At 38.5% G+C, this 114,020-nt stretch overlaps 12 protein-coding genes across 17 annotated transcripts in view; 6 read left to right on the top strand and 6 right to left on the bottom strand.

The window, feature by feature from the left end:
• Nucleotides 1-9,539: 9,539 nt before the first annotated feature.
• On the bottom strand, nucleotides 9,540-11,510 carry LOC137966070 (protein SRC2 homolog). Its single transcript, XM_068812538.1, has 2 exons — nucleotides 10,474-11,510; nucleotides 9,540-9,797 (listed from the first exon to the last, which is right to left on the bottom strand). Exon 1 carries the CDS (start codon nucleotides 11,458-11,460, stop codon nucleotides 10,507-10,509), a length of 954 nt encoding a protein of 317 aa, XP_068668639.1. The 5' UTR covers nucleotides 11,461-11,510; the 3' UTR covers nucleotides 9,540-9,797; nucleotides 10,474-10,506.
• A 3,494-nt stretch (nucleotides 11,511-15,004) lies between these two features.
• Nucleotides 15,005-26,353, top strand: LOC137965640 (isocitrate dehydrogenase [NAD] regulatory subunit 1, mitochondrial-like). Its single transcript, XM_068811919.1, has 4 exons — nucleotides 15,005-15,705; nucleotides 23,266-23,505; nucleotides 24,932-25,010; nucleotides 25,914-26,353. Exons 1-4 carry the CDS (start codon nucleotides 15,157-15,159, stop codon nucleotides 26,186-26,188), a joined length of 1,143 nt encoding a protein of 380 aa, XP_068668020.1. The 5' UTR covers nucleotides 15,005-15,156; the 3' UTR covers nucleotides 26,189-26,353.
• A 664-nt stretch (nucleotides 26,354-27,017) lies between these two features.
• On the top strand, nucleotides 27,018-31,947 carry LOC137965918 (peroxisomal nicotinamide adenine dinucleotide carrier). Its single transcript, XM_068812311.1, has 12 exons — nucleotides 27,018-27,067; nucleotides 27,239-27,391; nucleotides 27,480-27,557; nucleotides 27,670-27,744; nucleotides 28,471-28,601; nucleotides 28,991-29,045; nucleotides 29,204-29,317; nucleotides 29,470-29,538; nucleotides 29,672-29,779; nucleotides 30,187-30,255; nucleotides 31,437-31,491; nucleotides 31,617-31,947. The coding sequence occupies exons 2-12, from the start codon at nucleotides 27,311-27,313 to the stop codon at nucleotides 31,805-31,807; spliced, it is 1,026 nt and encodes a 341-aa protein (XP_068668412.1). The 5' UTR covers nucleotides 27,018-27,067; nucleotides 27,239-27,310; the 3' UTR covers nucleotides 31,808-31,947.
• Nucleotides 31,948-34,841: 2,894 nt separating this feature from the next.
• Nucleotides 34,842-45,344, bottom strand: LOC137966319 (serrate RNA effector molecule-like). Its single transcript, XM_068812901.1, has 12 exons — nucleotides 44,832-45,344; nucleotides 39,980-40,083; nucleotides 39,176-39,236; nucleotides 38,718-38,792; nucleotides 38,531-38,605; nucleotides 38,401-38,448; nucleotides 38,229-38,297; nucleotides 37,345-38,151; nucleotides 37,213-37,261; nucleotides 36,198-36,499; nucleotides 35,906-36,103; nucleotides 34,842-35,480 (listed from the first exon to the last, which is right to left on the bottom strand). The coding sequence occupies exons 1-12, from the start codon at nucleotides 45,218-45,220 to the stop codon at nucleotides 35,420-35,422; spliced, it is 2,238 nt and encodes a 745-aa protein (XP_068669002.1). The 5' UTR covers nucleotides 45,221-45,344; the 3' UTR covers nucleotides 34,842-35,419.
• Nucleotides 45,345-46,564: 1,220 nt separating this feature from the next.
• Nucleotides 46,565-49,982, bottom strand: LOC137966138 (uncharacterized). The gene is made up of 7 exons (XM_068812664.1): nucleotides 49,887-49,982; nucleotides 49,303-49,671; nucleotides 48,483-48,710; nucleotides 48,042-48,396; nucleotides 47,821-47,948; nucleotides 47,589-47,724; nucleotides 46,565-47,292 (listed from the first exon to the last, which is right to left on the bottom strand). The coding sequence occupies exons 2-7, from the start codon at nucleotides 49,644-49,646 to the stop codon at nucleotides 47,053-47,055; spliced, it is 1,431 nt and encodes a 476-aa protein (XP_068668765.1). The 5' UTR covers nucleotides 49,647-49,671; nucleotides 49,887-49,982; the 3' UTR covers nucleotides 46,565-47,052.
• A 607-nt stretch (nucleotides 49,983-50,589) lies between these two features.
• LOC137966738 (signal peptidase complex subunit 2-like) lies at nucleotides 50,590-54,583 on the top strand. Its single transcript, XM_068813440.1, has 5 exons — nucleotides 50,590-50,862; nucleotides 50,982-51,133; nucleotides 51,265-51,346; nucleotides 54,000-54,142; nucleotides 54,303-54,583. The coding sequence occupies exons 1-5, from the start codon at nucleotides 50,761-50,763 to the stop codon at nucleotides 54,397-54,399; spliced, it is 576 nt and encodes a 191-aa protein (XP_068669541.1). The 5' UTR covers nucleotides 50,590-50,760; the 3' UTR covers nucleotides 54,400-54,583.
• Nucleotides 54,584-54,956: 373 nt separating this feature from the next.
• LOC137966737 (phosphomethylpyrimidine synthase, chloroplastic) lies at nucleotides 54,957-69,342 on the bottom strand. 5 transcript variants are annotated; one of them, XM_068813439.1, is made up of 15 exons: nucleotides 68,296-69,342; nucleotides 67,148-67,213; nucleotides 66,776-66,907; nucleotides 66,609-66,674; nucleotides 66,328-66,513; nucleotides 65,714-65,800; nucleotides 65,510-65,623; nucleotides 65,269-65,393; nucleotides 65,038-65,180; nucleotides 59,589-59,874; nucleotides 59,342-59,469; nucleotides 58,142-58,968; nucleotides 56,175-56,860; nucleotides 55,528-55,604; nucleotides 54,957-55,330 (listed from the first exon to the last, which is right to left on the bottom strand). In XM_068813439.1, exons 1-14 carry the CDS (start codon nucleotides 69,157-69,159, stop codon nucleotides 55,598-55,600), a joined length of 3,717 nt encoding a protein of 1,238 aa, XP_068669540.1. In that variant the 5' UTR covers nucleotides 69,160-69,342; the 3' UTR covers nucleotides 54,957-55,330; nucleotides 55,528-55,597. The 5 variants fall into 5 exon arrangements, with proteins under 5 accessions (XP_068669540.1, XP_068669537.1, XP_068669538.1 ...); XM_068813434.1 differs by lacking the exons at nucleotides 54,957-55,330; nucleotides 55,528-55,604; nucleotides 56,175-56,860; ... (1 more) ...; nucleotides 59,342-59,469; nucleotides 59,589-59,874 and adding exons at nucleotides 61,824-62,416; nucleotides 64,205-64,328; nucleotides 64,412-64,735; nucleotides 64,833-64,958 and having other exon boundaries at nucleotides 65,072-65,180; XM_068813436.1 differs by lacking the exons at nucleotides 65,038-65,180; nucleotides 65,269-65,393; nucleotides 65,510-65,623; ... (4 more) ...; nucleotides 67,148-67,213; nucleotides 68,296-69,342 and adding an exon at nucleotides 61,006-61,712 and having other exon boundaries at nucleotides 59,589-59,895.
• Nucleotides 69,343-72,635: 3,293 nt separating this feature from the next.
• Nucleotides 72,636-80,605, top strand: LOC137965627 (uncharacterized). Of its 2 annotated transcripts, XM_068811902.1 has the most exons (6): nucleotides 72,636-72,760; nucleotides 72,940-73,342; nucleotides 74,199-74,314; nucleotides 77,956-78,199; nucleotides 78,785-79,936; nucleotides 80,063-80,605. In XM_068811902.1, the coding sequence occupies exons 2-6, from the start codon at nucleotides 72,947-72,949 to the stop codon at nucleotides 80,306-80,308; spliced, it is 2,154 nt and encodes a 717-aa protein (XP_068668003.1). In that variant the 5' UTR covers nucleotides 72,636-72,760; nucleotides 72,940-72,946; the 3' UTR covers nucleotides 80,309-80,605. The 2 variants fall into 2 exon arrangements, with proteins under 2 accessions (XP_068668003.1, XP_068668002.1); XM_068811901.1 differs by having other exon boundaries at nucleotides 72,636-73,342.
• A 4,836-nt stretch (nucleotides 80,606-85,441) lies between these two features.
• Nucleotides 85,442-87,299, top strand: LOC137965382 (sugar transport protein 8-like). The gene is made up of 4 exons (XM_068811680.1): nucleotides 85,442-85,577; nucleotides 85,692-86,011; nucleotides 86,104-86,727; nucleotides 86,829-87,299. Exons 1-4 carry the CDS (start codon nucleotides 85,442-85,444, stop codon nucleotides 87,297-87,299), a joined length of 1,551 nt encoding a protein of 516 aa, XP_068667781.1.
• Nucleotides 87,300-88,101: 802 nt separating this feature from the next.
• LOC137965726 (coronatine-insensitive protein 1-like) lies at nucleotides 88,102-92,675 on the top strand. The gene is made up of 4 exons (XM_068812052.1): nucleotides 88,102-88,290; nucleotides 88,729-89,508; nucleotides 90,823-91,303; nucleotides 91,423-92,675. Exons 2-4 carry the CDS (start codon nucleotides 89,027-89,029, stop codon nucleotides 92,215-92,217), a joined length of 1,758 nt encoding a protein of 585 aa, XP_068668153.1. The 5' UTR covers nucleotides 88,102-88,290; nucleotides 88,729-89,026; the 3' UTR covers nucleotides 92,218-92,675.
• A 4,133-nt stretch (nucleotides 92,676-96,808) lies between these two features.
• On the bottom strand, nucleotides 96,809-99,535 carry LOC137965731 (transcription factor DIVARICATA). The gene is made up of 2 exons (XM_068812060.1): nucleotides 98,333-99,535; nucleotides 96,809-97,795 (listed from the first exon to the last, which is right to left on the bottom strand). The coding sequence occupies exons 1-2, from the start codon at nucleotides 98,758-98,760 to the stop codon at nucleotides 97,285-97,287; spliced, it is 939 nt and encodes a 312-aa protein (XP_068668161.1). The 5' UTR covers nucleotides 98,761-99,535; the 3' UTR covers nucleotides 96,809-97,284.
• A 13,273-nt stretch (nucleotides 99,536-112,808) lies between these two features.
• Nucleotides 112,809-114,020, bottom strand: part of LOC137965578 (laccase-4-like) — a 2,964-nt gene continuing 1,752 nt past the window's right edge. Inside the window, exons 5-6 of the mRNA XM_068811845.1 lie at nucleotides 113,300-114,020; nucleotides 112,809-113,197 (exon numbers count right to left, since the gene is read on the bottom strand). The exon at nucleotides 113,300-114,020 is cut by the window's right edge and continues 206 nt beyond it. Coding sequence (XP_068667946.1) covers nucleotides 113,067-113,197; nucleotides 113,300-114,020 — 852 coding nt within the window. The 3' untranslated portion in view covers nucleotides 112,809-113,066. The remainder of the gene's footprint in view (nucleotides 113,198-113,299) is intronic.

The following is a 114,020-nucleotide window of genomic DNA, read 5'->3' as shown; positions in this document are numbered from 1 at the left end:
GGTTTAAGGATTATGTTGTAATTAAGTGTACTGCAAAAGTTTAGGGATTCTCTTGTTTTTTATGTTTTTCTCATGTTGGGGCACTAACACTAGAAACTGTTTTCCAGTGCACATGAAGTCTTCAAGATTAACACCAAGTGCGAAGATGAACTTCATGATGACTGACATGATCATGATCTTCATGTTGGAAATTAACTTGAACTTCAAAAATCTATTTGGGGGATTAACCCCCCCCCCCCCCCCCTTAGGGGGGGTTAGTCCATAATGAAGTGGAATGAATTCCCCCCGCATTACCTAGTTCATCCCACTTATGGCGTTAGTGCAAAATGATTTGAATTGAAGCGAGATAACACCGTTTCATCTCCTCAGGCAAAAACGACGGAAAATTGATTCCGCCCTTTTTTCCAAATCATCCACTTACCACGAGCGATGGCGTCGCTTCTTCCCCCCCCCCCCCTTAGGGGGGGTTAGTCCATAATGAAGTGGAATGAATTCCCCCCGCATTACCTAGTTCATCCCACTTATGGCGTTAGTGCAAAATGATTTGAATTGAAGCGAGATAACACCGTTTCATCTCCTCAGGCAAAAACGACGGAAAATTGATTCCGCCCTTTTTTCCAAATCATCCACTTACCACGAGCGATGGCGTCGCTTCTTCCCCCCCCCCCCCCCCCCCCCCGAAACTAAAAATCCCTCTCATTTCCTCTTCTCCTCTCCTCTTGCTCGGATGTCGTATTCGTTCTCTACTCCCTCTACTTTCTCTTGTTAGCTCTCGTTTTTGCCCCATCTCCCTCTCTCCTCTCTTTCTCTCTCGGCCTTTCTCTTCCTTCTCCCTCTCTCTTTTCCCTCTAGGCCTCCATCTCTTTTCACTCTCGGCCTCCCTCTTCCTTCTCGTTCTCACTATTCTCTTTCCTCCTCCCCCGATTTCCTTTGATTGAACCTATTCTGATTTCGATATCCTTCGATTTCCTTCAATCTTCTTCGATTTTCGACAGTTAGGCGTCGATTTCTTCCATTGGGCTTACATTTCCCCGTTCGGCGGTGATTTGCCCCAAATTTCAGAAGGTAATCTGAAACCCTAATTTTTTTTCCAACTAATTTAGTGTTGTGTTTGAGTTAATTTGAATTTTTGTGCGTAATTTATCTTGATTGTGGCCAAAATTTGGGATGTAGGGTTAGGGTTTATGGGATTTAGGGTTCAAATTCGTGTTGATAGGGTTTAATTTCGGGATTAGAGTTGGGGGTTTGGGACTTTTAGGGTTTTAAGGTCTAGGGTTTAGTCTTTAGGTGCGGAATTAGGGTTTATGTTTTTTTTAAAAAAAAACATAGGGTTCTCGGTTTTTTGGGTGATAGTGTTTTAAGTTCTTAGGGTTTAATTTCGGGATTAGATTTGGGGTTTGGGACTTTTAGGGTTTTAAGGTCTAGGGTTTAGTCTTTAGGTCTGGAATTAGGGTTTATGTTTTTTTTTAAAAAAAACATAGGGTTCTCGATTTTTTGGGTGATAGTGTTTTAAGTTCTTAGGGTTTAGTGTTTGGGGCTTTTAGGGGTTTTAAGGTCTAGGGTTTATGGTTTGGGGCTTTTAGGGTCTAGGGTTTAGGGTTTAGGGTTTGGGACTTTTAGGGGTTTTAAGGACTAGCGTTTAGGGTTTGGGTCTAGGGGTTTTAAGGAATAGGGTTTAGGGTTTAAGGTTTATTTTAATTTGTAAGTTTCTCGGTTAGGGTATAGGATTTAGGGGGTTTGGTCGAGTTCAAACAAGGCTGATGATGTACGATTCGTAGTGCCTGAGAAATCATATGGGGCTCTACCAAGGGTGTTCGGTGAATTTGGACTTGATGAGTTAGTTTTTGCATTGTTCTAATAATCTACAATGAAATTAGTTCGAGAAATTTTGAAATATTTTAGAATGTTGTTGAATATGTTTGAAGTGTTGTGGAATGTTTATGCCATGTGGTAAGGAGATTTTGGAGTTATAAATATCCACCACATGGTCCAATTCAAACAAGGCTGAGTCGCCTACACGGGCGTCCATTAGCCAACGAAACCCGACCCCCATCAATGACGATGTACGGTTCATAGTGATTGCGAAGTCATATGGGGCTCTACCAGGGGTGTTCGATGAATTTGGACTTGATGAGTTTGTTTTTGCATTGTTCTAGTCATCTGCAATGAAATTAGTTAGATTAATTTTGAAATGTGTTAGAATGTTGTTGAATATGTTTAAAGTGCTATAGAATGTTTTTGCCATGTGGTGAGGATATTTTGGAGTTATAAATATCCACCACATGGTCCAATTCAAACAAGGCTGAGTCGCCTACACGGGCGTCCATTAGCCAATGAAACCCGACCCCCATCAATGACGATGTACGGTTCGTAGTGAATGCGAAGTCATATGAGGCTCTACCAGTGGTGTTCGGTGAATTTGGACTTGATGAGTTTGTTTTTGCATTGTTCTAGTCATCTGCAATTAAAATTAGTTAGATTAATTTTGAAATGTGTTAGAATGTTGTTGAATATGTTTAAAGTGCTATGGAATGTTTTTGCCATATGGTGAGGAGATTTTGGAGTTATAAATATCCACCACATGGTCCAATTCAAACAAGGATGAGTCGCCTACATGGGCGTCCATTAGCCAACGAAACCCAACCCCCATCAATGACGATGTACGGTTCGTAGTGACTGCGAAGTCATATGGGGCTCTACCAGGGGTATTCGATGAATTTGGACTTGATGAGTTTGTTTTTGCATTGTTCTAGTCATCTGCAATGAAATTAATTAGATTAATTTTGAAATGTTGTTGAATATGTTTGAAGTGCTATGGAATACTCTTGCCATGTGGTGAAGAGATTTTGGAGTTATAAATATCCACCACATGATATTTTGTTATTTGTTGGTTGTGTTTCTGTGTGTCCCTAGTTACTACGACAAGTAATGGTTGTCTGATAAAAAAATTTCCATGACGACCATCTCAGATTTAGATTCTAAATGGCTGGAAGAAGACAACAAACTCCTCGATCATATGACATATGGACCTTCGATGATGACAACAAAATGCTCGATCTGTTGGTTGAGCAAGTCAATATGGGGAACAGGATGCCTAATGGGGTTTGGAAGCATGAAGTATATTTGGATTGTGTCAATAGGTTCAATGAAGACACAACTAATAAAAAAACTGTTGAGCAGCTCAAGAATCGAACAAGATCATAGAAGAAAAACTTACCAAGCAGTAACAAGTTGTCTCAACACTAGTGGGTTCGGTTGGGATGCGACCACACATCGAGTTACTGCATGTCATTCTGTATGGCAAGACTATATCAAGGTCAGTAAATTATGATTGACTGTAAAATATTTTGTATGTTTTCCGCATTACTAGAACTCTATGCCAAGTCATCTAAATGATGTTTTATCCTTGTAGGAGCATAAAGAAGCTGAAAAGTATAGACAACAAGGCTACCCTCTTTATGACAAATTGGCTTTGGTAGTGGGAAACTCAATAGCCATGGGGAGAACAAATCAAACTGACGAAGACATGTGCAATGATGTCAACATCAGGAAGAAAATGAGCGCGTGGACATGCTCGAGGATGTCGATTTAGGTAGAGATACTCTTTCGCCATTCTTTACAGAAAATGAGTCGACACCTGATCAGTCTCCAAGTACTAACCCGTCAACTTCAAGTCGTCATAGAAAGAGACCACAAATGGCCACCGATGATAGTATTATGTTCGCTGATACAATGACAAGAATTGCCACCCTACTGCAATCTCTACAATCTAAAAATGATAAAACCACCGGAGAGAATTGGTATGAAGCCCTCATAGAAATCCCGGACCTGTCGGTAGAGATGAAGTTTCGCGCTCCTCTATTGTTAGATACACCAATGAAGAAGGACATGTTTACGAAGCTGCCAATGGAAGAGCGACTTAATTGGCTTAAATACTGTGCTGGTGAAATGTAGTCAATAGTTTGAAGTACACTATGTATTTTGGGACGATTGTTTTGAAGTTTAATTATGTTTTTTTAATTATGACTTTATAAGACATATCATTGATAGATTATGAATTTTATTATGGTTAAGATTTGGGTTTTCATGATTGTCGTGTTCTTATTGTGTGGATGAATGTTGTGGGTGTATGATTGGAGATGGTTTTATATAGGTGTGATTGAAAATAGGTTATGATTGAAGATAATAGTATGTTTTTGTGTTTATGACATTAGGAAGAAATAGGAATTATTGTTGTAGTCGTCATTATGGTTATGGTGATTGTATTTGCAGGTTTCCATGTAAAACAAAAATAGGAATACAAGAATGATTTTATTGACATGTCTTATATACATGATGGGAAGATACTATATGAACCATAGGTCTAGACGTACATTACGTCCTCGCGGGATTGGTGGTCCGATTTATTTGCAAAAGGCATTAGCGAAATCACCTGTTAAATTTCGAAAAGTTTACAGGATGAATCAAATTGTGTTTAAAAATATGGCAGAGATACTTTATAGTAAAAGATTTTTATCACCTACAAAGACCATCTCAGTGGAAGAACAACTTGCATATTTTCTCCTAACTGTTGGTCAAGGACAAGCATATAGTGTCACATCAGAGATGTTTGATAGATCAAATTAGATTATAAGTAGGTATTTCAATAAGGTGTTGAATACTATTATCAAACTTCGGCCTGATTACATCAAACGGCCTTCAGAACGGACTCACTCGAAGATTTTAAACAATCCAATGTTTAATCCGTATTTTAAGGTAACATCACTTGACATCTAATGAACAATTTTAGATTAATATTTAGAGTTACTTGTATTAATTGAAATGATATAATTAGGATTGTATTGGGGCTATTGATGGAACTCATATCAAAGCAAACATCCCACTTGAAGAACAACAAAGGTTCTGGAATAGAAAAGGCTCTCTCACAAAATGTGATGGCAGCATGTACATTTGATATGCAATTCACTTATGTACTTGTTGGATGGGAGGGATCAACAACTGATTCCCATGTATTGAAGGACGCATTGATTCGCCGAAATAGAATCTGTGTACCTGAAGGTAAATAATATATTGTTGTGTAGTAGTTTTTTTTTTATTTTATCTTCAATTATCTTATGTGAAAAATATTTTGTATTGTAGGTAAATATTATCTAGTCGATGTTGGTTATGCAAATGTCAGGATTTTTGGCTCCATATCGAGGAACTCGTTATCATCTACAAGAATTTGGAGACAACCTTCCTAGAAATGATAAAGAGTTATTCAACCGAAGGCACTCATTTTTGAGAAATACTATTGAACAAACTTTTGGTGCTTTAAAAGCTCGATTCCAAATGTTGAAAGTCGCTCCTCCGTTTTCTTATAAGATCCAGATGAAAATTGTAATAGGTTGTTGCATATTACACAATTATATACGTAAAGAGGATTACAATGACATGTTTGAATTGGAAGATGATGATTCCGATGATGAGGTAGGTGGAGGAGGTGATGAGGTCCGATTAGCAGGTGAAAATTTGGATGGAGATAGCGATGATAGCGATGATCTTGGGGATGAAGGCAACCTATCAACAACAATGCGGAGGCGTCGTGCATTAGAATCCACTAGAGCTACACAATTTCGAGATGCCATAGCAACTAGCATGTGGAGTGATTATTAGTGGTTGTATTTTATTGCATTTGAACATGTATGTTGTCATTCGTATCTACTAAACTAGTAAGTTGATGATGTTAAACGCACAAACTCGTTGTTAGAAATAATTTACTCTAATTATATTCGTTGTTGTCATTTTATACCTTTTTGTTTTAATTTTATTTATTAAGTAATTTAATTTATTAAGTATTTTTATACTATATATTATGTTATTACAAAATAATTTATTTATTAATTATATTCATTTATGTTATTTTTAACTGTTTTATGTAATTTAAATAATTTATTCTACTCACACGTAATTAGTTTAATAATTTATAATAAACGGTAATCATTAATTGGTTTAATTATGCAATTTCTATAATTAATTAAACAATTATGTTTATTTATTATATTCCCTTATGTTATTTTTAAATTTTTATTAATTTTATATAATTTATTCTAGTCACACGTAATTAGTATGTTAATTTATAATGAATTGTAATCATTAATTAGTTAATTATCCAATTTATATAATTAATTAAACCATTATGTTTATTTATTATATTCCCTTATGTTATTTTTTAATTTTTATTAATTTTATATAATTTATTCTAGTCACACGTAATTAGTATGTTAATTTATAATGAATTGTAATCATTAATTAGTTAATTATCCAATTTCTATAATTAATTAAACCATTATGTTTATTTATTATATTCCCTTATGTTATTTTTTAATTTTTATTAATTTTATATAATATATTCTAGTCACGTAATTAGTATATTAATTTATAATGAATTGTAATCGTTAATTGGTTAATTATCCAATTGCTATAATTAATTAAACCATTAGGTTTATTTATTATATTCCCTTATGTTATTTTTTAATTTTTTTTAATTTTATATAATTTATTCATATCACACGTAATTATTGTTTTAATTTATAATAAACTATAATCATTAATTGGTTTAACTATCCAATTGTTATAATTAATTAAACCATTAGGTTTATTTATTATATTCCCTTATGTTATTTTTTAATTTTATATCATTTATTCATGTCACACGTAATTATTGTTTTAATTTATAATAAACTATAATCATAAAAGGTTACCCATTCTCTTCTTTATTTAGAAAAAGACACTGGAATCTGTTTTCCAAACACTAACACTGGAATCTGTTTTGCAGCCACTTCAACTGGCCTGGACTAACACCCAAACATGAGTTGAAGTGGAAGCAATTCATCTCACTTCAATTCAATTTTCCACTTCATTGTGGACTAACCCCCCCTTAGGGAATTAAGAAAGACGTTGTTTAATGTTGTGGAATGGTCCTAGAGTGAGGTCTCATTCCTCTTAGGCAGGGTTGGATGGTGGTTGATGAGGCAAAGCATGTTATCAAGGTCTACTAGTTGCTGCTCAATCGATTAGTTATGAAATACCATTAACTCTAAAGGTTTGTTTGGAATCTACATAAAAGCGAACAAATAAAAAGGAAAAAAAAAGTTATTTTTTATTGTTTGACGGTAGAGAATCATTAAGAGTAAAGAAAATAAATTTTCTCTTACAAAATTATAGAATTTGGGGATAAAATAAAAGAAATGAAGACTTGAGAAAAAATCTTAATCATAAAAAAATTAAAATATTGCTAATTTTCTTTTCTTTTTCAACTATATTTTTCTTTCATTTTCTCTTTTATTTTTCATGGGCATCCAAACAAGAGAAATTTTTTTTTTCTTTTTCTCTGTCTTTTCTCTTCCTTTTCTCTCAACTTTCGGTGTTCTAAACACAGCCCAAAGTGTATTATCAATATCTTTACATGTGATTCGTTGGAACACCAACTTTACCTTAGCCCCATCTTCTAGGAAAAAATAATGAACGTACTGATTGTATGAATATCTTCGTTTTCTTTACTCATGGGTCAATGAGCTAAACCAGATAGTTATATGAGTGAAACAAAATTGCTTATTAATTTGCAGCCCTTTTTTACCACACTACCGCTGCTTCTCAACAGGGGTATCATGCAAATATGCTTTTAGAAAGCAATGAACACTTCCAAGTCAATCCTTATTCAGTCTGTTTCGAGCCATATACACTTTCAACTCATTCCCTCTTATTCTCTTCTCTCCACCTTTTCTCTTTCACCCAGAGGTTATGCTTTGTTGAATGTGGCCAGCCACAAGAATGGACTTACTTTAATGTAGAAAGCAAAAGAGAGGGAGAAATGAAATTGCTAGGGAAAGAGGTATCACACAAAAAAGAAAAAGAGTCTCAGAAAAGAGAAAGGTGACAAAACAACAGGGAGGTTGAGGAGAAAAAGAAAAAAGAAAGAAAGAAAAGCTCATGTCATGGTAAGCAGCTATCACATAGGGTGTTATTTTTGAGGTATTCTGACCTGGACTCGGGAACTTTTGATGAGAAAAACCTACCCCAAGGAAAACCCCTCACAAGAATAGGAAGGATGAATGCAACCACCAATCTGAGTCACCCCCTCCAGATGTCAACCTGGAGGGTCCTTAACATTGGTTCTCCTGACATAATTTTTAGTCTACACAACATCTGTTGCAGTCTACCAAACATTCTGATCTATCAGTATTCATGCAGTAAACAAACTCATGTAAACGAGTCCTCCTAGACCTCCATACAATGCTGCATTTGATCCACTGATGTAGAGCTCTTCATTTTCTCTGGTCTCAAATAGTGCTTGAATTGTCTTAATGGAAGGTAAAAGCCACCTGCATGCAGACGGTACGGGTCTGGTTTTTGGAAAGACGATTTGCACGATAAGTTTGGTATTCACCAAAATCTTTGCACCCCTTGCTTATGCCAAACCTAAAAATCATCCAAAATCCCTTCCAAAGTTCATACTCTCTTGTCATTCCAAATTCCGTAAATATGAACATAATCTAACATATCATGGTGATATGTGCAATCCATAGCCAATGAAATTCACATAGGTACATACTGTAGGATTCACAATTTAAAGACACCCCCTGCTTCCCATGAGTTGACACCGTCATCAAGACAGAGTAATAAAATCAGCTACTATCTTTACTCAATCCACTTCAGCCTCAAGGGAACCACTTTTGAGCATGCTTAGCAGTGTTCCACTACTCACTCAAGAGCAGGTTTGCCTACATCGGTATCAGTACACTGTGTACATGCTCTTATTTTCTCCAAGTCACTCTCAGCAGAATAAGAAGCTTAGTGGGACCACACAAGCAATAAATACAAGTCCAGGATGTTAAAATTTAAGATTCACTACCCAATGAACTATGACCTTCTTAATCTTGTTTGCTAGCAATAGAACACTTGGAAACTCACATATGTAAACAGACTTGGAGAACTATGAATCAACAGCCTCCTAAAGAGTCATCAGTACCCCACACCTGAGTCCTTGACAATCAAATTTTCAACCACCCAACAAATCAGGTCCTACTCAAGGGTTCGATATCATGCTAGAAAACCAACCCATTGCTTATCTTTCAAACATAACCACTCAAACCTCTACCAGAGAGCCAGTGAATGGAATAGATAAATTCTTGCAATTTCTCTATCATGCCTCATCAATAATAGAAATCACCACTACATGTGCATCCATGATTTTATGTTACCTGTATTAGGAATTAGTACCACCAAGAGAGCTAAAACTTTACTTTAAAACTACCAGATTCAACATGTAAGAGGTGCAAAATATCCATCAACATTTACCTGTAAAATGATAGAAATAATAAACTGCTAAGTTTTGGTTGAAGATACAAGCTAATCTTCTTTGACATTTCGAAAAGAAACAAAAATTCTATCATCATAAACTAAATTTATCATTTTTGAATGTTGATAACACATACAAACACCCCATTACTGCCGGGTGAGATTTGAACCCAAGACCACACACAACCTCCCCCCCCCCCCCCCCCAAATTGTTACAAGTGAAAGAGGCAATTATTCATCCACAAATCAAACCAAACCAGATGACTTGATAGCCGGAGAGAGATGTTCCAAATGGTCATATGATCTTTCAAGTCAATTGACAGCATCTTGATGGGCACAAGAACATCAGGAGGGAGAGTAATACATGGAAGAGATTAGCCATTACAGCAGATTAATCCCTGGACCTTCACCATTCACCTGTGTTCCAGTGGAACCTTCACTGGTCACCGCCAATTATTCTGCATTTTGAGAATGCACCAAAAAGCTTCAATAATTCACTGGTCCACTTTTCAATTACGCATCAGCTTAAGAAATCTCACAAACAGCAGCAGCATCTCTTTAAGCTTGTCGTTCTTTTCATCCCAGGTAAGGATAGCTTACATCGTTCCTCAAGGGAATTAATTGTATCACAACAAACTTCCACTAGTTTCCGACAGCAATAAAAGTTGAGCAAAATTTTTTACAAGGAAAGTCAATTAAGATTCACTATCTTCTTAATAAGCAATTGGCAGTTCAGAACCATAAAAGCTTATTACCAACAATCTTAAAAAACTGAGGTTATAGCTAACAACAATTACAAGTGTCTCACTTTTAACTTGTCCTGATGATCCAGCGTCATTTGCATCTGAGCACAAATTAAATATCTACTCGGCTATCAAAATAGAGATAAAAAGAGGAAAACCTTCAGCTCAGTATAGAATAACATGAATACAGTTATAAAGCTTGTCATTTTAGCAGATAACTGAATGAGGATCCACCATGGTCGTGAAGTTCCCATTTACAAGAAAAAACACGTTTTGCGGAGCAAGACATCCATAGTCATCAGTTACAAGCATAAAAGCGTGCCACACTATATACAAGCGGGACTTAAACATAAACATTCTTGGAGGGCACCGCGGAGTTAATTTAACTTACCTCCACTAAGCCCTAAATCAACAGTGACCCCCTTTAGTAGTCACCGCGGTATTCACTGTGATCGTCCCGTGCAGCCAGATCCTTGTCCACCTTCTCCGCAACCTTGTCGTCCACATAATTGAGCCCTTCATCCAATGCTAAACCGCTGAAACCCCCCGCTAAAGCACCAACGGCCATACCAGTGCCGAGTCCCATTTTACCACCCTTTGGCTTTTGATCATAATAAGAGCCACCCGAAGAGAAATCAACCGGAGCTGATGGTCCACCAAAACTGGAAGGCCGACCATAGAACCGCAGAGGAGGCGGTGGCGATGGCGAATGCGAGTAATATGCACCGGGATAGTAGCCGGCCGAGTACGGGTCCGAGTAATTACCATAACCATACTGAGATGGTGGGGCCGCCGGAACTGGCGGAGCAGGCGGCAGACCAGTACTGTAAGGTGTAGAGTAGCCTCGATAATCACGATGTGGAGGAGGGGGAATGGCAGCGGAGTAAAAGTAGCCGGAAAGAGGTGGATTAATATGGTAATCAACGGCAGGAGGAGGGCTTGGGGGGGAAGGGCGTTCACGTAGGATCAGCTTCAGGCGGATCTTTCCCTGCGGCCGGCCGGAGGGGCGGCGTAGATCTAGGGTTTTAAGAGGGGTACTGTTGGAATCAATAGAATCGACGAGGTCCCTGAGCGGGACTCTAACAGCCCCAACAAGAGGCTTTGGGGTTTCAGAGGGTTTGGAGTGGAAAATCTCGAGGGAGAGAACAGCATCAAGATGAGGAAGCGGAACCGGGAGGGTGAAGCGCTCGTTCCAGACGGGGCGAGTGGAGCCCGAGTCGTCAGGTTTGGTGGCGAGTTTGCCGTCCGGATCGAACCAGAATACAGCGTAAGGCTTCAGATCGCCGTTGCGCCAGTTGACGTTTTTGAGGTGCTTGGCGGAGACGACGGTGAGCTCCAGTTCGAGAGGCTTTGGCTGAGGACGACCGGAGGACGCCATGGGAGGATGCTAATGTCGGCCTACGAAGAGAGTTTCGTGACGAGGAAAACTGAAACAGAGCACGATGACACGACCCAATAGAGCCAGTGAATTTATTCGTTCGGATATTTCTTGCGGTTGACTAAAGTACGCCCATTGCGTGAGTTTCGGCACAATTCACAAATTTACTTTCACTAATTCGATTTATTTTTTTATATTCTTTTGAATAATATTTTTGGGAATCAATCATGAGCCTAATAATTTTAACGAGCCGAGCTATAGCTTCAACATTCATTTAAAATATTTTAAAAAAATAATATCTTGAGTTCGAGCTCCAACATACATTTAAATTTTTTAAAAAATATATGTCAAATAAATTATATATAAAATTATACATATATTTTACATAAAATTGGACATACATTTTACATAAAATTAGGCATGACCTCTATATAAAATTGGGCATAACCTCTACTTAAAATTGGGCATAAGGGTGACATCAAAACCAACTGAGTCTAAACCTTCCTATGTTCGAGTCTAACTTGATTTAAATATTTTGAACTCGAACTCGAGCCGACCCTAACCTCAAACCTAAAATTGTAATCGAGCCTGAGCCTAATAATTTTAACTGAGCTCGAGCTCTAACCGAGTTCGAGCTTAACCTACATTTAATACTTTAGATAAAATATATGTCAAATAAATTATATATAAAATTATGCATACATTTAAAAAAAATAATGATAGGGAGGTTCAGGATTGAATCTCAATAATAGATTAAAACGCACAAATATTAATCTTTTTGACCCCATATGTTGTTTAACTTATTTTGTAATTTTTTAATTTAGCCATAAATTTACTATGACCTCTTTAGTGCCCCTGGTTGAAAATTTATATTCTAGGAAAAACTGAAAATGTTTTCCTATGTTACTTATTTCCAAAAAATTATTTAAATAAAATCATATTACTATTAGTGACTTACTAGAAAATTACTATAAATATTTTAAAATTTTCGTAGGAAAGTTAAATGGACCTCTTATTGACTCTTTTAGGAAAATAAATAAAAATTAATAATCAATCTAATATATTACTATACTTATTGATAAAATTTTAATCAAATAAAATGTCAAACACAAAATTCCTATGAAAATTACCTCATGCTAAGTATTACAACATCAAATGTCAAATACTTATTCAAAAATTTTCTATACGATTTTCTAGCCCATCTTAACAGAAAAATCTTATTTAGAAAAATATATGATTTTTTAATAAGAATTTTCAATTAGAAAAATATTTCCAACAAACATGATGCACTAATAGTCCCTAAAAACATATTTCTACTAAAAATGTATTTTCAAACATTTTTTCAAAAAAAACCACTAATAGTCCCTAGAAATGTATTTCTACTAAAATATTTTTTCAATTTATTCAAGAGCCACGAGGAAGGGACTGTCGGAGTTTAAGAAAGAGTTTTTTTTTCACTTGCTTATGATGTCTCTCTAGTTTTTGGTTTTCTCCGCCAAGACGACGTCGCGGGAAGGGGTCTAGTGGCACAAGACCTATCATCGGGGATGACAGCGGTGACAGAGGTAGCTGTGAAAGAAACAGAGGCGAAGGCAGACGAGGGGAGGAAGAAATCGAAGGAAAAAATGGAACTAGGCAGCCGATGAGCAGCTGTCGACGATGACAATAGCGGAAGGAGGGGCTCGACGGTGACAAGGGGAGGAAGAACCCCCCCCCCCCCCCCTCGCTCTCACTCTCCTGCTCCCGCTCCTGAGTCCTTGACTCTCAAGCCTGTTAACAAGATGGTTCGTGAGTTTTCAAACCGAATCATGACTCGATCAAGCTCGGCTCGTTAACACAAACGAGCTTGGATCTCGAACTCGGCTCAAGATCCAGGTATACAGAATTGAACCGAGTCGAGCTCGAGCCACTCGCGAGCCGAATTAGTTCGAAACCACCCCTAATTGGAGGAATGGGGTATCAAAATCTTTGAGTCAACTCACGAGTCATGAGAGGCAAATCAAATAGTTTTGTGTCATAGGGAGGGACTCCACTCTTTGTTTCGGGCGAATCCCTTTTGACTCGCCCTTGAGCCTAGTCCTGATTCCGGTGGTCCCAATGTGACTTTGTTGATCTGACTCGGATTTTCATGTATTCAAGTCGAGACTCCAATTTGAATCAAAACAAATATAACTTTATATCAAAATATTTATATTATTTTATATTAATTTTTTCTCCTACCATATAGGTATTTACACACACTAAATTTATGCATGGAAATCAATATAATATTTGAATAATTATATATGATATAATAATTAATTTTTTATATTTTTTAATGATATATCCAATCAAGTCCTCTAGTGGAAATTTACTAGGCGAGCTGCTAATTCAAATCCCAATCCTAAGTCACAAAACCCTTATTCTAATTCTCTTTTTAAATTCCATATATTACAAAAGCATGGTTTTCACGATTCACTGAGTTACTTATGACTTGGGTGAGTCAAATCGGATTTTGAATCGACCGAGTTAAACAACGAAGAGGGACTAAACCAATAATTCTCATCTCTAAAACTAGCACAAGCACCATAAAGTTTACTACAAGCACAAATATAACTCTTTGTTTTTTTCTCTTTCATGCATTATATGCATGTCAATGTCATATCCATGTATGCTATTAAGAAAAACTCCCACCATGCGGCATACATACAAGATATGTATGCGTTTTGAAGTTAATCATCATGGCATGGTGCAAGTGTGCAAGTGTGCAAGTGTGCAAGAGTGAATTTCTAGGCTAACAAATCGAAACGCGGCTGCGGAGCCCCCCTCTTCACTTTCAAGGACAAGAAAAGCTCCCCGCCATGGCCGCCCAGGGACTTGATAAGCGGCAGCCGCAGCCTCTTAAAAGGCTTAACAGGAACGATGGCCCGTCCAACCACCGTCTGGCCTTTAGAGCTTCCCGGGTCTTGAAAGGCTCCCACTCTCACCACCTCCAGGTGCAAGAACGCCTCCGTCGGCGGACTGCTCACCACCATCGCCAACGCCTCGTTCCAGTTAACTGTCGCCCATTCGCTCCACTTGCGCTTCTTTGTTATTTGGACGCGATCGTCGACCCGCGCGCACACGTAGTAGGAAGGGGGAGTCTTCATCTCTTTGTGATCCGGCAATGGAAGATCGATTTGCACCGCCGCGTGCAGGATTACGTCCAGTTTCCACCACCTCCTTCTGTCCACTCTCTCCATTCCGCCTTCCATGACTTTCGTTCTTCTTGCCTCGATCATCACTGGCAAGTTTCTTCGCCTATTTGATAGCGTTTCATCTTACTTTCAGCGGCAACGCTCGACAAATCCTAGTTACATTACATCTCGGAAGTTGGAGTGGCATTAGGATTCAACAAGAATCCTTACTATTTCAAACTACCAATAAATAAATAAAATAAAATAAAAACAGAGAAAATAAAGGTGGGGCCGGGTTTGATATAGCACGTGCACGAGTGAAACGAATTTCCGTTTTAGTCTACGATGGGAGTATGTACTTGCGAGAGTATAACAAATACTTGGCAGCGTTAAGATCGTTTGACGGGACGATCTTTCGGGCGCCGAACCATCTTCTTGCTTAAGCGTCTGTTTCTGAAATTCGTAGACTCGATTTCATAGCAGACTTCTGGTTTCTTTGATTCTTTGGCGTTGTAGGGGTATGCGTCAGAGTCAGTAGAGAATGAGAAGCTTAATGGCGAGAAGAAGCTTGCCTTTGTTCAGACACCTTCTACGGGACCCGGTTTCTTACCAGCGGGATGCGCAGCTGGGGCTAGGGTTTCAGACGACCAGATCCGTGACGTATATGCCCCGACCGGGCGATGGGACTCCGAGGGCGGTCACCCTGATACCCGGGGACGGGATAGGGCCTCTCGTCACTGGTGCTGTGCAACAGGTCATGGAAGCGATGCACGCCCCGGTCCATTTTGAGACGTATGAGGTTCATGGCGATATGACTAAAGTGCCACAAGAGGTTATTGATTCTATTCGGAAAAATAAGGTTTGTTTGAAGGGTGGTCTGGCTACTCCGGTCGGTGGTGGTGTCAGCTCTCTCAACGTGCAACTCAGGAAGGAGCTCGATCTCTTTGCCTCGCTTGTTCATTGTTTTAATTTGGAGGGTTTGCCTACGAGGCACGAGAATGTGGATATTGTTGTGATTAGAGAGAACACAGAAGGAGAGTATTCCGGCCTTGAGCACGAGGTTGTCCCCGGTGTGGTTGAGAGTCTGAAGGTATCTCCTGCTATATTTTCATAGAAAATTGTTTTTTTTTATTCATTTTGAAGATAAAATCGTAGATTTCTGTCAAATTGGAAGATGTGCTGACGCGGTTAGCCATTGAACGATGTGCTGGCGCGGTTAGCCATTGAACGATGTGCTGGCGTGGTTAGCCATTCAATTGATGCCCAGGTGACAATATGATCAGGATCGATTTTGTAATTTTTTAGGTTTTGCTTTTGAGGATGAATAGCTTGGGCGTTAAAAGATTGTGGTATCTTTAGTCGTTTTCCTGGTTTGCACGGGGAATCTAGAAGAAGTTGATAATGTTTTACTTAGGACCATGGTAATTGTTCAGATTAAGATCACGTATGTGATGAAGTCGTGCAGTTTGGTTGTTGAATACTCCGTTGAAAACTTTTACTTGACCAAGAAGGTCAAAGACATTAACTTTGTATCAGTGCCTTGAATTTTTTTGTTTAACGTTAGAAAGTCAATCCAAGTATAGGTGCTTGTAATACTTCTGTGAAGTAATTTGTTTTCCTTTTTTATAATAAAGGATAGTCCAAAGACGTTCTATCAGAAATTCTTTATACTGTAGGTTTTACTTTATGATTAGGCCCAAATGTAACTGTGCAATCAGTTTCTTGTTAAAGCATACTGAGGCTTTTTTGAGGCTTTTAGAGTGGGCTCTAAGCTTTGATAGATTCCCTTTTATGTTGATATCCAGATAGTCTGGAGATTGTTTCGTACCAAATTGAGAATGTTTAATGATGATGCAAAAGAATTGCACTTCTTCCAGCAGCTATGCTTCAAACTGTCTGCATTAGGATTGATTGAAAAGAATCAATAATCTTTATCACCTACATGGAAACTGGGGAAAGCAACAGTTGGTGCACGTTGTTGTCAAAGAACTCCAAACCATGGATGAATTGCATTGGAGAACTGAGTTATTAGGGGTTATCCAGGAAAAATTCCATATCTAAAGAATAATGTGGATCAACCTGAAGGCTTACTGTTATTGTTGAGTGAAATGCATATACACCGAGGTGCCCTACCTGCTACTTTTACCCATTTTAAAGCAAGACCAGTTGTTTGCTAGCTCCTTAAGTGGCATTTGTGGAACCTTGGCCTTCCCTGAAAGACATACTTTGTGTTAGAATCAGTTCCTTTACACGGTGAATAATCCTTTTCCTATTTATATTATGTCATGTTTCTATGTGGGTTGGGCCTTTGGCTTTTTGTCCATGCTCTTGTAAGGGGGAGACTTGCCTAATCTTGTTTTTGTTTCTGGTTTAATGAATTCATCACGTTCTCAAAATAAAAATAAAAATGTGGGTTGGGCCTTTGGCTCAATGACCACACGGGTGATTTCTATTAAGAGGTTTTGTTTAAGTCTGACAAGGAGTATGTGTAGTATGTGTGTAATTAACATAAAAAAATCTCATATTTCCACTATTTGCTATTGTTAATGTGTTTTATTGTGCATCTTTTTGTAGGGATTGACTTTGGGTTGGGTGGGGAAGGGTAGGCTATTGGGGTAAACTGGATTCTGGCACGAGGGTGGCTGCACTGCAGAAGCAAAAAGAACATTACAATCAGGCTGCCAAAAACCTACCCAAATAAAATTAATACATGTAAAGTATCAAGTTAGATTATTGGAAAAACAGCTAAAAGATGATCCTATAAAACCTTTACATCCAAAAAAATACTTTTGATCTATTTCCATTTCTCATTTAGCTTCTTGTTAATTTGATATCATTATCATTATGTTTAAAAAACCAATAAATGACAAAATTTCTAATTTACCCTCTCTTAGTGGAATGGGTGAACACTACTTGGTAAATTATTGAAATACCTTTAATACATGCCATTCAAAAAAATGTTATTAGTATATATAAAAGACCCCTCTATCAAAGTTTCATGACCAAATATAGTTTGACTACCCTGTATTTTGATAGACCCTACTAAATAGTGAAATATATCTTTCTTTTAGTTCTAAGCATCTATTAACTTCATCTTGAATACATAATACTTGTCTAATTTAAAATAAGAAAGCTTTCATTTAGTCTAACACAAATTATGCATTTTATTTATTTTTAATAAAGGAATTTTAGTCATTGATCAGTAGGTCTAATTATTTGCGTCTTATAAAGAGTTTAAAGAAATTCATCTATAGTTTATATGGTGAACAAAATATCAAATGTGGCTTTTGGACATGAAAGTTTTAGACGTAAAATTTTTATTTTGAAAAAGTCATTTTTGGTACTCTTAGTAATCTAAGTAAACAGTGGAATCCCTTATTTGAGGTACTTTTAGTTGTCTAGTAAATTTATGGGATTCCACTATGGGTAAAAGAAAACATTTGTACTTTGGTAGGTTTGATTGAAATGAAAATTTGGTTAGTGGACTTCTTTTCCTATGAAAGATATGTCGAGGCTGTTTTCAGTATCCAAATTACTTTAAAATATACTATTCTGAAATTAAGTATAACCTATGCAGTGTTTAACTCTTCACTAATGCAATAATTTGTAGATTGGACCTTTGGCTCAATAGTCACATGGGGGGTGTTCTAGTGTGAGGTTTTGAGTTTAAGTCTCATCGAGGGTAGGTGTAATATGTATGTATAATCGACATTCAAAAAAATGTGCACTAATCTGCTGTTTTAAAGAAAATTCGTTTGTGGTTTTAATTTATGATGTTTTTTTTTTAAATGTTGATAATTTTATTTCAAAGAAAGAGAAGATATATCAAGGGAGACATCCCCTAACAACTGGGGGGGGGGGGGGGGGGGGGGCGCTAATTTTGCACACAAATCAGCAGCCGAATTGGTTAATCTAAGTACATGAGACCAAGTACAAGAAATGGGTCCAAAATATCAAGAAAAATCTGCCAGTGACACCATGGGGGAAAGGATGAGGTGGAGCGCCATCTGATGATGACTTTGGAGTCTCCCTCCATGATAAGGGGACCACTGAAGCAATCCTAAAAAATACGCAAGCCGTGAAGGAGACCGGAGAGCTCAGCGGTGGTCGAGTCAGCAATTCCAAGAAGGCCATAGTAAGAGAGTATGGCAGTGCCGCTCAGATAAAAAATCACCCACCAAAACCGGCCAAACCCGGGTTCCCAAAGGCGCTACCTTCAAACTTTAGCTTATAATATCCGGAGGGAGGAGGCTCCCAAACAGCAACTCGGCAGGGGGCAGAGGGGAGTTTTAATTTATGACGTTGCTACACAATTTTGTGTTTCTTTGGAGCACAATCTTAGGAAGTGAAGCATTTTGCTCATTCCCTTGTGTGTAAGGGTGTTCATCTTCAACACCTTGTTTTTATGACTCTTCAGCTCAATAGATGGAGAGTATGGATCAGTAGTCACATTTCCTTAGCAACTTACTCTCATTAATGGCAGTGTTTGCGGGTATTTCAAAGGTTCAAGAGGTTTGAGGTAAGGTGATCCAATCTCATCTCTTCTCTTCAACTTGAAGAAATCCGAAATTTAATTGACAAAGAAGAAAGAACTCAAAACAATGAATAGACAATGCCCCCCTTTCTTAAATAACAGACAATGAACCATCCGTTATACTAAATTTGTCTTGACTAGAGCAAAGGAAGTAGAGAATAAGGAAGAGGTATTTGTCGTATGATCTGGAGCCCTAGAATCATTAACTCAAGAGTGTGGAAAAGAAAAAGAATTGTGAGAGGATGTGTTACCTGCAAGGGATGTACCAAAGAATAGTATTTGCCCTTCAATCTTGGAGTACAATTGTTGGATTAAAGCAGCAGTTGAAGCAGCGGAACCAGAACTAGAGCCATTTGTCAGTTAGAAGCAAGTGCATCAACTATGCCCTTTCTTCCTACAATGTGTATAGGGTTACAGCTATTCCCTTTACCCTGCATAGAGGCAAGAGTAGGTTTCTTCACTACAGAATTATCAGTAGGCTCAAATTTTAATATCACTTTCTATGTAGCTTCCTCACTCTGTATCATTGAGTAAACAAAATCAATCTCTAGATGGGGATTTGGACCAAGAATTTGACTCCTCACAATTTCAAATTCTGAATTCTACCTAGCGAAAAAAACCTATGCAAGCTTTGAGTCTTAAGCAATCCAAGGTATAGTTTTCTATCTTCTGAACATTTCCACTCTATTAATATATATTAAACATATTCAGCCCATAACCCTTGAAGTCTAGCATAATAATCACTAACTGTCTTGTTGCCTCGTTTCAAATTTTCAAGGTTATTACTGATTTTATAGGCTCTAGTGTAGTTCCTTCTTTTGGAATAAGTATTCACTTGCAATGTCCACATCTTTGTGGCAATAGAACAAAAAGGTATAATCTTCCTAATGCTAGCTCTAACAGAGTTAAGGGTCTATGGTCAGGTTAATGTTCTATAGAAAGAATTAATTTTTTCTTCCCTTCCTAGAAATAAAAATTCGAGCCGCAGTGGCCCATTCAAAGTAATTTGCTCAGTCCGATTTTATAGAGGTAATCTAGGTGGTCAGATGATCTTGGCCCTCATTCTCAGAAATTGTTTTTATAGTGGAACTATTTTTTTGAGACATTCCACTAATCTCAAACATATGAGGGTATGAATTGTGGAAAAAGAAAGTAAGAAAGAAAGATAAAGGGGGTCAAGATCATCATAAGCCAGTTTAGTAGACATTCATAAGTTTATCTTAAGCTTCACTAGCTACTCCAAACAATTAAGACAAATTAATAAGCTTCAATTATTTTCTTCTTGAGCACATAACAAAACTATCTTCCCCACTAAGTAATCAAGACAAAACATGCCAGAAAATTTTAATAACCACAACAATTTCAATAGAATAAACAGGAGGAAGATCCCAAAAATTATGCCTAACACCAAGAATTAGAGCTCCACAAAAGACAAATTACTGTTATACATCATGGGCTAGATAAACCTTGAAACTACCCCTTAAACAGCCATCAAAGGAAGGACGAAAATAAGACTTCCTCTGTACCTGCCTAAAATCAATCTATGTGTGCAAACTTCTATTGCCGAGGTCTACCTTGAATTCCGAAGACTGAAGGAGAAAAGAAGTGAAAAGTAAATTCCATAATCAATTCTCTTGTCCTCTGCTACAGCTATTATACCATGAAGTAATCTGAAATTTAATTGAGAAGAAGAAAAAACACATGAGAAAAAGAACTAAGAGAAAGGGTAAGATTGTGTTGAATTGGATTGAATAATTACCAGACTTATGGGGCTCCCTCTTTATAGATGGGAGACGAGAGCAATTTCTACAAAAGATCCTATGTGGGACTAAGAATTGGATGTTCCCTTTTTTGAGAAGCAAGCCTTGGATTCTTCTAGATCATCACTTGAGATGTCCTTTCCCCTTAAAAATAGAGGAGACATCTCCTACAAAATAGGAGTTGGGCGCCAACCTTTTCCCTATTTTCTAGGTGGTCCCAACTATTTATTTGAATTACTACTTTACCACTCTCTCACTTATTACCAAAAAACCGCTTAAATTACATGAGAGAGAAAAAATAAATATATTTCTTTAGCACAACAAAATTGGTGGGGGGGGGGGGGGGGTGCGCTCTTGTACTCTTTCTGGCATTTATCTAGGTCTCTTGTTGTTTACAATAAGGTACCCTTTCAAATCCAATGCTTAAGAAAGATCCAAATTGTCTCTCATAGTGGAAGGACTGACTAATGTCCAAGGCAGCTAGATGGACTTTCATTCACTCCTGTGTAGTTGGCAATAGGCATTCTGAGGTACTATCCCTTGTTGACCCACTGTCCAGTTGGTTTTGTGAGCGATACTAAAAAGATGATGAAGAATTCTCTTTGGAGAGGCTCGTCTGAGGCTTTGTAAGCCTAATAAGAGTGATGAGTTAGGCATTCAAAGAATTAAGGGGATAAATGTTGCTTTATAAGCTAAATGGTATTGGAGGATTACAGTTCATACGGCTCCTAGTCCTTAAAAAGCTAAGCACCTTGCCTAGAATCTGGTGGTTTGGAGAAGGTTCTATCAAGTGCATATCCACTCTTTGGAAGTACATTCGTCATTCTCTCCAGCAATTTACCCCAAACACTTGATTCCTTGTTGGTAATAGAGAGAATCAATTTTTAGATTGATTTTTGGGTCCTTAAGGAACCTCTTCGGCAATAGTTGTTTCACCTAATCGGACTTGCTTGGATTGAAGTGCTTTATTCTGGGATATTCTAGAAAATGGGAGCATTTAGAGCATTAATAGAGATAATCACTGCAAGAGAGTGCTAAATGATGAAGAGGCGATCGATATTCACAATTTGATGAAGGACTTGGATTAGTTGTATATTAGAACCTCTCAACCTGATAAATTGATCTGGTGCTCTTCACCTGAGTGGAAGATTACTGAAGCTTCATTTCATGAGAAACTCACTCTTGCTAGTGGTGATTTGTCTCACATTGCATCAGTTCCTTGGAAATTTTTTGATTCTTTTAAAGCAAAGTTCTTTATTTGGACTTCTCTTCATGTGGAATCTTAACCCAAGACAATTTGATTTGGAGGGGTTCTGTTCTTGTAAGCATTGCTTGTCCCATATGTGGCCAAATTGATGAATCGCTTCACCGCCTTCTCATCCATCACCAGTTATCATGGAGAATTTGGAATCAATTCTTCAGTCTCTTCAGGTTGTCGCTGTGTTTCCCCAACTCATTCAAGGACCTTGTCTCTTTTTCTGTTAGGGCTAAAGAAGCGGTGGCCCTCCAATCCCTCATTTTAACCCACCTCCCTCCTTTCCTGATTGTATTTTATTTTTATCTTCAGGTTTAATTAAAAAAGTGTTTCTTCTAAAAAAAAAGTAAAGATTCTTTTGCTCAATCATGCTTAGCATGCCATAATTCTTTTTGTTGCCTGATTTTAGTTTTTTCTTCTTCTTCTTTATGTTTCTTTTAGTTCTTTATTGTAGTTACCCTTTGAGTCCTCTACTATTTTTCTCCACTTTCGTTTTCAATGTGTTAATTTCTTGCCGCTATAGAAGAAAGAATTTGGTTGTCTCTATATATATACCAAATATGAATTATCCTGAAAACTTATGCGTGCAGATCGTTGAAGAATATGAGCTATAGGCAATCTTAGACTATGCATGTCATGTCACCCAATGATCATGTCTTCATTGACATCTTTAATGCTATCAAGTCAAGATTGCTCAAAGGTGACCAAAAACGTTGGTGAGATTGCCAGTGTTTTGCTGTATAGAGAATGCATGTAGAAATTATTTCTAGTGTATGAGTATCAATTCATGCACACATCCTGGCAAAGCCTTTTTTTTTTTGGAAAAGTAAAACAAACAGTTTATTCAGGCCTAGCTTAGATGTGCTTCTAATTAGAAAATATTTATTGGATTTGTGCAAACACTTTGATATTGGTGGTCTGCTTTTATTCTTAATATTATGTCTATGTATTAATGAGATTGGTTCCTAAACATTTGTTTTAATTATATTGATTGCGATAGATATCTGTGTCTCAATTTATGTTTCTTGTTGATGGTGTCACACATTCAAAATTTTAAAGTACTTGAAAACTTCATTGATTCTCATTTGGTGGGCTTGTTAGGTGATAACAAAGTTTTGTTCAGAGAGGATAGCCAAGTATGCATTTGAATATGCTTACCTCAACAACAGAAAAAAAGTGACTGCTGTACACAAAGCCAACATTATGAAGCTAGCTGATGGTCTCTTCTTAGAGTCTTGTCGAGAGATTGCTACAAAGTATCCTGGGATCAAGTATAATGAGATTATTGTTGACAACTGTTGCATGCAACTTGTGTCAAAGCCTGAGCAGTTTGATGTCATGGTATGATGCTGACTCATCAACCTGTTTTTTCACTTACATTATCTGTATATTCTGATTTCTCCCTTTTCATTTCTCTAAAATATTAATAATAATAGAAATAAAAACCTTAAGGATTCATCTCCCTTGAATAGACTGTCTGAACTTTTGCAAATAGAAATTAAAATTTTTTTAGTATGCACTTTGCACTTATTAATTATGAGTTTATTTAGAGCGGTTGATAGTGATGGCCTGTACATATTCAAATTCTCGAGACTTTTTTCTGTTTCCTTCATTCTGAAGCTGATAAATTGCTTTTGAATTTGGGTTTCTCTGTCACTGACATTAATTTCTTCCCTCTCAATTTTTTTTTTGCATGTAAAGCTGAATTATTCTCCTTTTTTCTTTAATACTGTTTTATAAGGAATATACCCTCCCTAAAAACAGACTGTTTGGAGAACAGCCTACTTTGCATGCATTTCACCACCTTTCCTAGTAATATTGGAGAAATTTCAAATCAATGTCCTCTCTTGTTTTATCAAAAAGATGTTCTCTCTCTCTCTCTCTCCTCCCCTCAGCCTAAGGGCCCCATGTCACCATCACAATGGTCTTCTGGTGCATTTGGAAAGAAAGAAAAATAATAGAGTTTTTTGCATGCACTGCCAATTGGGGTGGGTGTTGTGGTTCAAAGGCATTTCACAAGAGCCCATCCTAGGTCAACAAGCACCCTGGACCTTTGCCACTTGGCTGGCTAGGTTATCAAACAGAGATTGTTTGCCCATATTTTGGACCATATATTGTGACCCTTGTTAAATGGTTCCCTCTTTAAATCAATGAACTTAAGCTTAACTTTGAACCACAGATGCAGAGGTAATCTGGGCCCAGCAAACGGGATGTCATAATGGTCTCTGATAGTTTGGTGGTGCTCAACTCCAGCCCCTTGAGGAATGCCTTTATCTCTACCTCCAAGAAGTACAATGACCAAAACATTACTTCATGGGGATATTCAGCAAAATTGAGGATATTTGCCACACCATGAGAAGTGTTGCTGGCTTAGCTGGTTCTCCTGTGTGGAGTTGGCTTCCCATCAACATCTTGTGGCTCCAGATGAGCATAACAACAGCTTGGACAAACTTATGTCTTGTTCGCTGTAAAATCATAGATGATGTATAGTCTTTATCTTCATTGCTGTTTTGGTACAACCACATTCTCGGTCTTGTTTCTGTATTCATGCATGTGGTATTCAATTGGGAAGTATGCTTGTGCTTACCTTCTTGAAACAATGCATGATGAGCTCAGTATTTTTGTTTGCATTTGTAATTGTTTTATTGTTTCAAATATGGTTCAGGGCACCGCGAAAAGCTATTTGGGTACTATTATTTCTCAAAAACATGGGTGTTTAAGAGCAATCACAACTGGAGAGATAATGTAACTATTGTATATTTTGCAGGTGACACCAAATCTCTATGGGAACCTTGTGGCAAACACTGCTGCAGGTATTGCTGGAGGCACTGGTGTCATGCCAGGAGGTACTATCTATGTAATCCAAATCAGTGGTTGCATCTTTTCTTACTAGTTCTTTTACTGTGTTGTTAGTACCTTGGCCACTATTGAAGAAAACCAAAAACTTAAAGACCCAGAGTTCTCAAACACATTTTTTAATAAAACTTATTTTTCAATAATAAATGCTTGCTTTTTGGAGAGCTGCATAAAAGATTGTCAGTTAACGTTAAAGTGGACTAAAGTGTGTATGAGCCGGTTGGTTAACTGTTCTCATTTGCCTGCCTAAACTCGAGTTTGATGTACTTTTCACAAAACTGTGTTAACGGCAAATTCAGAGTAGTATTCTGTTAGATTGAGGTTGCTTCTGTTCCAAAATGACTTGCCACTTAAGAGGCCTATTGCTCAATTTTATGGCAACTTTTCTTCTCATTTCTCAATGTGGGATTTTTTCCTACTTAACATACTCCTAGGTATTGCAAAAGTTAAAATCCCTTCAGATTTTACGGATGAATTGTAGAATTGTAGGACCTGGAATCAATGAGCCTAATATTTGCTTGGGATTTTATCCATTACTCACCAAAGGTTGAAGGACTTAAAACTAATGGAGATGAGAATAGACTTCCTTGAATATGATGTCTATATTTAGTAGTAAATGCCCCTTCTAGCAATAAAACTTGGTTAGTGGCATTTGGCATCTCGTTTTGAATGACTTCTTTACATGATCATGGTTTGCATAGGTTTGGGAGTTTGCTTTATTGTGATATTATTTGTTTTCTTATTTTGGAAAGGGATTTTCTGTTTGGGGAGGATTTGTTGTTTATTGTCATAGTATGTATTTTTTCTTTCTGAAAGATGTTATATCTACTCCTCTTTTGCCTTCGTACCTTGATTGTTGCATCACAGCAATCTATCTGTGCTCCTTTCTGCAGGCAATGTCGGTGCGGATCATGCTGTCTTTGAGCAAGGTGCTTCAGCAGGTAATGTTGGAAACCAGAAGATAATGGAGGAAAAGAAAGCAAACCCTGTTGCGTTGCTTCTATCATCGGCGATGATGTTGAGGCATTTACAATTTCCTTCATTTGCTGACCGGTTAGAAACTGCCGTGAAAAGAGTTATAGCTGAAGGTAAGTACCGCTCCAAAGATCTTGGAGGAAAGAGCACTACGCAAGAAGTTGTTGATGCTATTATATCAGTGATGGAGTGAACTCCAAATTTTTCTGCTCCAAAAACTAAATTCATTCAGCCCAGATATGATAATATTAAACAGTTCATCTCCGAGGCAGCTGGAAGGTCTGTCATCTCCAGCACATTGGATCTTCTTGGTCCTGCCACATGCAGAGATGATCTTTATTTTTCTCTTTCAGAATAATCTTATTGTTTTCTTGAAGCAAGAGTTTTTTCATGTCTAAATAAGCTTAAACACATTCAGTCTGATTTTTCCTTACACCATGAACGAGTTAAGGTTCGAAACCTTCGTTCTGCTGCTGCAGCTTACTGTATTCACTCATTTGTGATTGTTTATTTCTTTGGTAATAAAAATAATAGGTTTTTTATTTTAAAATTGAGAAGAATAAAAATAAAATTTGAAACACACGTGAGCCGCTGTCTCCGAAGAGAGCAGAAGCAATTTATGAATGGCCCAAACGGCCTGCTCTGATGTCGGAAGAATTCAACTTCGCCAAGTTAACTTGCTCATTTCGCAGTCTGCTGCCACGTTCTTCAAGGTAATCTCCCAAGCATCCGGCTACTTTTGGCTTCTTCCACTAATAAATTGCCACTCTCCTCCCACTAAATTTTCAGAGCTACCCCTTCCCGTCCAGAGAATCAATGATTGGCGTTCCGAAACTCACGGATTCGGATCATCACCGTCAATTGTAAGATGTTTACATGGATAACAAGAAGTGAAATCACGGAACTGGTTGTTGGATTGCTCCGGTGACACTGATTAGCCTGAGAAACAAGGTAAACGGTACAACCGAAATTATTCGGTCGAGTAGGGTGTTAAAGGACAACTTTTAAGTCTCGGCCGAAGGGGTAGTTTTCCACGAAACGGGGTCTTGGACATGAAAGCGAACGCAATTAGGTAGACTTCTTGTTGTGGGGATACCCGCGTACTGCCAAACATTCAGATACTCTTCCTTTCTGTTTTTTCATTCTCCCTCCTCGTCTGCCTTTTCTTATTCTCTGAATTTGCAATCTTCTTCTTCTACATTTCTTATTGTGTTTGGTTTTACATGCTCTTCCTCCATGTCAGAATAAGAAAGACTTGTTGTTCGTTTATTTTGTTCGTTTCTTTCCCCTTCTGGGGAAATAAAAGAGGAAGCAGATGTCAGACGCTCTGATCAATGGATTGGCTGGGGCGGGAGGAGGGATCATCGCTCAGCTGATCACCTACCCACTACAAACTGTAATATTATTCGTGGTTTCCCCCTTTTTTTTCATTTCATGCTCATTTTAAAGTTGGAAACATTAATCATTTGATTGGGGGAATTCAGGTGAATACACGGCAGCAGACGGAGAGAGACCCGAAGAAGGAAAGGAGGAGAGGGGGAACAGTTGAACAGATTTGTCAGGTTTTTTGTTATTTATAAACTTTAGTATTTTTTATATTCACGGATGATTTTCTTTAATTTCGATTTCAAAATGAAATTTGGGTTCTTAATTTGTTTAATTTGTGTGGACCAGGTCGTCAAGCTAGAGGGATGGGGGAGACTGTACGGCGGTTTGATGCCGTCGCTTGTGGGTACAGCTACATCCCAGGTCAGTGCATTAGCGGATTATGTTAGGATGAATTCGATAGAGTGCTGGTACATCAACTCAATGTTTGCTGAATAATATTTTGAAGGTGTTGCTCGACTTTAGATTACATGTTCTTTTATTTCTTTTCCAATAATGACTGCTTAAACACACAAGACACTCCAGACAACCATGATACTTGAACACATATGGATTCGTGTTTTGATCAGTTAAACAGTTTAGCCATCTAGTCCTTCCTGACTTTACTTCTATGTTCCATCGTTGGCTCTGGGATTTTATAGCCTTGTGGTATAGTTTGAACTCTTATTAAGCTTTCTTTCCAGTTTCTTTGTCATGTCTCTTTTTTCAGGTGTACAATCACTACCTACCATTCTTCTTCAACATAATTTGATTATAAAGAGTAAAAATTAGATTGGAACTTCTTCTTGTTGAAGTTTTATCATGAATGTCGGACTAGCTCAACAGAATATGCAACTCAACTTTTGACAACTTCACAGGCATAAAAAAATAAGAGTAAATAAATGAAAGAAGAGCTTAGTAGTTAATTTGTGTTTCAAATGTTAATGCCGTGTTCAAAATGATGGGGTTCATGCCTCTAGTATATTTTTTTCCACCAGCTTATTTTTATAAGTTTGATGCAGCTTTTTCCTCTTAAAATTATTACTATATGTAGAGGTTGGATACTGGACACTTCGGCAGCGATTTGATTGTACAATATTTTTGTTTCAGGGTGTTTATTACTATTTCTATCAAATATTCAGGAACAGAGCAGAAGCTGCTGCACTTGCTCAGTATAGGAACGGGATGGGGGATGGATCAGTAGGGATGTTTTCATCACTGATTGTGGCTGCTTTATCAGGGTATTATGTTCTCACTTGACATTCTTATGTATCTAACTACTGATCCCTCGGTTGAGAACTTTTGGTCTACTGAGTCACCACAGACTTAAGACTACACAAATTAAAGGCCCAATGGTTTTGTTCCAGAAGCTGTTGTTTCTACCTAATATTGCCTAATCATCACCATGGAATGACTAGCAGGTTCTTTTAGCTCTGTAATTACGGACCTATTCCATGGTCTAACTAGATCAACTGTTCTTGTTGCATCTTTAAAATGGCCAATAAACTGAAATCAGTAAGATTTGGAGCTCCAGTCTTATTTGTCTTCTCTAGCAACCCACTTCTTTTGATTGCTCACATTGCTGCTTAACTTTTCACTTACAAAGTGTACTTTCTTTCCTTTTGTGTAGGTGTGTGAATGTACTGATGACTAACCCCATCTGGGTTGTTGTGACTCGAATGCAAGTGAGTTTCCAATTCAGAGTGGATTGTATTTTCTTCTTCAGCCTACCCTATGCTACTACTTTAGCAAGTTGTCCAAAGCATCCTGTACAAAATGCTGGGCTCAAAATTTTGCTACTGCTTACTTACTCTGCTTGCTTATATATCTTTTTACTTGACAGACACACACAAAGGCATCGAGGAAGCCTCAACTTCCACCTACTCTGCCCCTCTCTCCAGATGAAGCAATTACTATGGCTGTAACAGAGTCTCCTTCCTATAGAACTAGCCAAGCTGTCAGTTCATTGTCCATAACCCATCTCTTAAGCCATATTGTAACTGATTGAATGATGTGTCAACTGATGATAAGAAATCTCATTAAGAGTAAGACATGAGATTCTTTAGTATGATTTTGGTTTGTAGTATAACACAAAAGGAATATCTACAGGTCCAAGAAGTATATGATGAAGCTGGCATTATGGGATTCTGGAAGGGTGTGCTTCCGACACTTATAATGGTAGGACTTAAAATCAATTGGTAGGACACTTATAATGGTAGGACATAAAATCAGTTGAACTTTCCATCCCTCGGGAAGGTGGAGATTGACAAAGGAATTTTTTATTTCTTATGTTTGAAATTGCTGTCAACAGGTGAGCAATCCTTCAATACAGTTCATGCTTTATGAGACCCTCCTGAAGCAGCTGAAGGGAAGACGTGCGTTGGGTAAAAATGTAAACAAAGGAGTGACTGCACTGGAGGTAGATTCTGGCCTTTCTAGTTTAATATTTTTGGAGAGTAAATTTGTGATTAATGTTTTTTTTTTTTGAGGAAAAATTTGTGATTAATGTCGTATTACAAATCTTATGTTCTTCTGACCACCACTTATAATGAGAAAAGAAAGTTGTGAATTTTTTTACGTAGTAGATAGTACCCATTATCACTGAATTTGCTCTTTTATGCCACATCAATCTGAAGTTTTGTTTGGAGTAATCGAACTATATGAAACAGAGGATATACATCAATATGTTCTCTTCTTTTCTTGCCAAGTATTCTCTGAATTTTTTCATCAGTCCATGACTGGAAGGTAGATGTTACTAACACTATTTCTGCTAGCAACTTCATACTACTGATAACTTTTAACATTTTTGCTTTTCACTCTCCCCAGGTTTTTCTTCTTGGAGCAGTTGCTAAACTAGGAGCAACTGTGTTGACCTATCCACTACTTGTTGTCAAGGTATTATATCCTATCCCTTTTGCCTGGAAGCAATTGTCATGCAAAATTCTATTACTTGGTGTTATTTACTTTAATTTGGGACTTGTTTCCCTCTTTTTTTATTTTTTTTATTTTGTTTGAAATGTTCTTACAAATTGTGCATGTATTGTAACAAAGCATCCTCGAGAATCTTGCATTAAAAAGGTCCATCGGATAGCCCATGCTAAAGGTTGTTTTCAGATATATCTTTTTGTCAACATACAGAGGGGTATAATCCGTGAACACTCACAAACATAAGTACAGCAACAAGGAAATTTACAAGGTTTTAGGTGATGTGGGGTCATATCTCTTATCTTCTCCCTCTCCCTTTAATTACGTATACATGTAAGGGAAGAGAGACATGTAATCAAACTTCTTCTTCTTTCCATAAGAGTATGACACCTCATCTTACCCATTTGAAATAGGGTCACCTCTTCCTTTTAGATGAAGTTTTCCTACAATGTCTTGTGTTACTCATTTGTCACTTCTTTTACTTGGGTGAAGCTTTATTGCGCTACCACCTTCTTTGCTTTTGTGGCGTTTAAGTACCCTTCTTATCTAATTTGATGTTGGTGGTGGTCGTGACCTTGGATTGGGCTTTGATCTTAGTAATCAACAACAATTTTGGTCGAAAATCTAATTTTGACAATTGGACTATTTGATAAAATCTTTATACTCAGGCCATCAGTCAACTGGCGATCAAGTTCCTTCAATTTTGATCGTTGATCAATATCGACGATTTGGACCATCAATTGGAATTTTAATTTTAATGATTAAATTTTCATGCCTACACTTTATAACTGCATTTATTGTTGCAATGTAGGCAAAGTAGGTGTCTATATGTCATTCCAAAAATGGTCATTATGAGTACAGACCTGTCATGTACTTAAATATAAAATCTGTGAATTGGTTCCCTAGTTGAAATTGTTTTTTTATTTTAAAATTTAAGAGCATCAACTATAGAATGTTATTTCTGGAAAAGTGCAATAGTTCAATACAAGTGTTGTAGAAACATAGGTTTAAGAATTGGATGCTTCAAACTATTTTAAAGTCAGCAACATCAATCCATCACATTGCCACTTTAGAGAGAGAGAGAGAGAGAGAGAGAGTTTCACAGAAATCACTATTTAGCATGATTACTCAAAGTTCTCTTTGTTTTGCAGTCTAGGCTACAAGTAAAACAAGTGAAGGGAGGTGACAAATCACATCACTATAAAGGTTTGTTTATAATCTCATTAACCAAACCTCAAATACAATAATGTCTTTCCATGCCTCTCTTTCCTTAGATAACCTATTCATTTAGGTTCCTGTTCTTATGATCATATCTGTTACTGGGCATGAAGGAACTCTTGATGCTATAGAGAAAATGATCCACTTTGAGGGACTCTCTGGATTTTACAAAGGGATGAGCACAAAAATTGTGCAGAGTGTTCTAGCTGCTGCAGTGCTTTTTATGATCAAGGAAGAACTTGTGAAGTCAGCTCGATTGCTACTGAAAAAGGATGCTGGCCTGATCATGTCAAAGCCAACATGATTTAAGTACATTGGTCTGAACTTATAAGAATCTGGGGAATTGCCCCATCTCTGCAAAATTCATTTGTCTGTGGCTCTCAGGAGGGTTGGGATATGCAATACAGAAAATAAAAAACTCAATATCTATATTTTATTTTCTCCCGCCATTTTTTTTTTTTTTTTTGAATTTTAGTATTCTTTTCTGGATGTTGATTGGCCTGCAAAGCCTTGGGCTTGCAAGTTTGAAGTTCTTAATTAATCCCCAATTCAATAAACCCATTTATGATTATTAATGCAGGTCAAATTATCTCTGAACCATCTCTGATCTCACCCACTCGCTTCTAATGGATCAAGCTCGGGTCTTATTTTAGCAAAAAAATTAAAATAAACTCGAGTCACATAATTGACTCGGAACCCCAAGGTCAGAAATTAATCTGGTTTGGTTTGGTTCGAGTCCTTAAATATTTGGAACCAAGGGTCCAAGATGACCCCCCTTTTTATTTCATCTCCTACCTTCGGATACCGCTACACAGTCTCTTTGCCACTTCAGAAACTCGGTAGAGAGTGAGCTGCCCGAGGAAATGGCGAAGATGTCAGTGGGCTCTCAGTCTATATCCTTCTTTTCCTCTTCCATTTTCGTCTCCACAAAAAACCCCAAATTCAATCTAGTCCTGAAGGGTGGGGGGGTAACCCAAACCAAGCCATTTCTTCCTTGACGATGATACTAATTACGCCCATCTGGGTGATTTCGTTTTGAGGAGATTCAATCATGAAGATTCTGGAATACAAGATTAGCATGATCGGGATCAAGGAATGCATCGACTATATCCCTTCACTCAATTTCTGTTTATTTTTGGCATTTAGTTAAATCTTCCATGGCCTTTTAGTCGGTCTTTCTTATCTTAGCCATGTTAGCAGCAGAAATTCTTGCCTGTAACTAACTCAGCTAATACATGAACAGCCTTACTCGTATCAGCAACGAAATTTGTTGAACATGGTTGCCCAGTGTTAGTTTTTTTATGGAAAATCGAAAGAAAAATGCTTCTAATTTGACGTCAGAACATGATGAGTTTATGTATTCAACACAATAACAGTAACTTGCAGAGTTCAGAGAATGAATAGTCAATCTAGTAATCCTTAAAACATACACTTCTGTTACAAATATTTGACACAAACTGCCAATACGATGAGCTTGGAAGAGATTCGAGGTAATCGAACATGCCAGTCGGAAAATCATCAAAGCTATCAGGGTTGGAAGGATTCTTTTCTTCCAATTTAACTCCATTTTGACCAGTATCAAGTTCCAGGGCCGGGAATCCCGATGGAAATCTGAGGTCGTTCTCAGAGCCAGGATACACGTCCGAGAAAACGGGATCGACAAACTCATGACAGAGGTCTTGGCCTTCTGGCGGACGTGGAATTCCTAGTGGTGACTCCGGGAGTTGAGAAAACGGGAACTGTAGTAGTGGAGGTGGTGGAATCAATGGTAGTTCCAGATATGGGTTTCGATCAATGGGAATTGTTTCAAAAGATGAGCGATCATGGTTCGGGCTTATTAAATCTGGTAAATCCACCATTTGCACGGGTTCTGAATTCTCTGTGCAGGAAGGCTGGCTTGATTGACCCGTTGAATGTTCTTGGTTAAACGGCATGGTACTGGGTCCTGTATCCTGGATAGAAAGTGAACTTCAGGAAGAAAATATAAAAGATACTAATAGAGATATAAACTACCATTCATGGGAGTTCTCTGATCAGTAAAGATGAAATGACTGTATTCTCTGGGAAACAAGGTAAAGAAAGAGATGATTCCATGAGTATCTTACATTAATATACTGATCCGCGTATAAAAGTTCATCATCTAACTGACTGAAATCGACTTTCTTAGGTTTACACAGAAGAAAATCATTTGGTTTCTCAAGTAAATTGTTTGGCCAAAGAACTGTTCTTACCTTGAAGTCGGACGCTTCTTGGAAAACTTGGTTTTCCCGTGATTTGGGCATCTGCATTATCCTAGCCAACCTTTTCTGCCTGGTACTCCAGAAATTCTTCACATCATTGTCTGTTCTTCCTGGCAAAAACGCTGCTATTCTTGCCCACTTATTGCCAAATTGCGCTTGCAATTCAATGACGATTCTTTCCTCCTCTGCTGAAAATTTGCACCCACTTCTTGTTTTTCATTTTTTTTTTTTCGTAGAATGAAACCAACATGAAGTCATTATTACTTAAAAAAAATCACAAATTGCAGAAACTAACGTAAGAATCCTATAACTGCTATCGAAAATCAAATAACAAACAGAAAAGAGAAAAAAACACCCAGAATAGACATTACCAGTTGACCCATTAAATAAAACTGAGTCACCAAGCCCGTTACTGAAGTAAATCAAACAGCAGCGATATAGAAGTATAGAAGAAGAGGAAGAAGAAATGCTTACGTCTTCAAATCGGGTTTGAGTTTATTGACCCATCTCAGGCGACATGATTTGCCTGTTCTGGGTAACAGGCCTTTGGCTCGAATCGAACTCCAGTCTCGGGGTCCATGTTTCTGAACGTAATCTATAAGTATCTCATCTTCTTCTGCCATCCACGGCCCTTTCCTCATTGGAACAGGCTCGTCTCTGTGTTTATCCATGGCAGTTCTTCAGACTCTCTCCTTACATCAAATTCTGTTTTCCTTCTCTCTTTCTAGTTGAATTGCACGAGACGGTTTAAACGGTTGATAATGGGGTTCCTCCACTAAGCCCCCACTCTCCTCTTATTTCTCATTCCATTCAAATTACACGAAATTACGGAAGTGTCCCTACGCGTTGTCTCTCTCTTCAATTGGCGCTATAATTTGAAGACTAACAGGAATGTTTCCAGAAACTGATTTCCTGGACAAACCAACCGTTACCATGTCTTCTGTCGAAACCCAAAGAAGATTAATGGATTGGATTTATACCCATTACGGCCTAGTAAAGCTCAAACTCAAGGCTTCGATGCTTTCGATCTTATGGTGGGGGGTAAGGTATTTCTGTCGTGAGCAGCCAGAATGGTTTAATGGCCAGAAATTTACCCAAGCAAATGCAAGTAACTCGTGGATTGCCTTCCATGGAGATTTAAGACATTCCCTGTAATATAGAATGATACAGACGGCGTCAAGTAGGCCAATTCAAAGTTTCCTATTACATTTTGATAATCAACATTGCAAGACTACTCGAGCTTTACTCATCTCCAAAATACAGTGAGGGCTTCTCTGTGGAAATGCTTTTTAAGGTTCATAAATAGGTCAAAGATACATGAAACCAAGAAAAGAATCCCAAATGACCACTCTTTCTGAAGAAGCAGCCGTTGCAGGGTATATTTTACTCATCTCCAAAATGATGAAATCACTAAGCAGTTTATTAACATACGCCCTCAGGCACAAGGGGGGGGTTGATGGAAGAGCAAGACCTACCAACCAAGCAATTTTGAACTGCAAAGGTCTACAACCTGAGGGTTCATACTTGACTAATTGCTATGGTACAAAACACATTAAAACTCCCCTGCAACACCACCATCGACAGCTCTAACCCCCTAATCCATGACCTCCCACTCTCTAATAATTGGTTAAAGCGCGTTCTTGATACAGGGGAATCAAATCTCAGACATTGAATGCCTACAAACTTCTGTAATCTATTACAGTGACTTCATCTTCCGGAGCATCAAGGTCTTGATAGCTGCACACACAAAAACACATCGACCAAATAAGTTTCTAGAATTAGAATAAGTAAAACAAACTGAATCAATTTCTAAAAACACGGAAAACGCATTGATTAATCTCTATACAAAACATAAAGAGGAAAAAACCCAAAGAACAGATAATTGTGATCAGAAAGAGAGAACCTGCAGTACAAAAGGCTAAGACAGGATGACAGAGAATATCATTTTTTTTAAGTGGAAATATACCCTATTTCCAGAGGCAGAGTGATATATTTGCAGCTGCCAAGCATATATAGGTTCAGTATTTGGAAACGGGAACCAAGATATCTTTTTTCTTTTTTAACATAATCTAGGACAACTTCACAAATAAGGACAGAACTGGTCATTCAATATTCAAAATTCAGAGGATCAAGTCAAATATTGAAAATACACATTAATTTACCTCCGAATACGTCGAGGATCTTGTCGAAAAGCAGGATTAACGGCAAGAACTGGTGCAGGGCCACCAACTGGATGACCAGATCGTCCTCCTTTCCGACCACGAGGTCCACCATTGCTGTCATAAGGGGATGGGCCTCCTTGTTCCCTAAGCATGCGCATGGCTACTTCTGGTGGAGCAGGTACAAAAGGCCCCAAAGGACTGCAAGTTTTACCAAATAAACAAAATTAGGGAAACAACCAGCTCGGTGTAAGAAAGGTCCAAACAGATCAACTAAGCAAAATTTGAGACCTACCCAGCACCAGGCACGGGCATCAACACTGGTGGTGGATGGGGTATATCTGAGGGGAAAGGAGGGGCACCACGCATGCTGCCTTGTCCACCATATGAATCATACATTGGGTCATCTGGATTTCCCCCTTCCGGGCCTCCACCTGAGGTGGTGTTGGTCTGGAAGTCACGTGATGGTGAATTATCATTCCGTTCATACCTTTCATCATCATTAACTCTATCAACTCTGTCATGTTGCTCCCTGCGGCCTCTATCATCTCTTAAACGGCCTTCAAGACCACCCCTACGGCGCTGCAACTTGTCCTTCTGCAGAAAAAAATGCAACAATAAACAGATATAGTCATAGAGATACTACTGACAAGAGCTTATTAGCGTAACAGATCACAGTAATAAAACTCTATAGGCAGCACGTAGACTTCTGCTATATGAAATAAATCTGGAAGAGTCAACAAAAAAAATTATTTCCATTTGAAGATGCATATGAAGAAGAGTTCTTTTGAGATGGTCAAATCACCTTGGAGATTTTTTTTTTTAAATGGCCAGGGAGACTTAAACCCAAAAACCATACATCAAGTGACATCAGATGTTAAGGAATGACCAAAGTGCCCAATCCACTTTAAGCAGAAAAATAAATAATGGGAAAAGAAAATATCTTCAAGAAAGACATGGTCAGTCTCCTTTTACGAGAGCCAAAGCTTAACTCATTAATTGTATTCCTCTAATATTGTATACTACTTTCAGAAATGAAAAGTAAAGGCAAATTCACTCAATCCCCCTTCCACACCAAGCCAGCAGCAAGAAGCAAATCTTAAATATGATTCATACTTCTTTTTTTTTTGGAGATCATATATTACTCATAATTCCAATACCATTTAAACAATACACACCACTTGATTACATATGTGTAACATCCCAGTAATCCCAAGCAAGAATTAATTGAAACAAGGTTCTGATAACAACCATAACTTTAATGCAAGTATCATATCTTTAAAGTATATTATCAAGTCATTGAATCATACCAAAACAGATTGCTGCATAACAGGAGTCCCACCAGGTGCATCTGCATCACTGCAAGAACAACAAGCTTAGCTGTTTTTCAACAACTTCACAATATTCATAGCCAAAAGAAGACACAGAAATCCTAGACATACTTCATATAGTTTTCGAAATATAGATCCTCTCGCACTTTTGAGGTGAGCTCCAAGATAAGTTCTGGATGTTTGAGTCTCAGATGTTTATGCACAAACTCAGCTGCATGGAAGAGTTTTGTGCAACCCTTGGCTCCACAACCATACTTCCACCCATACTTTTCATCCCTTATTTTTCTAACATAAGGATCCAATGCCTCCACAGCAGCTGCATCAATTTTCTCTTTGGCAGTCATTTTTTCCAAGGGATCTTGATCTTGCAACCTTGCTTGCCAAAATGAATCAAGCTTCTTTTCCCAGTCAGCCCCACCAGTGATTGTTTCATCATAGCTTTTACTCTCAGCCCTCACATGCCGAAGGCCCTTAGCTTCACTTGTCTCAGACATACCATAATAATCCAAACCATGGATGCGCCACAGGTAAGTAATGAGTGTGTCCAACAGCTCAACACCCTCAAGGCCTTTGACAGAAGTTAAACCTCTTATTATTATAATGGGTCCCATGGATCCTGTGTGAGGTTTCTCCCCTTCTCGTTTATCTTGATCCATGCTAGCTAAAATATTATCCTCAATACCCTTCTCTTTGTCAAGTTTACAAACAAGTGCTTGAGCTTGTTCAATATCTTCTTGGATACGTCTGGGTTCAGAGCTGAGTGGATGAGCCTTAGGTGCAGCCGCAAGTAGATCATTTTCTTTTGCAGGTCCTCTGCCATGCCTTCTTCTTTTGCCACCAGTATCAGTTTCATCCTCAGAGTTTGGATCACTGCCCAGTCCCGATTTAACTGATGATGAAGCAGTGACACCCGGACCACTGCAATTCAGAATATAAAAGGCAGTTAAGCAGAATTCAGGACATTCGAACTTAATACCAGCTAGAACCCATCTTACAGGTCCAATGTTCCACTTTGTAAATCTAGCAAGAAATCCTTTGCAACTGCACGAGCATGTTCATTCCTCCTGGATAAATAAAAAATACGCATTTAAGAACCATAGGCAAGCATGATAGATAAATCAAAGTTTAACAATTATTTTAACAAAAAATACATTAAGTTCAGATCACCTTTCTATAACTGTAACTAAGTTTGTAGGATGATACTTGTCTTTCAACCTGCAATAGAGAGAACAATTCAACTATCAAAGAAAATAAATAAAAAATTAACATAGTAGCTGCACCAGAAAATAGTCAGTACCATTCTTCATCCTTGTGTGCCTCAAAATAAGCACGCTTCTGGGTTGAAATATACTCTGACCTGTATTCTTCGTACCTATTACAGGGTTGCCCACAAATTAAAGTTCTGAATAAGCATAAGGACAACCAAAAAACTCATAAAGTGCTTGCAGTAATGCAGTAAATCTACTGGATTTTTCATTTGGTACCTCCGTTCAGCTTCAGCTGGTAATATATCATCTTCAAGCTCTTGAATGAATTGTTTATAAGACATCAAGCCTTCCCTGGGAAAAAATTGTATTTCTGTCATGTTGCTCAATTGATGAAAGGTGAAATATCCATGGACTGTCAGACTTTTAACAGCAGCACTGTGACCAAATCTATCATCTTTGCTATAGTTAAATGGTAAGATTCAACACAAAAGCACCAGAACAAATTGTATGTCGTCTTTGAACTTATAGGTAAGACAGTATCAACTTTCTGATTTTTCACTGATATTCTAATAAAACATTGTTTTGAAATGTTAAAAAACACAAAAAGGAGACAAGTATATAAGAATAGAACTGAAAAAACACAATACGTTGGTAGCAGGACACATCTCCAGCTTATGCAATAAACCTGGACAAAGGGGAAAAGATCCAAGTGAAAAGGACAGTAAAATGCAAACCTCTGTGGTGCACCCATGCTTTGACCATCAGCAAAACCATTACGCATGGAGTCAGACCAATCTGAAAATATGCAACATATTTAGCGTCTATTAAACATAAGAAACCACTAATTCATAAAAAAAAAAAAAAATAGCCAAAAGATAACCATAACATCCATTTGAGTAAGTCAAGTTAAAAATTAACTGGTCAAAGATATTTATTCTGGCTGTAAGTGACAAAGGTCATTGCACCACATGAAATTTGACATCTGAATATGCAGAAAAAAACCCTCTAGAAAACAACACAAACAAAATTCTAACTTGATAACCACCTGAATGACAGCCCCTTCACCATGGTTAAAAACTGAACTTCGATGGCTCCTCTATCCTGAGGCCAGAAGGTTTATATGGAAGCATCAATGTTCTCAGGGCCACTTGGAGTTTGTGACTTGATAGAAGCAGAAGCCCAGGCCCTTCTTAATGGAGTAAGACAATATGCACAGAATTATTCGGACCCCCCAACCGTAGAAGAGAATTCAGCAAATGTAATCAGTCAAGTGCGCTAAAAAGCAGCTCCTACCTGGTTGTTAGGTTGTATTTGATGAAGTTTCAGAATTCTCCTCCTCATGGCGGATTGATTGGAGACCTGTGACTCACTCAGCTAATAGCCTATCGGATCTTCTATAGCTAACAAGGCTGTTCGTAAACTAGGGACAACCCCCCCCCCCCCATCCTCCAATCCCACAGCATCATGTTTCATTGTTATAGTCTTTTATGAATAAAAGCTTATTACCTTTTTCAAAAAATTAAAAAAAAAACACACACCTGAAGGACGATTCATATATCGATCATGTGCCCTATCATCAGCATAACTTGGCCGGCCTCCCACTATGCCACGGTCATATCCACCACCATAGTCATAGCCAAACCTATTATATATATTTAAGAGACAAGTTAACAAAACAGATCTTCTGAAAGGGGCAAAAGTTCATCACATGATACCATAAATACTAAAAGGCAAACAGGAACTAGTGACAAATTTAAAATACTTGTGGCTGATGAGATACAACAGCATATCACAACATAAGGAACACAGCATGACACTGAGCCACTAACCTGACAAACTATTTGCACAATCATGAATGCAGAGAAGCAGGATGTGAGCAAGCACCATTGCCAACAACAAACAAGAAGAAAAAGCTGATGCTGACACCTAGATTTTATGATGATGCAAATTTTCGACAACATTTTCCAAACTCAAAATGAAGGCAGCTTAAAGAGGCCATGCAGGTCCAAAAGGTTCTAGGCTTGGATCCTGCCAACAGACTTTATTTATAGTCTTGGGAAGTAGGATAAATTTTAGAACTAGCAGTTTTGATGGCAAACCTGCAAGTTATAGAAGGGACAAAGAGGGACCATAACTCAGAAAGTCAGAATCATAATAGGAAGAAATTGTATGCTAACCAGCATGAACCAGTTTATTAAAGTCAGATACTCTTGATTCAAATTTGAAATTACCAAATACAATAATATCCTTATGTCTACAGAGAGACCTGATCACTCATGCTTTAATTCCACAAGTAACAATAGCTGAGCCACAAGAACAAAATATGGATTCTCAAAACATATATATATCTATAATTCTACTATTTTTCGTATATACAAGTCTTTTGATAAATAACATCAGATAAAACTTAAAGCAGATAGAGACCATTCATCATGACTCCCACTCCTTCACACCCACTGCAATACTGATATCACAGAGACTAGAAACAGAAACTTGTCCCAGCACCAATCATTCATAATCTACTCCCAACAGAGTGTAACATTGAGGTTCCAAGTAAAATTTCAAAAATCCTACAAGTAATCGATCTGATATGTCAGAGGAAACACCAATTAAGTCAGAAATGAAAGCACCTCCAATTTCTCACAAGTAAATTCCCAAGCATCACCAAGATAATATGGCCCTAAGTGAGCAGATATAATGCATCATGTTACAAGGTGGGACACACCATGATCACAAGAGCTGGTGGGACCCACCATGATCACACGAGTTGGCACGATGAGTCATCACACGAGCTGAAATCCTCATCACACGATGAGTTGGAAGATTTGGCAATCTTCCTTGATTAATGTAATCGAGTTATCGTCCTTTGATTTGTGTAGATTTGGATAATCATGATTGATGTAATTAGGGATATTAGGGATTCTATCTTATCTCTTAATATGTAATTGAAATAGTACAAATAGGGGTCTTGGTTGAAGGGTTCAATCAAGCTCTCCACTTCTCAACTCGTGAAGAATCTCTCTCTAGCCTAAACTCTTTTTCTCTCTTTTCTCTTCTCCCCTCTCTACCCAAGCTCTCTCTCTCTCTCTCTCTCTTTGCTCTATTTCTTCTCCTTTCATCTTGCTCGAGGTTTCAATCATGGGGTCCTAAATTCAAAATATTATAAGAGCATCAAATTTAGGATCCCCACATCAAAAGAATGCTCTAAAAAGTTATGATCAAAGCTACTCATAGAATGCTCTTTGTGAAGCAAGATTGAAGTTTGTAAGATAAGTTTTTTATTCTTGTTATTATTACTTCATGCTCTTGGTTTTCGGATCTTTAGAAGATGGTTCAGAGATGATTTTATTGTTGTCTTCATCTTATGAAATTATTGACATTTATGCGTGTCGGATTAAAAGAAGTTTACCAAGGCAATTTTGTCAATTTGCAAGTTCTTGGCTGAAAATCGGTTGATGTTGAGATTTTCTACTTAAAAGTTATAATTTTGTGGGAACGAGATTTTCCTAATGAAGAAAAATGTTCTTGAGCCTATTATGAGTGGTTTTTTATCCGTTGGTTTTCAGAAATCTAATTACTTAGCTTCCATGCTAAGCTTCTCCATTAATCGAGTTGTTTGAAAAACTCTACTCGATTTTGTATTTTTTGGAGAATTTTTTGAGAGCCACAAGTTGGCTGATTTTTCTTTGGAAAATCAAGAATAGAATCAAGCACAAAGTAAGAAAGGAAGAGGTTAATTGAAAGTCTAGTTGACGCCAATCCATTTGAAGAAAGATTGTTGTTTTTGAAGATCTCACAATATCTTCTTGATTAAGCCTGATTTTATTTGATTTTCGATCAATCATATCTTGCCTAATTCATGAGGAACTGAATCTAGACTGGTTTATCCCAAGCTAGAGTCAAATATATTTTTGGAATGATCTTGGAAAGATCTAATTCGGAATTGCTACCTTACCTTACTTTATGTCATTCTTATTGATTGATTTTTGCTATTCTCTACAAGGAAGACTAGAGAATTAATTATAGAAATTTCTGGCCAGTGAGTTGACAGGCCCAAGAGGGTTCCCTCCTTGCCTAAAGACTTGATAAAGCTCGGGTTCTCCTCCTATCTACCCAAGCTAGCCTTGGCTGCACTTGAATCTCCAAGCCGCTTATTTAGGTTACTTCAAATTTGAGTACATTATTACCCTTGGATTGCCTCTTATTGCTGAAGAATACACGGGGTAACAAAAATGATATTCTCAAGATTACTACCATACCCTTGCGAGGGTCTTTACAGTTAAACATAATCCGGATAGGTCAGTTGCTTGCTTAAGGCCCGCCTCGTTGCTAAAAGCTATAACAGTGTTATGGGATCGATTATGAGGAAACATTCTCCCTGGTGGCCAAAATGAACTCAGTACGTATTTTATTATCTCTTGCTACTAATTCTTCCTGGCCGATCTATCAGCTTGATGTAAAAAATGTTTTTATCAATGGGGATATAAAGGAAGAAATTTATATGCAACAAACACCTGGATTTGTGGTTGAGGGGGAATCCGTATGTCGATTGAAGAAATCCCTTTATGGTCTGAAACAGTCTCTTCGTGAATGGTTTGATAAATATAATCAAACACTCATGCGGGCCGGATTTCACAGATGTTCCATAGATCATTTCGTATTTCTTAAAGACACACCTAAAGGCAAAGTGATTTTGGCCGTATATATTGATGATATTGTCTTAACCGGTAGTGATCCAAAGGACATTCAGGAAACCAAGGAAAAAATATATGAAAAATTCAAAACAAAATATCTTGGACTACTTAAATACTTTCTGGGTATTGAAGTACTACAGTCCAAACATGGGATTATACCATCTCAAAGGAAGTATGTCCTTGATCTACTGGAGGAGACGAGAATGATGGGGTATAGACCAGCAGAAACCCCTATGGATTCCAATACAAAATTATCTGCAGGCACTGAAGAAGATGTGGATATCGGAAAATATCAAAGACTTGTGGGGAAACTCATTTATCTCTATGTAACAAGGCCGGATATACAATATGCAATAAGTGTGGTGAGTCAATACATGCACAAACCACAACTTACTCACTGGCAAACACTAGAAAGGATATTGTGATATTTGAAAGGACCTCCAGGAAGAGGGTTTCTCTATAAGAACCATGGTCACTTCAACATAGAAGGGTTCTTATATGCAGACTAGGTCGGATCCCCAGATGATAAAAAATCTACTTTGGGATATTGTAGAATGGTTGGAAGGAACTTGGTTACATAGAGATGTAAGAAGCAGAATGTAGTTGCAAGGTCTAGTGCAGAAGCAGAATACAGGGTCATGACACATACAGTTAGTGAGCTTCTATAGATCAGATCCCTTCTCACTAAACTAGGATTCTATAAAGAAGACCCTATGGATCTACATTGCGGGAATCAGGTGGCAATACATATCACCTCAAATCCGGCCTTCCATGAGAGAACAAAGCACATTGAGGTAGACTACCATTTCATACGAGAGAAATTCCAAGCCGACATATTATCTCTCAAATATATCTCCTCATTAAGGCAAATTGCATACATTCTCACCAAACCAATTACTCGTAAGATCTTGCCCACCATCTGCAGCAAGCTGGGCATTTACGATATTTTCTCACCCCCAGTTTGAAAGAGAGTGTTACAAGGTGGGACCCACCATAATCACATGAGGTGGCATGATAAATCATCACACGAGTTGGAATCTTTATGACACGAGTTGGAAGAGTTCTCTTCTCTCCTATCTACCTGAGCTCTCTCTCTCTCTCTCTCTCTCTCTCTGCTCTTTTTATTGTCCCTCTCTCATCTTACTCGAGTTTTCAATTATGGGGTTCTAAATTCAACACCTCACACTACCATAAATCTTTCATATCAATGATCCTACCATGAGTAACCCAATTGAAGTTTTAATTGGTCCCAACCAACATCAGTTTGAACTACATCATCCAAGATCCAAGATATCCGGACATCCTTGAACCTAAGACCTCATATTAAAAAACTCCATTGGGGTCATTGAGCCAAAGGTTCAAATATCCGCACTTACCCAACTCAAAGAGATAAGAAAAACACTAACAACACAGTGCCGTTATATAATACATGGACCAGGAGACCAATCTCTGCGAGTCAGCGGTTAGGAAGTGGGTTATAGGCCTTGGAAGAAAAGAATCGGACAAGCATGGGGGCACAAAGAAATCGCAATGACCAGTCACCCGACCTTTTCTTGATCGCAGTGATCAGGTCATTACTGATAAAACGACTGCTCTCATGTGGGATCCCATTCTCAAATTCGTAGCTACAACTTCAACGAAGGTTGCAATTAAGTAACAAAAACCAAAACAACAAGAAGTTAAAAGGAGCACCCACCTCCTGTCATCCGATCCAAAACCTCCTCTAGGGCTTCCACGCCTGTTATCATAACTCCCATCGTCCCTTCGGGATCGCTTAAACGGCGGTGGAGGTGACGACCGACGTGGCGGAGAGTGTCGACGATCACGGTGAGGGTAGGGAGGAGGGCTAGGGCTAAGACGGCGCTTATAATCCCTATCACGACCCGACGGAGATCGACGCTCATGATATTCCCCTCGCCGATTCGGCAGCCTGTCGTCTCTATCATCTCGCCTCTCTCTCGAATCCCTGTCTCTCCGTCTCGCAGCCTGAGGCGGGGGCGGAGGAAGCTCGTCGCTGCCGGAAGGCTTCTCCCTCCGGTCGCGACGGCGGTCGATAGATTCCAAAGGCTCCATCACTTCAGCCATGGAGGAGAAAATCTGGAAAGACGACAATAAATAGGAAGCCTCAGAAATTAGAGAAGGGAGATGGTGCCAGTAGAATGGAGCTGAGTTGAGGTTCTCTGCTCCTAACTTTTGCCTCGAAACAAGTCTGAACAAAATCTGTTCAATGAATAGGGCTCATTATTAAATTTTCCATATTTTGTTTGCGCTTTTCTTTTCTATGGCGGAAGCTCGACCGCAACGGCTGGAACAATGCTGTGAGTTTGGGCCGTAATCGATTCATCTCAGGGAGTCCATTTTAAATACACTAATGGGCTTGAGCCCAACGGGATCACACACGTTTCAAAGGCTATTTTTACTGTTAATACAAAATATTAAATTAAAAGCATACGGATACAAACAAATTCCCCTTAATTCTTCCATTATTCGATCAAATGTATTGTTAAAATCAATAAAACATAATTTTACTCCTACCTAAATAATATTTAAAGGCTCTAATTACAAAATACCTCAATCTAACCTAAAATAGTAATTACCTACTTGGTAAGGATCAACTTTCTCAAAACCGGAACACGACCTCGATCCCTGACTCCGAAACTCTAACCCAAAAAAACTCTGAAACATCAAACCCGACTCCGACTCGATCACCGTCCAAGATCCCAAATCATCCCAATATTTTTTTTTAATAGTTTTTAAATTGACATACAATCGACTTTCGGTTGATTTCAGCCCTTTAATGTGAGATAGCTTGTACCAGTTTGGTCCACAAATTTTTTGGACCACACCAATCACCTAGCTTGTGTACATTGAAATCAGGCTCCTTCACCCAAAGGTTTGGTCTAACAAATTCCTCGCAGCGCATCATAGATTATGATTAGTCTCTACAATGATGTTTGAACCTTGGAACTTAAATTCTTTCAAGGGCCAGAAAGAATGGAAACCTTTTCATCACAATTTCCACACTAAAAGATCTGGGGAGCTCACAAATTAATTGCTAACATGGTGTTTTAACTCGGGAGCCAACTCGAGTTCCTAAAATTTCAGTTAAACCACCCATAATCAACTCGGCACTGACTCAGGGCCTGTTAGCAAAAAGTGGAGCATGCCCAGAGTCAAATCTAAATCAGATTATACCATTGAGTCAAAAATGCAAGAAGACCCTAAAATGAGTCAAATTTTGGTGGGTACATGTGGACCGATTGACTAGAGACCTAGTTAGTCAGGTTCTGGTTTCATATGGAGACAGAAAAAATGTAGAGAGGGAGGATGAAATGGTGGGGTTGTAGCCCTTGGATCGCAAGGGCTTGGGTCTTTGTGCTTGACACTTAAAAATGAAAACAATTTCCATGACTCAAAAAAGAGGAAAAAACCTGTGCCAGAAATTTTCCCTAGTTGTTACTGCATCAAATCAGAAGAAAAGAAATTCTTGTGAGAAAATCTTCAAATTTGAAAATTGAATTGAGAATCGAATGAATATTATCTTGATTGATTGTGTTTTAAATACGGCTAGCACATATTGTTACATTCATTTCTTCTCTTCAAGTGCAGTCTTCTGCTGTGCCGAGTCAAGAGTTTGCTGCAGCTGCTGGAAGATCTCTTGTGCTGTGCTGAAAGAGTTCTGGTGTTGAGCTAGTGGCCGTGCTGAGCAATTCATGGTAGAAGAGGCTACCAATACACATGGTTGTAAGATCTCCTTCACAGTTCTGCCTAAAAAAGACACTATAACTAAACTAAAATTTTCACCCCCTACTACAGTGTTATTGCTCACCATAACTGCCAGGGTGCTAGCTCAATGGCACCACCATCCGTATCTCTCCTTGTCTAGGTGAACATCACTCAAAACAAAATTTGCTCTCTCAGAGGCCAAAGAAGCCAAGTTCACTGGCTTTCTCCTTCTCAAATGTCTCAAAGTACTGATAAATGATCGTCACTGCAAGCAGGATTCCTGTCCCTGACCCAATTGCTCCCATGAAATCTGCTAACACAGTAAGTGCACCAATACACACGCCACCAAATGCAGCTGCAGTGGGAATGTAGCGGTTCAGTTCCTTCTGCAGATTGGACTCCCTGTGCCCAGGCATCACCATTTGTTGTTCCTGAAGATATATACACACATATAAACATAAAAACCAGCTAAATAAACTGCAAAGAGCTACTTTAGGGGAATGCGCAATCAGTAAGGCAAAAGGGATAAGACATATTTAATCTACAGTGTGAATGTTAACTTTAGAGTCAACAAAAATTACTACTTGTATTGAGTAGAAAAAAGATAAAATATATTCCCCAACAGGGTTGGATATTCCATAAAGCACTCACCTGAACCCTAGGTCTCTAAGGAGTACAATGGCAAAACCTAGAAAGTGAAGAAACCGAACAGTAGTAAAACGCATACCTTAAGCTGCTTAGCCACATCTCTGGCTGAGGATCCTGACACTTCTATCCAAGTTTTTGAGAAGAGTGCACAGGCAGAAAGCATAAACACAATATAAAAGAGTGCATGGAATGGATTAGCTGCCATATCTGCCAAGCTAAAAAAAAAAAAAAAGAAATTGTACCTTCAGCATCACTGTCACCGGAAAGTATTGGCAGTAAAAGGAATTAAGTAGGCAAATAGGTTTAATTACCTAGACGGGGCTGTCATGTAGTACACAAGGCCACCAACAGGCATATACTGACCACCTGAATACTCAGATTCTTTCCATTTACCCAGTAGATTTACAAGGAAATTTCCACTGTACCTCTTATACATCAACTGCAATGGATATAAATAGCATCAGCTTTCACATAGAGAAAATAAAAATGATATCAGGTCCCTATTTCTAACAGCACTTAAGAGCTTAGGTACCTGTGAAATAAAATAAAGATTTGAAACAAGTGCTGACTGTAGAATGATTGGCATATTGGAGGTGTAGAACAGTTTGATGGGATATGAACCTTGCTGTCCACGGGCATTTTTCGACCTCACCGGTAAAACAACACGGAAACCTTGAAAGTAAATCACAATAAGGAATACCAAAACTGTTGCAAGCAAGTTCGTCACATTTGGAAGATTCTGCCGATAGAAAGCCTCACGAAGAGCACGAACCTTATCGGTTCGAGTTATCAGAAGATGGAACAAAGCAATAACAGCTCCTTCAAATTCAGCTCCTCGGCCACTGTTGATTGTGGTGGGGCTGAACGCTTTCCAGATGATATTTTCACTGTAAATGATAGCAACATAATGACAAAAAGTTAAGACTTGTACTTGAACTATAATAAAAGAATGAAGAAAAAGTATGTAACTTACCAGATGTTGGTGGCTATAAACAAAGAAATGCCAGATCCAAGACCATATCCTTTCTGCAGGAGCTCATCTAAGCATATTACAATCAAACCAGCAAAACACAGCTGAACAATTATGAGGATTGCATTCCCAACACCGAGTTGGTTGACACTGCCATACATCCCAGAAACAACATATGCAACAGCCTGACCCACAGCAATGAGGATTCCCAGTAACTTCTGAGCACCATTTCTAGAGAAACCAATATAAGTCAACCAACAATAAATGAATCTCAGCATACATACACCAATTAATACCCACCACATTACGCCTTATATATGCACAAAGACTAAAATGAATGAATGTTGTCATTCATAACAAGGGTTGGTTACGCAATGATTCCATACAAGAAATTAGCAGAAATCCATGCAAGCAGGATATCAGGTTAGTTTTACTAAAAGTCAAATTGTCAACTTCTGCAGGGGTCAAATCTGCTAGTACATATGTACTAGCATTAGCCCGTCCCCTCCAATCACATAGAGAGGGTTAACAGGACCTATCTCTCTAAAAATGAGTCTCGTTTAACTAGTCCTTGTGATTGGATGGAACCCGCTCCAGCTATATTGCTAATACTTGGACAGACAAAATCTGTGAAAAAAATTTAGCCTCTCAGATCATACCAATCCAGCAGACAATAATAATATGTAATCCGTCAGCAGGTAAAGGTTACAGAATTATCAACCAACACCAGCATAAATCTAGTCGTACAATAGAAACAGTTACTCCAAAAAAATCAGCAAAGCTAATAATAACAACAATGTGGACTTTTTAGGGAAATACTTACAATAGGGCACGATCCTCACGAACGCTGTTGTCGACTTCAATTATCTTCGAACCTGCCAAAAGTTGAACCACCATCCCAGAAGTCACAATAGGGGTGATTCCAAGTTCCATGACCGTCCCACGGCTTGACGCAAGAATAACACGCATCCAGTAGAAGGGATCTGCTCCTGTTGTTGAATGAATGCCATACAAAGGGAGTTGACTGCAGACCAGGAAGATGAAAAGCGAAATCACGGTGTATATAACCTTCTCTCTGAAGGGAACCCTCCTATCGGCGGACTGTACCTCAGGCAGGATCGAAAGAAAAGGCCTTACAAGATGCAGAACTCTAAACCCCCCACCCATATTTTGTTGCCAAATCTATATCAAACTGCAAAATAATCAACATGAACAATCAATCATACAAAAGATGGTGCACAAAAAAGAGAAAAAAAAAATCATCATACACAAAAAGCTGCAATTTTTTTTCTTTTTTGAACACACAAAACTTCAAATTCTAAATGTATGCAATGCTCATCTTCTGGTCAACCGGTGGTATCAAATTACACTAAGAAATAAAATTCCCTCTTCTAACCATAGAAATACCTCCAGCGGATGGGAATGGATTAGAAAAGAAAAACAAACGATCTCTAGTCTCTACTGGAAACCTAAATCTACTAGATCACCGGGACATAATCGGCGGAATACACAAAAATCTGTTCCATACTATTCATCTGTATAACATCTATTTATACAGATAACTGCGTGTTGAAGATGTATGAACCAATAAGAAACGGACAAGTAAGCACCGATGACATGAAACCGTGGAATTAATTGGACTTTTCGGGGTTCCTTTTTCCCTCGAACCACATGGGTTTCGATTTGCAATAAAATATAAACCGGTCTAAAAATGAAACGAACCGGTTAAAATACGTTTAAGTCACTGTAGACCGACTCGGACCCTTGGACCAAACACCCTTCAGGCTCCAAGCATAAAACCACCCTTGGGCCAATCCGCACTACGGCTAGTGGTCTGAGTTAATCCATAATCGAGTCAATTCAACTCGGCAGTGACACGGAGATCCTGCTGTTACAGAACTGAAGATCCATTACGAAACCGCTACATCAACTTTATACGGCCGATGCGCCGATATTAGAAATTGTAACTGCCGATAAATATCTCGGTTTTGATCGAAATCTGTTCTACGTATAACGACGTGTTGTCCGTTACGTTACATTGTGTAACGGGTTCCAATCGTGTTCGTTCGTTCTCTTTCTTTATCCCCTATTTCTTGACCCACCAGACGACCATCCTCGGCTTCACTACTGCTCCGGCGCGAGGGCCTTTTACGGTTCAGTTTTCACACCTCCGAGTCATCTCCCTCGTCGATTGTGCGGAGGGCGCCATCGCGTGTAGTCGAAGTCCTGTTGAAGACCGAAGCATAATTTTGCTCCACCAGAGGTTCAAGCACAGCAAAAAATGGCAGCAAGCAACAGCGGCTCCACTAAAAGCAACCCGAAGAAGGCCAATCTCTTGGATCCGCATTCCATCAAGCACCTTCTCGATGAATCGGTGACGGAGGTTCATGATTCTCTCTTCGGCTCCACTAGCCCTAGCTGCTTTATGTCTCCTTATTTCCTTCTATTAGTAGAATCTTAGGCGATTACCAGATTAGTTTGTAATTCTTTTTACCTATACAGATCGTTACCAGCAGAGGATACAAGGAAGATGTGAGGATGAGCAACATCCGACTCTTCATGGGGACGATTATCATCATTGTTGCTCTCGTGGCTCAGTTCTATCCGAAGAAGTTCCCCGAAAACAAAGAGTTCCTCATTGGATGCATTGTATTATATCCTTCGAGTCGTTCTTGTTGCCATGTTATCCTTAATTTTCCGAGTTTTTTAGTTTATATTGCGAAATCCAATGTTGACATGAATTTATCTATCTTCGATCATTTGCTTGGTCCTTGATTCATCGTAAGTATGCAGCCCTCAACGGATTGTTGCAGTTGATAATCCACACGAAGGAGAAGAATGCAATTCTGTTCACTTATCCTCTTGAGGTGAGAAATTTGACTCAAAGATTTTTTTGGGAGTCAATTATTGTTGTAGTCTTCGTACTTTATGAATTTACCTAGAATATTAGATGTTGTGCCATTGTTGTCGCTTGCCATTTTGTATTTTTAATATTAAGTGAAACTATTCTTTGTTTTTTGGTGCTACTCCGTTTCTGGTATCTCCAGATCCCCACTTTTACGTACTTCAAGAGTATCAAGGACCTGTTTCTGTAATAATTTATCTTAGAAAAGATAAGTTTGCAACTGTTCACGGATTATCAGCTGGGAATTGACTGATTCAATATATTGCTTGGCCTGATGTTTGTTGGTAGGAGATTTTCTGGATTCTTCACTTTGGTTTTGCAGCATTTTGTGCTATATTGCTTAAGATGGAATCTGTTGATGGTTGCTATTTCATGGATTGGTTGATGAATGGGATTTGGTTACAGAATTGGTGGTAATAGCTTTTGTCATTGAAAGCTTGAAGTCAAAATTTAGAAAGTTACAAGTTTGGCCAAACTTACATGTTTAGTAAGCAATTTAGATGGTTTTTATTCATTTTTTTTACTTTGTTTTGCAAGTTTCAATTGCTAGGTAATAATGTTGAAAGATATGTTGTACACAATGGAGACATCTAGGAGTAATAATAAATTGCATGGAAAACAAAGACAGCATATCTAACATATTGAACCATGTCATATACTGGTTTACTTCAGTTGGTCATCCATTGGTTGTCTAATCCACCAATTTCAGGATGACAAAGTTCTTGTTATCATTTTCTATGATTGCATCATTATTCACGTTAATTACCACCACCTCTGGTTTGAAGTCTTGACACTTTTGGTTAGACTCAGAAGATCTCAAAGTCACTGGTGGCAATGAAGATACTTGCCAAATTTACCTAATAAATGAAGAAAGGTCTAGGCATGCTAGGAACATCAAGCACATGAACTTTACGCAGTGTAGCTGTTAACAGATGTTATATTTCAGCAGTTCTGCTTGTCTTACTTAATAGGTTTAGGGAGATTGTAGAATTTCAGACGATTGTGAAATTCTTTGGTATGTTCTTCAGTGGTGATAGTTGAGCTTTAGATACTTGAGAGTTCTCCTTTGAAGGTGTGATGACTTTTGTCAGGAATTTTAAGAGACAGAATTTAAGAAAAAAAAATTAGGCTGGCAAATTGAGCTACTCTGTCTCTAGCAGGGGTGGGCTTATTGGTTTTCCAATACATATAATGGGTATTCTGAAATTTGATACATATTGGCCATATTGGCTGATACACCTTCCCTGTATTTGCCTGTACACCATGTATTGGCCAGGGTGAAATCTGATACCTACTGGCGATACACCCATCCCTGGTCTCTAGGGTGATAGAGTAGGACTTTTTTAATACTGCTATTTATCTAGAGCAAATGAAATATTCCCGATTCATAAATTCCATCTGCCTTTCATGATTCATTCAGTGGTGAAAAAGGAAGGAATACCCAAGATCTGAGACAATCTAAAGGAATAAAAACAAAGTCATATGGTAAGGAATGTGCATTTTCATCCGTGATATTCTTTTTATTTTTAATCAAATTCAAATGTGATGGGAGCTTACAATTATTTAAAACATCCAGGAAGACCTTAGTCTTCTAATCTTTGCTTAACATTTTTTATTTCCATTTTGTTACCACCTTTGTGTGGTTTCTAAAAGGGTCCATAAAGTCCAAGTTACTTGAAGTTCATTGACCTTTTTTTTTTATGGCATTCTTGATTTGAAGAATATTTGCTTTCTTAGTTCTATTTCTTAAGCAGTAATGACACAATTTAAAACAGAAATAGTGGTCTCCCAAGCTGCCCAAAATTTATACTTCAGTTCTAACCATCCATAATCCCTTAAGCAATTAATCTTTGTGGCAAAAACTCTGCATTTTTCGGCTAAACTTGAGTTGAAAGAAGATATTCTAGGAAACTTAGATAACAATTGTAGGCAAGAAGTTTGCTGAATTTCCTCTTTTCGTCTGTTTAATAACTTGTGGTGTCAATGACAGTCTGTGTGCAACTCCTGTAAATATTATCTTTTTGGTCATTGATATGGGATTTAAATTTGATAGGATCTGTTAAAAATATTACCTCATTTTCACCATTGATACTGAGAGCCTTTGAATTTCGTGAGATGCCCGTTTTAGAAAATCCTCTATGACATTCTAAAGTTGTTCTGATTGCATTTCATGTGTTTGATGCATGCCTGTGCAGGTATGAGTGTTTTGACTGCTTACCCAAGTGTTTCTTACAAAAGCATTTTGGTGCTACCAATGCATTCATGCTTTGTAAGCTGCTTAACATTTCGGTAAGCAATACAAATGCTTGGTAAACAGTCAAAATGAGCACACTAATGCTTGCATGCGCTTTTGCCAGATACACGAAATATGATGTGATTCATTTTTAGCCATATGGAAGTTTTTTGTGATACAGCTGAGAGGACATGTTATGAAGTGTATTAGAAACTAAGAATTATTGGTTGCTATACCAAGTGAAACAGTCAGTTTATTGACAACATATACGAATGTACTCACAGGCTCTTCATAAGTGATGTTTTTGAAAAAGAGTATCATTTGTTGTAACCACTGATTTCTGGATTTCATGGATTGCTATAATTGGGCTTCGCATTTGCAGGGATCATTCAACAGTACTGGATTAGTAATCTCTTCTAAGCTGCCAAGATTCTCTGACATGTACACCCTTACTGTGGCTAGTGCTGATCCCAAATCCATTTCTGCAAAGAAACCTGTCCAGCTCACCAAAAGTGTCACCAAATGGTTTGTTCTTCTTACCACTGTCGACTACAATCTTCTTTCATTTGGTGCTTAGAAGAGTCTTACTAATTAACAAGCATTTCTGTTTACGATTCCATTTCTTTTGGAAGCGTTCTCGTTTATTTTCTTGACTATGATTGCCCTTTGCTACACTCTGATTCAGGTTCACTCAAGATGGGATCCTTGTCGAGGGCCTGTTCTGGAAAGATATGGACAAACTAATTGATGACTACTGTGGAGATTCCCGAAAGAACAAATGACTTGGGGTAGCTGCATGGCCTTAAGCAATTAGATAATGTATTAGAAACAGCACTAACCTGATGACTCGAAAAATTAGAGATGAGGAGTTTTCATGTCTTTACACTGGTGTGGTAGGCAATGCCGCCGGGAAAAGCACTTTACCAGGCGGAAGGGTTAGTTAATGCAAGTTATATTTTTTGTCCACTCACATAGAGCACTTGAGATTACCAATGGAGGGCTCGAGTCCTAGTCTTCTTTCTTTTCTTTGATCACTGTGAAACAGGAGATCATAGCTAGTTCCTGTGGCAATGGCGTTACTCTCGAAAGTATAAAAGAAAGCATTTTTTTTTGGAAAGAAAAGTTAACCAATGTTTCATTTGGTGACGACCCTATCAAGTTGCTAACCATGAAACCCAAGTATAAAAGTGGTCAAGCACCTAACTAAATCTTAGCGCATGGGACCGAATGTTCCACCCATATTGTTTGGTTTTCAAGAATTGGGCAATGTTGACCTGAAAGTAGATATTGTAGTTTTCTTTGAGTTCAACATCTGGCCTCAAAAGATCAATTAAATAAGCCTCGTTAAGTTTTCAAGTAAAATCAGCTTACAAGCTCTTAATAAATTGGTTAAAAAAGAAACAGAAGCTCACTTTAAAGACTTGTTTTATTAACCACTATCAGGATCATAGGCCACGCATAACTGTTTTTCTTTATTAGTAATTAAGAGAGAAAGAATCACCAGTTTCTAGTTACTCCACGCCACACAGTGTATTAGCCGATGTGGGTGCCAAAATGTTGCAAATGGATCGTCTTGCCAGTAATATGGAGCCAAAACCCCTGTCCAAGCAAAAAAGAACGAAATGCACACTCCCTACGCAGGCATTATCCTGACCAGGTTCTAAGGGACTCTCTCAGCCAGTATCAGTAAAGATCCAGATCAGATGACCTTGACTTTAGCAGATACAGGCACCCCTGGTGCAGTGTCATTAATAGAAGACAAAAAACAAAAGATAGAAGACAATAAATATAAAAGAGCAACAGATTGAAAACCATCTCTGATGATTTTATTATTAAAAAGGTATCTAGAACAAGTCAAACGAAGCAGAGCAGTCTTAAGTTATTGTAACTAAATTAACTACTTGACTCACCTAATCCTCAAGCCACAGTGCAGATGCTGAGTGTGACATGGTCTTCTGAAAAGCTTCAAGTATGCAAATACTATTCACTGGAAAACAAATTCAGAGTTTAGAAAGTGAGAAATCAATCCTCCTGAACTTAGCTTCTAACACTACTGGCTGCACTTTGAAAGACATTGTGTTCTACGAGTTATTGATGCTGATGCATGAAAGTGATGGGTATGGTAGAACGATATATTAATGAAATTACACCGAATGATATCAATGAAAGAGAGGATGATACAATATAACCGGCAAAGAATATGCCTTTCATATGTACATTAGATACTAGATTTTTTAAGAAGTAATTGAGTGTTCTTAAGGAAACAAAGCACTACTCCCACCAATCTGATAGACAATTGTATTCTGCAAGTAATTGATGCCCATGCATAAAGTGATGGGAATAGTGGAACTAGGCAATAATAAAACTCATAACAAATGATACCAATGACAGAGAGGATTATACAATATAACCAGCAAACTTATGACTATTCATGTTACCATCAGATACTACATTTTCTAATAAATAATTCATCGTTTCTTAATGAAACATATCACAAATAAATGTAGCAGGCAAAAGTAGAATAAAAAATCAATTTGAAAAAGAAGAGCCCACTGACCTTCCTCTGTCCATTTTGCCACTAAAATAATTTTCAGGCAAGTAAATCTCACCCCCCACTTCACCATGTTGTTCCCCACTAACAGTCTTCTTGGCAGCTAAAAATTCAGCACTCATGGCATCCATCCCTTGCTTCACAGCTTCATCCAAGTCCCCATATCCATGCTCCTCAGCATACTTCCTAACATCCTCCGTAATCTTCATGGAACAGAACTTGGGCCCGCACATAGAGCAGAAGTGTGCCACCTTAGCCCCTTCTGATGGCAGTGTCTCATCATGGAATGACAAGGCAGTCTTTGGGTCAAGAGATAAAGCAAACTGGTCCATCCATCGGAATTCAAACCTTGCCTTGCTTAGGGCATCATCCCAGTCTTGGGCATGTGGGTGTCCCTTTGCTAAATCTGCTGCATGCGCAGCTATCTTATATGCTATAACTCCGGCCTTCACATCATCCCTATTGGGCAGCCCTAGGTGCTCTTTAGGAGTTACATAGCATAAAAGTGCAGTACCAAGAGCACCAATATTAGCAGCACCAATTGCTGAAGTAATATGATCATATCCTGGCGCAATATCAGTAGTCAACGGGCCTAGAGTGTAGAAAGGAGCCTCATGACACCACTCCAACTGTTTCGCCATGTTTTCAGGAATTTTGTGCATTGGAATATGGCCAGGTCCTTCATTCATAACCTAGGATAAGCATGAGAAGTCATTATCAGAGGGCTAGAATCTGAAACCAGAGGCTGGTTTGAAATCTTAACATACTTTATGAACTTAATAAAACCTCCAATCACCTTTCAGAGAAAATGCAAAATATCATGTCCTTAAAAATAATTTTCTAGAATTATAGTAAATACTAGTTAATTAGTTTGATGACATGGAAAGGATGTGAAAAGAAGAGAACACAAGTTCAAAATATTGTTGCGAGCTCACTTGTCTGACAAAGGGGAAAGAAAAGGTAAAACAAGGAAACATGTGTTTATTGCACTGTGTTCTCTATATAAAATATAGTTTAAGAGGATGGCATTTCTAGTCTTCCAATTGCTGCCATTCATTACAATCAACAATACTCAAGAAGAGGAAGAAATATGCAAATCCAAAAGGACATCAGCATCTAATTTCTCATGAAATAGGCTAAACAGAAGAATAGATGTAAAAAAAAGTAAACATACATATCTATTCAGAAACAGTTTAGGGAAGGTTATACTTAAAAAATTCAAAAGTGGTGCCATTGGAAAACTTCTTGCCACTTGATCCTGATCATTTAGTGACAGAAATGGCAAATACTTCAATGGGTGAACTAATCCATTCCACCTCTTTTCACCATCCAACCTTATGTAGTACAAACAAAGGCTTGGTAACTTAAAAGGAAGAAGAAAACTGTTAGAAAATGTGATTAGGGGTATTTTGTAATTCTTCGGCTGTGATAGTTACTCCTAGTGGTCAGATAGTAGTATAGGAAGTTAGTCTATAAGTCTGGCCTGTTTTCTGTTTATTTTATAGCTTTTTTTTTCAGTGATAATAGGTACATGTGACCCCCTTCTCATTTAAGTGGTACAAATACTGTTAGGTGTCGAGTTTAACCCCTAAAGAGAGCAGCCTCCCTCAAGTGTTTTCCATCTTCTTCTTTCTCTCTCTCTTTCTCTGATCTCTTCCCCTTTTCATTATTTCAATTTCACACTTTTACAAAGACAAAGATAGATAGATAGATAGATAGATAGATAGATAGATAGATAGAAAGGCAGAAATATACATTTAGATAAATACACACATGTGCATGCATGCACATACACACTCAGGCATACAAACATGCAGATACATGTATATATGTATGAATGTATATATATGCACATATATGAGTGTGGATATGTGTGTATCTGCTGAAGAAGAAAATAATTGCAACAACAGGAACTAAATGACTAACTATTGAAGAAAAAAGTAAAACATAAAAAACTAAGAAAAAATTTGAACCTGCACATCCTTTTCCCATGCCCGGCATGTCAGCTCTCCTTGTGTCAAAAGCTCTGCAAATTGTGCAGTGTCATTAGCATCATAAATTGAACCTGGCCTAAGGCCATCACCAATTGATAGTGCCACATCATACTGATTGCAAATGTCAAGTATGTCATCCCAATGCTCATAAGCAAAGTTTTCTTTGTGATAAGTCAAGCACCATTTAGCATGAATTGACCCACCACGAGATACAATTCCAGTCATGCGCTTTGCTGTTAACGGGATATACCTAAGCAAAACCCCAGCATGAATGGTGAAATAATCAACACCTTGCTCAGCTTGTTCAATCAGTGTTTCCCTAAAAATATCCCAGCTGAGATTCTCCGCGATTCCATTCACTTTCTCAAGGGCCTGGTAAATGGGTACAGTTCCCACAGGTACAGCAGAATTACGGAGAATCCACTCACGTGTCTCGTGAATATGTCGACCTGTTGAGAGGTCCATTGCTGTGTCGGCCCCCCACATAGTGGCCCACTGCAGTTTGTGTACCTCTTCCTCAATGGAACTTACCACAGCTGAGTTACCAATATTTGCATTCACTTTAACCAAGAAGTTTCTGCCAACTACCATAGGTTCTAACTCCAAATGCTTTTTGTTGGATGGGATAATGGCCCGGCCACGTGCAACTTCTAAGCGTACAAATTCAGGGTCAAGCTTCTCCCTGGTGGCACAGAACAACATTTCTTCAGTGATTATGCCCTGCTTAGCATAGAACATTTGTGTGTATCGTGGTCCACCTAACTTCTCTCGCCTATCTACCCAGTCCTTTCGTATCTTTGGCAGACCTGATAAATCACAAAATATATTAAATTAGGCATGTTAAATGAAATGCAATGAAAAAATGGCAACGCTTCAAAGTAAAATGAGCTAAAGATGATATAAACAACAGATAAAAGCCATTTATGGTCCACATGCGAAAGGACCACTTACCACCAACTTCCAAGCCCCATTCCTACAACATCTGAAGCATGTGGGGAGAGGAAGCTGGAAGATTATCTGGCCGATCAGTATGAAGTGCCAGATTCCATGATAAGAGGGATGAAGAGATATATAGACAGAAGCAAGTTATAGAAAATACAGAATATGAAACTCAATTAAACTTGATGATCTCAGAAGAATAGTAATTCAAAGAGCAACTTTGGTTTAAGAAAATCTTACCTACAAGTGGATTAATGTTTTGTGGGCCGCTGGTGTCATAATTGTCAAAGTATTGTCCCTCTTCAGTAAGGTGGACTTGACGAAATGGAACCTTAAGTACATGACCAGATTGGTCATGAACAATTTCCCTGAAAAGCAGAACCAGAGCATTATGGTAACTGCAATGTTATATTGGAAAGTTTAGCTACTTTACAAGGAAAAGATTGTAAGACACAAGGAAGAGAAAATGGGGGGGAATAGAAAATACCGATATTCCTTTGTGCTCTTTGGGAAACACTCTTCAAATGATGGAAGGGGAAGGAAATTCGGAGCAGCAGGATCTACAGTGTGTTTACTCTGTTTGTTTTTTTCTGTCTTAGTCGTAGAAGGATCAAAGGTTAAAGTTGCTCTAGGATTCTGAGAAGTAGGGCCTCCTTCCTTTTCAAACAGATTTGGAACACAACCCACCACTTCAAACCCAGGCAGGAAGGAAGTTTTGAGAAACTTGGTAGAAGCACAGGAATTGTTTTTCCTATACGCGCCACAAATCAAGGCTGCATGTAAAGATGCCATTTCTGCCCAAAAAAAATTAATTGTTCAGAAATTGAAAATGTTGGATACTGCAACAATAATTTTTAGACATGCAAGCATTATTTGAACAACAAACTTGATTTAAGGAATTCAGATAATAGACTGACCATGAAAAAAGCAGGTTAAAAAAAGGCCCCGCTTTTAAAGAGTATAAAAGGTTCCAACTATATTTGCTTTGCTTTGCTACCAGAAATATACTTTTGAGACGAATCTAAAGCTCTTGGGCTGCCAGTGAAGTACATAATGACCAAACTGTTATTCCACTTGAACTTGAGATGAATAGCCCATCTCTTTTTATTTATTACACAGAAGAACATTTCCTACCACTTGTCAAGGAGGAAAAAAACAAAGAAAAATTAGTAAGATAGTATATTAAGTGCCAGTATCCAATTTAACTGCGATACCAACCATCTATGGGCTTAAGAAATCAATTATGCGGCATAGCCCTGCTCCAATAAACCAATATTTTGATCGAAAAACATCCTTCAAAATTAAGTCCATACATACATAATATTTGCGTCTGTGTGCTGCTGCATGCACGCGTTTGTGATCATTAAAGTAAATGACAATCTGGTCAATCCCCAAGCGTACGCATCCAAGTCAAATCAAATTAAAGTTCCAACACAGTCAATCAACATGCATTGTGAGAGCACGAAGCCTACTTACAAATTTTATCAGTAGAGGCAGAAAAGTGTGGTAAATTCAAGTTACTTCTTCCTATATGCTCCCTCCCATCACAGACATTACTTACGACAAAGACATATCAAACTACGAATCGCAAATGAAACCGTGACAAAAATCACAAAAGATGCCGCTTCCCAAGCATATGTAACAGTTCATTTCCTTCTTCATATACAAAAACCATACGCGGTTAAGAAAACAAAAACTACAGATGAAATGAGGTACCATGGTCCGTGTAATGAGTTCAAACTATTCCTCAGAATTGTGAGAAGATACTAACGCAATGAATAATCCCTCAGGAAAAAAAAAAAAAACCGCAAAACACATCAAAGTAAGGACAATAACAAAGATTACTCCGAAGCAACGTAGATCAGAAAACAGGAAAGATTGTAATGGAAAGTTTTGAAGCTTACAGCTCTCTGTGGATCACACGCGACTTTCTGAATCTTATCTTTTGGCTAGCAGAGAGAAAGTAAATGCTGTATGGCATGAGGATTACGCCGAACATTTATAGCACGGGGAAGCGCGAGAGGAGTGGCAACGTACCGAGTATCAAAAGCGAGTCGACGTGGCGGCGGAAATCTAATTCGTGGGAGATATTTTAGTCAGAAAAACCAAAAGTGGAGGGGGGACTGACGTTCGCTTCATTTAAAAAAGGCTTCGACCGGTCCAAAATGCACGAGTCGGGCCCACATGTATGGCACAGATTTTTTTGCGACTCGAAGGCCCACTTGCTGTTAAACCTTTTCACCGTCCCTTCTCCGTAAATCTGATTTAAACTTGACCTATTCCCGCCTCATCTCACATTTTCACCATAAAGAGGAAGAAATTGAGAGAAGGTTTCGTTTTTTGTTTTTCCCTGTAACTTCACAAAAGCGGAACACATGAAGCACCACCATCTTTCTCATTAGAGGACAAGGTGTGAGAACTCAGAATCCTCATTGAAGACTATCACCTATCATGTGGGACCTATATGATGGGCAACACCTGCCTGCTACCAACACCATATAGAGGAGATAGAGAATGAATGGACGGACAGCTTTATACTGCCTTTGAAGATAGAGGGGCTTAAACTTCTGATTGTCTTTGAATCAGAACACCCTCCATTTGGACTTGTACTCTGAACGTTCAGAAAACGGAGTTAGATAAGGTAAAAAAGTAAAATGCATAGATTAAAAGATTTTAATACATTTGATAATGCACATACAAACAGTTCAACAAATGTGCCAAGATGGGCATTTTTTTATCTTTAAAATCTAGATCATGACATTTCAAATATTTGGGACTGTTGAACTGTTATATTGATCAAAAGTTGAGTTATTAATAATAGTAATATACAATGAATACTGAAGTGTTGCTATAATACCCATGTACAACACAGGCCAGACACAGATATGGGGCTGGGAGGTACCACTCTTCAAGTTATCCTCTCGTGCCGATTCTTCTGTCAGCATCATGAATTACAGACCATGCAGTGCTCAGAGGAATAGAAACCGAAGTGTTGACAGACGAAGTTCGGCCGATTCCAGAGAGTAAACATAGTCAGTCGATGAAATTTACGATGGTTTTGGCAATGGAATGTTAGGCTTGCGAAGACCCTTCAGTGATTTGCAAACGGCAAGAGGGCTTTGGCTGGGACAGCTCATAAGAACCAATGACCATTATCTTTTTAAAACTGAAATTAAACACTCCATAGGTATCAAGAGGTTGTTCTTAGTGGTAGTAGGTTTTTGTCTTTCCCTTTCACAAAAAGTGTAAGTTCTGCTGGAGCCACAACCATCTTCAACCATTCCTGTAATTCCTCACCCTCCACCTTCTCCTTATCTGTAAAAGAGGTGCAATCAAAGCAAAAAACAATCAGGTTATTTGACAAACATCAAGGGGGAACAAATACTCATGACAGCAAACATGTACAATATGAACTAAGAGAATTTCATCATTTCAATAGATAGTTCATGTCCCCAACCATGTTTCGCTTAATAGATTAAAAGTTTTTTATTATAACACGTTTGCCCAATCAAATTTTTTTATTAACTAAATACATAATAATTAAATATATTTGTCAAATTACCCAATTCAACTCATAGTCAAAGATTGGATACTAGGTTGGCATGGTCAGTGACACATAATCAAGAGAGTGCCAACTAAGGATCAGAAAACTTATGGGTCCACAGGTGGCAAGACCCACTTAAGAAAAAACAGAGAGCTTCATTGGTGGCAAACACAGCTGGCAGAGAGGGCAGGCCCTTCCCTTCAGGCAGCAGAAGGGAAGGGACAGGGGGAAGCCCTCCTCCCCTCATTCCATTGCACAGACAGAAATGGGGTGATATGGAGGCACCAAGCCCTCTTGACACTCTTTTCCAACTGCTTGACAGACATGGGCAGGGCTATGGCGCAGAATAAATTCTAGTAATGGTCAGTTTGACCAGAAGTTGACTAGAGGAATTGATCCAGTGGTTTGTTGGTTAAGATAAAAGAATCTAGCATGTAAAAGTTGGCTACAGGGGACAGAACAAGTGGCTTGTCTTATGATAAAAGAATCAAGTATGTGAATTGGATGCTGTGTTAGGTTCATTGGCAGTAGATCCAAGTTTCTGACAGATGATGGAATGAAATTCCTCATTTATCTTCACTCAACCAATGTCTACAAACTGAAGTGGGGAAGTACAGGGATGGGGACGAAGTGACCAAGATGATCTGGTGAAGAGTTGATAAAGTTAACAAACAAAAAGTAATAAGCGAATAGAGAGAGAACTGACAAAGATAAGAACTGTCTGCTTTTCCTTGTCATTTTGAAATTGAAATTTTACAAAATTCAATGATTGTCGTGCAGGACTGTAGCTGAGCATTGAAGACTACAGAAGAGAACAAAGGGACATGGCATAAAATCCTACGTTTTCCATCAGCTTGCAAGAATCACAGAAAGCGAACTTGTCTGAGAATCGGGACTGATCTTGTCAGAACCTTTTTCGTTCCTTTTCCACCTCTGGCACGGGAAAGGGAGTGGAAGAAGGAGGTGCCTTTGCCCTGCCAATCTCTGTTACACAGACAGAAAAGGAGCTGGGGAGCCACCCCCTTCCCCTCTCGCTCTGATGCCAGAAAAGGGGGGCAAAAGCGAGGGGAGGTTTTAGGGGGAAGCACCCCCTCCAACTCCCTCTCCACCTCCAGAACCAGAAAGGGAGGTGGTATGGAGGCCTCCTCCAGCACCTCCCTCCTTCCGTTTGCCAGAAACAAAGCTCTTTTCTTAAGTGGCTCACATCACATGCAGATCCATATGTTTTATCATGCTTAGTTGACACTCTCTTGATTATCTGTCAAGTTGACTATGCCAACTTAGCATCTGACTTCTAACCATGAGTTGAGTTGGTAACTAGACAAATATGTAGAATTTTTTATTAGTACAGTTTTTTTATTAATTGTTATGTACTGAGTTAATTAAATACTTTTGTTAGTTACTATGACAAAAACCTCTTAGATTAAATCTGATCAACTGGCAATATCTACCATCACTGATGTTCAGCAACATAAGTCGTTTTATAAGTTTTCACAAATAAAGCAAGAACAAATGTAGGAAAAAAAACACTTCTTCCTTCATTAAGTATAGACATTTACCTTCCAAATGAGCTCCAAGCCCCTCCAAAACTGTGGGATTAGCACGCACAACAGATAGTGCCACTTCAAGGGCAGACTGCAGAAGTGCTTTTACCTCGCTTTGCACAAGATCAACCAGATGTCCCTGCCACCATGGGCCTCACATCAATCTTTACAGCATAATAAATAACTAGTAGAAGGTTGTACACGAGGGAAAAAATAGACAACCTGATCCCTTCCCCATGGCAAGCCCCCTCCAGATTCATCAAGGCCACCCCCTAACAATGTTGTCAAGGAGACTGGGCCAATTGTCTGATTAAGACCATACTCAGCAACTGCTTTATAAGCCAAATCTGTTGCACGTCTTATGTCATCAAGTGCACCTGTGGACACACGGCCTGAATAAACAACTTCTTCTGCAGCTCGCCCTCCTAGGAGTGTGACTAAGCGGCCTTTTAGTTCATCAACAAAGAGCAGATATCTGTCCTCAGAGGTAGGAGGAGCATATGTGAAACCCAAAGCGCCTCCTGATCTAGGCAAAATGCTTAATTTCTGAACAGTTGAGAAAATTGAAGCATTTCTTTATCAGAATTAGTCCATGGACTATTCACCCTCAATGTAAACAATGACAAAACTTCTTCACATCTACCTCAACACGTGGTTGTCCAAGGAGCAGATTTGCAACAGCAGTCCCCACAACTGCATGGCCAGCTTCATGTCTTGCAACAACAGCCTTCTCATTCCCTTGTAATTTGGCATGTTTTTTCTCTATACCCTGAAAGATTAAATGACCCTCAATCCACTTCTAAGAGAAACAAGTTGACACTGAATGAATCCAGTTCACTTGAAGCAACAATTTTTAACTATGAAGTATTGAATGAGACATACAGCTATGGAACGCTCTACTGCTTTAACGAAATCAATCTTCTCCACAACAGTTTTGTTTACCCTACCAGCCAACAATGCAGCTTCATTTACTAGGTTTCCTAGGTCTGCCCTGCGCAATGTCCAAATTCACAGGTCAGTAGTAGTAAATGAAAAAATAAAATATTATGCACCATAGGTTCAATTAAGAAGATGGGTACCCCGTGAAACCAGTTGTCATTGATGCAATTTCACAAAGATCAACATCTTCCCCTAGAGGAAGTTCCTTTTTGGAAATATGAACTTCCAGAACAGCTTCTCTTCCAAGTCTATCAGGAGTCTCCACCTGTGAAAAAAAAAAACAAACCAACCATCGCTCCATTGAAAAAATGGTTTATCTCAATAAAAATTTCACTTAAAAGAAACCAAATATTTTCATGCCTAGTGTGAGAACACACAAACCATAACAACACGATCAAATCTTCCAGGACGGCGTAGAGCAGGATCGAGGACATCAGACCGATTAGTTGCTCCAAGGACAATCACAGCAGAATTGCTGTCAAATCCATCCATCTCCTGAAGCAAGACACCCATGAAAGCATAAAACTTCAATAACATGTGTTGCCCTTGTACATAATGAAAGTCTCAACTTCCACGACATCTTACAGTGAGTAACTGATTTAGTGTCTGCTCCCTCTCATCATTACTGACAACTCGAAACCGACCATCACGGCTCTTGGCTACAGCATCTATCTGAAAGTATGGAATCCAGAAAGGATTTTAGCCCTAACAAATGTTTGGTGGTTTACTATTTTTCCATGTTTCTTTCAACATTAATGAACGAAGATGCCTAATTCGGAGGTAATTTCTGCAATTAGATATGAAATGTTCAGATGGATGTGTCACAGAATGAGGAAGGTTGAAATCAGATATGAACTGATGATGTCAACAGTTAGACATAGCACTAATACACAAGCAAAAAATATAAAATTAGATCCATCACAGATGGTATGCCTGAGGTTTAACATAGACCAAAGAGAGTAGCTGTGAGCAGGGGGCTCTCCATTTTGGTTGATGAACTTGCAATAAGTTAGAAAAGGCCGAGCACAACAAGGATGGGATTTGGAAGTGGAGAAGAACCTGAAGAATCTGACTTAGACAATGAAGATAATGACAGATATATTGTATTAGAAGAAAACAATATACATCCAACACCACACAGTGATGATAATTTTGTAAAAAGAAGTATAGAACTATTAAGAAATTCCTGTAGTTTCTACCTCATCAATGAAAATTATTGAAGGAGCCTCCTTCTTTGCCCTTGCAAAAAGATCCCTTACACGAGAAGCTCCCATGCCAACATATAACTCCACAAATTCACTAGCTGAACAGCTTATGAATGGAACTTCAGCTTCCCCGGCCACAGCTTTTGCCAGAAGTGTCTTACCTGTCCCAGGAAGACCCACCTGTAACGTCAATAAATCATTAAAAACCACAAGACTTTTTCTAAGATGTTAAAGCATTATGTGGAAGGTTCCATTTTTTTCAATTAAAGGCTCACCAGGAGTACTCCTCGAGGAGGCCGTGCACCAAGTCGTATATATCTGTCTGGATTTCTTAAGAATTCCTGACAGAAAACAATTAGTTCAAAGACTTTTAGACTTGTTTTTATCTCGATAAAATTATCAAAGAGTTAAACAAACAGGTAATGTTTGACATTTATCATACCACAATTTCTTCCAATTCTTCCTTGGCTTCATCGACCCCTGCAACATCAGCAAAAGTGATCACTTCACCATGTTCTGATACTTTTGCCACAGGACCACCAGTCTTCCGGTTTCTCAACTGTCCAGTTGTATGCTGGAACAAATTATATGCTTACTTAGTTGAAGAACTAACCAACATATGACAAAGAACAATGCAACTAAAATTCCAAATAGTAATTTATGAGAGCCTACATAGTGGCCTATCAAATGCAAATTTCCAGTGATATGGTGCCTGGGTGAGTAAAGATGCAATTAAAAGCCTACATAGTAGTTTACGAGAAGCTAATAAAAAGCCTGGTAGCCCAAGAGATGCTAATTTGAAGAAATATGATACCTGGGAAAAGCTTACAGGGAAACGATGGAGAAGGCCAGCAAGTAAAGCAATGTAAAAAAGGGCAATCTGTGATGAAAAAGGAAAAGCAAAACAAGTATTAGGTGAGGAAATTCAATCTTTAACAGAAATAAACATCAGTTATTGTGAAGTTAGAAAAACCAGTCATGCAACACCAACAAGTACGTAGCAATAGTAATAAAACTTTGCAATGGAAAACACCAGCTTAAAGTAGCATGAGTTTTGGAAAACAATGAGAAACTGCAAACTTAATGCCATAAGTGGAGGTAACTATCAGCCCCTTCTGCAGTCAGAATAAAATAACGTAAAAATAAACAACTGCTAACAACTAATCCACTAGCGCCTTGGCTAGGGATCCAACTACAAGTAGACAACAGCTAAAATCTATAAAGCTGCTTTCAGCCCAAATCAAACTAGAATTTAGCACTCCTCATCAGAAAAGAAACATCAACAAGGCAACACATGTGGCCAACTCGTTAAAAGGAATGCACACAATGGGAAATTATTGTCTGTGACAGCACAAAAAAAAAAATTTCTTCAAAGATTTCTAGTAAGTAACCAAAGATGAGAATCATCGTTTAGTATGGACAATCTTGACGAAGTGAAAATCAAAGTGAGATGCAATTCATCAAATATACTAGAAAAGGTGTATTTGCTTCGTCAAGATTGTCCATTTTTTTTTTTTTGTTAATACAATACATCTTTATCAAAAAAAAAAAAAAAAAAAGGACAATCTTGACGAAGCAAATACACCTTTTCTAGTATATTTAATGAATTGCATCTCACTTTGACTAGCTCCGTCAAGAACTGGATACTTTAAAGAAACAGTCAGGCACAGCCTGACAAATCACAGTAGTACTTAAAAACTAGATTTACAGTCCACAGTGCTACCACCATCACCAAAAAACGCATGTGTACTAGTTTTCCATTTGTTCACCCATTAGAATAGGGATGTACCAATCGACAGTTTCTGTTAGATCACACAGTTTAAGAAGTTTCAATTCACAGAAGTCTAGCTGAAGAAATACCATTTTCTAGATAGTTTGCCTTTGAAATAATGGCTTTGTTCTGTAAACTCGAAAGGTTAATTTCGTTGCAACTAAAATAAGAAATAAACGAAAGAAACTTACTAATGCAGAGTTAAAAAATCCACCGGATCGTTTATCTGGCGAGCCGAATTCTACTTCATTCTCCAGCATCTTCTCATATGGCGCCTTTATATCACTAGGCCGAGTAGTCGTATACAAAACCCTCTTCGTCGGGCTCACGCTCCTAATCAAGCTCTCTGCCTCTTGTAATGTACTCCCAATACCATTTGCTTCATTCTCAAAAGCTCCTGCTGCATCTGACCTCAGCCTATACATGATATGAACTCCATCCACCTCTACTTTCTGAACATGATTATTATTTATTTTACTCAAAAAATCACTATAAGGGACACTAACATATACCGTAGGGACCCGCGGCTCAGAGCCCGGGAGAGGAACTCCAGGCCGAAGCAACCGCATGGCAAACATTACAATACCTAACTGCAGAAGCAGGACTCCAATTTCCTGCGCTTGAATTATCGGCTGCCACTCAAATTTGCGTCCTTTCCACCAACCGTTGCCTTTACGACGATTAGGCGGATTAGCTGAAGGCTTATTAACGCTCGTTTTCTTGTCTTTGCCTTTTCCTTGGTTTTTCTCGTTTGAATTCGTATCGTGCTCGCAGGAGCCATTCGCTTGAATTTTCCACTCTCTCCATGGCTGGTTTTTCCGAAACCCCCCTCCTCGCCAGATGTCAAATTTCAAATTTCGAGAAACCCTAACTTGATTATTGATAGATAGAGGAACAAACGTAGCTGAATTTCGACTGATATGGGATAAGTCCAAAAGCAAGAGCTTCGATCGAGGGTGACAAAGACTAAATCTCCCCAACTCTTTGGAGCCGCGAATTTGATTACAGTAAGTCCGTCTGGACGCGACGGGTGTCGGAAATTCTATCGTCGACATTTTCCGACTCTGCTGTCTGAGCTCTGAAACGAACAACGATCGTTTCCCGATGAAGCGACGGGTTTTCAGACGGAGAGAGAAGGATAAGAGAAGTTGATGAACGAAATTACGGTTAGAATTCGCCAGGTAACTGGAGTGCAAATATTAACCTTTAGATTTGGCGATCCGGGGGGTCAGGAGCCTTCGAAATTGGAGTCCGCTTTGCACATTTGTGTGTCCTGGTCTGGTCATTAAACAGAGTTTATTTGGGAGAACTTCCGGCTCCGAAGGCATCGCCTGCTGTGAGGGTTCTCGTGAATGCACATACAAAAGCCATTAGTTGAGATTTTAAGTTCATCAAAGTTGGAGAAATAAAAATAAATATTAATGTAATCTTGCCTTGTGAAATAAACATATACTCCCCTTTTTTTCAATCAAAAAAATACTCTCATGCTCTTGTTTTTAATATTATTTTATTTTTTGTTAAAAATCAAAAAATATTTTTTAAATTGTTTCAGTGTTATAAAACTTTAATTGGACCAATTCAATTGATTCGAGTTTAATTGGACCAATCTGATGCCCGACTCATATAACAAGAAAAACCAAAGAAGGCCAAAAATCGCACCCTGCCATTCGTCATGGTCGGGAGGGTAGCGGCTCCTCCCAGTCGACATCAAATAGGGAGAAAACCTGTTTTGTTCCCCAATTTTAATTACTGTTTGGTATACGACCAAAATCCCACCTTGGCTAGAAGTTGAGAGGATCGTGAATATATAAGTGTGGACACTATCTCCATTTGTATGAGGCGTTTGGGGGAAACCCAAGGGCAAATTTATGCGGGTTTAAGCTCAAAGTGGACAATATCATACCAATGTGAAAATAAGTAGTGTCCATAGTTATTTCAATTACCTAAAGAGAGGAAGAAAGGGATAAGAGTGTTACCCCTCTTCAAATCTCATGCTCTTGTTTTAATTTTTTTTTTTTTTTTAAATTGTTCCAGTGTTACAAAACTCTGATTGGACCAATTCAATTGAATCGAGTTTAATTGGATCAATCTGATGCCCAAGTCATATAACAAGAAAAACCAAAGAAGGCCAAAAATTGCACCTTGCCATTTGTCATGGCTGGGAGGGTAGCGGCTCCTCCCAACCGACCTCAAATAGGGAGAAACCTTGTTTTGTTCCCCAATTTTAATTATTGTTGGGTATACGACCAAAGTCCCACATTGGCTTGAATTAGGGAGGATCTTTGATATATAAGTGTGGATAGTATATCCATTTGTATGAGGCATTTGGGGGGAAACCCAATAGCAAATCCATTAGGGTTTAGGCTCAAAGTGGACAATATCATACCGATGTAGAAATAGGCGGTGTCCATAGTTATTTCAATTACCTAAATAGAGGAAGAAAAGGATAAGAGTGTTACCCCTCTTCAAATCTCATGCTTTTGTTTTTAATATTATTTTCTTTCTTTTTTTAAATTGTTTCAGTGTTATAAAACTCTGATTGGACCAATTCAGTTGAATCGAGTTTAATTGGACCAATCTAATGCCCAAGTCATATAACAAGAAAAACCAAAGAAGGCCAAAAATCGCACCCTGCCATTCGTCATGGCTAGGGAGAAGCCCCGTTTTGTTCTCCAATTTTTATTACCTAAAGAGAGGAAGAAAGGGATAAGAGTCTTACCCCTCTTCTCTCTAGTTTGCTCCTCCGAGATGAATGGGGAAAACTAAGATCCCTCCCACCTTAAGGGTCTATTTGGAAACCATGGAAAATAAAATTAAATATAATAAAAATAAAATTTTTATCATTATCTTATTCTCAATAACTATTTTATAAATAATAATGATAAAATTCTTGTTTTCTTTTCTTTTATAGGGGTTCTAAAAAAGCCCTAAAGAAACTAGAGGGAAAGGGGGTTTGCTAAACATCTGTTCAACGAGGAAGAAATCGAAGCACAAAAGGGTTAGTGCACTTACCTAGTGTAAGTAAAAGTGAATCACTTGTTGGTATTAGTAAAGTAGATGTAAAGTGTACTAAAAAACACTTTATTGTACTAGTGCCCAAAATGAAAAATATAGTTTAAATAAGAGAATGAGTTATTTTTTATAATATATCTAAATAGATCATATACCTAAACAGATAATTAACCTAAACAAATATGGTTACTACCCTAATAAGTAAGTTAATGTAGTATTAAAATATATTAATATACTAATTAATTAAATAATATATTTTATTAATAAATTAAGATAGATTGCAGTTTAGTCTAAATTAAAACAACAACTATGTGTGACAATTAATTGATGCACTAATTAATTATAAAAAATAGATAAATAAAAAGTAAAAAAAGAACAGTAATGAATATAATAAATAAATAAATAAATAATTTTTTATTAATAACATAAGATATATTTTATGTAGTATAAATTTATAATACATTTCCACAAAAAAAATTATTACTTTAATTAATAATAAAAAATATATTAATTAAACAAAAATACTTGATCAATTGCTTACTTTAATAATAGTTTAATTACCACTTTTAAATCACAAATTTAATATAGTAATAAAAAAAAAAATATTTTATTAATAACATAAGATAGATTTTTGTGTACTATAAAATAATAATATATTTTTACTAAATTTAAATTAATTAGTTTAATTAATGGTAAAAAATAGAATAATTAAAAAAAATACTTGATCAATTACTTACTTTAACAATATTTTAATTACCACTCTTAAACACTAATTTAATATAATAATAAAAATAAATAAATAAATAAATAAATAACATAAGATAGATTTATACTTAGTATAAATTAATAATATATTTCCACAAAATAAAAAATATTAGGTTAATTAATTATAAAAATAAATAAATTTAAAAAAATACTTATCAAATGCTGACTTTAATAATACTTTAATTACCACTTTAAATCACTAATTTAATATAGTAATAAAAATAGTAAATATAATAAATAATATAATATAATATTTTATTAATTAAGATAGATTTTTTTACTTATGCTTCTTTAGAGTTAGCGCAAGGGAATCTTTTTTGGCTTAGATAAAGGTAGGGACAAGTTTGAGGGAACGAGTATAATAAAATATTTATTCCCCAATCATGTTAGTAAAACTCATTTAGTCGCCCACCAGTGATAGATCATTTGACGGATGAGCCGATTTTTAGCCGCAAATTACTTGCAAATGCCACAAAATCGGGCCAAGTCGGAACTGCATGAAACTATAACCGGCCCCACCGGCGCAGCCGTACCGGGAATACTGAAAACGACGCGCTGTCTTCGAGACTCGAAAGGTTAGGGTTGGCGAGCTTGTTGATGACGAGGAGCCTCGCTGGAACCAAAACTTCATGGTCCCACCAATCTTTCAAGGACGCGAAACACCACAAAACCGGATTTTAGAAATGAATTTCAGGTCCGGACATCTCCTTTTATACCCATGACCGCCTCAACAATTGCATCATTTTGAGCGACGATCGAGGGCTAAATATCTTTTGTGCATCAGTGGCCGGCTCCCCCTCCCTTCGTCCGATAAAGCTCCTTGCAGCCGTCTGCTTTTATTTATTTTTTTCCAGATTCTTGCCAATAGTTCATCCGCGTGTAAGATTCAATTTTCACTTGGATTTTACTGGATATTATTTTTAAGGCTTCTCGTTGATTTCAGACTCGATCTCGAGAAGTTTTCATTTAACAGTTTGCGGTTTCTGAAACTGCGGAGTCTTGGATTTCTTGAGAGAGGTGAAATATTCGGTGCGGTGGTGATCGTGTTCGTTTTACAGATCGGAGATGTTTAATCGGAAGAAAGAGGATTTCGTTCATGACAGCGACAGTGAGGGTTCGGACCTCGAAAATCATGATCTGGAAAATAGTACAAATGAAATTAATTTAAACGAAACGGATGTACGAACTTCTGAGGATGCGGATGTTGGCCGGGGGCGCAGAACAGACTCTGCTGGTGGGAGAGGCATCGCGGAGAGGTTGAGGGATGTTTTCAGAGGCGATGGAGAGGGAGATCTGTTGTTTCGGGAGGACGATAGGGAAAACAGCATTTTGCAGTGGCTTCAGGCACTGGATTTGCAGGTTATTGGGGCGTGTCGAGCTGATGAAAGGTTAAAGCCTCTGCTCAAGCTTAACGTTTCGAATGGAGTTGCAGAGGATCGACTTCTGGCTCACTTAAGTCAGGTCTGTGGTTGTACCAACGTTTTTGATTTAGTCCTTGACCTTTTTTCCCTTGGACCACCCTTTCCCGAATTCTTTGAAGTTGCTTAACCCTGCGTTTGAGATGGATCAGATGCGTCCGGAACCCAGAGAGCTTCTCGTTCGCGGTGGACTCATCTGAAAAAACTCTCTTACTTTATGCTGTATAAGTCAGTAAACGTTGGATCTGTTTCCGAGAGTTGCGCCCCGTTTCTAAGAGGGACATGTCATCAAACTGATGATCCAGCCGCTAATTGCCGAAACTCGTTTTTCTGGAAATTTCAGAAAGTGATGATCTTCGAAATTATAGGAGCCATGTAAAATGTTTCAGTCGTAGTTTTTTGAGTATTCAAAACAAGCAGATCTTTTATATATTTCTATATTTCTTTGAAATAGAAGTTAAAAATGACAAAATTAGTTTTTAGTTCTTGACTTCTACTAGAAAAGCACTGGTAGTTGTCTTCTTCTTCTTCTTCTTAAAAAAAAAAATCAATTAAATAAATCTGTTACAACTAATTGGTTATTCAATTTTATTTAATAATTATTCGCTCTAAGAAATTATTCGCAGTTGTTTATTCGAATTACTTGTTGTAGAAATGTAAATATTTCATGTTTGGTTATTGTCCTTTTTTACGTGTTGTACATGGTCTTGTTATTGTCCCTTCGCATTTGATAGAAACTCCTCAAATGTTTCCTTGCCATTCCTCATTTTTGTCTCTTATAAGTTTCTTTACTGTGTTTTTTGTTTTCGTATCTTTTTTTTTTTTAGTTTCCATTCCTATTATGGTACTTATATGATAAATTGGGTATTTTTTGACATTGTATTCCAAATTTGTAACAGCACTTTGAAGCGGCAGAAGTGGGTATGCTGGCTAGATGCTTATGTGTTCCTCTGGTGTCCATTCGTGTTGGGAAGGTTATTAAGCAAGGGAACCTTTTGAACCCCACTGCAATTAGGTATATGATTTTTTATTTTTTTTGGCACAAATGAATGGTTATGTGAGATTTCTGTTATTTCCATTTTTTGCAAGTATGCAATTGTTAATAATTTATTTTATGTAGCCTTTGTTATATTGTTTCAATTTCAGATTAAAGCCTAACTGATGCATGTTGGGGTTCACATGTTAACAGCGTTCTTTTACAATATTGTTAGATACGGTAACTTTCCCTTATTTTATTAGGTTGGTCTGTTTTCTGGATGAAATGAATGAAGATGAGCGATGGTTCATCTTTGTCCCATTATATACAGTCAAGTATGGACTAGAATGCCATATACTTCCTGGTGCTAGAAACTTTGGATCAGTAGACATAGAAAAAACAGGCTTTTTTATTTACTTGTTTGAAATGATAAAGGTATCCTTTGATTGATTACTTTGATTAAATTTGGACCCAGTTCAGTAAAGACACGATTTAAACATCATGAATCAGAAAAATTTAGTATGATCTGAGTTCATTTTTATAGCCACATTTAGTTGGTGTTGGCTCTCAACTTCTCTATCCTCATTTTCTTGCAGAAATAATATTTTATTTTTCTAAAAATAAGGAATATTGATTAGAGAGGCATAAATAAACCGAAAGGAAACCATTGGAAAAAGTTGTTATAGATCACTTTCCTTCTTTACTATTCCTTAATATCATACATCATTTTTTTTCCCTATACTAGACCTCACATGATCTATTTGAATATATTGTGTTCTCCTAGTACATTATCTTGAGATACTCTAGAGTGTATATATATCTGGTTGTTGAAGAACCTAGCCACAGAAAGTGAATCTTAGTTCCTGAATTATGTTAATCTGCAGATCTTCTAAGTGGAGTGGTTGAGGGATGAGGTTGGATCTGCTGCTCTGGATAGAATGCTAAACTGCGCTGTGGACCAGTGAGAGCTACCTGATACATTCACATGGTGGGCTAATCACTGGTAGCACAGGCCAATGACAGGCATCTGCCTTAATCATGTGGTGCCATGGGTACCTGTGATTGGCTAGAAACATTAATTTTCTGCAGAAAATCCAACCTCTTTGTGGATTAGCTCATGATCTTAGAGCTTTGCTAGAAATTCCTAAGTATGAAGTGAACTAAATTGCAGTGGTTGAACGGAAGTCCTTCACCTGTCACCTTTAGTAAATTTGCGTTTTCTAATTTGAAGTTATAGAACACGTGAAGTTTTTTTAAGCAAGTGGCTGAGCTAATGCACCTCTTGAGGGTACTGAAACAAATAAATTAGTTTTTTTCCTTGGATAAGTTTTAATTGGTCTCTGTCTAATTAATTTATTTGTATTGCTGTAATATCGATGGCTTCTCTCTCTTCTGACAAGGTTCTTGTCATGACATCATTCTGCTATCCATTGTTGGAAGTGTTTGCTATTAATTCAATGTCATTTTTTTTGTTTTTTATTATTTTGACTCAGATGAGACTTTATTTGATTAGAACTCTGTTCACCAATATTGAGCTTATTATCTCATAATATTGCTGGAAAATGCATCCTGTATTTGTAGATATTTACCAAACATTTGCAGGATTCTATGTTTCAGCTTATTGATGGTGAAATTGTTCATATCTCCAAATAAAGCTGTCTTTTGATTTGTAGGTAAAGTGGGCGTGTGTCATGTTCTGTTATGATCTCTGAAATATGAGGGAAAGAAGGTAGTTTCATGGCCTTGTAAATATGGAGTTTTTAATTCTTTCAATCCCAATGTACTTGTAGAGTGTCAACCTTTTCTATCATCCTCATGAAGCCAGTAGTCAGGAACAAGGGATCTGGTCTATGAAAGGTTACAGAAACCAGAGTTATGCTGTCTTATTTAAGACTGAAAACCTGTTATGTTCAGATTTCATTATTTTTTACTTGTTTTATTTCAGACCATTAACTTATGGTTTCTGCATACCCCAGTGTGTCTTTCTGTTTCTCATTTAACATTGTACATTTTGTGACGGATGTGCTTCAGCTGTGCATGTAAATTAAAATCCTTGCATTGTTTTATGTAGCTCATTGTTTGTTATTTTGTTGCAGTCTTTCTTAAACAAGATAAAAGTAAACTTCTACATTGTCTTGAAGAGTAGGTTGTGTTGAATAATTGTCACTACGAGTAAATTGGTTGTGATGAATAGCTCTTGGAATTGTTACATAGTATGATATTGTTATGCTTCTCTTTGAGGAAGATATTTGTTTATTAGTCACTGCATGAATTTTTTTTTTTTAATCATTTTTTAGGGGTGATTTGCCATAATCTTTCCAGGATGTTTCCTTTTCTTTCTTTTTCCTTTTTAGGGTCGGCTTTTGTTTTTGGGGGGGAAGTCGGTCTAATGTAGATTGCTTCTTTCTTTGGTTGTGGATTTAAAAAAATAAAGAAGATTAATGTTTTTATATGATTGTACAACATGTTTGTCTTTTCTGAGTCTTTAACTTTTGAAAATTTATGATTGATTAATATTGTTTGGGTTATATTATTTGTCCATTTATACATATCCGCTGAACCCAAGAAGGACATTCATCAACACACTTTTTGTCATTGAATACCCTGTGAAGCTAATCTGATGCGAGGGAGTGGTACTGTTCAACAAGAAGTTGTTGGAACATACTCTTCACATAGAGCTGGATCAGTTTGTTTCACCTTTTATTGTAAAATAAAATTATTCTAAAAAAATTAAATCAAAAGTTGAGGGTATGTTTCTTTCTTTTGCTTATGTAGTTTTTCACTTTTTCTTTGCAACCCCCCAGGGAGATCTTTGTTCTCTCTCTTCTTAATAATTAATTTTTTTCTTTTTTCATTTCCTAAAAAGAAAGATGTTGTATGTGTGTGTCATTTGCTACTGAGTATTTTATTTTCTGGCTTACTATGGACAAATTCTGAATTCTGGGTTTCAACCAAGTCTTGTTGAGGTCATAGTACATTGTGCCGCTCTTTGTGTTGACAAACAAACATTGAACTTGCCATTCAAACTGTCCAAAGCATGTATAAGTACAACTTATGGCCGGTTATGCATTTGGTTATAGGAAGGATTGATCACAAAATTCAAGGGAGAATTACCTGGAGCAACCTACTAAAAAATTTCCTCCCTTTGTATATCGATCCCATTCTCTCTCAAAATATTTTTAGATGAAGGTTTCAAAGTATTGATTAATTGTAAGAAGTACATTAATGCATTTTCTCAGATATGAGATGGTAATACATTTTTTTCTCTCTTCTTGTTCTTGTTCTTCCTCTTATTTCTCTTTTTCTTTTCTTTTTTGTTTTGTTTTCTTTTGTTTTTTGCCCCAGTAACATATTCCATATTCTTTTGGGTGGACTTCACAATGAGACTTCAGAGGCTTCAACAGCTTCCATGTCTGTCCCTATTATAATATATTTGCAATTTTTTCGTTGTTTCTTTGGCTCTTATATAGGTATATTGTGGCTTTTATAGACTGCCTATGGTTAAAATTCACTGTACCCAGTGGCTGAACATTTAAGATACATAGTTACCTTTAGTGTGGGTGCAATGCAGTTAGTTCTGGCTTTATTTCTAGTAACTGAATTGGGAATTATTCTTTTATATGCTTCATTTTTTTGAGCTATGCAAATGCTCAAGTGATCATGTTTCTCTCTTTATGCAGGGGACAACTAAACCTTATACTCTTACCCTCTTCTGACTTGCACGTCTCATTTGCTGGGGATGATGGCTGCAATGAGAGGTTGGCTGTATTGAACAGCACTAGTGAGAGCTCGGAAGTTTCAATTGAAGAAATATTTGCTGATAGTTCTGGTCGCTCTTTTCTTGTAAAGCTCCCAGGTGACCAAGTCTCTTATTTTTGGTGTGCAGAGAAGTCTAAATCCCTTGGAGCTGAGTTGCTGGGAAAGGTAATTTGCTGCCCAAGTTGTCAATAATTAAGTAAATACTCGGCAAGAGCATATCTGCAGGAAATAGATGTTGATATTTACTACTTGAATTAAGTTTAGCAAGATTAGAAGTTATGAGTAGATTAATTTTTTTTTTTTTTTGAATTGATGCTGGAGTTGATTAAATTAACTAGAGGTGCTTGCCTGATATTTGCTAGTGTTTTGTTGTTTTTGTTGATCCTTTTCTTTCCCATCTATACCATCTTGGGATTATGAGAAGATATCTATTGTGCAGTATGCTCGATTAGTGTTAGTATATATAGCTCTTTTATGTGATGATTATCATAATACTGCCCATGTTTATCAAACTAAGTTGCCTGACCAATTAAGGGGTTCAACCAGAAGCTTTCTTGGTATCTATGCTGGTGAATTTGCCCATCAATACACATTTTTGTGGGCCTGGACCTTTTGAAAGCTGAGATCAACCTAAGCTGTATAAATATTTCAACTTTTATTATAAAAGCTATTTCTGGGATATAGCTGGAAAACACGTGTTTGCTTGTGGATCATCCATCAACTAAAGTCTTGGATTGTCTTACTCTGTAGATGAAGGATTTGCTGAGGACGAAGCCCACTCTGGTTCAGCTTACTGGGATTTCTGAGTTACGTCTGGATTGCTTTGCAACACACCTTCGTGTTTATCTCTTTGGCTCAGCAAGTGCTACTCAATCAGATTCTACATGTTTAGATGTGACTGCCTCTGAACCTCCTGAATCTGATTCAAGCATGCTACCATTACCTTTGTCATCGAAATCAACTCGGTATCGATCTGTGGCCAGTCATCAGGCAAAGTCACATTCCTCTCTCTATCAGGGTAGTCTCAGTCCAAGATCCAACACCTTCAAGGATGGTTTTCCTAGAAACTCACATTTGACAAGAGGTGGGATCCGGGATAAATACAGAAGGCGCAGTGACAGTCTATGCACTCTTTCTACTGAAGGACCATCTCTTCCAGCAACCATGAATTCGTGTGTCACCGAGCTGTCTTCCTCGGGCCGAACTGGAGATGAGCTAAGTCAGGAGCGTAGAGAGATGCCACTATCCTTACCATCAACAATTGGTCTGTCCTGTATCCCATCAATTTGTCCGTTACCTCTGTGTTTTCCATCACAGTTACCTCCTCCGTATTCTTCTTCTTTGCTTTCTCCGTATTACTGTTGGTGTCCACCCTGCACATCAACTTTGCAATATACTGTTACAGCACCTAATCTGCCTCCTTTGTCATCTGATTCTCTTTCTTTGCCACCTTTGTCTTCTCTACTATCTGTTGCAACTAGGTCCTCGAGCTCTGTTATTCCACCTGTGAAATTGCCTGTTGATACGTCTGCACAAACTCTTGTACCAGATCCATTATTCCGGTTCCCGCTCCCTGTTGCCCCCTTCATGACCATCCCAAGTTCACAACAGCTTCCTACATTCACGCCGTTCATATCTGATCCCATAGTCCATATACCAGTAGTAGATGTTTGTTCATCAGGCCAAGGATATCTTGTTAGCCCTACTATTTCAACGACAATATCACCTCTACTTCCTAGTCTTGTGAATCATTCTCTAATCCCTGAAACTGAATCAGTGGTTGAGAAGGGTGCTAGGGACACTCTTCGGCTGCTCATCAGTTCAACACAGACATGTCCTCCATTGATGGAGATGCTTCCAGCTGTATTTAGTGGGATGGACGAAAATATCCAATGTATCCCGGTAAGGACTGAAAAAACCGTGCACTTTATGATGCAGGTTTAGGAGCTGTTTTAATTTTTATGCTGTGATGCTGAAGCTCGGCACTGACCGTTACTTGCCTGCTTGTTCCCGTTTGCTATTGAACAGGGAAATCAACCCATTGACACATTGGTCAATGCGGGTAGCCGAGGTCTTTATGTTGGAACGAGGGATGTTGATGGATTTGCGAGCAGTATGTCCGTCATTGGGATTATCCCATTCCCAAGAGCAGGTAAGAAAGATGACGATAACACCTGTAACGGAACAAGAAGCCGCAATGCCCAAGATGAGAATGTTTTGGAAGATATTGGAGGCCGCGATTACTTTGAAGATCGTGAACAGCTTGCCGACTGATTTGAGAGGAATTATTATTTGTATAGAGCTGGAGCCTGCGCGCCTCATTTGTGTTTTTTTGGTGCAGTTAAGCAGCGGTCATCCTTGTAATTCCATCAAGGGAAATGTACAGTGGTCGGCCCATTGTTGGCTTCAATAACTGTGGTTAAGGCAATGACATATTGTCTATCCCCCGCCGCAAACTCCCTCTCCGTCTCGGCCCACTCCATCGCCCCCAAAAGCCCTTGTTAGGACATCATGCATTGTCACCGAGTCCACCATGAGAAATAAATTACGCGGTTGTCGTCCATTGCGTGATCCAGGAATTCCCGGCCTTTAATATCAATATCTTGAACAAAATTAAGATAAATGTGGGCAGCTGCTCATATGAACATGAAGAGATATTCCAAACTCTTAGTCTATGCAAGCGTTTGATAATGTCTACCAGTTTCATGTAGACCAAAATTTTTTTTTTTAAAAAAAAGAAAAAAGGTGAACATGAACGACTCAAAATATTTCTGAATCCTATGTCAAGGCATTGATCAAAATGAACACGATTGTTTTAAACACTGCTTCATTCAGTTGGTACCCATATGAATAGAAGTCCTCTAAAGATCTCTCCTACCCAACTTCTAAGGATAGCTTTTCAGCTGAAAAATATGCTGGCAAATAGGGGTGGCATCAAGCCGAGTCGACCCGAGCCCGAACCTGCTTATATTTGAGTCGAGCTTGATTTAAATATTTCGAGCCGAGCTTCGAGTCGAGCCTCGTCTCGAGCCTAAAATTATTATCGAGCTCGAGCCCAACGAGTTCGAGCCGAGCTCGAGCCTCAACATACATTTAAAACTTTTTAAAAAATATATATCGAATAAAATGTATATAAAATTATGCATACATTTTACATAAAATTGGGCATGACCTTTACATAAAATTGGGCATAACCTCTACTTAAAATTGAGCATAATATATATATATATATAATAATTGTATAAAATTCGGCATGACCTCTACTTAAAATTGGGCATAATCAATATACATAATACCTGCATAAACACTCCATAAACACTCCATAAAATTATCTATACATTCCATAAACACTTCATGAAATTGTTTATACACTCCATAAAATAATCTAAACACTCCATACACTGTATAACATTATAAATAAACTCCATACAATAATCAAACACAACAAAATTAAATAAAATATCACTATCAATTTACAATCACCCAAATAAAAACTATAAATCCTTTAAATAAAATCCTATTACTATTACAGACTTACTAGAAAATTACAAGAAATATTTTAAATTTTTCTTAGGAAAGTTAAATGGACCTCTTATTGCCTTTTCTAAGGAAATAAATAAAAAATAATAATTAATCTAATATATTATTATACTTATCGATAAATTTTTAATCACATAAAATGTCAAACACAAAATTGCTATGAAAATTGCCTCATGCTCAAAGTATTATATCATCAACTGTCAAATACTTATTCAAATTTTTTCTATATGGTTTTCTAACCCATCTTGGCAAGAAAATCTTACTTGAAAAATTATATGATTTTTAAAAAGAATTTATAATTAGAAAAATATTTTGAAAAAATATGAGGCACTAATGGTCCCTATATTTCTATTAAAAATGTCTTTTCAACATTTATTGAAAAAACCACTAATAGTCTCTAGAAACGTATTTCTACTAAAATATCTTTTCAATTTATTTAAGAGTCATGAGGAAGAGACAAAGAGTCTTTTTTTCCTTTTTTATGATCTCGCACGTAGGGGTGACTTTGAATAAATTATATATAAAATTATGCATATATTTTTTAAAAATATAATGATAGGGGCGGTTCAGGATTTAATTTCAATAATGGATTAAAATGCACCAATATTAATATTTTTTACTCCAATTGTTGTCTAGCTTGTTTTGTAATTTTTGAATCTGGCCATAATTTATTATGGCGTCCTTAGTGCCCCTAGATAAAAATTTATATTCTAGGAAAAACTAAAAATATTTTTCCTATGATACATATTCCCAAAAAAACCTTTAAATAAAATCTTATTACTATTAGTGACTTATTAGAAAATTACAAGAAATATTTTAAAATTTTCTTAGGAAAGTTAAATGGACCTTTTATTGTCTCTTCTAGGGAAATAAATAAAAATTAATAATCAATCTAATATATTATTATACTTATCGATAAAATTTTAATTAAATAAAATATCAAACACAAAATTGCAATGAAAATTGCTTCATGCTAAAAGTATTACAGCATCAACTGTTAAATACTTATTCAAAAATTTTCTATACAGTTTTTTACCCCATCTTGGTACGAAAAATCTTACTTAGAAAATTATATGATTTTTAGTAAAAAATTTCAATTAGAAAAACAAACATGAGACACTAATAGTTTATAGAAAATTATTTCTATAAAATTTATTTTTAATTTTTTCCAGAGGAAAAAGTTTTTTTTTTTATTATCTTGCACGTGCGAAATAGCACGTGCGAGATCATCTTCTCGCGAGGGAAGGGGGAGATTATTTCTCCCCTGTTCTGGTTTTCCGCCGAGACGACGCGGAGGGAAGGGGGTTACGGCGCCGGGGAGGACCTATCGTCGCGGATGAAGGCCAAGACGGAGTCGGCGGCGACGGAAGCGGCGGTGACAGAAGCGGCGGCAACGGAAATAGAGGCGACGACGAGCAGAGGAAGAAATCGAACGGACGGCCACAAAGGGGGTCGACGAGCAGCTGCGACGGCGGTATAGACGCCGGCGAACAGCTACGACGGCGGTAGAGGTGGCGACAACAACCGATGGGAGGGATTGGCAGTGACGAGGGGGGAGGAAAAATTCCCCCCCCCCCCCCCCCCCCCCCGCTTTCGCTCCCGCTCGCTCGCGACCCGTTACCGAGTCATACTGATCCGACTCATTTCGAGCCGGCTCGCGAGCCGACGAACCGAGCCTAGCTTCGGTCGAGCTTGGCTCGTTAAGGTAAACGAGCCGATTTCTCGTTAAATGACGAATCAAACCGAGCCGAACCGAGCCGGCTCGCGAACCGGCTCGGTTCGAAGCCACCCCTACTGGCAAACTTCGTCTGACAACAAGCTTCTTAGAAGAACAAATTCCTTCAGAAAGTATGAACTCAGCCATCCCGAAGATTCAAAAAAAAAAAAAATCTTTCTGCTCCCAGCGGGCGACTCCTGCTGGATCTGCCATCGTGTTGTTTCTTTTAGTCATATCAAGAGCTTGGCAGTTAAAAAGAGTTCTTGTCGTTGTCAAACTTGTCTTCTCCTTTTTAAGAGCCTTTTCATGAGTTTTTTTTCTTTGTCTGAATCCCTCCATTCACCCAATATTTCAGACTAACACGTTCTTGTTCTAGGAATGAAACTAGTTATTTTTTTTTTTTTCAATCACGCGAAGAAGATTAATGAGTCCCATTTATCCTCCTATATGATTGGAAGTGTCCAGCCTTAAAACCTGTGGTGAGTGTAATGATGGGGTGACATGTCTCACCCCCTTTAATATCTCACTTTTTTTTTTTTACTTTAGTATTACATTCGATGATGTCAATTTGGAGTTAAACGATATCTGAGAGGCTAGAAAGATGGCCAACAGGATCAAGCACCTGTTCAAGAACTTCATGAAGATTAGTCTTCCGACAATTTACTGGGATCAATGTCATTATGTTCTACTCTCTTTTGCTATTCCAAACAGTTGGGTTCAAGAAAGATTCAGCCCTTGTGTTGTGGTGATCAATAGAACGGTTAACATGGTCAGTACTAGAATTTTTATGACAATGTAGCGGTATGTAAGTAGTAGTGTCAAACTGAGAGGATATACCAAGTGTTTAAGTTCAAGATAATTAACATTTAATAAAATAAAGGAAAGGAGGATGGATTCATTAACCCTTTAACCCTAGCCCTTGAGAAGGTTCAATGAAACCACCACACTTGTAAAGTGGTGAGTATTTTTTCATTTATATTGAACTAAAAATTACATGAAATAATTACATATCAATTAAAGGACAAATAAATAGAAAATATATACAAAAAAGATCTACTAGAATTAAGGATAAATTATGTCACATATGGCAAACCTTAGATTAAGGCAAAGTATCCTCAGTAAGGGGTGGGCTAAAAGCTGGGTGTGGCGAAGATGGCAAATACTCATCCACTAAGTCAGTACAGATAGCACACGGGGAAGATCCAGATTGAGTAATGGGGGAAGAATGATGTGCAGGAGTCGACAGGTTCAATCCTAGGTGGCGGTTCAATGGTTCCATCAATATAGCCAAATCTTGGTTCTCAAGAAAGGAAAAAAGTTGGCTTCCATAGGAGAGAATTTGTGGAAAAATTTTTGATGGTGACCATGTGAATTAAGGTGTTGAAAGGGAGAAAAGTTGGGGGAGGTGGCTCTTGCAGTTCAATGTGAGAATGGAAGAATATGAAGAGAAACCTCTCTTCCTTACATCGGTAGTAGAAGGGCCAAAGGTGGCCCTCTCCTAGAGTAGAAAAGAGGAGGGATGCCCCCTCCCAATCTCTGTTCTTTATTCAAACAGGAAAGACAGGTAGGGTGGGCTATAATTGATAGAGGAGAAAGAGGTCTTCACCTGCTTATCTGTTCCATAATTTACCTGTATGATAAGCTAGATCAGTTTGTAACAACTATACCAAGACCAAAACTAAAAATGGATTAACTGTCACCATGACCACCGAATAAGCGAGAAGACTAGTCGATTTTTGAACCTTATTTCATGGAAGATCACAGGACAAAGCTCTAGATCAACGATTTGGACAGTGATGATTTTCTATTTTAGGGGTTTATGAAGTCACAAGCGTCTCAGGTCGTCTCAAGACTAGGAGGAAGATGAATGAACATGCCAACTGCAATTTCTTAACAAAATCGTCCAGATCCGACGAAAATGGTGGACGTGCCAAAATGTTTGCCTGGAGTGTGCTAAAACTAATGCACGCTTGTAGGGGCATCTTCTCTCCTTTCGTTACATAAATAGGAGAGCCGAGCTTCGCATCTTCGAAAAAGAAAGTGTGCGCTCTCTGGTGCTTAACAGTTATCATTTTCAGTCTTCGAATCTCTCTTCGTTATTCATCGTTCAATCTCTTCCGATACTTTTCCTGTAAAAAGAGAAGGGAAAAATGGCACCCATAATTACATCTTCAGCTGGCTTTAGCGTAGCGGATTTCTCTGCGAAACTCACATGGCGGGTTCTAATGTGTGGAATCATTGCGTCTACTGGAGGTCTGATGTTTGGTTACGACATTGGAGTTTCAGGTAAGGAATGTGGGGAAGGAGGCATCAAAGAGAGACTTCTCTCTATGCGTAGCAATTTGATTTTCGCCTCTGGGGATCCTTTTAACGGTGTTGCTATTGATTTATGGATTGCAGGAGGTGTATCAGGCATGGACACTTTTCTGAAGGAGTTCTTCCCTAAAGTTTATCTGAGGAAGCAAATAGCTAAAGAGAACAACTACTGCAAATACGATAATCAACTTCTCCAACTTTTCACTTCTTCTCTGTATCTTGCTGCCCTGGTTATGAGCTTTTATGCAGCGACAATGTGTAAGAAGTTCGGCCGGAAGGTGACCATGCAAGCGGCTTCTGTCTTCTTCCTTGTCGGAGCTCTTTTCACAGTAGCCGCCCATCGGTTATGGATGTTGATCATCGGCAGAATCCTTCTTGGGTTTGGCGTTGGTTGCGGTAATCAGGTGCGAATTACAATTCAAACGGGTCGCTTGCAATCCTGTTATCAACGCTCGTTATCAACATTGATAAAATCCTTGTGTGTTATTCTTTTCAGGCTGTTCCACTGTTCATCTCTGAGATTGCTCCGGTCAAATTCAGAGGTGCCTTAAACATCTGCTTTCAACTGATGATCACGATTGGAATCCTACTCGCTAACATAGTCAATTACTACACTGCTCCTGTTTCGTGGGGATGGAGACTATCCTTGGGGCTCGCCGGTGTCCCTGCTCTGATCCTCATGATCGGATCCTTCTCCATTTCTGAGACACCCACGAGTCTCGTCGAGCGAGGCAAGTTGTCCGAAGGTAGGGCCATTCTGAAGGCTATCCGTGGTGTGGAAAATGTCGATTTGGAGTTCGAGGAGATCCAAAACGCTTGCGAGATTGCCAACAGGATTCAAAACCCGTTCAAGAACCTCATGAAGACCAGCAGCAGGCCTCAGCTCGTCATTGGCGTGCTAATGCAGGTCTTCCAGCAATTTACTGGAATCAATGCCATTATGTTCTACGCTCCTGTGCTGTTTCAAACAATTGGATTCAAGAACGATGCAGCTCTCCTGTCCGCGGTGATTACTGGAACAGTGAACGTGCTCAGTACCCTCGTCTCCATTGCTTTGGTGGATAGAGCAGGAAGGAGGAGTCTACTTCTTGAAGCCTGCGTACAGATGGGAATCAGCCAGGTAAAAAACATTTATATTTTCTCTTTAAATATTCCTTGGTGGTTTCTTCTTATTCTTGTTTAATGGCTGACTTACGCCTGGGTGGAACTGGTTCGCTTCAGGCTGCAATCGGCGCAATCTTAGCAACGAAATTATCTCTTACCGGCTCTCTTGACCACGGCACCGCAATCTGGGTCGTGTTACTGATCTGTCTCTTCGTCTCCGGCTTTGCGTGGTCTTGGGGGCCATTGGGTTGGTTGGTCGCGAGCGAGATCTTCCCTCTTAAGACAAGAGCGGCCGGATTCTCCTTCGCAGTCAGTTCCAACATGCTGTTCACCGCAGTCATCGCTCAATCGTTCTTGTCCATGATGTGCAAAATGAGAGCGGGTATCTTCTTCTTCTTCCTCGCTTGGATCGTCGTGATGGGTTTATTCGTCGTCTTCTTGTTGCCGGAAACGAAGCAGGTTCCGATCGACGAGATGGGGGAGAGAGTTTGGAAGCAGCACTGGTACTGGAAAAGATTCATGGTCGATGACGACGACCACGTCCAAGCTAAGAAAGCAAAGAATTTGGAGAAAGGGGTCTCCTCCTGATCATTTTCTCAGTTCCATTTGTTTTCAATAAAATTCTTTTTTCTGAAATTAATCTCGGATCCTTTTTTTTTTTGGGAATTTTGTGAGAGTACCCAATTGATTTTTTATTTATTAAATGAGTATCACTAACGAACCTGTTTTGTCTTTTGCGCCCAGAGATTCCGTCAGAATCTAAACTCATCTCCCAATTTTTTCTTTTCTTTCTCCGTCCTCATTCAATTTTAAATATCCCAGGGGTCCAAAAGCAATTTAACGCCACATTTGCCGCTGTCATCGTCGCTTAAGAATGACTGCTCTCCCTCCATTAGACAGATATTTTATTAATTAATATATTATTATTCTCTCCCACTTGCTAATTAATTAATTTATCCCAACTAATCTAATCCCCATTAATTAACCATTAAATTTGCGGCCACTTGTCTTGCTTTGGAGAAATAAGAGTGGGCCTTCGTGAATGGCCTGGCCCGGCCCGCATTAAGTTCCATCCGACGGCTGACCTCACTGCTTATCTCTCACAGTAAAAATATTTGCCAAGCTCGGATTTCGAGTTGAACAAAAAAAAAATGCGAAATCCGTTGGGAGATTCCTCACATCGTACTCGCGCAGTGGTGTGATACAGCTGTCAATAAAAGATTTGGAAAATGGAAAGGACATAGCGACAGAGGCGGTGGACGTTTTGGCCCGGGGTGGGGGCGGAGGAGACGCGAGCTGCTGCGCGAAGACTTTTTTTTTTTTTTGTCGACTCCCGCGTGAAAATAAAAGACAAGTGGTCGGGTAGTGGAGTGGTCGAGGTGGACAAAGGAATCCAGTCGCAGCCGTCTTACGTTTCGTTTTTTTATTTTGCATTTACTGTCTTTTTTACACCTCTGTCGCTGCGGAGCAGATTTCTCTCTGACAAGCCGCTGCCCGTCCGTCGATTTCTTATCAGGAAACAACCCAGACCTGACGATCTGCACGCCATTAATGGCCGATTCCATGTGCGCACGATGAGGTTTGATTATATGTCAGCCCTGCTTTCACTATGAGTCTGGAGTCTAAGAGCGAGAGTCCTACGGCTGTCGCTCTCCATATCAGTTTGAAGTTTCTGTTGGCGATCGGAATAATCTCCGATCGTTGTTCGTCGGTTCTTTCTTGCGGCCGATGATCTCTTAATTTTTTCTGATGTTTGGTCGTTATTACGCCGGGTTGGATTGGTTGGTTTCATTGGCTCAGTTGTTGGTTTATCGGTTTCTTTGTTCTTGAGATCCTTTTTTTTTTGTGCCGGCTTGTAGAGGTCAGGTGGATCTAGCTTATTTTGTTATATTTGAGGAGTATTGAGGATTCGGCCTCGGGTGATTCGATCAGATGGCGTATCTTTAGGGTTTTGTGATTTTTTTGTCTTTGAAAATTATGCGGTTTTTGGATCTATAACTAGTTCTTGTTGTGATAGGCTGAAGGGCGAAACTGAATCTTAGTTGCGTTCTGATTGAACGATGCTCTTTCCAATTTGTTTTGACCCTACACAGTGCTTACGGCCTTTGGAGGCTTGTCTTTCATATCTTTAAGAGGCTTCTTTCGACGGATTCTTCGAGGAATCATCGATTGGTCGATAAATAGGTTCCTGAGGCAAGTTTGACATTAATCCTCTTGGCGTGCACAGTTACTTGAGGTTCCTACTTTTCAAACTCGAGTAGATAATTGTTTCAGTTGAGTTGCTTAAGAGCTGGTACTGTTCGGATTTGGTGGAGATGGATAAAAAGTTGAATAGAGTTGTGAGCTTTGGAATACCAGATGTGGCTCTACAATGTGTTATGGAGTACATTGACGACCCTCGTGATCGTGATGCAGTGTCACTTGTGTGCCGGAAATGGTACAACCTCGATGCCTTGACCAGGAAGCATGTTACTATAGCTCTCTGTTACACAACGGAAGCTCACTGCCTTAGGAGAAGATTTCCACGTCTGGAGTCACTGAAACTTAAGGGGAAGCCTCGAGCTTCAATGTTTAATCTCATACCAGAGAATTGGGGAGGGTACGTTGGACCATGGGTAAAAGAGATAGCAGAGGAATTTAACTGTCTTAAATATCTTCATTTCCGGCGGATGATTGTGAAGGATGAAGATCTGGAGGCTTTGGTACGTGCTCGAGGTCACATGCTCCTGGCACTTAAGTTGGACAAATGTTCTGGTTTTTCGACAGATGGCCTTCAAATTGTGGCACGTTCTTGCAAGTACTGTTTCTTTCTCATGCTTATGGTGAACCAATTGAATTTGAGAATTTCATTCCTTTTTTAATGACATGGGAGATGAGAAGTTCTATTTAATCGATGCAATTTAATAATTACTCCTATGTTAGTTTTCCTTTTCTCTTCCGAATTTCAAACATACACTATATAGGTGGGATATGTCTTTACTGAGCATGCTAGTGAAGGTGATGGCATGGATTTCGAGGGTCTGCGTTTGAACATCAGACTAACTATCATGTATCTATCGCGGTCTTGTCCTAACTATTTTGTAGATTATTATTGTTTTTTATTGTTCCACATATTTCTTTTGTGCTGTTGAAGTTTCTGTACTGTTTAGGTGTAGAGAGACTGGGTGATTTGAAAGGTTCAATTGGGTGAACATTGTGCTGAATTTTTTAATGGGACCATTTATACATGACATTCTTCTTGTTTTACTCGAAGAAGCGAAGCTAGGTTATTAAAAGCTCTGCATTGAGTTGCGTAAGGAAAGAATATTTGATGAATATTTTGAGTTTGCTGGGGATTATCAGAGTTTGTTTATCTGCTTCTCTATAAAAAAATTGGATTGCTTGAGCTGGTCATTAGTGTGCTTCACAATTCAAAAGCTGATACCTGCCACAGACTGTGGCTTTTGAGGAATTACTTCCATACTGATAAATGCTTGTTTGCAAGCTGTTCTTCTTGTATAATACCAATCTCAAAGTGAGTCTTTAAATTCTTTATGACATGGTTCATTTAGGTAGACATGCTTTTCACAATGGGTCTGTGCTGCTTCTTTTCTTTTATTTGATCATTTGTTTACACTGTTGAACGAAGGCTGGAAACTGAAATCCAGAAAGGATTTTGCAATGAGGTTGGAAAATATTCAGTTGTCTGAATACGGTGAGTATCACATTTTGCGATGAGGTTGGAAAATATTAGTTGCTGCTTCCTGGATTTTGGGCCTTCTTGAGACATATCAACTTCTAGTTTGTACCCTTTCTGAAAGATTTTAGGGATTTTACATGTATTTGTAGACAATCTTGATAAATTAGTCTCTGCTCTACTATTTTAATGACACGCATAGGAGCCATCTTTGTCATTTTTTTTTTTTTTTTTGTTTCTTTAAAGGGAAATCTTGTCATAGCATTAAACAGTGGATTCTTGATTATTTTATTTGTACAATAGACTGATTGTCGATTTGCTTGCTTTATTGCTCTAGATTTGGCATTGGTCAGTTTCTTTTGTGGGTATATTGTCTACTAGATATCCAATTCAAATATGTTCATTAGTTCTGTTCTCTTTACCACACTCCTGCAGATGTCTGAGAACCTTGTTTTTAGAAGAAAGCTCCATAATCGAGAGAGATGGCAACTGGCTCCATGAACTTGCCATCAACAACACAACTCTTGAGATGCTGAATTTCTATATGACAGAACTCAAATGCATAAATGTGGAAGATCTTGAATTGATTGCCAAAAATTGTTGCTCTTTAACTTCTTTAAAAATTAGCGATTATGAGATTTTGGACCTTGTTGGTTTCTTCCGTGCTGCATCCACTTTAGAAGAGTTCTGTGGTGGGTCCTTCAATGATCAAGCTACAGATACCAACATATATTTGAGTGTCAGTTTTCCGCCAAAGATATACCGCCTTGGTCTGAGCTTCATGGCAAAGAATGAGATGCCTGTAATTTTTCCGTTGGCAGCTTTATTGAAGAAACTGGATCTGCAATACACTTTTCTTGACACTGAAGATCACTGTCAACTGATTCAGCGTTGCCCAAATTTGGAAGTTCTTGAGGTGGTTCTCAATCCTGTTTTGTTTTATAATCTTCTTTTTGTTGCTCTAGTATCAGATTGTTCTGTAAATCGAGTAAATTGAAGTATCTTGTGCCCTAATTATTCTGTTGAATGTTTTAGGTGAGGAATGTGATCGGAGATAGTGGGTTAGAAGTTGTTGCTCGTACTTGCAAGAAATTAAGGAGGCTTAGAATAGAAAGAGGGGAAGATGAGCAAGGCATGGAAGATGAACAAGGTGTGGTTTCACAGAGAGGACTGTCAGCTCTAGCGCAAGGCTGCCCTGAACTTGAGTACTTGGCTGTGTATGTATCTGACATCACAAATGCTGCACTAGAAGCCATTGGCACGTACAGCAAAAATCTTTGTGATTTTCGTTTAGTCTTGCTTGATAAAGAGGATACCATAACAGATTTACCTCTTGACAATGGTGTCCGAACTCTTTTGATGGGATGTGAGAAGCTGAGACGGTTTGCCCTTTACTTACGACCTGGGGGACTCACGGATGTTGGCCTTGGTTATATCGGGAAGTATAGCCCCAACATCAGGTGGATGCTGTTAGGGTATGTTGGAGAGACTGATTCTGGGCTTTTGGACTTTTCTGATGGCTGCCCAAGCCTGCAGAAACTTGAGATGAGGGGTTGTTGCTTCAGTGAGCGTGCATTGGCCCTTGCCGTTTTGAGACTGGCATCATTAAGATACGTGTGGGTCCAGGGGTATAAAAATTCTGCAACTGGCAATGATCTGCTGAAGATGGTTCGCTCCTTTTGGAACATAGAGTTCATCCCTCCGAGACTGAACCCCGTACCTTCTGTTGTTGTTGCAGAGCAGCCAGCTCAGTTACTTGCCTACTATTCTCTGGCTGGCCGAAGAAGGGACTGCCCTGAAACTGTTATTCCTCTTCACCCGTCATCCTAAAATGAAATTCTCATCTCTCTCTCTGTATATTCCCACTTTCTTCTTATATTGGGTAATGGCTCTGAAAGTATGCTGTTCATGGTTTTCTCATGTTTACACTGAGTCTTATATCTTGTAATGAAGTTTGTTTTTTGTAGTTTCGATGTATTTGTGCAGCAGTTGTTTGTGGTGTCTTTTTGATCATTCTATTTTTTTTTTTCCTGATCTCATATCCAGTCTGATTTGTCCCGGATTCATCACTGTACACTACTGTTGCTTCCACTTTCATGTAGGGTAACTACGAGTTGAGATTTGATGGCTTCAGTGTTGCGCATTTGGACTTTTAACAGTTTTTTAATTATTTTTATTTTTTATTTTTTTATCTTTTATTGTCGGTTCAGAACTCGGTGTTCTACTATCAGAGTTCTACCACCGAGGGTGCTTCAGTATATATCAACTAACGAGTGTGATTTCTGTGCTTGTCTTTTCGTTCAATTGGTTCTTTTATTCTTTTCTTTTATCCTTGACAGTAGTGTTTATTTGTTTGTTTTACCTTTACGTGTTTTGCTTATAAGACTCTGGGGTAAGGTGAAAAGAGTAAGTTGCAGAAATCCGACTTTTGGAATTTTGAAAAATCCAGACAGTGACCGTGTCATTTTAGAGCTCATGAATTACCTCTTTCACAATTGACTACTGCCTATAAAGTCTACATGAATGAATGCTGCAATCCCCCAATCTCTGCATTCCGCAGGAACTTGGCGTAGGAAGGTCAGCAATATATGTTCAAGCGGCATCAGAAGCTGCCTGGAAGAAAAACACCAAGATGTTCGTCTTCCTTGTCAATGTCCATGACATGCCAAATTCTTCCTTTCTTAATTGCCGGGTGAAGCTGCATTATATCTGAGATCCATTCTCGGACCGTCCTCCGTCATCAATGGACGAACAAATAAAAAATGAGGCTTCCCAATTTTACAGATACAGAAATACTGTTGAAGTAAAAGACAAGTGGATCAGAAATAAAGAGTGTGTCCTCGTATGCCCCTCAATATTGGTTAGACTATCGATCTGCAAGTGTACACGAATCTGCAGATCTCCATTGAAGTTGTCACTGGTTCCATTTTAATTAATTTCTGTTAGTTCATGTCTTAGTTTTGTGGTCAGTCCCTCAGAATATCTCCATTAAAGTTGTTACTGGTCCTATATTAATTCATTAATGCAAGCTCATGTCTTAATATTTCCTTCTAAATCACATGTAATGTGTAAATGGTTTTCTTTGTCTAAATCTTTATTCTGCTTATTTGTTTGGAAGAGCAAAATTTGTCGTCCCACGATTCACAAACCACATTGGGAAGTTTTTGAGAAGGGCTCCCTCACGAGAACCCACCCTTTAGAGTGAGTTGTTAGCAATTACTGTTGTTTAGGATGATCTATTATCCGTTAGATGTAAATAAAATGAGTATTTCGTAACCTCTCTCATTTGATAGAAAAAATGATCTGGGTCTTGTGACTTTTCACAATTTTCTACTATTGAATGATCTGGTTTCACATGGTTGGAGGTAAGTGTTTATGTTAAGAAATAGTCCTATATGAATTAGTGGATACAAAAATCTCTAGTTTATTAGTTGGGGAAAAAGTTTCTTAAATGATTAGTCATTTTAGGATAATACTTTAGACCCAATTTAACATGGTATAAGAGCCAGCGAGCCACAAAAGAGAGCAGGCCTACACGCAAGTGAGAGTGTTAAGAAATAGTCCCATATAGACAAGGCCTTACACCAATTTAATAGTTTAAATTCATTTACACTCCTTTATAAATTCTATTTTTATGAATTTCATAATGATATAAAAATGGCCTACATGAATCATCTTGAAAGTGGAAAGACCAGACATTTTTCCTCTTAGCACCTCTTCGTCTGTGCTCGCGTGGGCTCACAGTGAAGTGTTTGTAGTACGACCCAGACATCTACTACTGACCAAGTGGCCACCATGAATCCTTTGTTGTTGAATATAACAACTCAGACAGCGAATTAAGACCCCGAAAGGTGCAGGAGCAGGTGTTGAAGCTCCACTTTCTCTGAATCACTCCATTTCTTCTACTGTAGAAGAAATGCCTAGCTTGTTGTGTACATATGGACAGGTCAGAGACGAACAAGTGATAACACCATCGCATCATTGCAGCATATTTGACCTTAGAGTACGCTCTCTTAAGCTGGATCAGGAACAAAATACAGTCGGAATACTCCCACTTTCTTATTCTCTCATTAAGCATAAACTGGTTCGTTAAGACCAAATGGCCAAAAGGATGATTCTATTTTCAGAACCTGTGAAGACGATGACCTGGGGGGTTTCTGTGGGGCGGCGTTCCTTTTAATCGTACTTTTTCTTTTCTCAGATAATGGAACTTGGAGAGGGCATGTTCTTCTTCGGTGACGGAAGATTAGAATAGTGGTGGAAAAGGGTATTTCAGAAGATATCCTGGGGAAAGGAGCAGCAGCTTGGGGTTACAAAACTAGAATCCTTTACAAATGTTGCTCATGCGTGGGTTCCCCGAAAGCCACCTGAGGAGGAGAGGAATCAGAATATAAACGAAAACGAAAGTAGACCAAAAGAGGTGAGAACACGTATGTGGTCTTCATCTACTGAAGAACAGATCAAATTTAGAATAAAGTGGGCGGTGCTTTGCCGATGCAACTTGCAAAAAGGCAGCTTCTTTCAGAAAAGAAAGTTGGGTTAGCTTTGTCATTTACCCAGGAAAAGTTTGCAGGAATGATCGTTTTTTGCTCATGCAGCTTTGAATTCTCAATTCAGTGGGGTCCTGGATGGGCACTAGCTTTCATGATTGTCGAAGCAGCAGTAACATCAACAGAAACTCTAACCCTCAGCCCCGGTTCTACCCAACAACAAAAGGGGAGAAGAGAAGATTACGAGAAGGGCAAGGACAGGAGTATTCAATACATGGGAATGGTGAAGGAACCAGAGATAGGAAAAGGGTTGACGGCGCTTCCTTCATATTAATCTTACAGCTTTTCCTGCTCTGGAGGGGCAATCTGTTCTTCCCAGAAAAGGGAAAATTTCTCTCTCAAGTGAAGAAAAAGGGATTCGGGTATCCATTCAAGAGATGTCAAATGCAGAGTATTGAATGTTCTGAAAGGAGCTGGATTGTAGAAATTGGAATCAAAATCAAGCTGATTCATCAGCCAAAAGCAGGTGGGACAGCCACTAAAACGGGCCAGAAAGAGTCATTCATCAAGCTACGACTTGGAAGAAATGCAGACCGTTTTCTACTCTTATTATTAATAATCATCCCGTAGAAACACTGGAGAGTATTTGACATTTTGTTACGACTTGTATGAGAAATGAGACCCACGTTAGATTAGATTAGGCCAGAAGATTCTTGCTTAAGAACACCCCAAGAACATATTTAAGTTCAGTGAATATCGGTTTCACCTCCACCAGTGTTGAGAATCTAGAAGCCCGTCCAGTGATTAAAATAGAAAAAATTAAGCTAAAGCACTCAAAAGTCTGCTTTGAATGAGAAAGGGATCAAGATCTGATTCTCCCAGCGCAAAAGTAAGATCCTCTGCTCCCTCAAAAAGGTTTTTGGATGTGAGTTTGAAAGCAAAGGACTGTAACACTTGTTAGCTGCTAATGGCAAACTGAAGAGCAAATTCAGAGACACACTCACAGCAGAAGACTCCTAAATCATCCTCATTACTGTCTGTATGGTAGAAAAACGAAAAACAATCCTAAAACAAACACAGATTAATGAACTAAACTAAAATGGGTCTTTCTGTAATGGTCCTAGCTCCTTTTCCTGCTCAAGCCTGAGGAAGACGAAATGGCGAAGGAGAAAAAAAAGGTATCAAGCTGTGAGATTCTAAGCAAAGTGGAACTCAGACTCAGCCCCGACTAATGTAGTAGGGGGGGTCAAGTACGGTCAACTAGGCCAACTTGTTGGTATATAACCTTGAAATACTGAAGAAAAGGTATTCAGAAAAGAAAGAACTTCAAAAGCTACAAAAAGAAAATCAAGAGAATGCTCATTGAGTCGGCCAAGTTGGAGAGGCATCTGGTCAATTTTTGGCCCTCTTACCGGCTGACTCCACAGAGTGCAGAAACTGAATCTGATTGTTCAACCAGGGCAAGCCAGATTCTCAAACTATCAAGTCCACAAAGAGGAAAACAGATCCACTGATTAGGAAATCATGAACTCTGGGGCTTCCTGATCTGTGAGGTATGACACAAACCGCAAATAAGGATAGAGATTCCAACCATCTATTGCATCTCTTATGAATAAATTTCAGTAAGTCAATAAGAGCAACAGTAACAATGATAAGAACAAAGATCAGTAAGCTCAAATTGCTCATACCATAGGCAGTAGAGAACAATGCACAAACATAATCTAGTCAAAACCCTTACAGAAGATGATGGTAAACTGCTCCAAGGACAAAAATTAGTTGGCAACTTTGAACATGATATGGCTTCTCAAAGTTCTTCACAGTTACTTGAAGAGCACAAATTATGAGAAACGGGTGTGATGAGGTGTCTCAAAACTCGTATCTGCTATGCCAATTTTGTATTACCTTGCTACCACAAGTTTCTATTCATCATTATTCATCATTATATGTGGGAGTTTACAAAAGTAAATTTCTTCTTGTCGACTAAGTCTACTACAGTGTGGAGAGAGGGTAGGCAGCACTCTGTGCTAAATTACTTCCACAAGCTGCTTTGCCCCATGCTACTACATTATTAAAAATATCTAATACATTTGAGAAACATACAATGATAGAGAATATTAATGCACTAGAACATGATCCTTTTCTATGCCCTCAACATCCTCCACTGTAGAGCCTCAAATACACCATAACTAGTGGAAGCCCACAGTCTGAATTCCCCCTCCAGTAGCAGAGTTGAATCAAGAAGCACAATACAATTCTCTCCCATTAAACTTCCAGACCATATAAATAACCTCCTATCTTCACTAACACATATTCACAGAACAATCAGACCAAAACCGACTAGAGAGAAACCTAATGGTATGTGGAATATCAATTTGACGGTTCTATTTGATTAAGAACAGATGTTGCCTCATGCAAGAGTGTTGTGGTGATGTGGAGATTGCATCTGAAATACTGTACTCAGAGGACCAATCTGAGTTTCATGTAGGTTTCCTCCCTGGAAATTTTGTGGTTGTAATTTTGGCCCAGAATAAGAAGTTATCCCATATGGAGGAGACATAAATAAATTTCCGAGTGTTTGAGGTGCTGTCGCACCGAAAAGCTTAGCCCCTTCATTGGATTGATTTAATTCAAATAGTACTGAGAACTGATCTTGTGCTTTTGGACCACTAGTCATGCTAGACTGCATTGGAAGTGTTGAGGACTGAGTAGGTGAAGGAGGCCCTCCATTGTCATTGAGATTGACAGTCGTTATATCGTGTATGCTAGATCTTCGCTTGTCTTTACCACCAGAGCCTTGGCGGATGAAGTACTTTTGAGCATGACTAGCCACTTGAGTTGGAGTCCGGGAGACCACAAAATTGCGAGAAATGTTCCTCCAATCCCCTTTACCATATTTTTTAAGACCCATCAAGAATAACCTGCAACAAACCATCACTTGATTAGAAAGTTCAAGATGTTTATACTATCAGATCTGACAGAAGACAGAGAACAATTTCTCTATCCTAACTGCAACTGAGCAGAACGAATAAGGCAATGGATCATTCTGTTATATGGCGTCATTGATGCATACTCAAAATCATTATCAAGGAAATTTCCATCAAGGTCAAGAAGTGTTTTCTTGAATTTCGTTCACAATCAAAACGATAACAAATAGCCATCTAAACCTTGCATCAAGTATCCCAATAAGGATCAGCTCAGAGATAGATGAACTCATCCAAGTTCAGAAGAAAAACATTTTGCATACACTCCTCGTAACCTTGCAAGTGCAGATGATAACAGAATAATCACAAATTTGATTGTTTCCTTCTTCTATTCTTTTGCTAACTAACCTCAAATTTCAAAGCACACATTCTCACCAGCAGAAAGTGAAAGACGGCATCTGAAACAGCATTTTGGTATTTGGGTTCACAAATTAGCAAATTCCAATATACTTACGCTGCAGAAAGAAAGTTTACCTATGTTCGTCTTCCGTCCATGGAACCCCCTTTTTCCTCTCCTGCTCGGGTCTTGCTGCCGACCTCTTCCCACCAGGTCCACAAGATGCCTTCAATCCATCATACCCACGATTATTAACCCACTGCAGAGTAAAAGACGAAGTTCTATACCCCGGGATTGGTATCAATCCAGCTTCAATATTGCTGACATCGTCTTCTAAGTCCTGGTAGTGCTTAAGCACATCCAATTCATTCTTCCCTGGGATCATAGCTGCCACCTTCTGCCATCTATCAGCAGTACCCTTGTCAAAATGAGCGAGAGCATTCTCAAATAGTTTATTCTCTTCATGTGTCCATTTCGAGTTCTTCTGGTCTTCGAGAAACCAATTTGAATTGGGAAGATAAGAGGCAGGCGAAATAATCTCCATTCCCCACTTCAACATTTCCATCTCAAAAGTAGGAACTAATGAACATAGCGAGTTACATGAGAGTTCACGTCAAAAGTAGGATGTGTTTAAATACAGGAGGGCAGACTGAGATTTGGATTGGAAAGCTAGAAAGCAGGAAATGTAAATGTAGTGTGAAGGCGCAAACCAGTAATAAAATATCAAAGTTTCGTGATTTCGAGAGGGAATTTGAGAATTAAATCATGGGACGTTTTCGACGAATCTAAATACTTGTTCTCTCTCTCACAAGCATACACTCAAGATTCTAAACAGACCCACCAAAAAAATGGAATTAAAACTGAAGGGAAAAACAGTTTTTCCAGCAGTAAACTTCAGAAAACAATACTAGATCTGAATACAGACGCACTTAACACTTAGAAATCATCCATTGCCATATGAACCTACAAATTCGCTGTCGCCAGCGGACATAAAAAAAGTGAAAATAATGGAAGAAGGAAGGAAGACAAATCTTCGGAGAGCGTTCAAAACCTCAGTCTGCAGCTCCAAACCGTGCAAACGACCAAATATCGAATACCCACGATCAAAACAGCCTCCCGGAAAGCCTAAAGACCAGAAAACTGTAAAAACAGAGAATCCCAGCTCTGAAACGGAAGACAGAAAAAGCGCGTAAGAATCGATCTTTCTTTCTTTTCCTCGAGTAGAGATGAGAGAGTGGTGCAGAAATGAATCTAAATTCTCGCTTTCGTTTCTCTTCTTGGGATCTAGAGAGAGAATGGCTAAAGGTGGTAAGCTGTGATTGGGCGATTGTGGAACTTGTGGTCACTGCAACAGAGGGAAAAAGCTCCCCTTTTCTCCCACTATAAAATAGCTGCTTCTCTTCTTATAAAAATCTTCTGCAATAAAAAAAAAGTGGCTCAATGCCAAGATAGTCCTCGAACCACACTAATCGGTAACCTATAGCTTTTGATGTGGCTCCCCGACAAGGGTTCTGTAAATGAATCCTAAATCTCTCTCTTTTTTTACTAAATCTCAAATGAGGTGATGCTCTTCATTCAATAGATCTCTAGTTCTATCACAATATCATAAATTTGAAGATAGGTTTTGTTAATCTCAATCTAAACCATCCAAGCAAGTTTTCATTTTTGAATTCTTCTTTGGGCAACAGTGATCATAGATGCTTGACCAGTATACAGTTTTTTAAGTTTTTTTTTTTTTTTTTTTTAAGTTTCTGAAGCAATTACCGTTATCTTCCTTCCTGAAACGATCTAGGTGAATAAAGTTCCAGCTTCCAGATAGAGTATTTAATGTTGTCTGTTTGGCCCTTACCCTCTGCCATGGGGGGTCTTTCCAGCCTATCCAAACAGGGTCACAACTGCACCAAAGAAAACCCATCGGAGCAATGAAGTCAAATTTACAGTTTCCTGGGTTGTCTGTTTGGCCCTTACCCTCTGCCATGGGGGTCTTTCCAGCCTATCCAAACAGGGTCACAACTGCACCAAAGAAAACCCATTGGAGAAATGAAATCAAATTTACAGTTTCCTGGGAAGGTGAAGCCTGAAAGTGAAGGCTCTTGAGATTGGAATTCTGTAGAACAGCAGAGCCTGTTTACTTCCACTGTATCAACCGAACTAAAGATTGAGATTTTCATTCATTTTTTGTTAAATTTTGTAGGAGAAAAGAAACGAATACTGACAACCTAAGAATTCCACTAGCACAAAACCTTTTCTGCTTATTTTAATTTTCTTGGGGTGCTTTCTTTTTGAAAAGACACAAAGCAGAAAAGAAGAGCTTTGACAGTGAAAGGGCTAATATAAGATCAGAAGTTCATATTTTAAACTTCGTAGTCCTTGGTTTCATCTTCACTCCGTTGTAGATAGAGCAAACCCGTTACAAAAATCCCATTAAATGTTAACCGGAAAATCATGAATGTAATGTTCCAGAAGAATAAAAAATGCCACTCTCATTTCTGGTTTGAACGGAAAAAGAGAAAAGAAGAGACTAAATGTGTAGAACGCGTATTAGTTTTGATAACCGACGATAAATTAGACGAAGAAGACGAAAAGAAGTCTGCCGCCCATTCAATGAGAACTGTCCAGCTGATTATCGTAAACAAATTCCTTTTTGTCGATGATAGAACCCACTGCTCCTCTTTCAGGTCTGAATCTGACCTCGCAAGAATGACGATGTCAATGCTCATCTTCGTAAAAACTCTAAAAGGAAAGGAAAGCATCGTAAGCGCTGTAGGTACTAGAAGGAAGAAAGAAGAGAAAATTCTTATCCTTGGACTGGATATATTATTCATTTCCCCCGTTCAACAACAAACTTGATTATAAAATTGGAGTATTCAATCAAAGAGGGAGGAAAAAACAATCTTTCATCACCAGCCTTTTGCCACGGCCACTACAGTGCTCACGTTTTCGCCGCCCTTTACTCTTCTCTGTCTCCAGTCGTCTTCTTCTTTCCACTCTTGCAAGACCCATATCCCACAACCAATCCCAACAGGTGGACCGCTCCTGATGTGACCAACTGCTGCCTTCTCTTTGTCAGCTCTTCCTCTCCCTCTCCCTCTCCATCTTTGAAAGAGTACAATTCTCCAGAACCCTCCATGAGCGGGTCTTCATTTTTCTTTTTCTACAGCCTACTTCCTTTTTATCTTCTGTTTCTCTGTTTCCGTTACAGAAATGACAACCAAGACAAAACCCTTGGTAGTAAATTTCTAGTCTTTTACGTGCATGAGAGGAAGAAGTCTATGGATGAATCCAGCATAAGGACAAGGCCAAAGTTTACCCTTGAACGATTGAAATAAGATTCTCAGAAGCGACACCATTTAATAGGACAAGTTAATGTGGGCTCGCTTCTCGAAAACTGGTCTCATCTTCTCCCGTAGACTCTCACCGGTAGGAGGAAACTCCCTTACACAGTTGCCCTCTGTGCTCAATTCCCACTAAGCTACAGCGGCTTGGAGAAATAAACTCATCCTCAGTTTTCAGACCTCAAAAGAGACATTTCGTCAAACAACTCGCCAGCAGCTTTGACCTTCCCAAATCTCTAGACCTGAACCGCCAAAAAGAAGCAAAACAGACATGAAGGGGTGAGCATGAGGGCTTACAACTCAGAGAAGGTTAGTTTAAATGAATTATTGGAGAGCCCTATTAAATTTAATGGAGGTGTTCTCCTCCGTGAGACATGACAATCTGTCTCAGATGTGTTTCTTTCCCAAGGCATCCAAAAGCTTCAACCATAAGAACCCAGAAAAGATGCAACAACAACCCTTCAAACAAAATTAGAAGGACTAATGAGAGGGATAATTGCTTTTAGGCAAGAAGGTTCTGTTTGTACTAAGGAGATTGACAGCTCCGTGAGCCCCATTAAGCTTATGATTAACAAACTGCACGTGTATTCTCATTGGAACTCTGCTTCAAATTCTTTATATTTCACAGGAGTTCCAGTACTATTAAAAGAAAGGCCTGGGAGGTTGGTGCTCATTTATTCAAGCTCCTTCTTTAAAATATTCAATGTTTGGTAGTTGAAATGAATAATCAGAGACATTATGAGGGTTTACCAATGAGATGTATCCTACCTGTAACATCGCTAAGTGGTTGGTTCTGCTCCTTAAACAAATTCCTCCAAAATGAATATCTTAACCATGGGATTATTCTATTGTTATGGTACAAAACATAGATTTAGAGTACATGGGTCAGAGTGGATTGAAAGAAATAATGAAGTTCAGGTCAGAAACATTTCTTTGTGAATGACAAATGAGCGACGATAAATGCTCCTGTTCTTCGATAAAAAAGACGTCTATCATCGTTTTGTTCAAGTTCGAAGCTCAAGCTAGAAGAAGACGCAATTGTAAAGAGGGATTAAGTCGCAGGTTTTTCACTGATAAGCTGTTTTTATTGCGACTCTCTTGAAAGGCAGAGGGCAAGGCTGTCGTCCCTTGGGAAAATAATGTTTGACAGTATAAAAAAGGGAGGCAGGAGGGCCCTTTACTTTCCATTGATGGAAAGAATCTTTCCAAAAGTCAAGAAGTTGAGGCCATGGCCGTCTGGAGAGGACTCTGTGGGCGGATTAATGTGTACACAGAAGCAATTTGAAGTGGCTGAGTCACGAGATATACTCTAAACAAGTAGCAGTCTGGAATAAGGAATTGTTATGCAGGTTCTTTGCATTCGAAGAGGAAGAACCCTTTAACACCCACATGTAATTCCTTGAGCTCTGGTTTTTCAATTTCGGGGTGGGAGAACAACTTGGATGGTTGGAAGAGAATGATGCCTTTGCATCTCCTCTGGTCTCTCTCTTTTTGGTCATCCTTCTACCTTTCTAGGGTTTCATTTCAAGTAAAATATAAGTCTTATTTAGCTTCCAATTAATCGATGATTTATGAGAGTGGTATTTTTATAATTTTAATCTCTCCTTATATGATTGTAAGAAAAAAAAGAATAAATCTCATTTTAACAAATCAATACTCTTATTCACCATATGTATGTAATTGGAGGGATGAACCCTAAACTACTACCTATGTACAAGTAGATCTAAATCCAACCATTGTAAACAACTTATGTTTTTGCTTAAATGATATATTACATGTTTTGCAATGTCTTTATAATAGTTTATAAGTTTTTATTTTTTATTTTTTAAAATCTTCGATCGATCTAATTAGTTACCTGTTTACCCAGTTACCCATGTATAATCACAAAAATAATAGATAACTGAACACCCTAGAGTAGGTGTGAGATAATCGAAACCCGTAATTCAAAAAAAACTTCCTTTTTGTAAACCTAGTTTACTAATACTCTATAATAAAGTGTTTTGAGTTTTGAGTTTCGAGTGAGTAGAAAGATGTTGAGTTTATTAACTAGAAAAAAAGTTTCATAAGGTAGCTAGTCATTTTGGGATGGGCCTTTGAAGGCGTAAATATCCTTCAAAAGTAAGTAAATAGACCCGAAACATATAAAATGTTGTTAATCCCATTGTGAAATAAGCTATTAACCCCAAAAATGGGTGAATATAACCAACTATCATTAAGAATCTCATATTTGGACCAAAAACAAGCAAGAGGTGGAATACCACAAAGAGAAAGTGTACCTCATAAAAAAACTCATTTTTGTAATTGGTAAATATTTTCTTAAACCACCCATCAGAACCATGTTTTGGCTTTTCTTCGGAGAATATCCAAACCCAACTTCACATGGTATAGAGTTGGTACTCATATATAGGCCTCCACCCAAATTATCCACACGTAGAGCCATGTGAGTACTTCGCAGTTTGATGTCTCGAAAGGGGGAAATCCATTCAATCCTCTCGATGATTTCGTGCTGAGAGAGACTCCATTACCACCACGCCTCTCAACAATGACTTTCTATTGACTAAAGCTTCGACCATCGTTTGTGGTAGGAAGAACATTGCATTCGGCACTCATGGACTCCCAATTAATTTTCCGTAGTGGGTTGTATATTTCGGAGACAAGAATTAAGGCCGTTCATTTGCATGGGTTCACATGAGTGCATAACTTCGATTATCATCGCCCTTGTTGAATCTACGTAGTTGATTACCTAACTCACATAGTTGTAACCTTTTGCAACTGAATCGCTATAATTAGTGGTATGTAGCATTTTATACGAATAATGCATGATTATATACCTATCTTTTTCTTCCTTAGAAAAGTTATTTTATCTACAAGAACGTCATTTCATTATATTTACAACAATGCCATTGCCTCCGTTATATTATCAACATGGATGCATGAGATAGTATATAAACGTAGAATAAGAATAAATCAAGTTTTAAGTCATTCAATTCAAATTTTATGTCCATATAAACATTAGTTTAGGATTAATTTTAGTCTAAATTCCCATTATGTGAAGGAAGAAATTTTTTGTGTTGTTTGAGGTCATGGTTCTTCAATCTCACGTCGCCCACGATCAAGAAAACAACGAAAGCTGCTGCTCATGAATGTGCTGATGCGTCTGCACGCACAGACACTGTTCCTTTGTACTCCCTCCCACCGGAGTGTAATTCCTACTAATTCCTTTCATGGCCACGCTGACGAGTGACGGCCAGGGGCCTCCACCTTTCCCACTTCCCCAGCGTGCTCTTATCAGCATCCCACTCAAAAGCAGCAGCAGTGCTTGAATTAGAAAAGCAAACCAGATGAATCAATATTCAAAAGAGGATTTGATGGGGAAGAAGGGGGTCGAGGTACGACTGTTTATCAGAGCTTTTCATTCTTGGACTGTTATCGGGGCTCTTTTCCTCAGTCAAATCATTTCCAAAGGCCACACTTTATGTTTTTTTTTTCTCTTCCTCCATGAAAGCATGCTGGAGTACTAACTGCAATCCGGTGGAGCCTTCAACAGCTCGCCTGAGAATGGTTTGGTGGGCTTTTTCAAGCGCGAATGCGTATCAAGTTCCTGTAGCTACGCGGTTTGAATCAGTCGAAGTTAGCATTTAAAGAGTTTAAATCTAAATTGATATCTGCTTTTGAGATTTCTTGGAGAGACCTTTTAAGCCATAGTGTTTCATCATCATGAGATGGAATCGGTCAGGATTGTCCAATCATACTGTCCCTGATTCTGTCTCATGTGCGATTAAATTTTAAAAAATCTGAGATTCTTTGAGATATTTTGAGGAGCTCTGTAATCACTATGGAAACATGACAGAAGAATACGATTGCCATTCATGTAAACCATAATTCCTTCTCAGTGAGCTGGGCTGCATCTCCCGCAGGCAAGGCATCCACATAAGTGGAAACCCACTGATCAGAGTTAGAAATAGTATTTTTTGTTATTATTTTGTATATAAATACTTCTGTAATATTAAGATATTAATCGTGGTGAATAAAACTTTCTCGTTAAAAGTTCTTATGGTATCATAGCAGCTCAACAATCCCGTCTCCTGATTTCTTTTGTTTTTTCTCTCGATGGGAACCCCTCTTACATTCTGCCATGAAGTACTGACAGCCTCGTCGCAGCTCTAGCTGCCAGCCTCAGTTCGGTGAACATTCTCCGTCGTCTAATAGCCATTATTTTTGGCAAGAAGCTTCCCTGTAGCTAGCCTCCTCTATTTCCGTTGCTGCACATCGGGTCTCAGCCCCGGCACTAGCATAGTCGCCGCCCCTTAGATTCTGTCCCAACGCGATGACCCCCGACGTTCCACCTTTCTTTGCCGCTGACTCCTCGTCGCTTCCCGCGACGCTGCTTCCTCTCGAGAGAGACCACCGGCGTTCCCTAATAAATTGCTGTGTTTATTTTTCCTTCCAGCTCAAGGCTCATTTCTCCTTGAGCTACCTTTGTCCAACCCAAGCAAGTGAACCCGGGTTTGCATCTGCCCCTGGTTCAATCCTATGAATGGACCGATTCACAGAGGCTCAAAAAAAAAAAAAAAAAAATCTTGTTAAACCTCAATGGCCATTGAATCATTTCTCATCTACTCCCATTTCATACCCTAATCCACAAGATAACGATTAAACTCTCCTCCATAACCTACCTATTATGGAAAAACCAAATTCTTCCTCTTCTGGAAAATAAAAATCTCCTAGGACGACACCCTTGCGCCACCACCTCAATTTTCCGCCACATATTCTACCACCCCTACTGCCTAATATTTGGTGTGAAGAGCAATGGATCAACGCCTGCTCAGCCTCCTCCTTCCTTCCCTCAACGAGGAGGCAATGGCCGAAGCCGTTGGCTTCTCCATTGCACGCAAGATCTGGGTCGTGTTGGAAAATGCCTTCAGTCATCGGTCAAAGGCTGGAGAAATCCGTCTCAAAGACGATCTCTAGCATCTAAAGCGTGGAAATTAATCTGTTGCCGCTTTCACCAGCGTAATCAAGGGTGTTTGTGATCAGCTTCATGCAATCGGTAGACCTATCAACAACACCGACAAACTCCACTGGTTTCTTCGTGGACTCGATGCCGAATTTTCCATCTTCTTCGTCACACAAATGGCACTCACACCTTTGCCCTGTTTCTCTGCCCTCGTCTCCAGAGCCTAGAGCTTTGAACTCTTTAAGAAATCTCTTGATAGTTTTGTTTCTCCCACTGCTGCTTTCACTGTCGTATCCCATGGTTTTGACCGATTGACCCGCCACAGCTCTGGTCGAACACATGGCCGAACCAATGGTTTTGGCTACCACTTGGTCAATCGGGGGCGAACTCATTTGGGACATGGGAGCCACCCTCCTCATTGCCAAATATGTCGTCTTGACCACTACACTGATCGATGCAACCAGCGTTATGCCCGTGATGAGTCTAGCGAGTCTCATGCCCACCTTGTTGAGGCTTTTCACTAGATCGTGGTCTCTCATTGGATTTGCGCCCACTGATTGGTTTTTGGACAATGGGGCTTTTGCTCATATGTCCAATAATGCATCCATCCTGGATCAGTCCGCTCCATACACAGGTAACGACTCTGTAATTGTGAGGAATGGTGCCTCCTTACCTATCTCACATACTGGTATTCTCTCTCCTACCCCAAATATTCAGTTGTTAGATGTTTTAGTTGTTCCTCATCTCACACAAAAATCTTCTCTCCATCAGTAAATTAACATTTGATTTTCCTTTTTCTGTTACTTTTACAAATCATTTTTTCAATGTTTAGAATCGTCTCACAAGAATGGTGGTGGCAACAGATAAAAGAGATAGAGGCTTATATGTACTGGAGCGTGGCAACCTTGCCCTTAGTCTATCCTTAAAAACAAATCTTTACATGCTTCCTATGATTTATGACATTCCCTCCTTGGACATGTAAATTATTATGTTATTTATTCTTTACATAAATAAGGTCATTTTAATTTTACCTCTTTATTGCCTTCATGTCAATTTGCAAAAAATCATCATAGGCCTTATCCACGTCATGAACATAAATCGTCTCATGTGTTAGATCTTATTCAATGTGACATATGGGGCCCTTCACTTGTCAAATCTTATTTAGGATTTGCATATTATGTTATTTTTATTGATAATTTTTCCAGTTTCACATGGCTTTATCCTTTGAAATTCAAATCCGATTTTTATGATATTTTTACCCAATTTCAAAAACTTGTGGAAAATCAATATTCGACCTAGATTAAAATTTTCCAAAGTGATGACGGGGGCGAATTTACTAGCACTTGCTTCCAGACTCATCTTCGTACCTCTCGAATCCATCATCAACTTTCTTGCCCATATACACCTGCCCAAAATGGTTGTGCAGAACGCAAACATCGTCATGTGACTGTGACTGGTCTGACACTTCTTTTTCACTCCCTCTCTCCTCGCTTCTGGGTTGAAGCCTTCAACACTGCAGCTTACATCATCAACCGTTTTCCCACATCACTTCTTGAAAGTGAATCAATGTTTGATCTTTAATATGGTTCCTTTCCAAATTAAGAAAATTTTCATCCATTTAGTTGTTGTGTTTATCCTTGCTGACGTGATTATATGTCTAACAAATTTTTACCTCGTAGTATTCCTTGCATTTTCTGGGGTTATAGTCCCTCTTATAAAGGGTTTCGCTGCTTTGATCCAGTCACCTCTTTAACCTACATCACTCGCCATGCTCAATTTAATGAAAACAACTTTCCTTTCATACAATCTTCTCAGGCTCAACCCCCTCCTCTCTCCATTTTTCCAACTTTCTGGAACCAGTCTTATCCAAACAAAAACTCCTTCCTCCTAACACCATTCTCCACACATTACTCAATCTAGATTTAACCCATGTTTTATTTGTGCTGATTCGGTCGATGAGTCCATGCAAGCTAGGGGTGGCATCGAGCCGAGCCGAGCCCGAACTTGCCTATGTTTGAGTCGAGCTTCGAGTTGAACCTCGTCTCAAGCCTAAAATTGTTATTGAGCTCGAGCTTCAATATACATTTAAAACTTTTCAAAAATTATATATAAAATAAATTGTATATAAAATTATGCATATATTTTACATAAAATTGGGCATAACCTATATATATAATACATGTATAAGATTGGGTATGACCACTACTTAAAATTGAGCATAATCTATGTATATAATACTTATATAAAATTTGGCATGGCCTCTACTAAAAATTGGGCATAATCTATATACATAATACCCACATAAACACTCTATAAAATTGTTTATACATTCCATAAACACTCCATGAAATTGTTTATACACTCCATGAAATTGTTTATACACTCCATAAAATTGTCTATACATTCCATAAACACTCCATGAAATTGTTTATACACTCTATACACTCCATAAAATAGTTTAAACACTCCATACAATGCATAACATTATGAATAAATTTCATACAATAATCAAACACAACAAAATTAAATGAAATATCACTATCAATTTACAATCACCCAAATAAAAACTATAAATCCTTTAAATAAAATCCTATTACTATTAGAGACTTACTAGAAAATTACAAGAAATATTTTAAATTTTTCTTAGGAAAGTTAAATGGACCTCTTATTACCTTTTCTAAGGAAATAAATAAAAATTAATAATTAATCTAATATATTATTATACTTATCGATAAAATTTTAATAAAATAAAATGTCAAACACAAAATTGCTATGAAAATTTTCTCACGCTAAAAGGATTATATCATCAACTGTCAAATACTTATTCGAATTTTTTCTATACAATTTTCTAGCCCATCTTGGCTAGAAAATCTTACTTAGAAAATTATATGATTTTTTAACAAGAATTTATAATTAGAAAAATATTTTCAAAAAACATGAGGCACTAATGGTCCCTATATTTCTACTAAAAATGTTTTTTTAACATTTATTGAAAAACCCACTAATAGTCTCTAGAAACATATTTCTACTAAAATATCTTTTCAATTTCTTCAAGAGTCATGAGGAAGGGACAAAGAGTTTTTTTTCCTTGTTTATGATCACGCACGTAGAGGTGACTTCAAATAAATTATATATATAATTATGCTTACATTTAAAAAAAATAATGATAGGGGAGGTTTAGGATTGAATTTCAATAATGGATTAAAATGCACCAATATTAATCTTTTTTACTTCAATTGTTGTCTAGCTTGTTTTGTAATTTTTGAATCTGGCCATAAATTTACTTTGACTTCCTTAGTGCTCCAAGATGAAATTTTATATTCTAGGAAAAACTATAAATATTTTTCCTATGATGCATATTCCCAAAAAAACTTTTAAATAAAATCCTATTACTATTAGTGACTTATTAGAAAATTACAAGAAATATTTTAAAAGTTTCTTAGGAAAGTTAAATGGACCTTTTATTGCCTCTTCTAGGGAAATAAAAAAATTAATAATCAATCTAATATATTATTATACTTATCGATAAATTTTTAATCAAATAAAATGCCAAACACAAAATTGCAATAAAAATTGCTTCATATTAAAAGTATTACAGCATCAACATTTAAATACATATTCAAAAATTTTCTATACAGTTTTCTACCCCATCTTGGTAGGAAAATCTTACTTAGAAAATTATATAATTCTTAATAAGAATTTTCAATTAGAAAAATGTTTTAAAAAAAATGAGACACTAATAGTTCATAGAAACGTATTTCTATAAAATGTATTTTTAATTATTTCAAGAGCTATGAGAAAGGAGAGTTTAAGGAAAAAGTTTTTTTTATTTTTTTATTTTGTGATCTCGCTCGTACGAAATCATCTTTGCGCGGGGAGGGGGGAGATTATTTCTCCCCTGAACTTACTGGTTCAGGTTTTCTACTGAGTCGACGTGTAGGGAAGGGGGTTACGATGTCGGGGAGGACCTGTCGTCGGGGATGACGGCTGCGATGGCGGCGACGACGGAAACAAAGGCGACGACAAGGAAAGGAAGAAATCGAACGGATGGCCACAGAGGCGGCCGACGAGCAGCTGTCGACGGCGGTAGAGATGGCTACAACAGCCGACGGGAGGGGCTCAACAATGGCGAGGGGAGGAAAGTTTTTCCCCCCCTCGCTCTTGCTCACTCTCCCCCGCTCCCATCCCGATACCGATCCCGACTCACCTCGAGCCGGCTCGTGAGCCAACGAACCGAACCTGGCTTTTGTCGAGCACGACTCATTAAGGTAAACGAGCCAATTTCAGAGCTCGAGCTCAATAGATAACGAATCGAACCGAGCCGGCACTGAGCTGACCTTGAGCCACTTGTGAACCAGCTTGGTTCGAAGTCACCCCTAATGCAAGCCACTGATTATTTTACAAGTCCCTCCTCACCTCACTAAATTTCCAGTCCCGAACCTACTGAGACACGAATCACTTCTTCTACTCCTGCTCCACTCTCTACACTACCGTTGGGTTCTCACCCTATGCTTACACAAGGTAAAACTGATATTTTCAAACCATGTCATCCAGCCAACCTCGATATTGTGGGCTCCTCTGAACTTCTCTTCGCTCTCCATATCTCTAATGCACCTAAAGGATTCAAATCTACCGCTAAGAATCCCGCTTTGCTTGCTGTCATAGATAAGGTCAAACTCTATGAAATAATCAAACCTAGATTTTAGTCCCTTGACCTGCCAACACCAATATTGTGAGCTCCATATGGGTGTTTCAGACCAAATACATGCCTAATGGATCCATTGAATGTCTCAAAGCACGTCTTGTTGCCAAGGGCTACACTCAGGTCCCTGGTTTTGACTACATTGAAATTTTGAGCCATGTGGTAAAAGCTACTATTGTTCGAGTTGTGCTCTCTATTGTTGTGACCAACGAATGACCTCTTCACCAACTTGATGTCAAAAATGTGTTCCTCAATGGTACCCTCACTAAAAATATTTATATGGAACAACCTCCTGGGTACATTGACCCTCATTTCCTCATCAAGTTTGTGAGTTGCAGAAAGCTCTCTATGGTCTCAAACAAGCTCCTCATGCCTGGCTCCAGTGCTTCGGCTCCTTTATAACTCAATTTGGATTCTCTTGCAATCGTGTTGACACTTCTCTGTTTGTCTTTCATAAACATTTATACACTATATATCTACTCTTTTATATTGATGACATAATTATTACCGATAACAACACAATTCTTATCACCAGGTTCACTCATGAGTTTAATTCTGAGCTTGCAACAAAAGATTTGGATCTGCTCAGTTACTTTCTTGGCCTTGAAGTTTCGCCAAATACTGATGGATTATTTATCAGTCAACTAAAATATGTACATGATATTCTTACTCAAGCTCAATTACTTGATAGCAAACCGTTCCTACACCTATTGTCATTTCGCAACTTCTGTCCGTTGATGGTTCTCTATTTACAAATCCTACTCTTCACAAGTCTCTCGTTGGCGCCATTCAATACTTGACCATCACTCGCCCTGACATAGCCTATGCGGTTAACTCTGTTAACCAATTTCTGCATGCTCCCACTAAAGATAATTTTCTTGTTGTTAATCGTATTCTTCACTATGTCAAAGACACCAATCTGCTACTCTTGGTGCTCTCGTTGCTTACTCTGATGTTGATTGAGTTGGTTGTCCTGATACTCATCACTCCACCTCTAGCTACTCCTATTATCTGGGAGACAATTTGATTTCTTGGATGGCTAAAAAGTAACTTACAGTATCATGTTCCAGTTGTGAATATGAGTATCATGCTCTTACGTACACTGCAGCTGAATTTATTTGGCTTATGCATTTCCTTTGCGATCTACATATTTTTATTTCACATCTACTTCTTTTATGTGACAACAACAATGCAATCTTTCTCAACTCCAATCTTGTTTTTCACAAGCGTGTCAAACATGTTGAGTTAGATTATCATTTCCTTCGAGAGTTTGTTGTTGCTGACAAACTTCACACGCAATGCGTGCCTTCTCACCTGCAGATTGTCGATATTTTTACCAAAAGTATTCCACGCTCTTTCTTTGAATTTTTTTGCTCCAAACTTCATGTTTGTTCGAACGACACTGAAACAGAAGACTACAGATAAGGCTTCCATTAGCTGGAACTGATGGATCACCGATCCAGAAATACTATTATTTTGTTATCATTTTGTATACAAATACCTTTGTAATGTTAAGTTATAATAATGGTGAATAAAACTTTCTCATTAAAATCTCATAGGACTCCCAACCCCGATGATGTCCCAGTTGTTTCTAGAGTTACAGTTCAGGTGCAAATGAGTTATTGAACACTTGGTTGAGGATCTCATTTATGCAAATATAAATTTACACAAGGAAAACATAAACGTCAATACAAAAAAATGATAACGAAGCTGCAGCAGATCTTACAACGCTCTTTCGGTATTGATTTGTCTTCGTCTCAACAATATCTGTTCTCAACACCAAAAAATCGCACCACGTCTCTGGTTTTTAATTAGCTTCCGTCTCTTCTTCTTGTTTGCAGGACAACAATGGAGTCTTGGGTCGCTCTCTGAGCAGTCTAGCATTTGGGAAGATCCTTGGGAGGCGGCAGTAGTGATTCGTTTGGCCCTTTACCGTTGTCCACGACAAACGCCATTTTCAGACCCCATGTTGTGTGCACTTCCAGGTGACAGTGCATGAACCAGACCCCTGCAAGCAGATCATGGAAGAATTCCCGGAGAGGAATGTTTCAGCGACAATGAAAGGACAACTCATCAGTTGGAGAGCAAATTATCATGAAATGGGACTCACCTGGGTTATTTGCTATGAATCTAATGGCGATCCATCCGCCTGAAGGGACCCCGATTGTGTTTCTCTCAACAGGGTCGACTAGATTGAAGTTTGCCGGATCAGTCTTGGGGTTGTAGTTCCCTATTCCCTTGCCAACAGCAAAGAAGTTGAATCCGTGGAGGTGGATGGGATGGTTCTCTGGAGCTATCAGCCCAGTGTCCTGCAACACAACTTGCACGGTTGAGTTGTACTTAAGTCTGTAAAGCCTCGTTCCGTTCTGGGTGGCGAGATTCGTGGTCGTCAAGTTGCCGGTGTAGTTGAACTTAATCGGAGGATTGGCAGGGAAGTCATCGGTGAAGACGCCGTTGATGTTTAGGTAATGGGCTTGAAGGAGAGCCGTGGTGGGCATGACGAAGCTGACGTTGTTGATGTCCGCCACCACTCGGCTGCCGTTGTTACAGGTGGCACAAGGGTTGACGCCAAGGCCGATGGCGAAGAGAAGCGAGTGATCGACGGTCAAGGGGACCTTCGCCGGGTACTTATTGGAGTTGAGGCTGCGGAGGGCGGAGGTGAAGTTGTTGGCGACGGGGGTGGCGTTCTGCGGGGGAGTCTTGGTGAAAGTGGTGAGAGAGGAGGCGAGGGTGCCGTTGTAGTGCAGGAAGCCTGTGGCTGTCTGATTATCGATGGCGACTATCGGGGTGTCCATGAAAGTGGAGGCGGCGAGGACGTAGCTGCCGGAGTT

The sequence above is a fragment of the Aristolochia californica genome, unplaced genomic scaffold, assembly GCF_029961685.1.
Source record: "Aristolochia californica isolate CCGP_79_NKW_82.1479 unplaced genomic scaffold, dmAriCali1.0.hap1 SCAF_5, whole genome shotgun sequence".
Taxonomy (NCBI): domain Eukaryota; kingdom Viridiplantae; phylum Streptophyta; class Magnoliopsida; order Piperales; family Aristolochiaceae; genus Aristolochia; species Aristolochia californica.
This window is presented reverse-complemented; position numbering and strand designations above follow the sequence as displayed.

Bases quoted from the DNA above. Each gene is read 5' to 3' on its own strand.
- LOC137966070 (XM_068812538.1), bottom strand. From the start codon at position 11,460: ATGGCGTCCTCCGGTCGTCCTCAGCCAAAGCCTCTCGAACTGGAGCTC.
- LOC137965640 (XM_068811919.1), top strand. From the start codon at position 15,157: ATGAGAAGCTTAATGGCGAGAAGAAGCTTGCCTTTGTTCAGACACCTT. The intron at 15,706-23,265 runs GTATCTCCTGCT...TGGGCTTGTTAG, and splicing joins GTGTGGTTGAGAGTCTGAAG to GTGATAACAAAGTTTTGTTC. The intron at 23,506-24,931 runs GTATGATGCTGA...TATATTTTGCAG, and splicing joins CTGAGCAGTTTGATGTCATG to GTGACACCAAATCTCTATGG.
- LOC137965918 (XM_068812311.1), top strand. From the start codon at position 27,311: ATGTCAGACGCTCTGATCAATGGATTGGCTGGGGCGGGAGGAGGGATC. The intron at 29,539-29,671 runs GTAGGACTTAAA...TGCTGTCAACAG, and splicing joins TGCTTCCGACACTTATAATG to GTGAGCAATCCTTCAATACA. The intron at 29,780-30,186 runs GTAGATTCTGGC...CACTCTCCCCAG, and splicing joins AAGGAGTGACTGCACTGGAG to GTTTTTCTTCTTGGAGCAGT.
- LOC137966319 (XM_068812901.1), bottom strand. From the start codon at position 45,220: ATGGCTGAAGTGATGGAGCCTTTGGAATCTATCGACCGCCGTCGCGAC. The intron at 38,152-38,228 runs GTAAGATGGGTT...TCTGAATTGCAG, and splicing joins CAAAGTGGAACATTGGACCT to TGGTCCGGGTGTCACTGCTT. The intron at 36,104-36,197 runs GTAGGTCTCAAA...TAAAACTTGCAG, and splicing joins ATGCCCGTGCCTGGTGCTGG to TCCTTTGGGGCCTTTTGTAC.
- LOC137966138 (XM_068812664.1), bottom strand. From the start codon at position 49,646: ATGGGTGGGGGGTTTAGAGTTCTGCATCTTGTAAGGCCTTTTCTTTCG. The intron at 48,711-49,302 runs GTAAGTATTTCC...TGGTTTCTCTAG, and splicing joins CGTGAGGATCGTGCCCTATT to AAATGGTGCTCAGAAGTTAC. The intron at 47,725-47,820 runs GTAATTAAACCT...TTTTTTTTTTAG, and splicing joins TACATGACAGCCCCGTCTAG to CTTGGCAGATATGGCAGCTA.
- LOC137966738 (XM_068813440.1), top strand. From the start codon at position 50,761: ATGGCAGCAAGCAACAGCGGCTCCACTAAAAGCAACCCGAAGAAGGCC. The intron at 51,347-53,999 runs GTGAGAAATTTG...TCGCATTTGCAG, and splicing joins TGTTCACTTATCCTCTTGAG to GGATCATTCAACAGTACTGG. The intron at 54,143-54,302 runs GTTTGTTCTTCT...ACTCTGATTCAG, and splicing joins ACCAAAAGTGTCACCAAATG to GTTCACTCAAGATGGGATCC.
- LOC137966737 (XM_068813439.1), bottom strand. From the start codon at position 69,159: ATGTCGACGATAGAATTTCCGACACCCGTCGCGTCCAGACGGACTTAC. The intron at 67,214-68,295 runs GTAAGTTTCTTT...TTTTCATCACAG, and splicing joins GATTTTTTAACTCTGCATTA to ATTGCCCTTTTTTACATTGC. The intron at 65,181-65,268 runs GTACCCATCTTC...GACATTGCGCAG, and splicing joins ATGACAACTGGTTTCACGGG to GGCAGACCTAGGAAACCTAG.
- LOC137965627 (XM_068811902.1), top strand. From the start codon at position 72,947: ATGTTTAATCGGAAGAAAGAGGATTTCGTTCATGACAGCGACAGTGAG. The intron at 73,343-74,198 runs GTCTGTGGTTGT...AATTTGTAACAG, and splicing joins TTCTGGCTCACTTAAGTCAG to CACTTTGAAGCGGCAGAAGT. The intron at 78,200-78,784 runs GTAATTTGCTGC...CTTACTCTGTAG, and splicing joins GAGCTGAGTTGCTGGGAAAG to ATGAAGGATTTGCTGAGGAC.
- LOC137965382 (XM_068811680.1), top strand. From the start codon at position 85,442: ATGGCACCCATAATTACATCTTCAGCTGGCTTTAGCGTAGCGGATTTC. The intron at 85,578-85,691 runs GTAAGGAATGTG...TATGGATTGCAG, and splicing joins TTACGACATTGGAGTTTCAG to GAGGTGTATCAGGCATGGAC. The intron at 86,012-86,103 runs GTGCGAATTACA...TATTCTTTTCAG, and splicing joins GCGTTGGTTGCGGTAATCAG to GCTGTTCCACTGTTCATCTC.
- LOC137965726 (XM_068812052.1), top strand. From the start codon at position 89,027: ATGGATAAAAAGTTGAATAGAGTTGTGAGCTTTGGAATACCAGATGTG. The intron at 89,509-90,822 runs GTACTGTTTCTT...ACACTCCTGCAG, and splicing joins ATTGTGGCACGTTCTTGCAA to ATGTCTGAGAACCTTGTTTT. The intron at 91,304-91,422 runs GTGGTTCTCAAT...TGAATGTTTTAG, and splicing joins CAAATTTGGAAGTTCTTGAG to GTGAGGAATGTGATCGGAGA.
- LOC137965731 (XM_068812060.1), bottom strand. From the start codon at position 98,760: ATGGAAATGTTGAAGTGGGGAATGGAGATTATTTCGCCTGCCTCTTAT. The intron at 97,796-98,332 runs GTAAACTTTCTT...GGTTTGTTGCAG, and splicing joins TGGACGGAAGACGAACATAG to GTTATTCTTGATGGGTCTTA.